The sequence below is a fragment of the Pecten maximus genome, chromosome 8 (assembly GCF_902652985.1).
Source record: "Pecten maximus chromosome 8, xPecMax1.1, whole genome shotgun sequence".
NCBI classification, from domain to species: domain Eukaryota; kingdom Metazoa; phylum Mollusca; class Bivalvia; order Pectinida; family Pectinidae; genus Pecten; species Pecten maximus.
This window is the reverse complement of record NC_047022.1, coordinates 468,346-612,524: the sequence shown is the minus strand read 5'-3', so window position 1 is coordinate 612,524 and position 144,179 is coordinate 468,346. Positions and strand designations below refer to the sequence as shown.

General features: G+C 37.7%; 4 protein-coding genes, 1 long non-coding RNA gene and 1 other non-coding gene across 7 annotated transcripts; 1 reads left to right on the top strand and 5 right to left on the bottom strand.

The window, feature by feature from the left end:
• Positions 1-5,809: 5,809 nt before the first annotated feature.
• Positions 5,810-34,183, bottom strand: LOC117333450. Its single transcript, XM_033892748.1, has 13 exons — positions 34,056-34,183; positions 27,239-27,341; positions 23,117-23,263; positions 21,842-21,949; positions 20,726-20,851; positions 18,461-18,555; positions 17,832-17,892; positions 16,892-16,916; positions 14,411-15,744; positions 13,903-13,977; positions 13,445-13,502; positions 12,811-12,919; positions 5,810-6,109 (listed from the first exon to the last, which is right to left on the bottom strand). Exons 1-13 carry the CDS (start codon positions 34,073-34,075, stop codon positions 5,932-5,934), a joined length of 2,439 nt encoding a protein of 812 aa, XP_033748639.1. The 5' UTR covers positions 34,076-34,183; the 3' UTR covers positions 5,810-5,931.
• An 11,062-nt stretch (positions 34,184-45,245) lies between these two features.
• LOC117332498 lies at positions 45,246-49,979 on the bottom strand. The gene is made up of 2 exons (XR_004533749.1): positions 48,319-49,979; positions 45,246-48,247 (listed from the first exon to the last, which is right to left on the bottom strand). It is a non-coding gene; the product is annotated as an uncharacterized LOC117332498 (long non-coding RNA).
• Positions 49,980-50,011: 32 nt separating this feature from the next.
• LOC117332497 (spermidine synthase-like) lies at positions 50,012-77,709 on the bottom strand. Its single transcript, XM_033891429.1, has 8 exons — positions 77,438-77,709; positions 73,584-73,704; positions 65,867-65,956; positions 63,107-63,260; positions 60,571-60,654; positions 59,615-59,760; positions 52,404-52,526; positions 50,012-51,310 (listed from the first exon to the last, which is right to left on the bottom strand). Exons 1-8 carry the CDS (start codon positions 77,566-77,568, stop codon positions 51,260-51,262), a joined length of 900 nt encoding a protein of 299 aa, XP_033747320.1. The 5' UTR covers positions 77,569-77,709; the 3' UTR covers positions 50,012-51,259.
• Positions 77,710-77,773: 64 nt separating this feature from the next.
• On the top strand, positions 77,774-104,442 carry LOC117332922 (sulfotransferase 1E1-like). 2 transcript variants are annotated; one of them, XM_033891992.1, is made up of 6 exons: positions 77,774-77,871; positions 90,850-91,052; positions 92,464-92,802; positions 95,654-95,757; positions 97,540-97,720; positions 102,682-104,442. In XM_033891992.1, exons 2-6 carry the CDS (start codon positions 90,866-90,868, stop codon positions 102,792-102,794), a joined length of 924 nt encoding a protein of 307 aa, XP_033747883.1. In that variant the 5' UTR covers positions 77,774-77,871; positions 90,850-90,865; the 3' UTR covers positions 102,795-104,442. The 2 variants fall into 2 exon arrangements, with proteins under 2 accessions (XP_033747883.1, XP_033747882.1); XM_033891991.1 differs by having other exon boundaries at positions 77,792-77,871; positions 90,845-91,052.
• On the bottom strand, positions 102,449-102,520 carry Trnat-agu. Its single transcript has one exon. It is a non-coding gene; the product is annotated as a tRNA-Thr (tRNA).
• Positions 104,443-115,997: 11,555 nt separating the features above from the next.
• LOC117332374 lies at positions 115,998-123,410 on the bottom strand. The gene is made up of 3 exons (XM_033891261.1): positions 123,312-123,410; positions 117,129-117,284; positions 115,998-116,196 (listed from the first exon to the last, which is right to left on the bottom strand). The coding sequence occupies exons 1-3, from the start codon at positions 123,343-123,345 to the stop codon at positions 116,039-116,041; spliced, it is 348 nt and encodes a 115-aa protein (XP_033747152.1). The 5' UTR covers positions 123,346-123,410; the 3' UTR covers positions 115,998-116,038.
• Positions 123,411-144,179: the final 20,769 nt, after the last annotated feature.

Genomic DNA, 144,179 nt, shown 5'->3' with positions numbered 1-144,179 from the left:
CACAGTAATGTCAGTGTCAATATAGATATACCACATCACAGTAATGTCAGTGTCAATATAGATATACCACATCACAGTAATTGTCAGTGTCAATATAGATATACCACATCACAGTAATGTCAGTAGTGTCAATATAGATATACCACATCACAGTAATGTCAGTGTCAATATAGATATACCACATCACAGTAATGTCAGTGTCAATATAGATATACCACATCACAGTAATGTCAGTGTCAATATAGATATACCACATCACAGTAATGTCAGTGTCAATATAGATATACCACATCACACTATTGTCAATGTCAATATAGATATACCACATCACAGTAATGTCAGTGTCAATATAGATATACCACATCACAGTAATGTCAGTTGTCAATATAGATATACCACATCACAGTAATGTCAGTAGTGTCAATATAGATATACCACATCACAGTAATGTCAGAGTGTCAATATAGATATACCACATCACATAATGTCAGTAGTGTCAATATAGATATACCACATCACAGTAATGTCAGTAGTTCAATATAGATATCCACATCACAGTAATGTCAGTGTCAATATAGATATACCACATCACAGTAATGGTCAGTGTCAATATAGATATACCACATCAACAAGTAATGTCAGTGGTCAATAATAGATATACCGCACATCAACAGCTAATGTCAAGTGTCAATAATAGATAATACAACATCACAGCTAATTGTCAAGTGTCAATAATAGATATAACCACATCACAGTAAATGTCCAGTGTCAATATAGATAATACCACAGCCACAGTATGTCAGTGTCAATATAGATATACCATCACAGAATGTCAGTTCAAATAGATATACCACATCACAGCAATGTCAGTGTCAATATAGATATACCACATCACAGTAATGTCAGTGTCAATATAGATATACCACATCACAGTAATGTCAGTGTCAATATAGATATACCACATCACAGTAATGTCAGTGTCAATATAGATATACCACATCACAGTAATGTCAGTGTCAATATAGATATACCACATCACAGTAATGTCAGTAGTGTCAATATAGATATACCACATCACAGCAATGTCAGTGTCAATATAGATATACCACATCACAGTAATGTCAGTGTCAATATAGATATACCACATCACAGTAATGTCAGTAGTGTCAATATAGATATACCACATCACAGTAATGTCAGTGTCAATATAGATATACCACATCACAGTAATGTCAGTAGTGTCAATATAGATATACCACATCACAGTAATGTCAGTGTCAATATAGACATACCACATCACAGTAATGTCAGTGTCAATATAGATATACCACATCACAGTAATGTCAGTAGTGTCAATATAGATATACCACATCACAGTAATGTCAGTGTCAATATAGATATACCACATCACAGTAATGTCAGTAGTGTCAATATAGATATACCACATCACAGTAATGTCAGTGTCAATATAGATATACCACCTCACAGTAATGTCAGTAGTGTCAATATAGATATACCACATCACAGTAATGTCAGTGTCAATATAGATATACCACATCACAGTAATGTCAGTAGTGTCAATATAGATATACTACATCACAGTAATGTCAGTGTCAATATAGACATACTACATCACAGTAATGTCAGTGTCAATATAGATATACCACATCACAGTAATGTCAGTAGTGTCAATATAGATATACCACATCACAGTAATGTCAGTGTCAATATAGATATACCACATCATAATGTCAGTGTCAATATCGATATACCACATCACAGTAATGTCAGTAGTGTCAATATAGATATACCACATCACAGTAATGTCAGTGTCAATATAGGTATACCACATCACAGTAATTTCAGTGTCAATATAGATATACCACATCACAATAATGTCAGTAGTGTCAATATAGATATACCACATCACAGTAATGTCAGTGTCAATATAGATATACCACATCACAGTAATGTCAGTGTCAATATAGATATACCACATCACAGTAATGTCAGTGTCAATATAGATATACCACATCACAGTAATGTCAGTAGTGTCAATATAGATATACCACATCACAGCAATGTCAGTGTCAATATAGATATACCACATCACAGTAATGTCGGTGTCAATATAGATATACCACATCACATAAATTTCAGTGTCAATATAGATAAACCACATCACAGTAATGTCAGTGTCAATATAGATATACCAAATCACAGTATTGTCAATGTCAATATAGATATACCACATCACAGTAATGTCAGTGTCAATATAGATATACCACATCACAGTAATGTCAGTGTCAATATAGATATACCACATCACAGTAATGTCAGTAGTGTCAATATAGATATACCACATCACAGCAATGTCAGTAGTGTCAATATAGATATACCACATCACAGTAATGTCAGTGTCAATATAGATATACCACATCACAGTAATGTCAGTAGTGTCAAAATAGATATACTACATCACAGTAATGTCAGTGTCAATATAGATATACCACATCACAGTAATGTCAGTGTCAATATAGATATACCACATCACAGTAATGTCAGTGTCAATATAGATCAACCACATCACAGTAATGTCAGTAGTGTCAATATAGATATACCACATCACCGCAATGTCAGTGTCAATATAGATATACCACATCACAGTAATGTCAGTGTCAATATAGATATACCACATCACAGTAATGTCAGTGTCAATATAGATATACTACATCACAGTAATGTCAGTAGTGTCAATATAGATATACCACATCACAGTAATGTCAGTGTCAATATAGACATACTACATCACAGTAATGTCAGTGTCAATATAGATATACCACATCACACTATTGTCAATGTCAATATAGATATACCACATCACAGTAATGTCAGTGTCAATATAGATATACCACATCACAGTAATGTCAGTGTCAATATAGATATACCACATCACAGTAATGTCAGTAGTGTCAATATAGATATATCACATCACAGTAATGTCAGTGTCAATATAGATCAACCACATCACAGTAATGTCAGTGTCAATATAGATCAACCACATCACAGTAATGTCAGTAGTGTCAATATAGATATACCACATCACAGCAATGTCAGTGTCAATATAGATATACCACATCACAGTAATGTCAGTAGTGTCAATATAGATATATCACATCACAGTAATGTCAGTGTCAATATAGATATACCACATCACATTAATGTCAGTAGTGTCAATAAAGATATACCATATCACAGTAATGTCAGTGTCAATATAGATATACCACATCACAGTAATGTCAGTAGTGTCAATATAGATATACCACATCACAGTAATGTCAGTGTCAATATAGATATACCACATCACACTAATGTCAGTAGTGTCAATATAGATATACCACATCACAGTAATGTCAGTGTCAATATAGATATACCACATCACAGTATTGTCAATGTCAATATAGATATACCACATCACAGTAATGTCAGTGTCAATATAGATATACCACATCACAGTAATGTCAGTGTCAATATAGATATACCACATCACACTATTGTCAATGTCAATATAGATATACCACATCACAGTAATGTCAGTGTCAATATAGATATACCACATCACAGTAATGTCAGTGTCAATATAGATATACCACATCACAGTAATGTCAGTAGTGTCAATATAGATATACCACATCACAGCAATGTCAGTGTCAATATAGATATACCACATCACAGTAATGTCAGTGTCAATATAGATATACCACATCACAGTAATGTCAGTGTCAATATAGATCAACCACATCACAGTAATGTCAGTAGTGTCAATATAGATATACCACATCACAGCAATGTCAGTGTCAATATAGATATACCACATCACAGTAATGTCAGTGTCAATATAGATATACCACCTCACAGTAATGTCAGTAGTGTCAATATAGATATACCACATCACAGTAATGTCAGTGTCAATATAGATATACCACATCACAGTAATGTCAGTAGTGTCAATATAGATATACTACATCACAGTAATGTCAGTGTCAATATAGACATACTACATCACAGTAATGTCAGTGTCAATATAGATATACCACATCACAGTAATGTCAGTAGTGTCAATATAGATATACCACATCACCGCAATGTCAGTGTCAATATAGATATACCACATCACAGTAATGTCAGTGTCAATATAGATATACCACATCACAGTAATGTCAGTGTCAATATAGATATACTACATCACAGTAATGTCAGTAGTGTCAATATAGATATACCACATCACAGTAATATCAGTGTCAATATAGATATACCACATCACAGTAATGTCAGTAGTGTCAATATAGATATACTACATCACAGTAATGTCAGTGTCAATATAGACATACTACATCACAGTAATGTCAGTGTCAATATAGATATACTACATCACAGTAATGTCAGTGTCAATATAGATATACCACATCACAGTAATGTCAGTAGTGTCAATATAGATATACCACATCACAGTAATGTCAGTGTCAATATAGATATACCACATTACAGTATTGTCAGTGTCAATATAGATATACTACATCACAGTAATGTCAGTGTCAATATAGATAGACCACATCACAATAATGTCAGTGTCAATATAGATATACCACATCACAGCAATGTCAGTGTCAATATAGATATACCACATCACAGTAATGTCAGTGTCAATATAGATATACCACATCACAGTAATGTCAGTGTCAATATAGATATACCACATCACAGTAATGTCAGTGTCAATATAGATATACCACATCACAGTAATGTCAGTAGTGTCAATATAGATATACCACATCACAGTAATGTCAGTGTCAATACAGATATACCACATCACAGTAATGTCAGTAGTGTCAATATAGATATACTACATCACAGTAATGTCAGTGTCAATAGAGATATACCATATCACAATAATGTCAGTGTCAATATAGATATACCACATCACAGTAATGTCAGTGTCAATATAGATATACCACATCACAGCAATGTCAGTGTCAATATAGATATACCACATCACAGTAATGTCAGTGTCAATATAGATATACCACATCAAAATAATGTCAGTAGTGTCAGTATAGATATACCACATCACAGTAATGTCAGTGTCAATATAGATATACTACATCACAGTAATGTCAGTGTCAATATAGATATACCACATCACAGTAATGTCAGTGTCAATATAGATATACCACATCACAGTAATGTCAGTGTCAATATAGATATACCACATCACAGTAATGTCAGTAGTGTCAATATAGATATACCACATCACAGTAATGTCAGTGTCAATATAGATATACCACATCACAGTAATGTCAGTAGTGTCAATATAGATATACTACATCACAGTAATGTCAGTGTCAATAGAGATATACCATATCACAGTAATGTCAGTGTCAATATAGATATACCACATCACAGTAATGTCAGTGTCAATATAGATATACCACATTACAGTATTGTCAATGTCAATATAGATATACCACATCACAGTAATGTCAGTAGTGTCAATATAGATATACCACATCACAGTAATGTCAGTGTCAATATAGATATACCACATCACAGTAATGTCAGTGTCAATATAGATATACTACATCACAGTAATGTCAGTGTCAATATAGATATTCCACATCAAAGTAATGTCAGTGTCAATATAGATATACCACATCACAGTAATGTCAGTGTCAATATAGATATACCACATCACAGTAATGTCAGTGCCAATATAGATATACCACATCACAGTAATGTCAGTGTCAATATAGATATACCACATCACAGTAATGTCAGTGTCAATATAGATATACCACATCACAGTAATGTCAGTGTCAATATAGATATACCACATCACAGTAATGTCAGTAGTGTCAATAAAGATATACTATATTACAGCAGAGTTATTTTGTAAGACTTGGAGAGTTTCTGTCGGGCGAGTAGGTCGAGTGAAAACACTGGGTCTTTACTCAGTGGCCCCGACTCACTCCTTGAGTCAGTCTGGTTGGTCATACAGAAATAGGTTTCGTTGTTGATGGTCTTGTTTCCATAGCAACTTCCTCCATGAGACCTACAAATCAGATATTCAAGCATAGAATACATTTAGCATTGTAACCTATAAATGTATATATATAAACATGTACTCCAATCATTTTGATATTATGAAACAGTGTTTGTCGTCTGTTGTTTTAACTTTTTTATTCCAGAAGAAGTCAAGTGTGACCTTTGACCCTTTAACACAGAATGATGATGACTATAGGTTAATAAAAACAACTTTTACCTAAGGAATTTCCTAAACCCCTATACTGCACATCTACAAACAGTGTATTACAGAACATGTATATAATCCATACAGGACGTATAAATCATGTATTTTTGACAGTGTATGCCCAGTTTCAGTCTTGACCTTGACATTTGAAACTTTTTAAACCTCTACTGCAGCACATCCTCATATCAACGTGTACATATGGAGTTTCAGAAAGTTTTACTTTTTGGATAGGATATAGTTTCTAGAAATGAAAGTGCTGACAGAAAAAGATCTGAATGGATGATTATATAGGACATGTCAGGCTATAATTAGATGATTACATAGGACATGTCAGGATCTAATTAGATGATTATATAGGACATGTCAGGATCTAATTAGATGATTATATAGGACATGTCAGGATCTAATTAGATGATTACATAGGACATGTCAGGATCTAATTAGATGATTATATAGGACATGTCGGGCTCTAATTAGATGATTATATAGGACATGTCAGCCACTAATTAGATGATTATATAGGACATGTCAGGATCTAATTAGATGATTATATAGGACATGCCAGGCTCTAATTAGATGATTATATAGGACATGCCAGGATCTAATTAGATGATTACATAGGACATGTCAGGATCTAATTAGATGATTATACAGGACATGCCAGGCTCTAATTAGATGATTACATAGGACAAGTCAGGATCTAATTAGATGATTATATAGGACATGTCAGGATCTAATTAGATGATTATATAGGACATATGTCAGGATCTAAATAGATGATTATATAGGACATGTCGGGCTCTAATTAGATGATTATATAGGACATGTCAGCCACTAATTAGATGATTACATAGGACATGTCAGGATCTAATTAGATGATTATATAGGACATGCCAGCCACTAATTAGATGATTATATAGGACATGTCAGGATCTAATTAGATGATTACATAGGACATGTCAGGATCTAATTAGATGATTATATAGGACATGTCAGCCACTAATTAGATGATTATATAGGACATGTCAGGCTCTAATTAGATGATTATATAGGACATGTCAGGATCTAATTAGATGATTATATAGGACATGTCAGGATCTAATTAGATGATTATATAGGACATGCCAGGCTCTAATTAGATGATTATATAGGACATGTCAAGCTCTAATTAGATGATTATATAGGACATGTCAGGATCTAATTAGATGATTATATAGGACATGTCAGGCTCTAACCTGGGGAGAGTATTAGAAAGGAATTACATGAAGAAACCAATTGTTCATTCCGAATAATAAAAACTCTAATACTTGTGACATCAAACAAGCTAGGTATCATATTATTATGGATGAATATAGTTCTTAACTTTTACACAAATGGAGGGAGCTTATTTGAGGATGAGTATGGTTCTTAACTTTTACACAAAAGGAGGCAGCTTATTTGAGGATGAATATGGTACTTAACGTTTACCCAAATGGAGGCAGTTTATTTGAGGATGAATATGGTTCTTAACTTTTACACAATTGGAGGGAGCTTATTTGAGGATGAATATGGTACTTAACTTTTACCAAAATGGAGGGAGCTTATTTGAGGATGAATATGGTTCTTAACTTTTATACAAAAGGAAGGAGCTTATTTGAGGATGAATAATGGTTCTTAACTTTTAGACAAATGGAGAGAGTTTATTTGAGAATGAATATGGTTCTTAACTTTTGCATAAATGAAGGGAGCTTATTTGAGGATGAATATAGTTCTTAACTTTTACACAAAAGGAGGAAGCTTATTTGAGGATGAATATGGTTCTTAACTTTTAGACAAATGGAGAGAGCTTATTTGAGGATGAATATGGTTCTTAACTTTTGCATAAATGAAGGGAGCTTATTTGAGGATGAATATAGTTCTTAACTTTTACACACATGGAGGAAGCTTATTTGAGGATTAATATGGTTCTTAACTTTTGCACACATGGAGGGAGCTTATTTGAGGATGAATATGGTTCTTAACTTTGACACAAATGGAGGGAGCTTATTTGAGGATGAATATGGTTCTTAACTTTTACACAAATGGAGGGAGCTTATTTGAGGATGAATATGGTTCTTAACTTTTAGACAAAAGGAGGGAGCTGATTTGAGGATGAATATGGTTCTTAACTTTTACACAAATGGAGGGAGCTTATTTGAGGATGAATATGGTTCTTAACTTTTAGACAAAAGGAGGGAGCTTATTTGAGGATGAATATGGTTCTTAACTTTTAGACAAAAGGAGGGAGCTTATTTGAGGATGAATATGGTTCTTAACTTTTAGACAAAAGGAGGGAGCTATTGAGGATGAATATGTTCTTAACTTTTAGACAAAAGGAGGGAGTTATTGAGGATGAATATGGTTCTTAACTTTTAGCACAAATGGAGGGAGCTTATTGAGGATGAATATGGTTCTTAACTTTTAGACAAAAGGAGGGAGCTTATTTGAGGATGAATAATGCGTTCTTAACTTTTTACACAAATGGAGGGAGCTTATTTGAGGATGAATATGGTTCTTAACCTTTTAGACAAAAGGAGGGAGCTTATTTGAGGATGAATATGGTCTCTTAACTTTTACACAATGTAGGGAGCGTAATTTGAGGAGGAATATGGTTTCTGAACTTTTAGACAAAAGGAGGGAGCTTATTTGAGGATGAATATGGGTTCTTTAACTTTTCACACAATGTGGGAGTAATTTGGAATAATGGTTAATTTTGAAAGAGAGAGCTTATTTGAAGGATGGTTCCTTCAACTTTTGCATAAATGAAGGGACTTATTTGAGGAATTGTTCAACTTTACACAACAGGAGGAACTTATTGAGGTGAATAGGTTCTTACTTGTTAGAAAATGGAGAGATTTATTGAGATATAGGAGTTGGTTACTTTGCATAATGAAGGAGGCTTATTGAGGAATAATTCTTAACTTTACACATGGAGGAAGCTTATTTGGGATTAATATGGTTCTAATTTGCACACATGGAGGAAGCTATTGAGATGATAGGTTTAATTTGAACCATGGAGGAAGCTTATTTGAGGATGAATATGGTTTTTAAAACTTTACACAAATGGAGGGAGCTCTATTGGAGGGATGGTTTTGGAAAATTAGGCAAGGAGGGAGCGATTGAGATGAAGTTTTATTAACAAGGAGGGACTATTTGAGAAAATAGGGTTTAACTTTAGACAAGAGGAGGTTATTTTGAGGATGAATATGGTTCTTACTTTTTCACAGATGTAGGGAGCTAATTTGAGGATGAATATGGTTCTGAACTTTTAGACAAAAGGAGGAGCTTATTTGAGGATGATATGGTTCTTAACTTTTACACAAATGAGGGAGCTTATAATATTTGAGGATGAATATGGTTCTTAACTTTTAGACAAAAGGAGGGAGCTAATTTGAGGATGAATATGGTTCTGAACTTTTACACAAACGGAGGGAACTTATTTGAGGATGAATATGGTTCTTAACTTTTACACAAAAGGAGGGAGTTTATTTGAGGATGAATATGGTTCTTAACTTTTAGACAAAAGGAGGGAGCTTATTTGAGGATGAATATGGTACTTAACTTTTACCCAAATGGAGGGAGCTTATTTGAGGATGAATATGGTTCTTAACTTTTAAACAAATGGAGGGAGCTTATTTGAGGATGAATATGGTACTTAACTTTTACCAAAATGGAGGGAGCTTATTTGAGGATGAATATGGTTCTTAACTTTTATACAAAAGGAAGGCGCTTATTTGAGGATGAATAATGGTTCTTAACTTTTAGACAAATGGAGAGAGTTTATTTGAGAATGAATATGGTTCTTAACTTTTGCATAAATGAAGGGAGCTTATTTGAGGATGAATATAGTTCTTAACTTTTACACAAAAGGAGGGAGCTTATTTGAGGATGAATATGGTTCTGAACTTTTAGACAAAAGGAGGAAGCTTATTTGAGGATGAATATGGTACTTAACTTTTACACAAATGGAGGGAGCTTATTTGAGGATTAATATGGTTCTTAACTTTTGCACAAATGGAGGGAGCTTTTTTGAGGATGAGTATGGTTCTTAACTTTTGCACACATGGAGGGAGCTTATTTGAGGATGAATATGGTTCTTAACTTTTAGACAAAAGGAGGGAGCTTATTTGAGGATTAATATGGTTCTTAACTTTTGCACACATGGAGGAAGCTTATTTGAGGATGAATATGGTTCTTAACTTTTACACAAATGGAGGGAGCTTATTTGAGGATGAATATGGTTTTTAACTTTTAGACAAAAGGAGGGAGCTTAATTGAGGATGAATATGGTTCTTAACTTTTAGACAAAAGGAGGGAGCTTATTTGAGGATGAATATGGTTCTTTACTTTTTCACAGATGGAGGGAGCTAATTTGAGGATGAATATGGTTCTGAACTTTTAGACAAAAGGAGGGAGCTTATTTGAGGATGAATATGGTTCTTAACTTTTACACAAATGGAGGGAGCTTATAATATTTGAGGATGAATATGGTTCTTAACTTTTAGACAAAAGGAGGGAGCTAATTTGAGGATGAATATGGTTCTGAACTTTTACACAAACGGAGGGAACTTATTTGAGGATGAATATGGTTCTTAACTTTTACACAAATAGAGGGAGCTTATTTGAGGATGAATATGGTTCTTAACTTTTAGACAAAAGGAGGGAGCTTATTTGAGGATGAATATGGTTCTTAACTTTTAGACAAAAGGAGGGAGCTGATTTGAGGATGAATATCGTTCTTAACTTTTACACAAATGGAGGGAGCTTATTTGAGGATGAATATGGTTTTTAACTTTTAGACAAAAGGAGGGAGCTTAATTGAGGATGAATATGGTTCTTAACTTTTAGACAAAAGGAGGGAGCTTATTTGAGGATGAATATGGTTCTTAACTTTTTCACAGATGGAGGGAGCTAATTTGAGGATGAATATGGTTCTGAACTTTTAGACAAAAGGAGGGAGCTTATTTGAGGATGAATATGGTTCTTAACTTTTACACAAATGGAGGGAGCTTATAATATTTGAGGATGAATATGGTTCTTAACTTTTAGACAAAAGGAGGGAGCTAATTTGAGGATGAATATGGTTCTGAACTTTTACACAAATGGAGGGAGCTTATAATATTTGAGGATGAATATGGTTCTTAACTTTTAGACAAAAGGAGGGAGCTAATTTGAGGATGAATATGGTTCTGAACTTTTAGACAAAAGGAGGGAACTTATTTGAGGATGAATATGGTTCTTAACTTTTAGACAAAAGTAGGGAGCTTAATTGAGGATGAATATGGTTCTTAACTTTTAGACAAAAGGAGGGAGCTGATTTGAGGATGAATATGGTTCTTAACTTTTACCCAAATGGAGGGAGCTTATTTGAGGATGAATATGGTTCTTAACTTTTATACAAAAGGAAGGAGCCTATTTGAGGATGAATAATGGTTCGTAACTATAAGACAAAAGGAGGGAGCTAATTTGAGAATGAATATGGTTCTCAACTTTTACACAAATGGAGGGTGCTTATGTGAGGATGAATATGGTACTTAACTTTTATACAAAAGGAAGGAGCCTATTTGAGGATGAATAATGGTTCTTAACTATTAGACAAAAGGAGGGAGCTAATTTGAGAATGAATATGGTTCTTAACTTTTACACAAATGGAGGGAGCTTATGTGAGGATGAATATGGTTCTTCACTTTTATACAAAAGGAGGGAGCTGATTTGAGGATGAATATGGTTCTTAACTTTTACCCAAATGGAGGGAGCTTATTTGAGGATGAATATGGTTCTTAACTTTTATACAAAAGGAAGGAGCCTATTTGAGGATGAATAATGGTTCTTAACTATTAGACAAAAGGAGGGAGCTAATTTGAGAATGAATATGGTTCTTAACTTTTACACAAATGGAGGGAGCTTATGTGAGGATGAATATGGTACTTAACTTTTACCAAAATGGAGGGAGCTTATTTGAGGATGAATATGGTACTTAACTTTTACCAAAATGGAGGGAGCTAATTTGAGAATGAATATGGTTCTTAACTTTTACCCAAATGGAGGGAGCTTATTTGAGGATGAATATGGTTCTTAACTTTTACACAAATGGAGGGAGCTTATTTGAGGATGAATATGGTTCTTAACTTTTACCCAAATGGAGGGAGCTTATTTGAGGATGAATATGGTTCTTAACTGTTAGACAAAAGGAAGGAGCTTACATGTATTTGAGGATGAATAATGGTTCTTAACTTTTAGACAAAAGGAGGGAGTTTATTTGAGGATGAATATGGTTCTGAACTTTTACACAAATAGAGGGAGCTAATTTGAGAATGAATATGGTTCTTAACTTTTACACAAATGGAGGGAGCTTATTTGAAGATGAATATGGTTCTTAACTTTTAGACAAAAGGAGGGAGCTTATTTGAGTATCAATATGGTTCTTAACTTTTACCAAAATGGAGGGAGCTTATTTGAGGATAAATACAACAATTAAGACACACCTGAATATGATGTTGGCCATCCCAGGGTTTTCCTCAAAATCACTGTGCATTTGTCCAGACAGACGATGAAATTCCTCATCTTCTCCGGTCAAAGGCTCGAGGGCATTACCTAGGAATATTTATATTTCCACTTCATTCAGACTCGATGAACCTACCACAGTTAACTCAAGTCATTTTTCAATGAACTATATCACGTCCGGCGTAGGAATACATTGGACTATATTTTTCAATTCCTTTTCAAAAGTGATCATATTTATATGAAATAAATTCACGAAAGAATTCCTGAAAGTTTCGGCAAGTTCGGTGGTAGACTTTCACAAGTCCCTATTTGTCAAGGACAAAATATTATACAAAAATATCGAAAAAATATAATATATAAGGATTATATAAGGTATAACCCCATACACCTCACCATAACTTTATTCAATCCTTAATAAATGAATACAAAATCAACTGCTGACATATGTTTGCTAGTTTATTCTACTTTTATTCCTGAAATCATGGTACCAGTATAACAGAGTTTCATTTTATCATAAATCCAAACTTAAAACTCAATTTGATTAGACAAGTCATGGGTAGCATGTGGATGGCAATTTAAACAACACAGCATACTTTAAACAAGGTTTTAACAAACCTTTTACTGTCTGGAAGAAGGAATCATATCTCAGGAAATTGTAGCTATCCATGAAACCCTGAAAATAAAATAGAAATCTGTGGCTTCTGTTTTTTAAAAAAGCTCTGAACCCAAACAGCACCTGGTATTCATGTATATGTACATAATGTATTGTAAGAATACAATCATGCTTTAAGCTGATATAGATACTAAATGTTCCTCTCCTGAGACCGCGATGACGTTTCATACTTTTTCTTTTTAAATTCCATCACATATTTTATATAACTTGGTACTTAATGTGCTAATGTTGACAACATTTTCTGAATTTTTCTTTTGAGCATGCAATTTATATGTTTTTTTCCCTAAAATTTGCTAGACCTTAGGCTTCCCCAAAGCTGCTCCTATTTTCTGAAACAAATTCCCCTGTAATAATCATTGGTTGCATTTACTAACAATACGTTAATTAATTCTACCCAAACCTCGTTAGCAGACTGTGCCACACATTCCTTCACATAGTAATCCATCTCAGCCATACTGGTCAGTGAACTCTTATACTGAAACAGAAAGTTACTAAAGTAGGTAAATGATTCAAAGTCCATCAACCAAACTTAAATTGTCTTTTATCTGAAAAAGAAATGGAAATATGTATATGTTTACCTCACTTAACATAAAACATAATGTGAAACATAATAAAGTTCCCTGAATTAGGGCGAGAGAACCAGCGTCCTGGTTGTGGTAAGGCGGTGACGGTACGTTATAGGAATCTTCGATGGATACCAAACAGTATTCGCTAGACCTCCATCAGGTTCAGTAGGTATAATAAATAATGAGGATGGAGCATAATGTGAAACAGTTAAAACAAAGGATTTCTGGTATGAATGTCCTGCATAAAACAATTAAAAAATCATTTCAATATAATAATTTTGTACAAAATCACGAATTGTCATGTGTTGATGGAATATTGTTAGATATTTAAATTTGACTTACCAGAGCACTCAAAACGTTTTTATTGGTAGAGGATTCCTCTTCCATCAGTAACATTAGACAAACATCAGAGTGACTTTGAATATAAAGCGTCATTTCATGCAGGCCATGTTCTTCTGGTAACCAACTTAACTCTGAATCTTCATATGTCTCAACAGTCGTCTGACTTTCAAAAGATCCAGAATTATGCACAGTTTCTATGGAAGTGTCAGGTGTGTCTATAGTCACATGACCAGACACTTTATTCAGGTTCCTCTCAACACTTACCCCACCCTCAACACTAGATTCTTCCCCACCAGTCGTCTCATAATTACTTCCCCTGAAAACCATGGTCTCCTTGTTTTCCTCGTGTTCCGGAGAAGACAGAAAACTTACACACGATTCGTCGCCACTCATAACTGAAGTCCCATACACACTTTCTGTGCCTGTTTCCTCAGACTCAGAAAAAACCCCGATGGACTGTTTTCTCACAGCTCCGGCTGAGTTATGCCCCTTTGATTGCTCCACAGAGGACATAAGTTCATGTCTGTTCTCTCTCAAAGCGTCATTTTCATTCTTTCCTGGTTCATTTCTGATTTCGTTTTCTTGTACTGATGAAATGTTTGTGCTGTGCAAATGTCTGTCAGTTTCCGTGGCAACAAGTGCAGTACTTTCGTGATCTGTGACTATTTTTGGCAGTTTTTCACTGCTGATTTCTAACGGTTTTACATCAAGCTTTTCTTGACAATAGTGGACAATGACATCAGCAGTCAACCTTTTAGAATCATTTTTTACAGAATTATTGTCTTGAGCTTGAGGAACCTTCATCAGAGTTTCCTCTTCATTATCTTCTAAGTCACTAATAGTTTCACTATCCTCCCCTGAAACTGTCACAATAACTTTGCGTCGTGTTGACCCTGAATCACCCTTCACACTTCCATTTTCTGTCCTGTCCACAGATTTAATTGTTTTCTCTAATGTTTTCGTTTCACCAGAATTCTCAGAATATGTTGTTTCCACTTTCTTTTTACATTCCACATACGTAATGTCAGACAGAACAGAAGATTGGATTTCGGGGATGATTTCTGGAATGATTTCCATATTTGAATTCCTTCCGCTATAGTTCCTGTCATTCCTTGAGCTTGGTCGTCGTACCATGGAGTCATCTTTTGTAAAGCGTCTTGGGGACTCTGATTTCTGGCTAGGTCCTGGAGTGTCTTTACCCCAGACAAACTTTGAGTTTTCGCTGTGCCGGTACTGTCCCGGTGAACTCTGTCTGTGCTGTGGTTTGATAGCTGAATATTCCTCGTCCGTCAAATAAACTGTGACGAGTCGGACTCCTAAAGGAAGTGGGAAATCTGTACACAAAACAAATATTACAATAAAAATCAGCACATTCAAATGTTACATTTACCAAATGGATGTGAATAGTTTCCTAAAATCATTGACTATCAATGCTTCTGATGTAAGGACATACACTTAATATACAGTCAAACCTGCTCTTACGGCCACCTTGAATAAGCGGCCACCTCCGTTAAGTGGCCGGTATGTGATCCGCCAGATGGAAAACACTATATAACGAACCTTAAATGTAAATAAGCGGTCACCTGTCTAACGTGGCCAACGCCCACAAAAATCTGCTCCGAGTCGTTGTATCGGCCTGTATTAAGCGGCTATTTTGTCCGGAAGTAGACATCCGCGATGATCACATGATCAGGTGTTTTTATCAAATTCATCAAAACTTTCATCTTTGTTGGTTTTCATTTCAAAATACACTGTACATGGTATATTGTTATCAATATCAATATGTGCATTCTAATATGATAAATTCATTGAACTGTTGAAAAAAAAGAATTGGGCAACAGGCCGTTCCTGGCCAACCTGGTTTAAGCAGCCACCTGTCTTAATAAGCAGCCAATATCAGTCGGTCCTTTGGGTGGCCACTTAATATAGGTTTGACTGTACTTAATATTCAAATTTGGGAGAATTTTCAAAATAACTATCAGTCACCTGAGCTCTGATACATGTATATGTATAATAAATGATTTTTGCTCTTAATTTAACATATCTGACCCAGCTGCCTCTTTGAAAAAGGCAACGGTAATTCAGTTGAATAAACTTGATGATGCTACTGGCCAAATATCATGACCTTAGACCTAACAGTTGATGAGAACTTACCTGTGACAAAGTCTATTTTAGGATGTGATAGACGAGTTGATGAGAACTTACCTGTAACAAAGTCTATTTTAGGATGTGATAGACGAGTTGATGAGAACTAACCTGTAACAAAGTCTATTTTAGGATGTGATAGACAAGTACTTATACCTGTAATAAAGTCTATTTTAGGATGTGATAGACAAGTACTTATACCTGTAACAAAGTCTATTTTAGGATGTGATAGACAAGTACTTACCTGTAACAAAGTCTATTTTAGGATGTGATAGACGAGTTGATGAAAACTTACCTGTAATGTTAACATGTTCAGGGTTATCCTGTTACACTCACCTGTTTTCATTTCTGCACATGGTAACTGTAATAAACATTTACATAACAAGTTAATTATAATTGTAGACTTTTTATCTTTAAAATTGATATAAAGACCACACATCACTATACCTTTGATATATAACTTTATGGTAAGTACTGCCATACATGTTATGAAAACCACAGAAGAAATAGAGGATATTGAATGGTTTCCCGTTTAATATAACATATATTTCACGAGTATGACAGAATATCGATATTTTCACAGGTGCGAAGCACGAGTGAAAAATATCGAAATATTCTGTCATACGAGTGAAATATATGTTATATTTAACGGGAAACCATTCAATTTTCTTTTTATTGCATTTCATATACATATATGTACTTTAAAAAAAAAACAAATTGAAAGCATTGACAAATTATTAGTGTCAAAAAGTGCGGGAATCAGTAATGACGTCATCTCTTTGTGACGTTACTCCATGTCAACTTGACGGCGCCATTTTGAAAGGACTTATCAACACAATTTAAGTGTTTTCTGCTGTTATCGGAGAATATGTGCATGAAAAGCTAACGTCAAGTGAGTATTTTGTCAAAAACAAGTCAGAATATTTCAGAAATACTGCAAACTAACCAATTTGTCTATCTCTGCTTCGACTGGAAAAATAAGCAAATTTCAACGAGGTGAATACAAAGGTTAGCTCTGATTGGTCAAAAACGGAAAACTTATATTTTCACTGCAAAACTTATATTTTCACTGCAAAATCTTATATTTTCACTGCTCATAGCTGCAGTGAAAATATAAGTTTTATTAGTTTGATAAATTTCTATATTTCACTGGCAAAAATGCAATAACTACATTTATTTTAGCCCATGGGAGTTGTGGTATTGTACAATGTGCTAACACTACATGTATGTTGGTCAGTGAGCTAAGAGATACATTTTTATTGATGAACATCAATACCTCGGGACGGATGAGGATGAGTTTTCTTGTCAGCTCCGGTGACATCTGTGTACATAAAACCCTGAAATAAAAACGAATGAACTATATACACACAGGCCAACTACAACATCCACAGTACAGTAAAGACTAATGGTTATAAAATGCTTAATAAAGCATGTAGTTAATTAATCAACCTAGAATCATCCAACTAGTATGACTCTAGTGACATCAAATCTCAGTGACCCATGACCTCATGTGACATTTGACCTCATGTGACATTTGACCTAATATGCATGTGACATTTGACCTCATATGCATGTGACATTTGACCTCATGTGACATTTGACCTCATGTATACCTCATGTGACATTACACTCAACTCTAGTCTCTTGCCCACCATCTATTTGAATAACATTTCTCATCATTAACATTAACTTTGTACTTGTTTGACCTCCAGTCATACTTTGTTTAACCCTTATTTGACCTATATTTGTATAGTACGACCTTTATATTATTGTTCAAACCCAATGAATTTTTTGCAAACACAATATATGTATATGTCCTGAAACCATTGGATAAAAACCTAACTCTTGGAACTTGCAAAACATTGACCTACATTGGCTCTTGAAATATTTTTACATGTGACGTACCTCTGTTTGTACAGAACAGCACCCAGTGTGACTCCTTGCCTTCGCTGGCTGGATTGAAGGATGTTTGAAGCTTGAAGGAATAGGTCGCTGTTTACCTATATACACATCAAATTCAGGTGATCACTAGAATTACAATATCATCTCCAAAACAAGAGTTCATAATTTTCATTAATAAGGACATTTTACTGTCTTGGCTGAATTAATTGATCAGAAACAAAAGCATGCTTTACCGCTGTACAGCAATCATCTGGACTACACTTATAATGCTTGAAAATAATTGAAAAACAAAATACGATATTTTTTCTTATTCATTTAAGCAATGAACAGTGGTTTTAATGTTGTTATAGTCGATATGGCAGCAAGATGTATGGTGGGCAAATGGCATGGGAACCTGTTAGGGTTTCCATGCTACATATACCCACCATACATCTTGCTGCAATATCGACTATAACAACATTACAACCACTGTTCAATACTTATATTTACATTGTCTTACTATTTTCGTCAACTTTGAAAACAAGAGGCCCAAGGGCCTTAACTGTCATTTGACTCTAAATTAAAACCCTTATATTATTGTAGTATGTAATCTCTGAAGTAAGTATATAGTGGCACTGTTGGCCATGGTGGCCATCTTTGATTTCTGACAGACCCAATAAATAACAACACTTGGTCTGGACCATCTAAGGATATTTTCTGGTAAGTTAGAGCTGAATCCCATTGGTGGAATCTGAGAAGAAGTTTGAAATAGGCATTGTTCAGGAAAACCATGATTGCACAATCATGTTACAAAATGGCTGCCATGGCTGCCAAGTCAACGATTATACGAGGCCGAAAAATAACAACACTTTGTTGGCCCTCCTTCCTTAACATTCTCACCAATTTCCAGCTCAATGGCACCAGTGGAACTGGAGAAGAAGTTTAAAATGTGTTTTTCAAGATGGCTGCCATAGCAGCCATCTTCGATTTCTGGCCGACCAGCTAACAACACTTAGTAAGGACTATCTCAGGATCATTTCTGGTAAATTAGAGCTGAATCCCATCGGTCGAATTTGAGAAGAAGTTTGAAATAGGTGTTGTTCAGGAAAACCATGATTGCGCAATCATATTACAAAATGGCCGCCATTGCTACCATGTCAAAGTTTTTACCAGGCCAAAAAAATAACAACAATATGTTCGCTCGCCTTCCTTGATATCCTCACCCATTTCCAGCTTAATGGCACCAGTGGAACTGGAGAAGAAGTTTAAAATGTGCTTTTCAAGATGGCGGATATGGCGGCCATCTTGGATTTCAGACCAATCCAAAAAATAACAACACTTGGTCGGGATCATATCAGGATCATTTCAGGCAAGTTTCAGCTCAAAAGCACTGGTGGAACGTGAGAAGAAGTTTAAAATGTGTTTTTCAAGACGACGGCCACGGCGGCCATCTTTGATTTCGGACCGGCCCGAAAAATAACAACACTTGGTCGGTATCATATCAGGATCATTTCAGGCAAGTTTCAGCTCAATAGCACTGGTGGAACTTGAAATGAAGTTTAAAATGGGTTTTTCAAGATGGCGGCTATGGCGGCCATCTTGAATTTCGGACCGACCCGAAAATTAACAACACATGGTCGGGATCATATCAGGATCATTTCAGGCAAGTTTCAGCTCAAAAGCACTGTTGGAACTTGAGAAGAAGTTTAAAATGTGTTTTTCAAGATGGCGGCTATGGCGGCCATCTTGGATTTCGGACTGACCCGAAAAATAACAACACTTGGTCGGTATCATATCAGGATCATTTCAGGCAAGTTTCAGCTCAATAGCACTGGTGGAACTTGAAATGAAGTTTAAAATGTGTTTTCAAAATGGCGGCTATGGCGGCCATCTTGGATTTCAGACCGACCCGAAAAATAACAACGCTTGGTCAGGACCATCTCAGGATCATTTCTGGCAAGTTTCAGCTCAATAGCACTGGTGGAACTTGAGAAGAAGATTGAAATGTGAAAAGTTTACGGACGGCGCACGACGACGGATGAAGCATTATGGCTATAGGTCATCCTGACCCTTCGGGTCAGATGACCTAAAAACTAAACCAAAACAAAAAAATTCCCGCCTTTTTTAATGTCACATGACCCACTGGGTGTTATAGCCGGAGGCACTGGGTGTTATATGCGTATGGTGGCAACTGCCTCTTAGCATTGTGTCAATGGGGAAATGTGGAGCAAATGTAAATATATGTACATAAATATCATGTAGCATGCAAATATTCTATAGAGAATTTACCTCGACAGAAGGAAGAACCTGGAACACTCTTTCTATGTGGTTGACGCTGAGGCAGCTAGCAGAGGGAAACAGCATTTCCCATAACACCTTCATTTCAGTCAGAAATCCAACATGAGTCTTGTATTGCTGAATGGGAAAGTCCAGACTACATATGTACAGTTCATAAATTTTAGTTAGTGGTGACTTCTATATTAATGTATTGGAATCAGATGTGGACAATTGTCTGAAACAAACTAAATTGATAAGGCAGACCTTCTCAGGTAACCACCTCAAGTGTAACAGACAAACTGATGGAAACTTATGAGAAGGAACTCTTCCTGACAGTTTGTTCATCAGTCCATGAATGACTTTCCTGTCTGGTGTCAGTTTGTTCATCAGTCCATGAATTACCTGTCTGTTGTCAGTTTGTTCATCAGTCCATGAATGACTTACCTGTCTGTTGTCAGTTTGTTCATCAGTCCATGAATGACTTACCTGTCTGTTGTCAGTTTGTTCATCAGTCCATGAATGACTTTCCTGGTCTGGTGTCAGTTTGTTCATCAGTCCATGAATGACGTACCTGTCTGATGTCAGTTTGTTCATCAGTCCATGAATGACTTACCTGTCTGGTGTCAGTTTGTTCATCAGTCCATGAATTACCTGTCTGTTGTCAGTTTGTTCATCAGTCCATGAATGACTTTCCTCTCTGATGTCAGTTTGTTCATCAGTCCATGAATGACTTTCCTGTCTGTTGTCAGTTTGTTCATCAGTCCATGAATTACCTGTCTGTTGTCAGTTTGTTCATCAGTCCATGAATGACTTACCTGTCTGTTGTCAGTTTGTTCATCAGTCCATGAATGACTTTCCTGGTCTGGTGTCAGTTTGTTCATCAGTCCATGAATTACCTGTCTGATGTCAGTAAGTTCATCAGTTCATGAATGACTTACCTGTCTGGTGTCAGTTTGTTCATCAGTCCATGACTTACCTGTCTGATGTCAGTTAGTTCATCAGTCCATGACTTACCTGTCTGGTGTCAGTTTGTTCATCAGTCCATGACTTACCTGTCTGATGTCAGTTTGTTCATCAGTCCATAAATAACCTGGCTGATGTCGGTTTGTTCATCAGTCCATGACTTACCTGTCTGACATTATCAATGTCACCATAGATGAAGATAAACCCCTGGTAGAGGTGAGTCAGCTGTCTCCTGAGCAGCTCGTTACTGTCTGTGGGAAGACCTTCTAATGCCTGAAACAAATTAACAACCTTCAATCAACATAGTTTTAGGACCTTATACTACATTACTCCTTAGGGAAACAAGGGCCCAATGGCCTTGTATTTCTCACCTCCTATCTAGCGATCCTTTTTATACACTAACAAAATTAAAAACAAATGTATCAGAGACCAGATATTAGATTTCACGGCCAACAGGTTATTTGTAATGGTGTCTTATAAATATGTTGGCCAATTCAAATCTAAATCATGGTCAAGGTCATTCATTTGAAGAAACTTGGAACATCCCAGCATATATAGTACAGACCATTGGCCTCTTGGTTAGTGAGAAGTCCTTATAAAGATCTCAGCCGATTTGACCCAATGACATTAAATGCCAGTCAAGGTCATTTCTTTGGACAAACCTGGTAGCCCTTCTACACAGCATGTTACAGACCCTTTGGCCTCTTGTTTATTTAGAATAAGGCGTTTAAAAAATATTAGCGTATCTGAACCTGTGATCTCAAATGTAAGTCAAGGTCGTTCATTTGAACAACTTGGAAACTTTTAACTCAAGCATGCTACGGACCCAATATCAAGTCTGTGGCCTCTTGGTTATTGAGAAGAATTTATTTAAATATCTAAGCCTATTTAAATTTGACCCCTATGACCTTGAATATGAGCCAAGGTCATTCATTTTAATAAGCCTGGCAGTTCCTCACCCCAGCATATCACATATCTTAATATCACTTCCTTGTTCCTCTTGTTATTGAGAATAAGACATTTAAAGATTTTAGCCTATTTGACCCCTGTGACCTTGAATGTAAGTCAAGTTGGCTCATTTGATCAACATGGGAACCAGAGACCTATATAGGTCTCTGTGGGAACCCTTAACCCAAGCTACAGACGCAATTATCAAGTCCCTGGGCTTCTTGGTTATTGAGGAAAAGTAATTTAGATATATATTCCTATTTGACCCCTGTGACTTTGAATGTCAGACAAATAGTGCAATTAATACACAAAAGGTGTCCGTGAGCGTGGACAGGATATAAAGGTGAGTGTGGACAGGATATAAAGGTGTTCTACTCCATTACAACATCATCACTTACATACATACAGTTATGGAGTTAGAGGTCCCTAGTTCGGAGCCCCAGTATGGACAGGATATATAGGGGTTCTGAACTGTATAACATCCTCACTTACAAATGTGTAGTTCCTCACGCGTTTCAGACAGTACTTTTCCTGATGTAGTTTGAAAATCGAGGGAGCAGATTTGCTGATTGCTGACCGTAGGAATTCAGAAACACCCATCAGCTGACCACACACTGAGCACTGGTCATCAATAGAAATCTACAATGTAAATAACAGTCTATCACATCAGCTGACCCCACACCAACCACTGGTCATCTATATCTACAATGTAAATAACAGTCTATCACATCAGCTGACCACTTACTGACCACTGGTCATCTATATCTACAATGATCACATCCAGGATATGCATATTGACCAAATTTAAATGCTCTGAAATTATCATACACATGTACTTTAAACAATTAAGTGCCTTCCTGAATAATATTGTATCTTTGTTATATCTGTTTAGCTATTTATGTGGGAAATTGTTAAACACTTTGATAATATTGATCATCATAAAAACAACATCAATGATATTTGTATACAATATGGCAGTCATCAGTTTACTGATCACTCTAAAATAAATCACCTACCATCAGGTAAACTAAAATATAGGCACTAAGGTAAATCACTACGCACCAAGGCAAGGTAAATTACTAGACACCAGGTAAATTACTAGACACCAGGTAAATTACTAGACACCAGGTAAAGTACTAGGGACCAAGGTAAATCACTAGACATCAAGGTAAATCACCAGACACCAAGGTAAATCACCAGACACCAAGGTAAATCACCTGACACCAAGGTAAATCACCTGACACCAAGGTAAATCACTAGACATCAAGGTAAATCACCAGACACCAACGTAAATCAGTAGACACCAAGGTAAATCACCTGACACCAAGGTAAATCACTAGACACAAAGGTAAATCACAAGACACCAAGGTAAATCACTAGATACCAAGGTAAATCAGTAGACACCAAGATAAATCACAAGACACCAAGATAAATCACTAGACACCAAGGTAAATCACTAGACACCAAGGTAAATCACTAGATACCAAGGTAAATCACCAGACACCAAGGTAAATCAGTAGACACCAAGATAAATCACAAGACATCAAGGTAAATCACTAGATACCAATATAAATCACTAGACACCAAGGTAAATCAGTAGACACCAAGATAAATCACAAGACACCAAGATAAATCACAAGACACCAAGGTAAATCACTAGGCACAAATGTAAAACACTAGGCACAAATGTAAAACACTAGACACCAAGGTAAAACACTAGGCACAAATGTAAAACACTAGGCACCAATGTAAATCACTAGACACCAAGGTAAATCACTAGACACCAAGGTAAAACACTAGACATCAAAGTAAATCACTAGACACCAAGGTAAAACACTAGGCACCAATGTAAATCACTAGACACCAAGGTAAAACACTAGACACCAAAGTAAATCACTAGACACCAAGGTAAAACACTAGGCACCAATGTTAATCACTAGACACCAAGGTAAAACACTAGACACCAAGGTAAATCACTAGACACCAAGGTAAATCACTAGACACCAATGTAAAACACTAGGCACCAAGGTAAATCACTAGATACCAATGTAAAACACTAGACACCAATGTAAAACACTAGACACCAATGTAAAACACTAGACACCAAGGTAAATCACTAGACACCAAGGTAAATCACTAGATACCAATGTAAAACACTAGGCACCAATGTAAAACACTAGACACCAATGTAAAACACTAGACACCAAGGTAAATCACTAGACACCAAGGTAAAACACTAGACACCAATGTAAAACACTAGACACCAAGGTTAATCACTAGACACCAAGGTAAATCACTAGGCACCAATGTAAAACACTAGGCACCAATGTAAAACACTAGACACCAATGTAAATCACTAGACACCAATGTAAAAACACTGAAAAAACCAAGGTTAAAATCCTGACACCAAGAAAATCCTAGCACCAAGTAAAACCTAGGCACCAATTAAAAAACTAGACCCCTTTAAAAACCTAGACCCCCAAGTAAAATCACAAAAAACCCAAAGGAAATCACTTAACACCCAAAGGTTAACCTAGAACCTTTAAAATCACTCCCCCCAACACAAACCCAAGGTAAATCAAAATCCACCTTCCCTACACCAATTAAAACCCTCCCACAAATAAATCCTTGCCCCGGTTTTTCCTTTCCGGTTCCTAACACCATTCCCACCGTCACCAACCCGGGATCACTAACCCAAGGAAAATCACTAACCCAAGGTAAACCACTAGGCACCAAGGTTAATCACTGCCCCAAAAGAAAAAACACTAGGCACCAAGGTTAATCACTAACCCCCAATTTAAAAAACCTAGACCCATTAAATCACAATCCAAGGAAAATCACAAACCCAAGGAAAATCCTAGCAACCAATGTAAAACACTAGACACCAATGTAAAACACTAGGCACCAATGTAAATCACTAGGCACAAATGTAAAACACTAGACACCAAGGTAAATCACTAGACACCCAGGTAAAACACTAGGCACCAATGTAAAACACTAGACACCAAGGTAAATCACTAGACACCAAGGTAAATCACTAGACACCAAGGTAAAACACTAGGCACCAAGGTAAATCACTAGGCACCAATGTAAAACACTAGGCACCAAGGTAAATCACTAGACACTAAGGTAAATCACTAGACACCAAAGTAAAACACTAGGCACCAATGTAAAACACTAGACACAAAGGTAAATCACTAGACACCAAGGTAAAACACTAGGCACCAATGTAAAACACTAGACACCAAGGTTAATCACTAGACACCAAGGTTAATCACTAGATACCAATGTAAAACACTAGACACCAAGGTAAAACACTAGGCACCAAGGTAAATCACTAGACACCAAGGTAAATCACTAGACACCAAGGTAAAACACTAGGCACCAATGTAAATCACTAGACACCAATGTAAAACACTAGGCACAAAGGTAAATCACTAGACACCAAGGTAAATCACTAGATACCAAGGTAAAACACTAGGCACCAATGTAAAACACTAGACACAAAGGTAAATCACTAGACACCAATGTAAAACACTAGACACCAATGTAAAACACTAGACACCAATGTAAAACACTAGACACCAAGGTAAATCACTAGACACCAAGGTAAAACACTAGGCACCAAGGTAAATCACTAGATACCAATGTAAAACACTAGGCACCAATGTAAAACACTAGACACAAAGGTAAATCACTAGACACCAAGGTAAATCACTAGATACCAAGGTAAATCACTAGACACCAAGGTAAAACACTAGGCACCAATGTAAAACACTAGGCACCAAGGTAAATAACTAGGCACCAATGTAAAACACTAGACACTAAGGTAATTCACTAGACACCAAGGTAAAACACTAGACACCAAGGTAAATCACTAGGCACCAATGTAAAACACTAGACACAAAGGTAAATCATTAGACACCAAGGTAAATCACTAGACACCAAGGTAAATCACTAGGCACCAAGGTAAATCACTACACACCAATGTAAAACACTAGACACCAAGGTAAATCACTAGACACCAATGTAAAACACTAGACACCAATGTAAAACACTAGACACCAAGGTTAATCACTAGGCACCAAGGTAAATCACTACACACCAATGTAAAACACTAGACACCAAGGTAAATCACTAGACACCAATGTAAAACACTAGACACCAAGGTAAATCACTAGACACCAAGGTAAATCACTAGATACCAATGTAAAACACTAGACACCAAGGTAAATCACTAGACACCAAGGTAAAACACTAGACACCAAGGTAAATCACTAGGCACCAATGTAAAACACTAGACACTAAGGTAATTCACTAGACACCAATGTAAAACACTAGACACCAAGGTAAATCACTAGGCACCAATGTAAAACACTAGACACCAAGGTAAATCACTAGGCACCAAGGTAAATCACTAGGGACAAAGGTAAATTACTAGGCACCAAGGTTAATTCATTAGTCACCAAGGTAACCAGTCACCAGTCCATCATTGAACATGAACATGTATTAGCCACCAATCAAACATTGATCACCAGTCAAACATTGGTCACCAGTTCATCATCAGTCACCAGCCAAACATCGGCCAGTGACTGTATGTCATTGTATACTTACATAAGGTGGATAGAAATAAAGGATTGCATCCTTCATGTCATCTTCCTCTCGCTTCAACACATCATGGTCGTAGATAAAGAACACACCAACCTCACCAGTTGTCCTGTCATCAAAAAAGGTACAGGCACATAAGATCTATAGAATACAGTCATCTGTATGTATACTGTACAGGTACATCAGATCTACAGTCACGTATACTGTACAGGTACATCATATCTACAGTCACGTGTACAGATACATCAGATCTACAGTCACGTATACTGTACAGGTACATCAGATCTACAGTCTCGTGTACTGTACAGGTACATCAGATCTACAGTCACGTGTACAGATACATCAGATCTACAGTCACGTATACTGTACAGGTACATCATATCTACAGTCACGTATACTGTACAGGTACATCAGATCTACAGTCAGGTATACTGTACAGGTACATCAGATCTACAGTCACGTATACTGTACAGGTACATCATATCTACAGTCACGTATACTGTACAGGTACATCAGATCTACAGTCTCGTGTACTGTACAGGTACATCAGATCTACAGTCACGTATACTGTACAGGTACATCAGATCTACAGTCACGTATACTGTACAGGTACATCAGATCTACAGTCACGTGTACTGTACAGGTACATCATATCTACAGTCACGTGTACTGTACAGGTACATCATATCTACAGTCACGTATACTGTACAGGTACATCATATCTACAGTCACGTATACTGTACAGGTACATCAGATCTACAGTCTCGTGTACTGTACAGGTACATCATATCTACAGTCACCTATACTGTACAGGTACATCAGATCTACACTCACGTATACTGTACAGGTACATCAGATCTACAGTCACATGTACAGGTACATCAGATCTACAGTCTCGTGTACTGTACAGGTACATCATATCTACAGTCACCTTTACTGTACAGGTACATCAGATCTACAGTCTCGTGTACTGTACAGGTACATCAGATCTACAGTCACCTATACTGTACAGGTACATCAGATCTACAGTCACCTATACTGTACAGGTACATCAGATCTACAGTCACGTATACTGTACAGGTACATCAGATCTACAGTCACGTATACTGTACAGGTACATCAGATCTACAGTCACGTATACTGTACAGGTACATCAGATCTACAGTCACGTATACTGTACAGGTACATCAGATCTACAGTCACGTGTACTGTACAGGTACATCAGATCTACAGTCACGTGTACTGTACAGGTACATCAGATCTACAGTCACGTATACTGTACAGGTACATCATATCTACAGTCACGTGTACTGTACAGGTACATCAGATCTACAGTCACGTGTACTGTACAGGTACATCAGATCTACAGTCACGTATACTGTACAGGTACATCAGATCTACAGTCACGTATACTGTACAGGTACATCAGATCTACAGTCACGTGTACTGTACAGGTACATCAGATCTACAGTCACGTGTACTGTACAGGTACATCAGATCTACAGTCACGTGTACTGTACAGGTACATCAGATCTACAGTCACGTATACTGTACAGGTACATCAGATCTACAGTCACGTGTACTGTACAGGTACATCAGATCTACAGTCACGTATACTGTACAGGTACATCAGATCTACAGTCACGTGTACTGTACAGGTACATCAGATCTACAGTCACGTATACTGTACAGGTACATCAGATCTACAGTCACGTATACTGTACAGGTACATCAGATCTACAGTCACGTTACTGTACAGGTACATCAGATCTACAGTCACGTATACTGTACAGGTACATCAGATCTACAGTCACGTATACTGTACAGGTACATCAGATCTACAGTCACGTATACTGTACAGGTACATCATATCTACAGTCACGTGTACTGTACAGGTACATCAGATCTACAGTCACGTATACTGTACAGGTACATCATATCTACAGTCGTGTATATACTGTACAGGTACATCAGATCTACAGTCACGTATACTGTACAGGTACATCAGATCTACAGTCACGTATACTGTACAGGTACATCAGATCTACAGTCACCTATACTGTACAGGTACATCAGATCTACAGTCACCTATACTGTACAGGTACATCAGATCTACAGTCACGTATACTGTACAGGTACATCATATCTACAGTCACGTATACTGTACAGGTACATCAGATCTACAGTCACGTATACTGTACAGGTACATCATATCTACAGTCACGTATACTGTACAGGTACATCAGATCTACAGTCACGTATACTGTACAGGTACATCATATCTACAGTCACGTATACTGTACAGGTACATCAGATCTACAGTCACGTGTACTGTACAGGTACATCAGATCTACAGTCACGTATACTGTACAGGTACATCATATCTACAGTCACGTATACTGTACAGGTACATCAGATCTACAGTCACGTATACTGTACAGGTACATCAGATCTACAGTCACGTATACTGTACAGGTACATCAGATCTACAGTCACGTATACTGTACAGGTACATCAGATCTACAGTCACGTATACTGTACAGGTACATCAGATCTACAGTCACGTGTACTGTACAGGTACATCAGATCTACAGTCACGTATACTGTACAGGTACATCAGATCTACAGTCACGTATACTGTACAGGTACATCAGATCTACAGTCACGTATACTGTACAGGTACATCAGATCTACAGTCACGTATACTGTACAGGTACATCATATCTACAGTCACGTATACTGTACAGGTACATCAGATCTACAGTCACGTATACTGTACAGGTACATCAGATCTACAGTCACGTATACTGTACAGGTACATCAGATCTACAGTCACGTATACTGTACAGGTACATCAGATCTACAGTCACGTATACTGTACAGGTACATCAGATCTACAGTCACGTATACTGTACAGGTACATCAGATCTACAGTCACGTATACTGTACAGGTACATCAGATCTACAGTCACGTGTACTGTACAGGTACATCAGATCTACAGTCACGTATACTGTACAGGTACATCAGATCTACAGTCACGTATACTGTACAGGTACATCAGATCTACAGTCACGTGTACTGTACAGGTACATCAGATCTACAGTCACGTATACTGTACAGGTACATCAGATCTACAGTCACGTATACTGTACAGGTACATCAGATCTACAGTCACGTATACTGTACAGGTACATCAGATCTACAGTCACGTATACTGTACAGGTACATCAGATCTACAGTCACGTATACTGTACAGGTACATCAGATCTACAGTCACGTATACTGTACAGGTACATCAGATCTACAGTCACGTATACTGTACAGGTACATCAGATCTACAGTCACGTATACTGTACAGGTACATCAGATCTACAGTCACGTATACTGTACAGGTACATCAGATCTACAGTCACGTATACTGTACAGGTACATCAGATCTACAGTCACGTATACTGTACAGGTACATCAGATCTACAGTCACGTATACTGTACAGGTACATCAGATCTACAGTCACGTATACTGTACAGGTACATCAGATCTACAGTCACGTATACTGTACAGGTACATCAGATCTACAGTCACGTATACTGTACAGGTACATCAGATCTACAGTCACGTATACTGTACAGGTACATCAGATCTACAGTCACGTATACTGTACAGGTACATCAGATCTACAGTCACGTATACTGTACAGGTACATCAGATCTACAGTCACGTATACTGTACAGGTACATCAGATCTACAGTCACGTATACTGTACAGGTACATCAGATCTACAGTCACGTGTACTGTACAGGTACATCAGATCTACAGTCACGTATACTGTACAGGTACATCAGATCTACAGTCACGTATACTGTACAGGTACATCAGATCTACAGTCACGTATACTGTACAGGTACATCAGATCTACAGTCACGTATACTGTACAGGTACATCAGATCTACAGTCACGTATACTGTACAGGTACATCAGATCTACAGTCACGTGTACTGTACAGGTACATCAGATCTACAGTCACGTATACTGTACAGGTACATCAGATCTACAGTCACGTATACTGTACAGGTACATCAGATCTACAGTCACGTATACTGTACAGGTACATCAGATCTACAGTCACGTATACTGTACAGGTACATCAGATCTACAGTCACGTGTACTGTACAGGTACATCAGATCTACAGTCACGTATACTGTACAGGTACATCAGATCTACAGTCACGTATACTGTACAGGTACATCAGATCTACAGTCACGTATACTGTACAGGTACATCAGATCTACAGTCACGTATACTGTACAGGTACATCAGATCTACAGTCACGTATACTGTACAGGTACATCAGATCTACAGTCACGTATACTGTACAGGTACATCAGATCTACAGTCACGTATACTGTACAGGTACATCAGATCTACAGTCACGTATACTGTACAGGTACATCAGATCTACAGTCACGTATACTGTACAGGTACATCAGATCTACAGTCACGTATACTGTACAGGTACATCAGATCTACAGTCACGTATACTGTACAGGTACATCAGATCTACAGTCACGTATACTGTACAGGTACATCAGATCTACAGTCACGTATACTGTACAGGTACATCAGATCTACAGTCACGTATACTGTACAGGTACATCAGATCTACAGTCACGTATACTGTACAGGTACATCAGATCTACAGTCACGTATACTGTACAGGTACATCAGATCTACAGTCACGTATACTGTACAGGTACATCAGATCTACAGTCACGTATACTGTACAGGTACATCAGATCTACAGTCACGTATACTGTACAGGTACATCAGATCTACAGTCACGTATACTGTACAGGTACATCAGATCTACAGTCACGTATACTGTACAGGTACATCAGATCTACAGTCACGTATACTGTACAGGTACATCAGATCTACAGTCACGTATACTGTACAGGTACATCAGATCTACAGTCACGTATACTGTACAGGTACATCAGATCTACAGTCACGTGTACTGTACAGGTACATCAGATCTACAGTCACGTATACTGTACAGGTACATCAGATCTACAGTCACGTATACTGTACAGGTACATCAGATCTACAGTCACGTATACTGTACAGGTACATCAGATCTACAGTCACGTGTACTGTACAGGTACATCAGATCTACAGTCACGTATACTGTACAGGTACATCAGATCTACAGTCACGTATACTGTACAGGTACATCAGATCTACAGTCACGTATACTGTACAGGTACATCAGATCTACAGTCACGTATACTGTACAGGTACATCAGATCTACAGTCACGTATACTGTACAGGTACATCAGATCTACAGTCACGTAGTACTGTACAGGTACATCAGATCTACAGTCACGTATACTGTACAGGTACATCAGATCTACAGTCACGTATACTGTACAGGTACATCAGATCTACAGTCACGTATACTGTACAGGTACATCAGATCTACAGTCACGTATACTGTACAGGTACATCAGATCTACAGTCACGTATACTGTACAGGTACATCAGATCTACAGTCACGTGTACTGTACAGGTACATCAGATCTACAGTCACCTATACTGTACAGGTACATCATATCTACAGTCACGTATACTGTACAGGTACATCAGATCTACAGTCACTGTACTGTACAGGTACATCAGATCTACAGTCACCTATACTGTACAGGTACATCAGATCTACAGTCACGTATACTGTACAGGTACATCAGATCTACAGTCACGTATACTGTACAGGTACATCAGATCTACAGTCACGTATACTGTACAGGTACATCAGATCTACAGTCACGTATACTGTACAGGTACATCAGATCTACAGTCACGTATACTGTACAGGTACATCAGATCTACAGTCACGTATACTGTACAGGTACATCAGATCTACAGTCACGTATACTGTACAGGTACATCAGATCTACAGTCACGTATACTGTACAGGTACATCAGATCTACAGTCACGTATACTGTACAGTACATCATATCTACAGTCACATGTACTGTACAGGTACATCAGATCTACAGTCACGTATACTGTACAGGTACATCAGATCTACAGTCACGTGTACTGTACAGGTACATCAGATCTACAGTCACGTATACTGTACAGGTACATCAGATCTACAGTCACTATACTGTACAGGTACATCAGATCTACAGTCACGTATACTGTACAGGTACATCAGATCTACAGTCACGTATACTGTACAGGTACATCAGATCTACAGTCACGTATACTGTACAGGTACATCAGATCTACAGTCACGTGTACTGTACAGGTAAAACAGATCTACAGTCACATACTGTGTACTGTACAGGTAACAATATTTAGAAAAGAATTCTTATCTTTAGATTTATTTATTTCCACAAAAGTATCTCTCTTTTGATACTCTGGATCCATTATTACAGTGAACGTGCCTTGATTACCACCATACGTAGCCTAATTGTGTATCATAATGTAACAAATTACGGTATAGATTAGGCAAAAATCAGATCCTGAGGCCGCTCATGTAAACAAACAAAAATACGTGCAGTATAACTATGTATAGATCAGAGAATATTACTGCTATATACGGGTTATCACAGTGTAACATGAACTGTACAGCTACCAATCACTGCATTATGACTAGCCCGAGTTTCCTCTGGCCCTGACACCATCTCTGGTGTCAGGGCCAGTGGAAACTCGGGCTACATTATGACATGCAGATTATCTTCAGGTGAAAACAGCTTATCCCAATAGAGATTCTTAACAGACAAGTTTGAACGGTATACGATAATTGTTTTTACCTGAGTCTGTGGTTAGCCATGACGTATATAACATGTCGTCCCCAACAGACTGTCACCCTCGTGATTTACTTGTAAACCACTTAGGTTGTAATGCTGAACGCTCCCCGGAACAGTCACTGTTAACGGCCATTTTTTATGTCACATGATATTGGATCACGTGATCTTCTATGGTAGGAATTTGATGTTGCACGGGTTCGACGTTCTGCGGAGGCAGCTTTTACCAGATTTTTTTTCTTTTTTTTTTTCGTTATATATTATTTGAGAGACGTTTTAATTCTTTGTAGTAATTATCACTTGATTTGCAGTTCAATTTACCTACAAACCATCTGTCATTTATACACATTTAGCCTAAAAGACACTGTGCACTGACCGACGTACGCCCCTGACTGAATGTCACTTAAATTTATCAAAATACACAACTACAACATGATAGCATCACAGAGTAAAACCTAAAAAAATAGTTCGCATAGATTAGTATAAAATCTCGATATACACATGTGAAATACTCAAACATTATCACTGACTACTCCCCTAAACTAGATAGAGATTTTCACGCTAAATACAGTACATGTATATCTGTCTCTGCCAGGATGTACATGTACGAATATACAGTCTACGTGATTATGAACTTATTATATAGACTAATGAGATTCAATTTCTGTATGAAATATTTGTTTACTTTTCTTTGCTATTATAGTTTGTTTTGTATAGATATAGAGGGGGGGGGGGGGGGGGGGGGTGGTAGGGGGATGAATTGATAACCTATAGATCTCCATTTTTCACCGGCAAGATATACACTGAATTTTAATTCCTATGACTATCTTTATAATAACTTAAACCAGATATAAATAATCTTGAGTGTAGGTTTAAAGATACAGTATATTTTATCTTTTTGTATCGGATGAAAAAACTAGCTATACTGAGCTATATAGTTAGTTACACTTCTTTTGCATTACAACATATTTACTTGTGTAATTAATATTATTAAGTACAAAAAAGTTGTATGCAAAAGAAATCAAATATGAAAATCAAAATATGTTTTTATTTCCTGTTGATTTGACAGTATTCGCAATAATACATACAATCTGTTACAAATCCGTTTCTCCTGAACTAGTTTTACATTATATATCCCATAATTACATTACAATCATTGTAAATATTATATATCTAACATATGATATAAGCAATATTAAGACCAAGCTACATTTTGTATTACAGTCATAGAACGTACTTATTATAAACCTTAACTTGCACAATATCACAAAATTGGTTATTTAACAGAACGCTTAAATCACCAAAATATTTTAGATACAATGTAGATTCCATGGGAACCCTTAAAACAGTCAAGGAAAATAAGACCATTAGTTGTTAGATGGCTTTAAAAATTCAAAATTTACACGGTGCAGATGTGATTGAAAAGTTGTCTTTGTTACATTCCTATTTAAATATATAAAATCAATTTTCGGGTCAAAATTAGAAAGATTTCCGGCGAAGACAGACGACTCTCTTTTTTACAAGAACTTATTAAATATATCTGTGTTTCTTTTATGTTCAGATCATTTTAAACATACAGTTAATACACCGACACAGTATGATATCTACATTAGTCGTCTAAGGGATTTGCTCCATATTCGCCGTCGCCAGTTACGAGGGCCCTCCCTCGTGAAAACAAAGACACGTTTCACAGCAACCAAAACGTTTAAACTTCCAAAAACATGTGATCCTGGATACAAAATACGCACGGAACACTGAACAGCAAGAATTTATTTTTAATTTGATGAAAACACCTTCTATAGGCTTATACAAAAACACACATTTCTAACTGAAGGACATGGCATAACTCGTTAAATCTAGATACGACGTGTTCATGGTGACATAAGCCCGCCACATAAGTACACGTCACGTGCACGTTGTTATTCGTTTGTGTGAGTGCATCTTTTTCATTTTATTTCCTAATGAAAAGAGTAGTTTCGCCCCTACCACATAATTCACTTTTTTTTACTTGGTGGCCAAACAACTTTGAATTCGATGAATCAGTTTACAGCCAGACGGAAAATGAATTAATACGCGTGGTGTCTTCAAACTCCTTGGTATATTCTCAGCTGTATAAATAAACTCCATTTGCCACATTCTAATATCCTACAAGGTATATACAGTGTATATAATTAGTATATTTCTCAAAATCCAAGATGGTCGCCTATCGGTCATTTTGTTTTTCCGATCAATAAATTTAAATTCAAATGGCGCAACTAAGGTCCAAGGGAAACCTACAAGTGAATTATAGGGAATATCCCTCCAGTACATTTCGAGAAATAGCGATAACAACTTCAATTCAATTATCAAAATCCAAGATGGCTACCTGTCAGCCATTTGATTTTTTTCTGATAAAAAATCTAAAATGGCACAACTAGAAACCAAGAGAAACCTACATATGAAGTTTGAGGAATATCCCTACAATAAAAGTACTTTTCGAGAAACGGTGACAGCAAGGATTGTTTACGGATGAACAGACGACAGACAGACCACGGACGCAGTACGATTTGAATAGCCCACCATTTGATGGTGGTGTGCTAACAAAATATTATATTTATTAAGTTTTTTTTATTTTATCTTTATTTTCATGACAGCTAGAGAATTGTTTCCCGCATTTTTCACAGGTAACAGGTATACGCATGTACATGTATCTCCGTTTCTCAACGTTCTACAGGTAAATGACTACAGGTAATACACAGGTAATACACAGGTAAATGACTACAGGTAAAACACAGGTAAAACACAGGCAAATGACTACAGGTAATACACAGGTAATACACCGGTAAATGACTACAGGTAATACACAGGTAATACACAGGAAAATGACTATATGTAAAACACAGGTAAAACACAGGTAAAATCAATATGGTACAGACAATGATTGGTTTCCCGTTGTTCTCCTATATCAGCACTTTTCTCTGAACAACACCTCGTCTCGCTGTGTACTGATAGTGTCAACCTCACGTACGTAAAAAACAATGTATGTGCATACATTTCTTTAAAGTTTTAGGATAAAACTAGACGGTTTACGTCCAAAAGTTTGGTTTGATTTGTTTTACGTCCTATTAACAGCCAGGGCCATTTAAGGACGTGCCAGGTTTTGGAGGTGGAGGAAATCCCGGAGAAAAACCACCGGCCTACGGTCAGTACCTGGCAACTGCCCCACGTAGGTTTTCGAACTCGCAACCCAGAGGTGGAGGGATAGTGTTAAAGTGTCGGGACACCTTAACCATTCTGCCACCGCGGCCCTACACATCCAAGAGATTTACAAACATATTCTGTATGTCCCTTTGTTTAAATCAATCAATCAAATATATTGTTATTAAAGTGTCGCACACCAGATGTACAATACATATACATAGTTGGATAAGAGTTCGTGTAAAAACAACGCTTAAATCGGACGTCCATTCCAAAATGGAAATATCAGACATTACGAGTTAAAATAATTTAATAATCAAACACAATTATAAATGTAATTAATATTTATAGAATTTGTCGCCGTCGACATAAAATATAGCCAGGATTTGGCAGTAAAACGTAATATTACACTTTTATCACTGGGGAGCACTGAAATTTTTTCTGTATCGTTATCTATGTACGTGTATCAGAGACGCACAGATCTATGTACGTGTATCATGGTCGTACAGATCTATGTACGTGTATCAGAGACGCACAGATCTATGTACGTGTATCATGGTCGTACAGATCTATGTACGTGTATCAGGGTCGTACAGATCTATGTACGTGTATCAGAGACGCACAGATCTATGTACGTGTATCAAGGTCGTACATATCTATGTACGTGTATCAGGTTGGTACATATTTATGTACGTGTATCAGGTTGGTACAGATCTATGTACTTGTACCAGGGTTGTACAGACATGTGAACGTGTATCAGGGTGGTATAGACATATGTACGTGTATCAGGGTCGTACAGATCTATGTACGTGTATTAGGGTCGTACAGATCTATGTACGTGTATCAGGGTCGTACAGATCTATGTACGTGTATCAGGGTCGTACAGATCTATGTACGTGTATCAAAGTCGTACAAATATATGTACGTGTATCAGGGTCGTACAGATCTGTACGTGTATCAGGGTCGTACAGATCTATGTACGTGTATCAGGGTCGTACAGATCTATGTACGTGTATCAGGGTCGTACAGATCTATGTACGTGTATCAGGGTCGTACCGATCTATGTACGTGTATCAGGGTCCTATGTACGTGTATCAGGGTCGTACAGATCTATGTACGTGTATCAGGGTCGTACAGATCTATGTACGTGTATCAGGGTCGTACAGATCTATGTACGTGTATCAGGGTCGTACAGATCTGTGTACGTGTATCAGGTTGGTACATATTTATGTACGTGTATCAGGTTGGTACAGATCTATGTACTTGTACCAGGGTTGTACAGACATGTGAACGTGTATCAGGGTGGTATAGACATATGTACGTGTATCAGGGTCGTACAGATCTATGTACGTGTATCAGGGTCGTACAGATCTATGTACGTGTATCAGGGTCGTACATATATATGTACGTGTATCAGGGTCGTACAGATCTATGTACGTGTATCAGGGTCGTACAGATCTATGTACGTGTATCAGGGTCGTACAGATCTATGAACGTGTATCAGGGTCGTACAGATCTATGTACGTGCATCAGGGTCGTACAGATCTATGTACGTGTATCAGGGTCGTACAGATCTATGTACGTGTATCAGGGTCGTACAGATCTATGTACGTGTATCAGGGTCGTACAGATCTATGTACGTGTACCAGGGTCGTACAGACATGTGTACGTTTATCAGGGTCATACAGATCTATGTACGTGTATCAGGGTCGTACAGATCTATGTACGTGTATCAAAGTCGTACAAATATATGTACGTGTATCAGGGCCGTACAGATCTGTACGTGTATCAGGGTCGTACAGATCTATGTAGGTGTATCAGGGTCGTACAGATCTATGTACGTGTATCAGGGTCGTACAGATCTATGTACGTGTATCAGGGTCGTACAGATCTATGTACGTGTATCAGGGTCGTACAGATCTATGTACGTGTATCAGGGTCGTACAGATCTATGTACGTGTATCAGGGTCGTACAGATCTATGTACGTGTATCAGGGTCGTACAGACATGTGTACGTGTATCAGGGTGGTATAGACATATGTACGTGTATCAGGGTGGTACAGATCTATGTACGTGTATTAGGGTCGTGCAGATATATGTACGTTTATCAGGGTCATACAGATCTATGTACGTGTATCAGGGTCGTACAGATCTATGTACGTGTATCAAAGTCGTACAAATATATGTACGTGTATCAGGGCCGTACAGATCTGTACGTGTATCAGGGTCGTACAGATCTATGTACGTGTATCAGGGTCGTACAGATCTATGTACGTGTATCAGGGTCGTACAGATCTATGTACGTGTATCAGGGTCGTACAGATCTATGTACGTGTATCAGGGTCGTACAGATCTGTGTACGTGTATCAGGTTGGTACATATTTATGTACGTGTATCAGGTTGGTACAGATCTATGTACTTGTACCAGGGTTGTACAGACATGTGAACGTGTATCAGGGTGGTATAGACATATGTACGTGTATCAGGGTCGTACAGATCTATGTACGTGTATCAGGGTCGTACAGATCTATGTACGTGTATCAGGGTCGTACATATATATGTACGTGTATCAGGGTCGTACAGATCTATGTACGTGTATCAGGGTCGTACAGATCTATGTACGTGTATCAGGGTCGTACAGATCTATGTACGTGTATCAGGGTCGTACAGATCTATGTACGTGTATCAGGGTCGTACAGATCTATGTACGTGTATCAGGGTCGTACAGATCTATGTACGTGTACCAGGGTCGTACAGACATGTGTACGTTTATCAGGGTCGTACAGATATATGTACGTGTATCAGGGTCGTACAGATCTATGTACGTGTATCAAAGTCGTACAAATATATGTACGTGTATCAGGGCCGTACAGATCTGTACGTGTATCAGGTTCGTACAGATCTATGTACGTGTATCAGGGTCGTACCGATCTATGTACGTGTATCAGGGTCGTACAGATCTATGTACGTGTATCAGGGTCGTACAGATCTATGTACGTGTATCAGGGTCGTACAGATCTATGTACGTGTATCAGGGTCGTACAGATCTATGTACGTGTATCAGGGTCGTACAGATCTATGTACGTGTATCAGGGTCGTACAGATCTGTGTACGTGTATCAGGGTCGTACAGATCTGTGTACGTGTATCAGGGTCGTACAGATCTATGTACGTGTATCAGGGTCGTACAGATCTATGTACGTGTATCAGGGTCGTACAGATCTATGTACGTGTATCAGGGTCGTACAGATCTATGTACGTGTATCAGGGTCGTACAGATCTATGTACGTGTATCAGGGTCGTACAGATCTATGTACGTGTATCAGGGTCGTACAGATCTATGTACGTGTATCAGGGTCGTACAGATCTATGTACGTGTTTCAGGGTCGTACAGATCTATGTACGTGTATCAGGGTCGTACAGATCTATGTACGTGTATCATGGTCGTACAGATCTATGTACGTGTATCAGGGTCGTACAGATCTATGTACGTGTATCAGGGTCGTACAGATCTATGTACGTGTATCAGGGTCGTACATATCTATGTACGTGTATCAGGTTGGTACATATTTATGTACGTGTGTCAGGTTGGTACAGATATATGTACTTGTACCAGGGTTGTACAGACATGTGAACGTGTATCAGGGTGGTATAGACATATGTACGTGTATCAGGGTCGTACAGATCTATGTACGTGTACCAAAGTCGTACAGATCTATGTACGTGTACCAGGGTCGTACAGACATGTGTACGTGTATCAGGGTGGTATAGACATATGTACGTGTATCAGGGTCGTACAGATCTATGTACGTGTATTAGGGTCGTGCATATATATGTACGTTTATCAGGGTCATACAGATATATGTACGTGTATCAGGGTCGTACAGATCTTTGTACGTGTATTAGGGTCGTATAGATCTATGTACGTGTATCAGGGACGTACATATCTATGTACGTGTACCAGGGACGTACAGATCTATGTACGTGTATTAGGGTCGTACAGATCTATGTACGTGTATTAGGGTCGTCAGAAGCTTTGATATGGCAGCCACTGTAGTCATTTTTTTTAAACATGATTGTGCAATCATGGTTTTCCTGAACAATTCTTCACAAGTTCCACCAGTGAGATTGAGCTCTTACTCACCTGTAATGATCCCGAAATGATCCTGACAAAGTGTTGTTATTTTATGTGTCTGTCTGAAAGTTGGTCGCTTTTTTGAAAAACACATTTTAAATTTCTTTTCCTGGTGTCATTGAGTTGAAAATCAGGAGGAATGTTAAGGGGCGCCAACAAAGAGCTATTTTTTTTTCAAAATATCTTTCAGGGTTTTGTTTAGCATCACTATAAACACGTTTGCCATTTTCTTGGTTTCCTTACATACAGTTATTTACGACATTTAGTATGATCTTTATCCCTTTCTTCAATCCCAGTTTACATGTGTAATTTTGCTCTTTTTCATTTGTTCATTATTTTGCACCCGATGTTATATTCACATTACTTTTTTCATCTTTTCAAATTCCAGAACTCAAATTTGAGAAAGACCCATAATGGCCATTTACTGTAGTACTTTAAGCAATTGTTAATGAAGTTTCAATTAACTCCAACTTCCGGTAAGTGTGATTTAACTTCTTGGGTTCCACTTTAGGTCCAAAATGATTTTTATTTTCTATTAATGATCTGCCATCCGTTTTAAAATGTTCTCATTAACATTTGCGGAAAGTTTGTTTAAGTCAGTTAATGAAGTAACAGATAAAGGCTGAATGATTGGTGTCGTGACTGGGGATGAAAGTTAATATGAAAATGTGCTGTCATGTGAATTTTTCTTCGAAGAAAAACAGACCTGGGTGTGTGGCTATCTCAATATTTATGCTTTAATACCCACCACCACCACCCCCTGGATCCTTAATGCATGGACACTTACAATGCAGACATTATGTACCATTCTCTGTCAACTTTTAAAAACTTTACTGTGTTAGGCAGTTGTTACTATCTATTTCATGATGTTATTTCTTTTTTCTTTGTGGCTATATTACAATTAATTTACATGTTGCTATCAATTCTATCATTGGACCTTAATGTCTGTTGAATTGCAACAAGAGGCCCAGAGGGCCTGTATTGCTCACCTGGATTTCGAGAGATATGAAACAAGAATGATGATTAAGTATATTCCTTCCTTTATAAAATTTTGAATCCTTACCAAAAAGGATGCTACCAGTCAAACATGAGCTGTTGAATCCCCAACCCATGACCATGCTACCGTACAAATATGAGTGATATCCATTGCTTAGTTTCAGAGAAGTAGGTGTTTATATCAATTCAACCAAATTGACCTCTTTTGGCCCCGCCCCTCAGCCCCCAGGGGGTTGGCCTTGTCATTTGTTCAATTTAGAATTTGTAACCCAAAGGAATGCTACCAGTTAAATATTAGAGATATCCATTGCTTAGTTTCAAAGAAAAAGTTGTTTATATCAATTCTGCCAAAATGACCCCTTTTGGCCCCGCCTCATAGCCCCGAGGGAGGTCGGTTCAACTATTTGTACAATTTTGAATCCCGACCCCAAAGGGATGCTCACAGTCAAATATGAGCAATATCTTTTGCTTGGTTTCAGAGAAGAAGTCGTTTAATTTGTATAGCCTAATTGACCATATTTGGCTCCGCCCCTCAGGCCCCTGGGGGGTCAGCCCCACCATTTGTACAATTTTAAATCCCAACCCAAAAGTGATGCTATCAGGCAAATATAAGCAATATCCATTGATCGGATTCAGAGAATAAGTTGTTTATATCAATATAGCCCAATTGACCACATTTCGCCCTGCCCCTCAGGCCCCTGGGGGGTCAGCCCCACCATTTGTACAATTTTCAATCCCCACCCAATAGTGATGCTACCAGGCAAATAGGAACAATATCCATTGCTCGGTGTTAGAGAAGAAGTCGTTAATATCAATAAAGCCCAATTGACCACATTTGGCCCCGCCCCTCAGGCCCCTGGAGGGTCAGCCCCATCATTTGTACAATTTTAAGTCCCAACCCAATAGTGATGCTACCAGGCAAATATGAGCGATAGCCATTGATCGGTTTCAGGGAAGAAGTCTTTAATATCAATATAGCCCAATTGACCACATTTGGCCCCGCCCCTCAGGCCCCTGGGGGGTCAGCCCCACCATTTGTACAATTTTAAATCCCAACCCAATAGTGATGCTACCAGGCAAATATGAGCAATATCCATTGATCGGATTCAGAGAGTAAGTTGTTTATATCAATAAAGCCCAATTGACCACATTTGGCCCCGCCCCTCAGGCCCCTGGGGGGTCAGCCCCACCATTTGTACAATTTTAAATCCCAACCCAATAGTGATGCTACCAGGCAAATATGAGCAATATCCATTGATCGGATTCAGAGAGTAAGTTGTTTATATCAATAAAGCCCAATTGACCACATTTGGCCCTGCCCCTCAGGCCCCTGGGGGGTCAGCCCCATCATTTGTACAATTTTGAATCCCCACCCCATAGTGATACTACCAGGCAAATATGAGCGATATCCATTGCTCGGTTTTAGAGAAGAAGTCGTTAATATCAATATAGCCCAATTGACCACATTTGGCCCCGCCCCTCAGGCCCATGGTGGGGTGGGGGGTGGGGTCAGCCCCATCATTTGTACAATTTTGAATCCCCACCCCATAGTGATGCTACCAGGCAAATATGAGCGATATCCATTTATTGGTTTTAGAGAAGAAATTGTTGATATCAATATAGCTATATTGACCCATTTTGGCCCCGCCCCTCAGGCCCCTGGGGGGTCAGCCCCACCATTTGTACAATTTTTAGTTGCCACCCCATAGGGATGCTTCTGACCAAATTTGGTCAAATTCTGATCAGTAGTTATGAAGAAGAAGTCAATTGTTGATGGACGGACGGACAACGGAAGACGGACGCAACGGTATGGCATAAGCTCACCTTGGTCCTTCGGACCAGGTGAGCTAATAAAATGAAATTGTCAAAATCCAAGATGGCTGCCGGTTGGCCATGTTGTTGCCAGGGTGGTCATATACAGGAATATACATAACTTGGGAGCAAGAGGAACCTACATATGAAATTTGAGAACCAGTGGTTACAATTAAAAACTTCTATTGTCAAAATTATGATCGGTACCGAAATGAAAAAATGCACAACTAGGAAACAAAGGGCACCTACAGTATTTGAAAAAGATCCCTTCAGTACCTTTTTAACTAGCTATAATAATCTTCAATTGTCAAAATCCAAGATGGCTGCCTGTTCAAAAATTTTTTTTTTTCCATAACAAGGTACCAAGGGGAACTTACATGTGAAATTTGATAAAGATCCCTTTAGTATTTCTGAGAAATACCGATAATAAGAATTGTTTACGTAGGGACTGTCAGATCCATGGATGCAGGGCGATTTAAATAGCCCATCATCTGATGATGCTGGGCTAAAAAATATAACCATGACACTACCAGTAAGACTCCAGGACCTATTTCTTTAGCAGGGATGACTAGCTAGTTAAGGAGTGGGGATGTCAATGTTTTCAAAATCATAACCCAGAAAATATTAAGTTCCTAGCTAGGGTACTGGTAAAGATCCAGGACCTATTTATACATCATGATTGGGATCTGGACAGTTTAAAAATTACAAACGAGAACAGGACTTAAGCTGTGTTTATCTCATGTTGCACAGCAGTGTTACAGTATATATGGTTAATGGGTTGTCAACACTTTCAAAAATACAAGAAGTTGCATGAATTGTTTATAGCAAAACAGCCAAATTGCTCCCTTTTGGCGCCTCAGACTCCTTGGGTCAGCCCCACAATTTGTAGCTTCTGGAATCCCAATCACCTAAAGATGCTGCAGTCATTTTAGGTCAAAAATGCAATCAGTAATTAAGAAGAAGTCAGTTTGGATAAATTGTTGATAGACAAAGGACGACAGATGATGGAAACAACAGTATGACACAAGCTAACCTTCTCCTTCGTATCAGGTGAGCTAATAAAAAACAGACAAACCAGTTGATTTACAGTTTAATTGCCTTCATCTGAACCTAATTATTTATTTCTGGAGTACTTAGTTCAAGTACAATCATGGTAAGTAAAAACAAACAACAATTTAAAAGTATCACAACATGTATTCACTAACAGCCACCAGCAATAATGTAAAAAAAAAAATCACATAAACGAGTCAGCTTTCAGCCTACATTTTACAATGGCCTTCAAATTAACGTATAGATATATTGATATATATCAGAGATCTATATACATGTACATGTAACAGGTGTCTTGGACTTGTAGAAAGGCGACACAGTAAACCTTTACCATGTTAGGTAATATCCTAAAGACAACATGGACATTTCAGCTATGCTTATCATATAAAAACAAGGGCCCAATGGGCCCGAATCACTCACCTGCAATGCATATATTCATATATGGACCCTGAAGTTATTTCAGGAGTCTTTTAAGTCTGTTGGTATATCAAATTCTTAAATCATGGTGTATTTGACCTATATCACTGGGTCTTTTGGTTATTGAAAAGTCATTTAAAGATTTAAGTCTATTTGACCCCTGCGACCTTGAATGTAGGTCAAGGTCATTCCCATACTACAGATCAATATGCATTCCCTGGACCTCTTGGTTATTGAGAAGTCATTTCAAGATTTTAGCCTATTTCACCCTGTGACCTTGAATGTAGGTCAAGGTCATTCATTTGCAAAAATTTGGCAGCCTTTACCCCAGCATGCTACAGGCCCAACATCAAGTCCCTTGACCTGTTGGTTATTGAGAAGATGTCTTTTAAAGATTTTAGGTTATTTGACCCCTGTGACCTTGAATGATAGTCAAGGTCATTCATTTGAACAAACTTGGTAGTTCATCACCCGAGTATCTTGGTTATTGAGAAGAAGTTGTTTAAAGATTTTAGCCTATTTGACCCCTGTGACATTGAATGAAGGTCAATTTGATTCCTCCCAGCATGCTACAGGCCCAACATAGGTCTCTGGGCCTCTTGGTTATTGAGAAGAAGTTGTTGAAATGGAAAAGTTGATAATGGACGACAGACAGACGCCGCGCCACGGCATAAGCTCACTTGCCCTCAGGGCAGGTGAGCTAAAAATATACCATACAAAAAAGTGTTGAGCTGTATGGTTGTGATTTCACCACCTACGATGTTTTCCCTGCTGGAGACAGCATCATATTTCTAATGAATTATTTCCCCCCTTTCTCATCTTTACATTTTTATCATCATAAAGAATCATTTTTTCAATACACTTGTTAATTGCTGCATGATACATTAATGTAAGTGATTGCTACATTAACACCCATTGTACCTGTTCAATGTAAGTTATTACATTAACACCCATCGTACCTGTTCAATGTAAGTTGTTGCTACATTAACACCCATCACACCTGTTCAATGTAAGTTATTATTACATTAACACCCATCACACCTGTTCAATGTAAGTTGTTACATTAACACCCATTGGACCTGTTCAATGTAAGTTATTGTTACATTAACACCCATCACACCTGTTCAATGTAAGTTGTTGTTACATTAACACCCATTGTACCTGTTAAATGTAAGTTATTGTTACATTAACACCCATTGTACCTGTTAAATGTAAGTTGTTACATTAACACCCATTGTACCTGTTAAATGTAAGTTATTGTTACATTAACACCCATCACACCTGTTCAATGTAAGTTGTTGTTACATTAACACCCATCACACCTGTTCAATGTAAGTTGTTGTTACATTAACACCCATTGTACCTGTTCAATGTAAGTTATTGTTACATTAACACCCATTGTACCTGTTAAATGTAAGTTATTGTTACATTAACACCCATCACACCTGTTCAATGTAAGTTGTTGTTACATTAACACCCATCACACCTGTTCAATGTAAGTTACTACATTAACACCCATCACACCTGTTAAATGTAAGTTATTACATTAACACCCATCACACCTGTTCAATGTAAGTTATTACATTAACACCCATCACACCTGTTCAATGTAAGTTATTACATTAACACCCATCACACCTGTTAAATGTAAGTTATTACATTAACACCCATCGTACCTGTTCAATGTAAGTTATTAGATAAACACCCATCGCACCTGTTCAATGTAAGTTACATAAACACCCATTGTACCTGTTCAATGTAAGTTACTACATTGACACCCATCACAACTGTTCAATGTAAGTTATTACATTAACACCCATCATACCTGTTCAATGTAAGTTACATTTACACCCATTGTACCTGTTAAATGTAAGTTATTGTTACATTAACACCCATCACACCTGTTCAATGTAAGTTGTTACATTAACACCCATTGTACCTGTTAAATGTAAGTTATTGTTACATTAACACCCATCACACCTGTTCAATGTAAGTTGTTACATTAACACCCATTGTACCTGTTAAATGTAAGTTGTTACATTAACACCCATTGTACCTGTTCAATGTAAGTTATTGTTACATTAACACCCAACACACCGGTTCAATGTAAGTTGTTGTTACATGAACACCCATCACACCTGTTCAATGTAAGTTACATTAACACCCATTGTACCTGTTCAATGTAAGTTATTGTGACAGTAACACCCATCACACCTGTTCAATGTAAGTTGTTACATTAACACCCATTGTACCTGTTAAATGTAAGTTATTACATTAACACTAATCACACCTGTTCAATGTATGTTGTTATTACATTAACACCCATCGTACCTGTTCAATGTAAGTTATTGTTACATTAACACCCATCGTACCTGTTCAATGTAAGTTATTACATTAACACCCATCACACCTGTTCAATGTATGTTGTTATTACATTAACACCCATCACACCTGTTCAATGTAAGTTGTTGTTACATTAACACCCATCGTACCTGTTCAATGTAAGTTATTGTTACATTAACACCCATTACACCTGTTCAATGTAAGTTATTACATTAACACCCATCGTACCTGTTCAATGTAAGTTATTGTTACATTAACACCCATCACACCTGTTCAATGTAAGTTACATTAACACCCATCGTACCTGTTCAATGTAAGTTACATTAACTACCCATCACACCTGTTCAATGTAAGTTATTACATTAACACCCATCACACCTGTTCAATGTAAGTTGTTACATTAACACCCATCACACCTGTTCAATGTAAGTTACTACATTAACACCCATCGTACCTGTTCAATGTAAGTTATTACATTAACACCCATCGTACCTGTTAAATGTAAGTTACATTAACACCCATCACACCTGTTCAATGTAAGTTATTACATTAACACCCATCACACCTGTTCAATGTAAGTTATTACATTAACACCCATCGTACCTGTTAATGTAAGTTACATTAACACCCATCGTACCTGTTAAATGTAAGTTACATTAACACCCATCGTACCTGTTCAATGTAAGTTATTACATTAACACCCATCACACCTGTTCAATGTAAGTTATTACATTAACACCCATCACACCTGTTCAATGTAAGTTATTACATTAACACCCATCGTACCTGTTCAATGTAAGTTGTTGTTACATTAACACCCATCACACCTGTTCAATGTAAGTTATTGTTACATTAACACCCATCACACCTGTTCAATGTCAGTTATTACATTAACACCCATCACACCTGTTGAATGTAAGTTATTACATTAACACCCATCACACCTGTTCAATGTAAGTTGTTGTTACATTAACACCCATCACACCTGTTCAATGTAAGTTATTACATTAACACCGATCACACCTGTTTAATGTAAGTTATTACATTAACACCCATCACACCTGTTATTCTTGTATGAACATTGAACACTGCTATGGTTACAAAGATTGTATACTTATATATAATAAACAAAACTGGGAATGAAAAGAATTAAACCAGAGTCTCAGAGGGCCTGCCTCACTCACTAGGATATTTCAGTATGAAATAATGTCAGAATCCATTTAGTTGTTCAGGACAAGTAGGGATTTAGAGAAGATGTTGAGAGATGACAGCCAATGGGAGGAGGGATGATTGATGTTTTGACATATGGCATAAGCTCAGCCCCAATAAGCTAAATATATACAAAACAAATACAGTTCAGTGAAACACGTCAGCTAGGCGACACAAACCGCCAGTTATTTGCAATCTATACTTTCATGCTGACCAAGGAAGGAACACAATGGAACACACTGAAAAAGACTATTGTCAAGGCTGCAGCTGTCTCTGTTGGACACCATAATTTTAATGTAGTTTTTCTCAACTTTTTGTCAAAAATTTATACATGTACATTGAAAATTTCAGACTGTCATACGAGTGAAATATATGTTATATTTAACGGGAAACCATTCAATTTCCTTTTTATTGCATTTCATAAACTTAAAAAAACTAAATAAAAAATATCGAAAAATTAATAGTGTCAAAAAGTGCGGGAATCAGTAATGACGTCATCTGTTTGTTACTCCACGTCAAGTTGACGGCGGCATTTTGAAAGGACTGATCAACGCAATATTTAAGAGTTTTCTGCTGTTATAGGAGAATCTGTGCATGAATAACTAACATCAAGTCAGTATTTTGTCAAAAATTAGTCTGAAAATTTCAGAATTACAGCAAAATAACCCATTTATCTTTCTCCGCTTCGACTGGAAAAATCGGCAAGTTTCAACGAGGTGAATACAAAGGTCTGCTCTGATTGGTCAAAAAAAGGAAAACCTTATATTTTCACTGCAAAACTTATATTTTCATTGCAAAATCTTATATTTTCACTGCAAAATCTCATATTTTCTCTGCTCATCGCTGCAGTGAAAATATAAGTTTTATTAGTTTGATAATTTTCTATATTTCAATGGCAAAAATGCAATAAATATATATACTACTGGCCTTATATCAGGTTTCAGTGTCTCTTTGTTATTGAGAAATTCATTCAAATATTTCAACACATTTGACCACTTTGACCTCAAATGAAGACACAAGTGCATTAATTTTAAAAAAAACTTTAATTTTTGCCCTTCAGCTCAGTTACTGGGTCTCTTAATTTATAAAAGAAGTGGTTCGAAGATTTAAGTCTATTTGACATATGTGCCCTTGATATAGGTCAAGGTCATTCATTCTAACAAACTTGATAGCACTTCACTCCAGCCTGCTTAAACAGACCCAGTATCAGGTCTCTAGGCCTCTTATTTATTGATAAGAATTTGTTTAAGTCTATTTCACCTCTGTGATCTTGAATGTAGGTAAGAGTCATCCATTTGAACAAACTTGGTACATTTGTACATGTAGCCCTTCACCCCAGCATGCTTCATACAACAAGTCTGTGGGCCTCTTGGTTATTGAGAAGTCAATGTTAAAAGTGAAAAGTTAACACTGGACAGATGACAGACGCCACACCATGCCACACCATAAGCTCACACATGTGAGCTGAAAATTTGAACATTAGAATATCAAAGAACAAAGTCTAATAATTATCATTTGAACTTATTGTAATTAAATTAACAATGAAAGTACAATTAAAGTTTGAACACAAGTCAATCAAGTAACAAAGTTAAAAGAATTCAATGAATGATTTAAATGGTAAAAAATTCGGACCTTATAGAGGAGCTAGACACTTATGCAGGATATGTAATTAATAGATACTAGGTTTACTAGTGGTTCATGTGAGTCCTGTATTTGAGGGAATAGCTAACATTGTGGGACTCATAGACATTACAAGTGTAGATTGATCAACAGAGATAGCCCTTGTATACTAGTATTGTTAATAAACACAATTTAGGATCCAGTTGGTAAATAGGCCTTCTCACTCCTTATAGAGAATCTACATCTTCAAGTTATTTAACAATCTCCAAAAAATTTTAATTGAAATCTCATCATTAAAGTAAGTATATAAAACAAATTGACTGTGAGGAAAAGGGTAGCAATAATTAACATGATCTGATTATCATAATATAGTCTTAGATAAAATAATCAGAATATATCAATGTGATTAATGATGAAAAAAAACGACAAGTAATGAGCACTTTATCCAGGTTTCATGTGTCTGTAGTCTGACCGTTGGCTGTACCTGGTGCTGGCTCCAGTGCCTGAAACAGATCAAATACCTCATGTAAACCTTACATACATACTTTCATGGAGAACACAGTACAACATTATAATTACCTCCCCTGAATTGTCTGTTACACTACAGGACACAGTAGGACATTATAATTACCTCCCCTGTATTGCCTGTGATACTACAGGACACAGGTGCGACATTATAATTACCTCCCCTGTATTGTCAGTTACACTACAGGACACAGTAGGACATTATAATTACCTCCCCTGAATTGTCTGTTACACTACAAGACACAGTACGACATTATAATTACCTCCCCTGTATTGTCAGTTACACTACAGGACACAGTAGGACATTATAATTACCTCCCCTGAATTGTCTGTTACACTACAAGACACAGTACGACATTATAATTACCTCCCCTGTATTGTCTGTTACACTACAGGACACAGTAGGACATTATAATTACCTCCCCTGTATTGTCTGTTACACTACAAGACACAGTACGACATTATAATTACCTCCCCTGTATTGTCTGTTACACTACAAGACACATTACGACATTATAATTACCTCCCCTGTATTGCTCAAGACGCTACAGGACACAGTACGACATTATAATTACCTCCCCTGTATTGCCTGTGATACGACAGGACACAGTACGACATTATAATTACCTCCCCTGTATTGTCTGTTACACTACAGGACACAGTACAACATTATAATTACCTCCCCTGTATTGTCTGTTCCACTACAGGACACAGTACGACATTATAATTACCTCCCCTGTATTGTGTGAGACACTACAGGACATAGTACATTATAATTACCTCCCCTGTATTGTCTGTTACACTACAGGACACAGGTACGGCATTATAATTACCTCCCCTGTATTGTGCGAGACACTACAGGACACAGTACATTATAATTACCTCCCCTGTATTGTCTGTTACACTACAGGACACAGCTACGGCATTATAATTACCTCCCCTGTATTGTGTGAGATACTACAGGAAGTTAAACACATGATCTTTTTATTATAGTTTTCTGACATAAGTATTTGTTCATATATATAAATAATTACCTATATTGCAACAAATCAAGCATAAGTTGCATTATACCTTTTTAACAAATTGTGGTAAAACAAATGCTGCACGGTGTATGGCTGTGTTGTAGTAGAGGAGACCCATTTGACTAATCTCTTCATCTGTATAATGCCTGACTGGCTCCTCAAAAACCACATCCTACAAATGATAAATAATACAGATCAACAGTTGTCTCTTCATAATAAATGGGTGGAAAATTCTACTATTTCATTTTCAATTACGTATGTCTATATTTGATCACATGTTATTCCATTTTACATCAAATTGCACTCTGCCACTGTGATTAACTTGTATTGCACTCTTGTGTAATTCTTCAGTGAGGTCGTGTGACTTGTGTGGATGTTCAGTGAGGTCATGTGAATTTGTGTGGGATGTTCAGTGAGGTCATGTGACTTGTGTGGATGTTCAGTGAGGTCATGTGACTTGTGTGGGTGTTCAATGAAATCATGTAATTTGTGTGGGTGTTCTTATGATGTTATGTAATTTGTGTTGATGTTCTGTGAGGTCATGTGACTTGTGTGAGTGTTCTGTGACGTCATGTGACTAGTGTGGGTGTTCTGTGACCTCATGCGACTTGTGTGGGTGTTCTGTGCCATCATGTGACTTGAGTTGGTATTCTGTGACATAATGTGACTTGTGTGGGTGTTCTGTGACGTCATGTGACTTGTGTGGGTGTTCTGTGATGTCATATGACTTGTGTTGGTGTTCTGTGACGTCATGTGACTAGTGTGGGTGTTCTGTGATGTCATGTAACATGAGCTAGTGTTCTGTGATGTCATGTGACTAGAGTGGGTGTTTTGTGACGTCACATGACTTGTGTGGGTGTTCTGTGAAGTCACATGACTTATGTCGGTATTCTGTGATGTCATATGACTTATGTTGGTGTTCTGTGAAGTTATGTGACTTGTGTGGGTGTTCTGTGACGTTATGTGACTTGTGGGTGTTCTGTGACATCATGTGACTTGTGTGGGTGTTCTGTGACATCATGTGACTTATATGGGTGTTCTGTGACATCATGTGACTTGTGTGGGTGTTCTGTGACATCATGTGACTTATATGGGTGTCCTGTGACATCATGTGACTTGTGTGGGTGTTCTGTGACATCATGGGACTTGTGTGGGTGTTCTGTGACATCATGTGACTAGTGTGGGTGTTCTGTGACATCATGTGGCTTGTGTGGGTGTTCTGTGATGTCATGTGACTTGTGTGGGTGTTCTGTGAGGTCATGTGACTTGTGTGGGTGTTCAGTGAGATCATGTGACTTGTGTGGGTGTTCTTATGATGTCATGTGACTTGAGTTTGTGTTCTGTAACATCATGTAACATGAGCTAGTGTTCTGTGACATCATATGACTTGTGTGGGTGTTCTGTGACATCATATGACTTGTGTGGGTGTTCTGTGACATCATGTGACTTGAGTGGGGGTTCTGTGATGTCATGTGACTTATATGGGTGTTCTGTGACATCATGTGACTTGTGTGGGTGTTCTGTGACATCATGTGGCTTATGTGGGTGTTCTGTGATGTCATATGACTTGTGTTGGTGTTCTGTGACGTCATGTGACTAGTGTGGGTGTTCTGTGATGTCATGTAACATGAGCTAGTGTTCTGTGATGTCATGTGACTAGAGTGGGTGTTTTGTGACGTCACATGACTAGTGTGGGTGTTCTGTGAAGTCACATGACTTATGTCGGTATTCTGTGATGTCATGTGACTTGTGTGGGTGTTCTGTGACGTTATGTGACTTGTGGGTGATTTGTGACGTCACATGACTTGTGTGGGTGTTCTGTGACGTCACATGACTTATGTCGGTATTCTGTGATGTCATATGACTTATGTTGGTGTTCTGTGAAGCTATGTGATTTGTGTGGATGTTCTGTGACGTTATGTGACTTGTGGGTGTTCTTTGACGTTATGTGACTTGTGTGGGTGTTCTGTGACGTTATGTGACTTGTGGGTGTTCTGTGACGTTATGTGACTTGTGTGGGTGTTCTGTGACGTTATGTGACTTGTGTGGGTGTTCTGTGACGTTATGTGACTTGTGGATGTTCTGTGACGTTATGTGACTTGTGTGGGTGTTCTGTGACGTTATGTGACTTGTGGGTGTTCTGTGACATCATGTGACTTGTGTGGGTGTTCTGTGACATCATGTGACTTATATGGGTGTTCTGTGACATCATGTGACTTGTGTGGGTGTTCTGTGACATCATGTGACTTATATGGGTGTCCTGTGACATCATGTGACTTGTGTGGGTGTTCTGTGTCATCATGTGACTAGTGTGGGTGTTCTGTGACATCATGTGACTAGTGTGGGTGTTCTGTGACATCATGTGGCTTGTGTGGGTGTTCTGTGACATCATGTGACTTGTGTGGGTGTTCTGTGAGGTAATGTGACTTGTGTGGGTGTTCAGTGAGATCATGTGACTTGTGTGGGTGTTCTTATGATGTCATGTGACTTGAGTTTGTGTTCTGTAACATCATGTAACATGAGCTAGTGTTCTGTGACATCATATGACTTGTGTGGGTGTTCTGTGACATCATGTGACTTGAGTGGGTGTTCTGTGACGTCATGTGACTTGTGTGGGTGTTCTGTGACATCATGTGGCTTGTGTGGGTGTTCTGTGATGTCATGTGACTAGTGTGGGTGTTCTGTGATGTCATGTGACTTGTGTTGGTGTTCTGTGACGTCATGTGACTAGTGTGGGTGTTCTGTGATGTCATATGACTTGAGTGGGTGTTCTGTGATGTCATGTGACTTGAGTTTGTGTTCTGTGATGTCATGTGATTAGTCTGGGTGTTCTGTGACATCATGTGACTTGAGTGGGTGTTCTGTGACATCATGTGACTAGTGTGGGTGTTCTGTGATGTCATGTGACTTGAGTGGGTGTTCTGTGACATCATGCGACTTGTGTTGGTGTTCTGTGAGATCATGTGACTTGTGTGGGTGTTCTGTGAGATCATGTGACTTGTGTTGGTGTTCTGTGACATCATGTGACTTATATGGGTGTTCTGTGACATCATGTGACTTGTGGGTGTTCTGTGACATCATGTGACTTGAGTGGGTGTTCTGTGATGTCATGTGACTTGAGTTTGTGTTCTGTAACATCATGTGACTTATATGGGTGTTCTGTGACATCATGTGACTTGTGGGTGTTCTGTGACATCATGTGACTAGTGTGGGTGTTCTGTGATGTCATGTGATTAGTCTGGGTGTTCTGTGACATCATGTGACTTGTGTGGGTGTTCTGTGAGATCATGTGACTTGTGTTGGTGTTCTGTGAGATCATGTGACTTATATGGGTGTTCTGTGACATCATGTGACTTGTGGGTGTTCTGTGACATCATGTGACTTGAGTGGGTGTTCTGTGACATCATGTGACTTGAGTGGGTGTTCTCTGACGTCACATGATTTGTGTGGGTGTTCTGTGATGTCATATGACTTATGTTGGTGTTCTGTGACGTTATGTGATTTGTGTGGGTGTTCTGTGACGTTATGTGACTTGTGGGTGTTCTGTGACATCATGTGACTTGTGTGGGTGTTCTGTGACATCATGTGACTTGTGTGGGTGTTCTGTGACATCATGTGACTAGTGTGGGTGTTCTGTGACATCATGTGACTTGTGTGGGTGTTCTGTGATGTCATGTGACTTGTGTGGGTGTTCTGTGACGTTATGTGATTAGTCTGGGTGTTCTAAGATGTCATGTGACTTGTGTAGGTGTTCCGTGACGTCATGTGACTAGTGTGGGTGTTCTGTGACATCATGTGGCTTGTGTGGGTGTTCTGTGATGTCATGTGACTTGTGTGGGTGTTCTGTGAGGTAATGTGACTAGTGTGGGTGTTCAGTGAGATCATGTGACTTGTGTGGGTGTTCTTATGATGTCATGTGACTTGAGTTTGTGTTCTGTAACATCATGTAACATGAGCTAGTGTTCTGTGACATCATATGACTTGTGTGGGTGTTCTGTGACATCATGTGACTTGAGTGGGTGTTCTGTGATGTCATGTGACTACCCCTGCGAGATGATATTCATGAGTTCATGAATGTTCATGAATCATTCTGTGACATTCATCAAAATGATTAAAATAGTAATGAATTTTGAAGAATTTTCATGAATGAGAATTTGACTTTAAAATTGAACATTTTCTTGAATAAAAAAATACCTTACATTTTAAATTGAATAACAAACTTAATATCTAAAGTTTTAAATTTAATTCCATGTCTATATTACAATTTTGATGTTGGCTTAAAGAAGAATAAGGAAACAATAAGAAAACTTCAAATTTCCCGCCAAATTTTCCCGCCCAAAAATTTCTAGCAGGAGAGTTCCAATACATGGCAGCCATGAGGATTTTCTCACAGAGATGAATAACATGTTATTTTACAAATGAAGGCAAGTATTTATCTTTCATACCTGCTTCATGATCAATACAACACTACCAGGAAATGAAATATTCAACTCTGGAAATATGTCAACCTGTTTATAGGTAAGAATTAACTTAAAATCAATCACCATGCATGTGACCCAAATTTACATAGTACACATAATATTCAAATAGCTTTGCATTTCTTAAATTGCATTGCCCATTTAACTTAATTGTTCAAACACACATCATATGTGCAATGAGAATTAATGCAATAATGAAAATAAATCACTCTTATCTGAAGAATATTAAAAGGATTTTCCATCCAAATGATTGTGTAAATATACTCATTTCAAGCAGTTATGAATTTTGAAACAAGTGGTGGATCCATTTGAATGCAATTTTTAATGGAAGGACTACAAGGATATTGTCAAACATGCATAGTGATACAGTTCATGACAAACTTTGATGAAATTAAGCGGTAAAATGCATGCAAATTCATTTTCTAAATAAGTTCATAACTCATGAATTAATCACGAATTATCATAAATAGAATAGTTCATGAATATTCAAGAAATATGATGATTTTATGGATGAAAATCTTGATTTCAGTATTAATGAATGTTCATGAAATATTTCATTCATGAACATTCATCATAGTTTTAAGTTCATGAATATTCATGAACTAATCATGAATTGTCATGAATGAAAAAGTTCATGAGTATTCATCATAGTTTTAAGTTCATGAATATTCATGAACTAATCATGAATTGTCATGAATGAAAAAGTTCATGAACATTCATGAACTATGATGATTTCATGAATGAAAAACTTTCTTACATAATTCATGAATATTCATGAACAAAATTTGAAAAAAATGTTCGTGAAGTTTTAAGTTCATGAATATTCATGAACTAATCATGAATTTTCATGAAATTAAAATTCATGAGTATTCATCATAGTTTTAAGTTCATGAATATTCATGAACTAATCATGAATTGTCATGAATGAAAAAGTTCATGAGTATTCATCATAGTTTTAAGTTCATGAATATTCATGAACTAATCATTTATTGTCATGAATGAAAAAGTTCATAAACATTCATGAACTATGATGATTTCATGATAAAAAACTTTCTTACATAATTCATGAATATTCATGAACATAATTTGAAAAAAATGTTCATGAAGTTTTAAGTTCATGAATATTCATGAACTAATCATTAATTGTCATGAATGAAAAAGTTCATGAACATTCATGAACTATGATGATTTCATGATAAAAAACTTTCTTACATAATTCATGAATATTCATGAACATAATTTGAAAAAAATGTTCATGAAGTTTTAAGTTCATGAATATTCATGAACTAATCATGAATTTTCATGAATGAAAAATTCATGAGTATTCATCATAGTTTTAAGTTCATGAATATTCATGAATTAATCATGAATTGTCATGAATGAAAAAGTTCATAAACATTCATGAACTATGATGATTTCATGAATGAAAAACTTTCTTACATAATTCATGAATATTCATGAACATAATTTGAAAAAAATGTTCATGAAGTTTTAAGTTCATGAATTTCATGAAAATATTCATGAATAAATCAAGAATATTCATGAATAATTCATGAACTATTCATGAATGTTCATGAATTATTCATAATCGTTTCACAGGGGCTATATGGGTGTTCTGTGACATCATGTGACTTGTGTGGGTGTTCTGTGACATCATGTGGCTTGTGTGGGTGTTCTGTGATGTCATGTGACTAGTGTGGGTGTTCTGTGATGTCATGTGACTTGTGTTGGTGTTCTGTGACGTCATGTGACTAGTGTGGGTGTTCTGTGACATCATGTGACTTGAGTGGGTGTTCTGTGATGTCATGTGACTTGAGTTTGTGTTCTGTAACATCATGTGACTTATATGGGTGTTCTGTGAATGATGCTGTTTTGCAAAGCTTTGATGACTATTGTTGAATAAAATGCAATTTAAATGGCATGGGATCCCATATTTAGCTTTCTGTGACATCATGTGACTTATATGGGTGTTCTGTGACATCATGTGACTTGTGGGTGTTCTGTGACATCATGTGACTAGTGTGGGTGTTCTGTGATGTCATGTGATTAGTCTGGGTGTTCTGTGACATCATGTGACTTGTGTGGGTGTTCTGTGAGATCATGTGACTTGTGTTGGTGTTCTGTGAGATCATGTGACTTATATGGGTGTTCTGTGACATCATGTGACTTGTGGGTGTTCTGTGACATCATGTGACTTGAGTGGGTGTTCTGTGACATCATGTGACTTGAGTGGGTGTTCTGTGACGTCACATGATTTGTGTGGGTGTTCTGTGATGTCATATGACTTATGTTGGTGTTCTGTGACGTTATGTGACTTGTGTGGGTGTTTTGTGACGTCACATGACTTGTGTGGGTGTTCTGTGACGTCACATGACTTATGTTGGTGTTCTGTGACATCATGTGACTTATATGGGTGTTCTGTGAATGATGCTGTTTTGCAAAGCTTTGATGACTATTGTTGAATAAAATGCAATTTAAATGGCATGGGATCCCATATTTAGCTTTCTGTGGCATGGACAGTGAAATGTTAGAAAACAGTTTTGGCCTTGGTCAATACTGGTCATGTTTACTCCATAAATTATCATATTTATCAAAACAAGTCCATTATAATAATATTATCTACATCAGAAAGGTTTTATGTGTGGTCATGTATTGATTGCCTACATCACAAAGGAGAGATTTATTCTGTTATAGTAAGGTATCAATACTTAAAACAGATATATTCAACATCAACATGCATCATTTAACTACAAATGTACTAGTTTAATATGCTGATATGTACCGGGCTCGTACTACACATGACAAATCCAATATGGCCTCCTGTATAACTTGGCATGACAGTGTAGGCAAACCCTACGCGAGGAAAAGCTATGCGTGCCATCGTCACAAACTGCTGGATAAACTCCAAGTCAAAGTAGAAGCTCTCACCTGAAGAAAACCAAAAATCATTTTTATAATCAATCTTTTTCTATTTTCTTAGGAATTCTAAATTGTTGTTTTTTTCAGAAGACTTACATGATATACATGTACATGTATATTTAATTCTAGAGAAAAGTCTTCAATCTTTATTAATTCTAGAGAAAAGTCTTCAATCTTTATTAATTCTAGAGAAAAGTCTTCAATCTTTATTACTTCTAGAGAAAAGTCTTCAATCTTTATTAATTCTAAAGAAAAATCTTCAATCTTTATTACTTCTAGAGAAAATTAATCTTCAATCTTTATTAATTCTAAAGAAAAATCTTCAATCTTTATTAACTCTAGAGAAAATTAATCTTCAATCTTTATTAATCCTAGAGAAAAGTCTTCAATCTTTATTAATTCTAGAGAAAATTAGTCTTCAATCTTTATTAATCCTAGAGAAAAGTCTTCAATCTTTATTAATTCTAAAGAAAAGTCTTCAATCTTTATTAATTCTAGAGAAAAATCTTCAATCTTTATTTATTCTAGAGAAAAGTCTTCAATCTTTATTCATCCTAGAGAAAAGTCTTCAATCTTTATTAATTCAAGAGAAAAACCTTCAACCTTTGTTAATTCTAATGTCATTAGAGATGTACACAGATCGACTACAGTTCAGTATAGTACTACTACTGGAGGAGGCACCAGTAAGATATTTGGACATTAAAAATAATAACCTTTGAACTGTGAAGTATGAAACAAGAGGCCCATGACTCTTAACAGTAACCTGAATTTTGAAATATTTCCTGGTAATTGTATGGTATGTGCAGTACAGGGCCTCACCTTGTGAGCAGACTATGCCTCCTGGGGCCAGAGCAATTTTCATACTATTGTAGTAATCTGTTTCAAACAGGCCTTTAGCCACACCTGTGAAAGAAAAAAATTATGTTAAAAAGGTAACACTGACGATATTAACCCCCTCCCACCGTGAACTGATCAAAACTCTGAACACTGACAATACTAACTCCCTCCCACCGTGAACTGATCAAAACTCTTAACACTGACAATACTAACTCCCTCCCACCGTGAACTGATCGAAACTCTTAACACTGACAATACTAACTCCCTCCCACCGTGAACTGATCGAAACTCTTAACACTGACGATACTAACTCCCTCCCACCGTGAACTGATCAAAACTCTGAACACTGACAATACTAACTCCCTCCCACCGTGAACTGATCAAAACTCTTAACACTGACGATACTAACTCCCTCCCACCGTGAACTGATCAAAACTCTTAACACTGACAATACTAACTCCCTCCCACCGTGAACTGATCGAAACTCTTAACACTGACAATACTAACTCCCTCCCACCGTGAACTGATCAAAACTCTTAACACTGACGATACTAACTCCCTCCCACCGTGAACTGATCAAAACTCTGAACACTGACAATACTAACACCCTCCTACCGTGAACTGATCAAAACTCTTAACACTGACGATACCAACTCCCTCCCACCGTGAACTGATCGAAACTCTTAACACTGACGATACTAACTCCCTCCCACCGTGAACTGATCAAAACTCTGAACACTGACCAAACTAACTCCCTCCCACCGTGAACTGATCAAAACTCTGAACACTGACAATACTAACACCCTCCCACCGTGAACTGATCAAAACTCTTAACACTGACGATACTAACTCCCTCCCACCATGAACTGATCAAAACTCTGAACACTGACAATACTAACTCCCTCCCATCGTGAACTGATCAAAACAATATGTTATCCAGAACACTGACAGGTCAGCAAGGGATCCGTACTGTGGCAATATATCCCCCATAATCATCAAAAAGACATCTACTTATATATATAGTAAAGTTGAAGCATGACATTTGGACTTTTACTACAATGTAAGTGACTCTTGTTTTCTTGAAAAGCTACAGAGATTGACATTATATACCCTCTGACTAGATCTCCGACTCCATTGTCTTTACCTTTGGTCAGTTGATTCCTTGTGTAATTGCTTCCTCATGCCATGACAAAATCTTCATGAATTTGATCTAAACCTTTGACCCTTCAACTTTGACCTCCAGACATTTAACTCCTTTATTTCTATCCAACTTTTCTTCAAAGCATCAATGATCATAACAAAATATTAATCAGTTGAAAGATACAAATTTAATCTTGACCTTTGACTTGGACCTTTGGTCAGTTGAGTCCTTATTAATATAAAACCATTTTTGCTTCATAGTGACATTACAAAATGTTAACTTAGTGAAAAGCTACAAAATTTGACCTTGAACTTTGATCCTGAGACCTTGACCTTTGGTTAGTTGACTCCTTGTTGAATTCTAACAGGCTATAATTAGTAGAATTCATATCCCTACTTTCCCCCTTTTCATGAGCGGGTAATCTGATAGTATTTGTTGCAGTTATTGCAAAGAAACATAAAAAAAAAACATTTTCCGTTATTCAAGGGGCCATAACTCAGCCAAATAATGTCCCCGAAAAGTGGTTTGGAATTTGGCCGAGCTATTTAGGCATTTAATATTGTTATCAAGTTTTCAAGAAAATATGATATTTGTTGCTGTTAATGTATTGCACGGAAACAAAGTTTGGCCAATGGATGGACAGACAGACGGACGGACAAAAGCAAATCAATATCCCACATTTCGGTGGAAGCGGAGGATAACAAACATTGCTTCATAGTATCATAACAAAATATTCATTAACGAAAAGCTACAAAATTTGACCTTGACCTCTGACCAATGATGTTGATCTTTGGTCAGTAGAATCCTTCCTTAATTCTGAACAACTTTGCTTCATCATGTCATGCTTTGCTTCATAATAGTAAGAATTTAATCTTCATCTTTACAAATACAGGATTTGAAGCATTGGACCTAGACAGTTGTATATACTTAACTTTATATATATACTAGGCTCTGTAGTATCAGAGATGATCACATCAAACGACGGTTTTATATATTTACCTATAGGGTCTGGAGCATCAGTGATCACATCAAACGACGGTTTTATATATTTACCTATAGGGTCTGGAGCATCAGTGATCACATCAAACGACGGTTTTATATATTTACCTATAGGGTCTGGAGCATCAGTGATCACATCAATCGACGGTTTTATATATTTACCTATAGGGTCTGGAGCATCAGTGATCACATCAAACGACGGTTTTATATATTTACCTATAGGGTCTGGAGCATCAGTGATCACATCAAACGACGGTTTTATATATTTACCTATAGGGTCTGGAGCATCAGTGATCACATCAAACGACGGTTTTATATATTTACCTATAGGGTCTGGAGCATCAGTGATCACATCAAACGACGGTTTTATATATTTACCTATAGGGTCTGGAGCATCAGTGATGATCACGTCAAACTCTCCCTTGTTCTGTTTCATGAATTGTACACCGTCTCCAATAAACACTTTCAGTCTTGGGTCTCCAAAGCATTTAGACATCTCCGGCAGGTACTTCTTACTTACTTCTACAACTTGCTGTAACAAAAAGTTAACTTTCATTTCACATTTGTTTCAAGACATTACCGATTACCTCCCTAGTTCTGATTTTGTGTCCTGAGATTGGACTTAGATTTGCCTGATTTTGTGTCACAAGATTGGACTTAGATTTGACTGATTTTGTGTCACAAGATTGGACCTAGATTTGACTGATTTTGTGTCACAAGATTGGACCTAGATTTGACTGATTTTGTGTCACAAGATTGGACCTAGATTTGACTGATTTTGTGTCACAAGATTGGACCTAGATTTGACTGATTTTGTGTCACAAGATTGGACCTAGATTTGACTGATTTTGTGTCACAAGATTGGACCTAGATTTGACTGATTTTGTGTCACAAGATTGGACCTAGATTTGACTGATTTTGTGTCACAAGATTGGACCTAGATTTGACTGATTTTGTGTCACAAGATTGGACCTAGATTGGACTGATTTTGTGTCACAAGATTGGACCTAGATTGGACTGATTTTATGTGCTGAGATAGGACCTAGATTTGTATATGTTTACTATTCCAAATGACCTAGTCTAATTACCCTTGTACATTTTCAAGGGTCTGTATATGAATCAATACTTTTGTTTTAATGTCTGCATTTTCTATTACTTAGTTTTACCACCTATATGACTCTGCCTACTGCTAGCTACGTCCCATCATCAACTACAGCCAAATGTCTGTAATCACACATCTGTATATGTCTGCCTAGTGCTAGGCAGCACATCCCACGAACTACAGCCAAAGGTCAAAAGTTTTTGCAAAGTTTAATTTCATTTATAATCTTTACACCTTTGAGACAGGGCCTCTTCAAGCACAAAGATAATTATATATATAATCTAGTATCAACATTTACCACAGCAATTCTTAAATTTAACAAGAGATCCCAGAGGGATCTTGGCGCCCACCATTGAATGATCTTTATAGGTTCCATGTCAGATTGATCTTTTCTCTACTTTTCCCTTCCTCTAAGTCTTACTAATCTGTGTAAATTCAGAAACAGCCCTCTAGTACTTTTCAAACAAGGGGAACCTATATATAAAATTTAAGATTTAGCGATAATGGCTGTCTGTTGTTTTCGGATTGGTCCCAAAATGCAACACCAGGGACCAAGGGGAACCTACATATGAAATTTGAGAAAGATCCCTTCAGTACCTTCTGTAAAATAGCGATAACAAACTTCAATTGGACCTAAATACGAAAATTTGAGAAAGATCCCTTCAGTACTTTCTGAGAAATAGCGATAACAAACTTCAATTGTCAAAATCCAAGATGGCTGCCTGTCGGCCATGTTGTTTTCCGATAGGTCTCAAAATGCAATATGCATAACTAGGCACCAAGGGAAACCTACATATGAAATTTGAGAAAGATCCCTTCAGTACTTTCTCAGAAATAGCGATAACAAACTTCAATTGTCAAAATCCAAGATGGCTGCCTGTCGGCCATGTTGTTTTCCGATAGGTCTCAAAATCCAATATGCATAACTAGGCACCAAGGGAAACATACATATGAAATTTGAGAAAGATCCCTTCAGTACTTTCTCAGAAATAGCGAAAACAAACTTCAATTGTCAAAATCCAAGATGGCTGCCTGTCGGCCATGTTGTTTTCCGATTGGTCTCAAAATGCAATATGCATAACTAGGCACCAAGGGGAATCTACATATGAAATTTGAGAAAGATCCCTTCAGTACTTTCTCAGAAATAGCGATAAGAAATTTCAATTGTCAAAATCCAAGATGGCTGCCTATCGGCCATGTTGTTTTCCGATTGGTCTCAAAATGCAATATGCATAACTAGGCACCAATGGGAGCCTACATATGAAATTTGAGAAAGATCCCTTCAGTACTTTCTCAGAAATAGCGATAACAAACTTCAATTGTCAAAATCCAAGATGGCTGCCTGTCGGCCATGTTGTTTTCCGATTGGTCTCAAAATGCAATATGCATAACTAGGCACCAAGGGGAGCCTACATATGAAATTTGAGAAAGATCCCTTCAGTACTTTCTCAGAAATAGCGATAACAAACTGCAATTGTCAAAATCCAAGACGGCTGCCTGTCGGCCATGTTGTTTTCCGATTGGTCTCAAAATGCAATATGCATAACTAGGCACCAAGGGGAGCCTACATATGAAATTTGAGAAAGATCCCTTCAGTACTTTCTGAGGATTAGCGATAACAAGAATTGTTTACGGACGGACGGAGGGACGGACGGACGGACGGACCACGGACCACGGACCACGGACCACGGACGCAGGGCGATTTGAATAGCCCACCATCTGATGATGGTGGGCTAACAATTTAGGGGCTGGTAGCCTGTCCAAGAAAATCTCTGGTCTTATGTTATTTGGCGAAGAACCGAGAGAAAACGACATGGTCGTAGCTTGGTGATCTGACCATAAACCTTTAATCTGGTACTCAAACCCTAGTCACCTTGTCCACCACCTGACCACCCATCTTAGCCCTAGTCACCTTGTCCACCACCTGACCACCCATCTTAGCCCTAGTCACCTTGTCCACCACCTGACCACCCATCTTAGCCCTAGTCACCATGTCCATCACCTGACCACCCATCTTAGAAGTGTAGAAGTTGTACCTCATCGATCTCACAGAGAACCACACTTTGGACATCGTGTTTAAGGACCTCACGAACAACACCGCCGTCACCACCTCCGACTACCAACACCTGTAATAGAGAAAACAGGTAAAAAACATACAATGTAATAACAAGAGATCCCAGAGGGATCTTGGCGCCCACCATTGAATGATCTTTATAGGTTCCATGTCAGATTGATCTTTTCTCTACTTTTCCCTTCCTCTAAGTCTTACTAATCTGTGTAAATTCAGAAACAGCCCTCTAGTACTTTTCAAACAAGGGGAACCCATATATAAAATTTAAGATTTAGCGATGATGGCTGTCTGTTGTTTTCGGATTGGTCCCAAAATGCAACACCAGGGACCAAGGGGAACCTACATATGAAATTTGAGAAAGATCCCTTCAGTACCTTCTGTAAAATAGCGATAACAAACTTCAATTGTCAAAATACAAGATGGCTGCCTGTTGGGCAGGTTGTTTTCTGACTGGTCTCAAAATCCAATATGCATAACTAGGCACTGAGGGCAACCTACAAATGAAATTTCAGAAAGATCCCTTCAGCAATTTCCGATAAATATCGATAACAATTTTCAATTGTCAAAATCCAAGATGGCTGCCTATCGACCATGTTGTTTTCCTATTGGTCCCAAGATGCAATATGCAGAACTACAGACCAAGGGGAACTTACAAAAATGTTTGAGAAAGATCCCTTCAGCACTTTCTTAGAAATAGCGATAATAAGTTTCAATTGTCAAAATCCAAGATGGCTGCCTATCGGCCATGCTGTTTTCCGATTAGTCTCAAAATGCAATATGCATAACTAGGCACCGAGGGGAACCTAAATATGAAAATTTGAGAAAGATCCCTTCATTACTTTCTGAGAAATAGCGATAACAAACTTCAATTGTCAAAATCTAAGATGGTTGCCTTTCGGCCATGTTGTTTTCCGATAGGTCTCAAAATGCAATATGCATAACTAGGCACCAAGGGAAACATACATATGAAATTTGAGAAAGATCTCTTCTATACTTTCTCAGAAATAGCGATAACAACCTTCAATTGTCAAAATCCAAGATGGCTGCCTGTCGGCCATGTTGTTTTCCGATTGGTCTCAAAATGCAATATGCATAACTAGGCACCAAGGGGAGCCTACATATGAAATTTGAGAAAGATCCCTTCAGTACTTTCTTAGAAATAGCGATAACAAACTTCAATTGTCAAAATCTAAGATGGCTGCCTGTCGGCTATGTTGTTTTTTGATTGGTCTCAAAATGCAATATGCATAACTAGGCACCAAGGGGAATCTACATATGAAATTTGAGAAAGATCCCTTCAGTACTTTCTCAGAAATAGCGATAACAAACTGGCTGCCTGTCGGCCATGTTGTTTTCCGATTGGTCTCAAAATGCAATATGCATAACTAGGCACCAAGGGGAGCCTAAATATGAAATTTGAGAAAGATCCCTTCAGTACTTTCTCAGAAATAGCGATAACAAACTTCAATTGTCAAAATCCAAGATGGCTGCCTGTCGACCATGTTGTTTCCCGATTGGTCTCAAAATGCAATATGCATAACTAGGCACCAAGGGGAGCCTACATATGAAATTTGAGAAAGATCCCTTCTATACTTTCTCAGAAATAGCGATAACAACCTTCAATTGTCAAAATCCAAGATGGCTGCCTGTCGGCCATGTTGTTTTCCGATTGGTCTCAAAATGCAATATGCATAACTAGGCACCAAGGGGAGCCTACATATGAAATTTGAGAAAGATCCCTTCAGTACTTTCTCAGAAATAGCGATAACAAACTGCAATTATCAAAATCCAAGATGGCTGCCTGTCGGCCATGTTGTTTTCCGATTGGTCTCAAAATGCAATATGCATAACTAGGCACCAAGGGGAACCCACATATGAAATTTGAGAAAGATCCTTTCAGTACTTTCTGAGGATTAGCGATAACAAGAATTGTTTACGGACGGACGGACGGACGGACGGCTAAAAACTCAGAATACCTGCATGAGTACCCATTTATACAGCTAGATGTACTGTACCGGTGTATGTAAGGGTCATTACAGTCCTGAGCGACAGAGGGAAAGGAGCAAAAAAAAATGAGTATTTATATTTTAAAATGCATGAGTTCACCATTCCATCACCTATTAACAGGGATGGAATTAAAGCTCCCACCATTGAATGATCTTTATTGGTCCTATGTAACACTGATCTTTATTGGTTCTATGTCAGACTGATCTTTATTGGTTCTATGTAATATAAGACTGATCTTTATTGGTCCTATGTAAGACTGATCTTTATTGGTTCTATGTAATATAAGACAGATCTTTATTGGTTCTATGTCAGACTGATCTTTATTGGTTCTATGTAATATAAGACTGATCTTTATTGGTTCTATGTCAGACTGATCTTTATTGGTTCTATGTAATATAAGACAGATCTTTATTGGTTCTATGTAAGACAGATCTTTATTGGTTCTATGTCAGACAGATCTTTATTGGTTCTATGTAACACTGATCTTTATTGGTTCTATGTAATATAAGACTGATCTTTATTTGTTCTATGTAATATAAGACTGATCTTTATTGGTTCTATGTCAGACAGATCTTTATTGGTTCTATGTAAGGCAGATCTTTATTGGTTCTATGTAATATAAGACAGATCTTTATTGGTTCTATGTAAGGCAGATCTTTATTGGTTCTATGTAATATAAGACTGATCTTTATTGGTTCTATGTCAGACTGATCTTTATTGGTTCTATGTAATATAAGACAGATCTTTATTGGTTCTATGTAAGACAGATCTTTATTGGTTCTATGTAAGACAGATCTTTATTGGTTCTATGTCAGACTGATCATTATTGGCTCTATGTCAGACTGATCTTTATTGGTTCTATGTAACACTGATCTTTATTGGTTCTATGTAATATATAAGACTGATCTTTATTGGTTCTATGTAATATAAGACTGATCTTTATTGGTTCTATGTAAGACTGATCTTTATTGGTTCTATGTAATATAAGACTGATCTTTATTTGTTCTATGTAATATAAGACTGATCTTTATTGGTTCTATGTAATATAAGACAGATCTTTATTGGTTCTATGTCAGACTGGTCTTTATTGGTTCTATGTAATATAAGACAGATCTTTATTGGTTCTATGTCAGACTGGTCTTTATTGGTTCTATGTAATATAAGACAGATCTTTATTGGTTCTATGTCAGACTGATCATCTCTCCTTTTTTCTTTTCCTCTGAACAATCTGATAACAAGGACAAGTGGAACCTACAGGTGATGTTTGAGAAATATTCCTTCAGTTCTTTTTAAGAATAAAGCAATAACAAATCTCAATTCTCATAAACCAACCTGTTGGATATTTCATTTTTCTGATCAAAAACCTAAATTAAATTGGTATAACAATTTAATGGACCAAGGGATACTTAATATATACTCGTCACTTATGAGAAATATCCTTCCAATTTTTCAAGATATAGAGATAACAAACCTCAATTCTCAAAATCCAATATGGCTGCCTGTTGGACATTTTGTTTTTCTGATCAAAACTCTGAATTTAATTAGCACAACTAGTGACCAAGGGGAACCTACACATGAAGTTTGAGGAATTTCAATTTCCAGGTAATTTTCAAGAAAGAGCGATAACAAGGATTGTTTCCGTACAGACAGACAACAGAGGGATGTCAGACCACAGACCCTAGATACCGAACAATTTGAAAAGGAGAATTACTTTTTGGACTCTTTAATGAATTGTTTAAATGAATGTACATACATTTTCCCCCACATTTTACTTGTCTACAGTTCCTGTTTCTCACAAGTGCCATTTTCAATGCCTTTTTCTCAGCTGTTTGCATAGTCGGTCTCAAACCTGTCAGTCACACTCAGATTTGCCTCACATCTGTCCCGCAATTTTCTCCCTATTCTCACCCATGTTTCACATCTTATTCTTCTCTGTCTGATGTCTATCTGAAACTTGTCTCACACCTGTCTCTCAAAATAGTCTCACACCTGTCTCACACCAATGTCACACCTGTCTCTCACACTAGTCTCACACCTGTCTCTCACACTAGTCTCACCCCTGTCTCTCACACCAATGTCACACCTGTCTCTCACACCAATGTCACACCTGTCTCACACCAATGTCACACCTGTCTGTCACACTAATCTCACCCCTGTCTCTCACACCAATGTCACACCTGTCTCACACCAATGTCACACCTGTCTCACACCAATGTCACACCTGTCTCTCACACTAGTCTCACACCTGTCTCTCACACTAGTCTAACACCTGTCTCACACCAATGTAACACCTGTCTCTCACTAATCTCACACCTGTCTCACACCAATGTCACACCTGTCTCTCACACTAATCTCACACCTGTCTCACACCAATGTCACACCTGTCTCTCACACTAGTCTCAAACCTGTCTCTCACACCTGTCTCACACCTGTCTCACACCAATGTCACACTTCTCTCTCACACTAATCTCCCACCTGTCTCACACACTAGTCTCACACCAATGTCACACCTGTCTCACACACCAGTCTCACACTAATCTCACACCAATCTCACACCTGTCTCACACCAATGTCACACTTCTCTCTCACACTAATCTCCCACCTGTCTCACACTTGTCACACACTAGTCTCACACCTGTCTTTCACACTAATCTCACACCTGTCTCACACCTGTCTCTCACACTTATCTCACACCTGTCTCACACACTAGTCTCACACCTGTCTGTCACACTAATCTCACACCTGTCTCTCACACTAATCTCACACCTGTCTCTCACACTAATCTCACACCTGTCTCTCACACTAATCTCACACCAGTCTCTCACACTTATCTCACACCTGTCTCTCACACTAGTCTCGCACCTGTCTCTCACACCAATATAACACCTGTCTCACACCTGTCTCTCACACTAATCTCACACCTGTCTCTCACACTAGTCTCACACCTGTCTCTCACACTAGTCTCACACCTGTCTCTCACACTAATCTCACACCTGTCTCTCACACTAATCTCACACCTGTCTCACACTAATCTCACACCTGTCTCACACCAATGTCACACCTGTCTCTCACACTAATCTCACACCTGTCTCACACCAATGTCACACCTGTCTCTCACACCTGTCTCACACTAATCTCACACCTGTCTCACACTAATCTCACACCTGTCTCACACTAATCTCACACTTCTCTCACACCTGTCCCCACCACTGTTACACCTGTCTGTCACACTAATCTCACACTTCTCTCTCACACTAGTCTCACACAAATATCACACCTACCCCTAACACTAATATCAAACTTATCTAACATTAGCCTCACACCTGTGTCTTACACCTATCCCTAACACTAGTACATTATTGTATCACACTTATCTAACATTTGTCTCTCACCTGTCACACACCAGTCTCACATCTGTCTCTCACACCAGTCTCACATCTGTCTGTCTTATCTCTCTAACAAATATCTCATATCTATGTGTCTACCACACATCTCATGTCTTTCTCACAATTGTGTAATTCACCCTGGACTAAAAAAATGACATTTCTTTCTGCTAACATGTCTGGAAAAAAGTTAAGGTCAGGAAGAAATCTTTCTTGAAAGTGGCCAGGCCACTTCAGGTTATGAACAAAAATATAGGACAACACAGGTAGATGTACTTTGGCAGTGTTAAAATGACAGGTTACAGTTAATCATATAATGACAACAGTGACCTACTGATCCTTACATTTACCAATATTACTAGTATAATGTTATTAAACTGATATCTACCTAAAGTAAGTTACGCAGACCTACCTTACATTTACCAATATTACTAGTATAATGTTATTAAACTGATATCTACCTAAAATAAGTTACGCAGACCTACCTTACATTTACCAATATTACCAGTTAAATGTTATTAAACTGAATAAGTTACCCAGACCTACCTTACATTTACCAATATTACCAATAAAATCACATTAAACTGATATATCTAAAAGTTACTCATCCTCCTATCGTTTCTTAAACAGAAAATCACACATTCATTTCACTTGGCCTTTAAAACTTATGCAGCAGAAAAAATCCATGCACCACACTGAGTATACCAGATGTCTACTCGTCTGGTTTTTAATTAACACAGGAAGCGCTTTTAACTGTCTGTAAAGTATTCATTAGTACAAACCATAAAAAATATAACATGTTTAATGGCACTTAGAATCCAGGATATGCACAACAGCTGTTCAGAGAGAAGGTGCCTTCATTGGCACAGGTGGTGTCTTCGTTGGACATTCAGTAGAATGTTTATATCGTGGGTGACTTCTGTGGACATTCAGTAGAATGTTTATATCGTGGGTGCCTTCGTCAGACGTAGATATCCCCTGTTTAGTTTCAGAGAAGATGTCGTTTATATCAATTCAGCCAAATTGACCAATTTTGGCCCCGCCCCTCAGGCCCCCAAGGGGTCAGCCTCATCATTCGTACAATTTTGAATCCCCATCGCATTGTGATGCTACCAGGCAAATATGAGCAATATCCATTGTTTGGTTTCAAAGAAGAAGTCAATTACTGTATACCTGGTATTTTTCGCCCCAGGTTATTTTCGCCCTTGAGCAACACAAAAGATATTCTCCCCATTTTAAATTCGCCCTAAACTATTTTTAAGAAATGTCTTTTCCTCGTTTACAACCGAAAAATTCCGTTCGGAATTCCCGATACAGTTGCACTCGGAACACTCGGGACTTATCAAGTTCACCCATTTTCTTTCCGTCACATACCCCGCTGAGGTGTGAAATGTAATCAGGTGTTAAATATACAACGTTTACCTGTGTTCAGATATACTTTTAGCCTATATTGATTCAAATAGTATCAGGTATGCATGGTTGATTTTAAGCAAACACGATGAATTGTAAGTTCACTGTTTATTTTTGGTGCGTGACTAATTACTGACCAGTGTTTTCTCTTGTACATCGATGGAAGCCACAAGCGACGGTGAACTCATAAAATCAGCCTTCACAATGACAAGAATTTGATGCTATTTTGTCTGCATCATTTAAAAAAAAAAGACTGGATATTTAAAGGGACTTAGTGTTTATAGCTTTTTTAAAAAAATCAAATATACTAAACCTAGTACGCTATCTTAGCCCACATATTCTCGATTTAAATCAACGCGATATTGCAAATTTACTAGGCCTAGATTTAGACCTAGATTTTATTTCACATGAATTATTTTATAATGCATACATATATAACACGTGTTGCTTGTGAGTGTATAGAAACAAAACACACTTGAAAAGTACGAGGGTATGTTTTGGATCCGACTACAGTCCCCTGTGAAATATTAATGATTATGAATAATTCATGAACATTCAAGAATAGTTCATGAATTATTCATGAACAAAATTCATGAATATTCTTGATTTATTCATAAATATTTTCATGAAATTCATGAACTTAAAACTTCATGAATAATTTTTTTCAAATTATGTTCATGAATATTCATGAATTATCAACTATCATCAAAGGCGAAAAAGGCGAAAATTAAACGGGGGCGAAAATTACCAGGTATTCAGTATATTAATAGAGCCAAATTGATCAGCTGATAGTGCGGTACTGGGACTGACCTTCACCTTATTATAGAATTAATATGACAGATTACTGGCCAGCTGATTGTGTGTACTGGGGTTGACCTTTACCTTTTTAGGGTTAGGATGACAGTTTAGGGGAAGGTGTGCAATCATTTCTTGGTAGGCAAATTCGTCCCGCTCCGAGCACTGAACTATTCCATCTAGTACCAATACATTTCCAAACGATTTACTGAAAAATAAATAAGATTTTATGACTAGACTTGTAGAAAATTAATACTTTATGATACAGTGTTAAGGATAAAATGAATAACCGTTTTTACAAAAGAGTTTTCATTTTGTCCGCTTTAGCAATTTTATTTAAATTATATATATAGGTCGTAACTTTTTCACAGTTGATCCATGACCTTTTCACGTCTGGTCAGGGAAAATGTCTGTTAATGTTGTTTGACCATTGCAGTGGCCTGGTGATCATTTAATATTTTTGTCAGTGAAAACATTCAGGTGAGAAATCCAGGAGACAAAATATCAGGTTAGAAATCACAATATGTACATTGTATACCAGCTAGGAGACAAAATATTTAAGGTAAAAAATCACAATATGTACATTGTATACCAGGAGACAAAATTAGCTATATAGACTTACAAGAGATAAACCTGACCAGTAGTGACCCATAAACCATTTGTAGCCAAGATAATATTTCATTTTACAAGACGATCTATATAGCTTTCTGTATGAGTCATATACTAAGGGAACTGTCAAAGGCAAAAAGTCTTCATTACCAATACAAATGGTCAATTATCTGGAAACCAAATAAGATTGCATTAGATCTACAAATCAAGATCACAGTCCATATAAATTCCCTTCAGCTTGGTCCAGCATTAACATAATTTAACCATTTAAATCAATTTTGAAAATGTTTTTCTTTTTTATGATTCCAGAATTATGTTGAGATTTTAATCCCAAAAGCAAAAGGGAGTATTTTATTTCTATTGATTTGTCTTGCAATTCATGATTTATTTATGACAAATAATTTCCAGTCAGCCCATGTTTGTCAGCCGTGACATAACTAATAATGATCATTTTCTATCATAATTTTAAATTACTGGCTATGTAATATGGTATGTAAGCATAATAAATGTGTTTCAACAGTTTGTCTTTCCTGTATATTGCAATCATTATTCTACATAGATTTCAGATTGCATGAGGTTAATATTTTGGGTTGGTCTCAGTCAGACCTAGTTCACTGCCCGGTAAGACCTAGTTCACTGTCCGGTCAGACCTAGTTCACTGCCCGGTCAGACCTAGTTCACTGCCCGGTCAGATCTAGTTCACTGCCCAGTCAGACCTAGTTCATGGTTTGAAATTCTCACAGTCACGCCTTATACACACCTTAAAAATTCTACAGTACATCACTTTTAAAAATATGTTTTTTTTTATGTAAAAATATTTACTTGCTTTTTATTTCCGCACTGTATTTAATTTGTAGTGAAATTTAAATCCTCAGAGAAAGCATCAACTATACAGTGGTGCTGAACATTTGAACCTCAAAGAAGAATATCAAAACTTAAATCAGGAATACATACAATTGCAGACCTTCTAAAGAGTTCAGAGGACATAACTTTCTATTCATTTGAAGAACTTTCAAATAGATATCAATGATATACAAATTTTCTTCAGGTCCCAGGATTAATATCTGCAGTTCGGAAATGTCTACCAGATCCGGTCCTCTACCCCAAAATATCCCACCAGTTATTCGCCCTTTACTACCTCCTAATATACAGTGTTTTCTCTCAGGTATCAGTGATTCAAAACTCTTTTATAATATTTTCAATAAAACAGACACTGTTGCTACTGGCAAATCAAAATGGAATGAACAGCTCTTATTTGATGAAGAGGAATGGAGTAAAAATATACAATATTCAACGTAAAGTTAAAAAAAAAATACTAAACTTCAATGGCTTCAATATCGCATATCTCATTATATTCTTACCACCAACTCTAATTTGTTTAAATATGGCATAGTAAATAGCCCTATGTGCACTTTCTGTAACAATTATTCACTTGATGTGGGAATGCCAGGAAGTGCAAAATCTATTACAAAATTTTGAATCACTAGTAGATGCACTCTATATTCCTTTTGCAATAAACAAACATTCTTTTCTTTTTGGATTCACAAACAATAGTATTAATGCAACAGTTGATAATATAGTAATTCTTATCATCAAACAATACATTTACAGAACGAGGTGTCTTAATAAATCCTTTATAGACTTTATAAATTGTCTTGATATTTAATAGCCAAAAGTAATTCCTGACAGATTACAAACACACTATTACATTCCTTTTGTAACTAAAGCTAATATGTCATTATCAATATTACTTCCCACATCTCTACCCTAAAGGAAACACTTTTGATTTCTATCTCTCTACAGAAATAAATAATTTACTTATGTACATGTATTCAAATTAACCGCAAGTATATTCTCCTTGTTTCTATCACCTTTTTTTTCTTTCTTTCCTCCTTCTTCCCTTCTCTTAAATATGTTATGTTTCAGTGTGAGAGTGGATATACTAGTACAAGTATATATATGTATGCATGGGTGTAAATGAAACAATAAATGAATATAAATATTGATACAATGAATAAGTTTTAAAATGTATGTGAGGATATATGTGTGTATATGTAGGAATATACATATATGTAATCTGTGAGTGAATGAGAATGCAATTGTAAAAATATGACCTTTAATGTAATACTCTCTCTCTGTTATGTGTATGTGATTATACATGTATATATGTATTATATTAATTATACACCATGATTTCAAAATAAAAAATGAATTATAAAAAAAAACAACTTAAGGAGCATTAATTCATCCATGCCAGTTTCCACAAGAAAATAGAATAAAATTCAAGTGTAGATCCTATGTATAGTATATGTAGATCCTATGTATAGTATATGTAGATCCTATGTATAGTATATGTGTATAAATGTAAAAAGGGAAGTGCCAGTAATTATGACATAGCTGTTTTATGATACCTCAGTATTACCTGTATCAGCTGATCTAAAGGTACATACTTGAACGATACCACCACTCAGGTATAAAATTTTAAAATTTTATGAGACTTTCTGACCCACCTCCTTTGTATGTTATTGGGAGCTCGAGGACCCATGCATTACTTTGGGTTCAACCAAGCAGAACTTGTGTATAACAGAGATGGTTGATGGCCATTGAACTATATATTTTTAGCTATAATAGCATCCTATGGATGGAGGATCTTACTACGTTCTATATAACAGCAAATGAACCTATAGAAAATTAAATGTAACATGTATACTCATTCCTAAACAATCTCATAATAAAAAACACATTTCCACGTGTTTGTCAGATGATTTATCACTATGCGAGTAGTAACCACAGGCACAGCTACATGTATGTTAGCCCGAGTTTCCTCTGGCACCGACACCTACACCAGACATGGTGTCAGGGCCAGAGGAAACTCGGGCTACATGTATGTATGTACTAGGCCTTCAGTTAAATTCACATCTTACCAATCCACATTTATCTGGTAATGATACAATACGTAAATAGCAAGTTTGCAGGTTGGAGAAAACCACTAACTTGCGTATAATACGCATATTTGTCTGTTATATGTCATTTAAGGTATAACTTTGTAACTAAAAATTGCAAAAAATTAATCTATATATGTCCCTGATCAAACTTACCTTAAAAACAAAACAAACAAAAACAAAAAAAAACAAAAAAGCCAGATTGCATATTATGCACAAGTTTGCGGTTTTCTCCGACCTGGTTTGTAGCCTGTGATAATAGCTATACATGTAAAATTAAATTTATATTAAATCAGATTTATAACGATTTAACTTTCTCAACTGTAGTGTTCAGATTTTGGCAATAAAATTATTGCACAAACAAAACATAATAGAGACAGATATCTTTACCTCTTGAATACGAGGATTTCTTGATATTTGGATTTAGCGTGGTGTAAAACTTCTTCGATCTGATAAGATTGGGAATAGCCAGCCCACAAATCATTCTCCTCTCGAAACCACTTTCCCTCAATGCATGCCATCTTTTACAAAGAATTAGCAACGTCACTCGAGAAGAAGACAATTGTGTTGTGTACAATTGTTTCGCCCAGTAAACGATAATCCCTATAAAACTGGATTGTCAAGTAACCACCTTTCCAACACACGTTTTCGCAACACAATGCTTGATAGTAAATGATATTGATATATAAGTCCTGAAAACTCCGAAAGATAATATTCCGAATGGCAAACCGTGTGTAATAGTGAAAACAAACAAGTTCCGGATACCTTGTTCCGGACAGGACTCTTCGTAACAGTGTGAACTGAACATACAAGAAGAGAAACAGGTATATATATATATATGTTATTGTTATCATTGTTATAATGTAACATAGATATATATACTATTGTCATATACACCTTAAGCTTGCTGTTTGTATTGAAAGATGAATCCTTGCGTTTGTGCATTATATACTTTAATACAGTACAAATCAAAAGTAGAAAGCTCGCCCGTGATACTGTAATTTATAGTATCATTGATATCAACTATAACAAACCCATTTGGTTATTGTCAGCTGATTGTAGTATATCATTTAGAACAAATACTGACAACAGAGCGATAGACCGATGTCACATGGAGAGTATTGAAAGATGAATCCTTGCGTTTGTGCATCATATATGCAAATCGAAAGTAGAAGCTCGGGTGAAGCCTAGATCGATGTCACTTGGAGAATATATACAATGTAACATGTAACTTCATGTACAGAAGAAAGCAATAGGTTATCAGATACCCATAGTATAATAATAATAATAATAGTCTTTATTTATACTTGATAACATGTCAAAATGCTATTTAAAGTTCCCCGCCTTGAGTATGCTGCAAGTGTTTGGAACCCATCAAAAGTAAAAGATATAGAACTCATTGAAAATGTGCAGAGAAGGGCAACAAAACTGATCCCTGGATTTAAAAATATCTCATACCCGGAACGGCTACAATGGTTAAATCTCCCAATGCTACAGCACCGTAGGACCAGAGGAAATATGATAATTAACGTTTTTAAGATAGTAAATAACATATATGATAGTAGAATAACAAAAAACTTTTTCCAAATGGACAATATGAGTAGAATCAGAGGTCACGATAAGAAAATATTCAAAAAGCGATGTCGATCGTCTTGATGGAAGGAAACATTTTTTCAGTTACAGTTATTGATTTATGGAATACATGAATAATGTAGCTTGCCACAAATTGTTGTCAATGCTGATTCTGTCATAAAATTTGAAATAATGTTAGATGATCATTGAAAAAATAACCGTTTTTATTCATGAATGTACAGGAACTAATATAAAGCCATTAATTACATAGGAAATACAGTTGAGTGAAGACTAAAGGTTACACCCAAGTGCACTCCGAGTGCACTCCATTTGGACTTGGAGTGCACTCCGTTTGGACTCCAGGTAAACTTGGAGTGCACTCCAAGTGGACTCCGAGTCTACCTGGAGTCCTATAAGACACCATGCCTACTCCAGTTCTATAATCAGACTATATCATATATATATAGATTTTTCTATATTAATACTTTGATGCTTTTAATATAATTTACATATAAATAAATAGATTTTTACAAATTACTTTTGTTCTGTTAATATTACTATTAACATTTGTTTAGTCTACTAGGAATATTTCTTTTATTGTTAATACATGGTAATAATGCCTACATGTTAAATTTATATTTATTAAGATCCATAAAAGACAGTTATACAATTTATGCTATAATCAGGTTTCTATGAAAGTTATTTGCTTATTATTTCATATTTCATTAAGATGTAAGTAAATTGTATTTCATTTTATTAAGGAATTGAAAATTATTTCAATTAGAATATTTATTACTGTACATATATCATGACTTTAAAGGAAGTTTATATAATGTATCTATATTATGTTATTGATTATTCAAAATATTGAAAGTTTACAGTATTTAATGAATTATGTGTTTTTTTATATAAGACATTCTCTACATATATGTACTCAATTCAGGCAAGTAATTATAAAATGAACAATCATTTTAGTTGATATATAATAGGTTATATATTTAAATGTATCATTAGAAAAATATACATTTACAACTGTACATATTCACGAGCATTACCTAGTTAAATTAATGTTCTGACATAACGTACACACAAGTATGTAGTTCTGGACTACCATAATGAATGACAGTATCTGTTTAATTGCTATTATTATTGGCCATGCATGACTGACTCTGGCCTGACACCCCTGATACTGTGCCAGGTGAGTTTTATGAGCCAGCTACAGGTACTGTCCTGAGTTCACAGAAATACCTGTGTCAATACTGTCACTGTTCAAATGATGAAGCTGTGCAAAGCAGGGTCACAGTGTTATAACCTCAGGCCAATTAACAGAACAGTAAGATTATCTCCTGACTTGAAGGAAAGGATTGTAGCTCTCCATTTGAGAGGCCTTAATCAGACCAAAATTACATGTATAAACTAAATACCAGTGTAATTAAGGTGGAAATGTCAAGATAAGTTGTAAAACCATTAACAAATTGGTTAACAGGTTTAAGAAGACACACTCTATTGAAATGAAGTCATTCTTTACTGAAATTAGAAAGTAAAAATAAGCTGTTTCTTATTACATTGTAACCTGTCTAAACGGTAAGTCCTTGAGACCAAACGTATTGGCTGGTTTATGCAGGTGTCCGGTATGCAGAGGTACAATGTTGAATGATATAAGTTCAAAAAAAATTAATGCAAATCAAATTAAGAAATGATGCAGTTCTTATCTTGTAATATTAAAAAATATAAAGACATTGCTTAAAAAAATTAATTGTAAAGAAAGAGATTAAAGTAAAAAAAAAAAAAAAAAATTCAGTGTAATTCAAAATGGTATAATGAATGTAAATTCACCATTTCCCAAAACCAACCTATAGCTTTATACCCGTAATTAGTACACATTGTTCTCATCCAGGAAAAAAGATTATAGAGCCTGAGGTAAAATTTGCCTCAGGGCAGTTGGACACGGCAACCTATGTACCATTTACCTGTAAAACTGACCTGTTGGAACTACATCTTTTTCTATCCCATTCAGTCAATATTTATCATGATATGTGTCACTCATACATTGTATGTAACAGATACAGGTCATGAATGTACAATGGTTGTTCAAGCCAATTATAAAATCATAAAATTAAATGTTCTAACTTTAAAAAAAAAAATGCATAATGCCCGCTGCAGTTGGTGTATGGAATGTTTGATAAGTATTTACTTAACTCAAACATGAAAATTATATTAATCTATGTTGATTTACATGCATATTGACCTCTAATTACTCTATACATGCTTATAAGTAATAGTACCAGTTTGAAATAAAAAAAAAATTCAAATATTTTTTTTCTTTCTTTAAATGACTTATAACTGTTTTAATAATACTGTAATAGGAATGGACAATCATATAATTTCAAAAGTGTCGGATATCGACCGTCACAAGTCTGTACCTATATTTCTATAAGACCTTGATAAAGGTTAGCCGGAGTTTCCTCTGGCCCTGACACCATATTACACCAGACATGGTGTCAGGGCCAGAGGAAACTGGGGCTAGGTAAAGGTAAGGTGTGATGACCAGTTTCCATCTAACAATTAAGGGGGTCTTTATCTAGTTAGATGACCGTGTGTACACCTGTCCAGATCTTCACACCTTACGAGGTAAACTTGGAGGAAGGGGTCATTATTGGGGTCAGTGTAAGTCTGTCTTTTCTCCACACCCCTGTAATCACGCTTGATATACAGGTAGATATTGACCTGGAAGTTGGGGGGGGAGGAGGATGTATCTGATATAACTGTTAAAAGAACTCCATGTATGACCTGGATTTAATGAGGCAGGCATAACAAAAAAAAAGTTGATTTAGCAAATAGAAATGTAAGTCTGATGTTAAATAGTAAATCAAAATTAGACATTAGATCCGGAATATGCTACCCAGGTGATAAAAAAACAACTTTCTTTTTTATTGTATGTTAAGATAAATATAAACTGTTGGAAGAAAAGTATTTGAAATATATTAAAAACAGTACTTAGTACTTCGAGTACAAGTTATGTCCAGTACACAATCAAACTCTACATTTTGAGAGACCACAAACAACTTGCCAAATTTATATACATTTTTGTTTATTGCCAATTTTCTACTAATTGACGTGGCTTGTTAAAACTCTTCAAATCAAAGGAATGCTATCATACATTTTTCAACCAAGTGCCAGATCTATTCATTTTATGTAGGGTTTACTAATAGAAAAAAATCTATTATATTAGATGCTGTTAGTTAACCAACGAAAAAAATGACCCAACAAAATAATAAGATGATATATACAAAGATAAAACAGTAACACATATCTTATTGTTACATGTTTAAGGAGTCAAAATGTATAAGAGTATACATCTATCTATAAACATCATGTATATATGTACTTGGTTACAGGTACATGTGATACATGTGGACCCAGGTAGGATTGGGGCCTGATAGGACTCCAGGTACATTTGTACATGTAAACTTCGTGCACTCCAAGTTTACCTGGAGTCCAAACGGAGTGCACTCCGAGTCCTAACGGAGTGCACTCGGAGTGCACTTTGTGTAACCTTTAGTCTAAACTCAACTGTATTTATATTATACTATGTATTGATATTGATATGGATATAGAGGCTACAAGCCTGCGTCCATTATTTATGCTAATAAATGTTCAGCTTAAAAGCTTGTCTTGCACATGATCAAGATAAGTATAGAATATATATACAATATTTACAACAGTATTGTGCGTATATATATAAATCATGTACACTGTGATCAATATTATCTTGCAGACAACTTTGTCACTATGATGATGTCAGGGTTTTGGATCGGCCATCTACATGTTAGTATGTATTAGTTACGAGCATTGTCAATCCTCACACAGGACACCTCTATAAGTCCCATCCGATGGTCTACATGTTAGTAACAGTGTTGTAGAGCTGTGACAGTTCTCACACAGGACACCTCTATAAGTCCCGTACGACAGTCTACATGTTAGTTACAGTGTTGTAGAGCTGTGCTCACACAGGACACCTCTATAAGTCCCGTACGACAGTCTACATGTTAGTAACAGTGTTGTAGAGCTGTGCTCACACAGGACACCTCTATAAGTCCCGTACGATGGTCTACATGTTAGTAACTGTTGTAGAGCTGTGCTCACACAGGACACCTCTATAAGTCCCGTACGATGGTCTACATGTTAGTAACTGTTGTAGAGCTGTGCTCACACAGGACACCTCTATAAGTCCCGTACGACAGTCTACATGTTAGTTACAGTGTTGTAGAGCTGTGCTCACACAGGACACCTCTATAAGTCCCGTACGATGGTCTACATGTTAGTAACAGTGTTGTAGAGCTGTGCTCACACAGGACACCTCTATAAGTCCCGTACGACAGTCTACATGTTAGTTACAGTGTTGTAGAGCTGTGACAGTTCTCACACAGGACACCTCTATAAGTCCCGTACGACGGTCTACATGTTAGTAACAGTGTTGTAGAGCTGTGTCAAATCTCTCACAGAAACAAGTGTCAAAACTAGTCAACTACTGGGTTAGCTTAAAGCTGATCAACCCAGCAGGTTGCTGTTATTGTCATCTTTACCCTTTGACTGTTCAACCTTACGGCCAGTCTCTTGTATTCCTTGTGGAATCCGTGAGCTGGGTACCACATAAACAACCTGACTGTTTTACATTGATGTTGGATCTCCCACCTCCACTGTACAATACAGATCGATGTACGTCGACAGGCGAGCGACATTCCAATGAGCCAAGAAGACTTACTGTTTTCCTTCACAGAATGTATATTGGTTAAGTTGGGTACAATTTGACTTATTTGTATATTTTAGTTTTAATGTCCGAAGCTAAATTTGCTACATTCAACTAACCAATCTATTAACATCATATAACTATATATGGTGGGTACCTGTACATCTGAACTGACCACCCACCTGTAGATAGGACACAGATGGTGGGTACCAGTACATCTGAACTGACCACCCACCTGTAGATAGGACACAGATGGTGGGTACCTGTACATCTGAACTGACCACCCACCTGTAGATAGGACACAGGTGGATCTGAACTGACCACCCACCTGTAGATAGGACACAGATGGTGGGTACCAGTACATCTGAACTGACCACCCACCTGTAGATAGGACACAGGTGGATCTGAACTGACCACCCACCTGTAGATAGGACACAGATGGTGGGTACCTGTACATCTGAACTGACCACCCACCTGTAGATAGGACACAGGTGGATCTGAACTGACCACCCACCTGTAGATAGGACACAGATGGTGGGTACCTGTACATCTGAACTGACCACCCACCTGTTGGTAGGACACAGATGGTGGGTACCAGTACATCTGAACTGACCACCCACCTGTAGATAGGACACAGATGGTGGGTACCAGTACATCTGAACTGACCACCCACCTGTAGATAGGACACAGATGGTGGGTACCTGTAAATCTGAACGGGCATCTGAACTGACCACCCACCTGTGGGTAGGACACAGATGGTGGGTACCTGTAAATCTGAACGGGCATCTGAACTGACCACACACCTGTGGGTAGGACACAGATGGTGGGTACCTGTAAATCTGAACGGGCATCTGAACTGACCACCCACCTGTAGATAGGACACAGGTGGTGGGTACCTGTACATCTGAACTGACCACACACCTGTGGGTAGGACACATGTGGTGGGTACCAGTACATCTGAACTGACCACCCACCTGTTGGTAGGACACAGATGGTGGGTACCTGTACATTTGAACTGACCACCCACCTGTTGGTAGGACACAGATGGTGGGTACCTGTACATCTGAACTGACCACCCACCTGTAGATAGGACATAGATGGTGAGTACCAGTACATCTGAACTGACCACCCACCTGTGGGTAGGACACAGATGGTGGGTACCTGTAAATCTGAACTGACCACCCACCTGTAAATAGGACATAGATGGTGAGTACCAGTACATCTGAACTGACCACCCACCTGTGGGTAGGACACAGATGGTGAGTACCTGTACATCTGAACTGACCACCCACCTGTTGGTAGGACACAGATGGTGGGTACCTGTAAATCTGAACTGACCACCCACCTGTAAATAGGACATAGATGGTGAGTACCAGTACATCTGAACTGACCACCCACCTGTGGGTAGGACACAGATGGTGGGTACCTGTACATCTGAACTGACCACCCACCTGTGGGTAGGACACAGATGGTGGGTACCTGTACATCTGAACTGACCACCCACCTGTAGATAGGACACTATATGTATTTATAAACTACTGGTTATCATAAGAATGGTCCTAGCTGAATTGCTATGGGATTAAATGTTAATCCTCTTATACTACAAAATGTAAAAAAAAATGTCCATTGAATGATGAACTCAGATCTGAAATAATCTATATCCAGGAATCAGATACATAAAAGTGTATATATATATAGACACTTGTATATAATTAAACTCAACTTTTACATACTCGTTACATGTATTCACATAGTCATATACATGTATCTGTAACTAGTACTTGAGTTCTGTAGCTCCAAAGAAGCAACTGCCCCACGTAGGTTTCGAACTCACAACCCAGAGGTGGAGGGCTAGTGATAAGTGTTGTGGCACCTTAACCACTCGGTCATCGCGGCCCCTTAACTGGACGAAGGCGAAATTTTATTTCATACATGCATCATATGAATGTCATTTTAACTGATTGTTGATAAAACAGAAATATTGTTGATGTACAAACAACATCAATTAATTTTCAATAAAAACACTTTTATTGTTGAAATTTATAAAAATCCAAGTTGTCCATGAGAAAGGCAGCTGACTACATGTATATATGTGGTTGAAAGATATTAATATATGTTTGTCAATAGGCTAGACTTCAGATTACTGTACTGATCTTACCAGGCGGTTTATATCTAACACATTGAAGTTCCAAATGTTGGTATATCTTAAATTATTAAATAGGTAAAGATGACCATGACAACGTCTTGCTGGGTTAATCAGCTTTAATTGCTGGTTCTGATGACGACACAACACATGTTTCGAAACTAGTCAACATTCTTTATTAAAGCCTATGCAAGATGTTGTCATGGTAATCTTTACCTATTGATAACTCTACCACTATGACCTGGACTCTTGTATTCCTTGTGGAATCCGTCTGCTGGGCCACACCGAACTCTACTGCACCATCTACACGAATGTTGGATCTCCCTCTCCGTGTATTTTTAGCCCACCATCATCAGATGGTGGGCTATTCAAATCGCCCTGCGTCCGTGGTCCGTCGTCCGTCCGTCCGTCCGTCCGTCCCTCCGTCCCTCCGTCCGTCCGTCCCTCCGTCCGTAAACAATTCTTGTTATCGCTATTTCTCAGAAAGTACTGAAAGGATCTTTCTCAAATTTCATATGTAGGTTCCCCTTGGTGCCTAGTTATGCATATTGCATTTTGAGACCAATCGGAAAACAAAATGGCCGACAGGCAGCCATCTTGGATTTTGACAATTGAAGTTTGTTATCGCTATTTCTCAGAAAGAACTGAAAGGATCTTTCTCAAATTTCATATGTAGGTTCCCCTTGGTGCCTAGTTATGCATATTGCATTTTTAGACCAATCGGAAAACAAAATGGCCGACAGGCAGCCATCTTGGATTTTGACAATTGAAATTTGTTATCTCTATTTCTGAGAAAGTACTGAAGGGATCTTTCTCAAATTTCATATGAAGGTTCCCCTTGGTGCCTAGTTATGCATATTGCGTTTTTAGACCAATCGGATAACAACATGGCTGACAGGCAGCCATCTTGGATTTTGACAATTGAAGTTTGTTATCGCTATTTTTGAAAAGTACTGAAGGGATCTTTCTCAAATTTCATATGTAGGTTCCCCTTGGTGCTTAGTTATGCATATTGCATTTTGAGACCAATCGGCAAACAAAATGGCCGACAGGCAGCCATCTTGGATTTTGACAATTGAAGTTTGTTATCGCTATTTCTGAGAAAGTACTGAATGGATCTTTCTCAAATTTCATATGTAGGTTCCCCTTGGTGCCTAGTTATGCATATTGCGTTTTGAGACCAATCGGAAAACAACATGGCCGACAGGCAGCCATCTTGGATTTTGACAATTGAAGTTTGTTATCTCTGTTTTTGAGAAAGTACTGAAGGGATCTTTCTGAAATTTCATATGTAGGTTCCCCTTGGTGCCTAGTTATGCATATTGCGATTTGAGACCAATCTGAAAACAACATGGCCGACAGGCAGCCATCTTGGATTTTGACAATTGAAGTTTGTTATCGCTATTTCTGAGAATGTACTGAAGGGATCTTTCTGAAATTTCATATGTAGGTTTCCCTTGGTGCCTAGTTATGCATATTGCGTTTTGAGACCAATCTGAAAACAACATGGCCGACAGGCAGCCATCTTGGATTTTGACAATTGAAGTTTGTTATCACTATTTCTGAGAAAGTACTGAATGGATCTTTCTGAAATTTCATATGTAAGTTTCCCTTGGTGCCTAGTTATGCATATTGCGTTTTGAAACCAATCTGAAAACAACATGGCCGACAGGCAGCCATCTTGGATTTTGACAATTGAAGTTTATTATCGCTATTTCTGAGAAAGTACTGAAGGGATCTTTCTGAAATTTCATATGTAAGTTTCCCTTGGTGCCTAGTTATGCATATTGCGTTTTGAAACCAATCTGAAAACAACATGGCCGACAGGCAGCCATCTTGGATTTTGACAATTGAAGTTTATTATCGCTATTTCTGAGAAAGTACTGAATGGATCTTTCTCAAATTTCATAAGTAGGTTCCCCTTGGTCACTTGCATTGCATTTTTGGACCAGTCTGTCCGGAAAACAACCTGGCAAACAAACAGCCATTATCGTTAAATCTCAAATTTCTTATATAGCTAGGATTCCCTTGTTTGAAAAGTACTGGAGGGATGTCTAAATTTGCACAGATTAGTAAAATGAAGGGAAAAGTAGAGAAAAGATCAATCTGACATGGAACCTATGAAGATCATTCAATGGTGGGCGCCAAGATCCCTCTGGGATCTCTTGTTAAATTATTAAAGTACATCAGTTATATTATTGGGGCTTTAAGTACTGTAAACAAGGTGAAGCAGGGCTTCACTAAGATAGCTTATCTATTAGACCTGGTGAAATCATGACAATCACATACAGGTACATCTGTGGGTTATACTTGATAAATCCTCTCAGTACAGAGATCTGATCAAGTCTGAGGGCACCCAACAAAACTTGTGTAATCCTTAAGCTTATAAGTCTGTAACAGGAGAAAATGTAGCGGCCAGACCGGGGTTCGAACCCGGGACCTCCGAACACTAGCCGGATGCTCTACCAATTGAGCTACCTGGTCACCGATGATCGACCCAGTCCAGTCCCGCTACAAGTCTATAATTAATTTTCCATTGTTTGTACGCAGACTGCGGCTTTCTGATTGGTTGAGATTTTTTTTTTCATACCACTATGAAAAAAAATCTGAGAATGGCACGAAAAATGTGACGTCACAATACGACAGTTAACGTTGTGTATTGATTTGAGAAAAAGAATCCCATATAAAACCAGTAAAATTGTACATAAAACATGTTTTAAATTAGAAAATTATTTTCAAATTTAATTATAAGCGTTGATGTCAATTGGTTTTTAGTTTCATAGGGGTATGAACAAAATTTTTTTCATACCCCAATGAAACTTAAAACAAAGTCACATCAATGCTTAAGTGTTGAAACTTTCAACAGGTCAGAAAGGAGTAGGTGCATTTAGAGTCATTTTTGGCCCCATCTTTGATTTAATTGAATTACATACCAGATTAACAAAGACATATGAAATTTATAAAATATGGAGTTTCAAAGAATTCTGACATAAGGTTGCCTAGCAACAGGCCTGGTAACGCACCTATTACATTTGCTCAATCTAATGGTGAAATTCTACAGTTTTTCTTAAATTTTATATTTTAATGTTTCCCCCCAATCAGTGTTTAAACTTGAAAATATGGTTATATTTAATTCTATTGTAAACTTCAATGTCATAATGTCTAGGTTACCTAGATCTAGTTTTTACCCTTCTAATAGTCATAGCAACCAATTTTTCTCCATAGCAACAGCAAGAAAATTTCAATGAAATGGGGGATAAATGTTTGAATGTTATAAGAATCTTAATTTGACTATGATCCCTTTGTTAATACCATTTTTATCCTTATCCATAAGTACAACTTAATTAAAAGTATGACCCCTACCAGAGAACCCTGGGAGACTAGTTTTTTCTGTCTGCCCATCTTGTACAGACATGCATATATGTATTCAATTGTATAGTATATGTCATAATGCCAAAGTCAGTCAGCACTCTAGTTACTTCACTCCTTAAGGGATTTCGATCAAACTTCACACGGTGATATGGGACTGTAATATATCATTTGAACTTATGTTTAAATTGGTTTGATACCTGGTAACTAAAACTTAAATGGATTTTATTTAGATTCTGTAAACTATCATATTAACACTCAATAATTTAATTTTGTATGAAACACGCATTTTCATTGGCTGAAATAATTTTGTTATACCTCCATAACAAAATTTTTGACGTTGCGAAATGCAACGTCATTTTTGATTGGCTGATGACGTTGCGTAATAATTTATCACAGAAAAGAGTTCGCCAAAGAAAGTGAAATATCTTGGTGTGTATAAGACGAAATTAAATTATAAGAATTAACATTAATTATTTTTCTGTTATACAGTCATAACATAAAAAACTGGAGTGTACTCTCTTCATAAACCGCTTCGCGGTTTATTTAGAATACACTCCAGTTTTTTCTGTTATGACTGTATAACAGAAAAAATAATTGATGTTAATCCTTAATAATTTAAATCTTCCATTTAGACTTAAATATTAATTAGTACAGTATATAAGTCTTCCCAGCAATGAATATTTTCTTAAGCGAAAAACATGTACACCATGCATATTTTGGGTTAGTAGCTGTTTAACATCCTGTCAACAACAAAAGTCATTAAATGATGGCATATTTAATTGATGTTATTATATCCAATATTTAAGATATCACCATGACAATTGCAGTGAGATCATTAAACTAAATCAAAAGAATTAAACACTACAAGGTCACTTGGTCTGAAGATCCAAGTTAGCTTTATTACCAATACTGCATGTGGCGTCCATCCATCCACAAATGAAGTTCCTATCTGATAACATACTTATTCATTGACCAATTTTCATTAAATTTGGTCAAGATCTTCTGTTCAAAAAATATGTAATAAGGTTTACAATCAAGGTCAAATGTCGAGGTCATAAGCCAAAAGGTCAAGGTCAACTTTCCTATATTTTTCACTGATGTTTATTTTATTTCATATTATGAAGTAAAATTCATATTTAAACAAAGAGTCACCTGTTAAACATCAAGGTCATGTATAATGTATATTTTGCTTTCATGTGATTATCATTTGAAATGTCAAGCGTTGTTTAAGATGTTTTTTGTCATAATCACTGAATTATCTAGATGGGTGATACAGCTCCTCTGGATATCTTGTTATTTTTAATTCCTTTTGAGTCAAACTATAAGTGTCTTACTGGTAGTATTCATATCATCAGCTCTATATCTCCTTAATTAAGTTAAGGAGAATTCTCTCTCTTCTCCAAAGTCATTATACCCACAGGGGCTTGGCACGATTTTCCAAATGATAGTCTATATATATATGTATATGCCAAGCCCCTGTGATTATACCCACACAACAAAGTTAGGGGGTACACTGGAATCAGGTTGTCTGTCCGTCCATCTGTCTGTAGACACATTTTGTCCGGACAATTCCTCCTAAACCGATGGCCTGATTCCAATGAAACTTCACACAAATATTAATGATCATATGTAGATGTGCATGCCACTTTCTTTTTCTCAAAATTATGGTTGCTATGGCAACTGGTCACTGAATTCTCTTTATTGTGAACAACACATATTTCAGACATTCTGAATTTCAAAAATATTGGCATGCACGGGTTATCTTAGTTAGCCTCTAATTAAAAGTTCCAATTCACCATTGAGTGCAGATTGCGGGGGTATTGTTCAGCCATCCTGGCGACAGTTCTAGTTCAATATATAATCCATCAAATGGTGGACTGAAGGAATTCTGGGTCAATCCATAGTGGATCAGAGGTAAAACCATCAATGTCAGACTGATCTCTACTACATTCTTTTTCAGAACAGACTGTGGTGACAAAAGATGTCTTACAAACCTGTGACCTTCCATGGTAAAAATGGTGGTCAAATTTCACTGGCTGAAATTAATGGTTTGTACTTGCCTGTCACTGGGTCTGAGGAATCCCTGACCAAGCATCTTGACCGACTGTCTAATGGACATTTGCAGGCTCGGGATAGTGATGTAGTCATTTGTGCTTACCCTAAATCTGGTACATAATCTGTCTTAATGTACATTGTAGAAAGTCTGTATTCTGTTGCATAAATAAAGTGTGCATAAATCTGGCACAATTATATCCTTAGAAATCTGCTTTAAGGTGGGCAGGCTGTATTCTTTATTATATCTCCAAACAAAAAAGAGTTCTAATTTGTTTAATATGTTTAAACATAAATGAATATTACAAGGTATCAACTGCTGCCTAATTACATGTACTAAATATCTAAAAAAGAGTTAATAAAATGAAATAATTTTATGTTCCATAAAAACCATCTTAGTCATAAAGAATCGATTCCCAGAAAGCTTCCTTAATTCTCTCCAATTGGACATACAATGTATCATAATATGTTTATTATTGAGAAGTGATCAGTCAGGGATTAATCTAGAATTTAGGGGAAACTACCCTTTTTGGACCATAGGGGAAAATTAGTTCTGAAATAGGGAAATTTAAACATCACAAAGTTTCAGTTTTTAGCTCACCGGTTACGAGGAACCGAGAGCTAATGCTGTCATCCTGGCGTCGGCGTCAGCGTCCCACCCCAAAACTTTAAAGTTTTTGGGGTAAGTTTTTGGAAAGCTTATAAGTCCAAAAGTATACACCTCATGTCCTTCTAATTTGGTTTATACATTCATTAGAGGTCTAGGAGTGATGTTATCGCAAAATCATGCAGAAAAAAATTGTGATTTTTTCGCATTTTACCATTTTGTGGACTTAAGTTTTTTGGCACCGAATTAACCCACTTTAAAGTTTTTGGAGTAAGTTTTTGGAAAGCTTGTAAGTCTAAAAGTATACACCTCATTCCCTTCTAAATTGGTTTATACATTCATTAGAGATCCAGGAGTGATGCTGTGGCAAAATCATGCAGAAAAAAATTGTGATTTTTTTTTTTGGCATTTTACCATTTAGTGGACTTGCTTTTTTTGACACAAAAACCCACTTTAAAGATTTTGGGGGTTAGTTTTGGAAAGTTTGTAAGTCCACATCCTTCTTATTTGGTTTATACATCCATTAGAGGTCTAGGCGCGATATTATGTGTCATACAATTTCAAAATGACATGCTTATACATACATAGAAAATGAATGCAGTGTGATTGCTGCCACCGGTGAGCTTTCGCAATCATTGATTGTACTTGTTTGCTTTAAAAACACATTTTCCAAGTAAAAACAGCAAATGGTTTATTCGGAAAGCAAATCTGGAGTATTTGGGAATATCATTGCCATAGAAATGAGGGAAAATACAATATTTCAGTGAATTTAACAGAAGTCTGAGGGGAAAATGGAACAAAATCCTGAGGGGAAACTACCCATAAACGATAGTAAAAATCTCTTCGATTGATCCCAGCCAATGAAGATGGAAATAAAAGCTGTGAAAAGAATAATTGAGTTTGCTGTGATTGATCTTTAGGTCTGCATTGGATCTGGGAAGTGGTGACCATGCTAGAGAGATCTACACCATCACCTTCAAACGACTTCATGGAACAACATTCCTTTGAGTTTTCATCAATCAAGCACCTAAGCTCTTTGCAGTCTCCACGTGTATTTGTAACCCACCTTACATTTGACAATTTACCTCAATCGTTTCGTGACAGACGCTGTAAAATTGTCTATATCTGTCGTGACCCACGCCCTGTTGCTGTGTCCTTTTTCCACTATGTCCGTCAGATGAAGGTCAGGGGAACAACTGATCGTTCTGTGCTCTCTGCAGCCTGGCCAGACTTCCTACAATTCTTTAAAGAGGGCAAAGGTCAGTATTGAGTAGTTCACTGTCAAAGAGAAAAAAACACTGTTTATGGTATAATGGTATAAAAACATGTGTTGCCAAAGTGTTCCACAACTGTTTATCATTGTTGACCAATCTCACAGACTCCTATATAGTAGTCTCCCTGGTTTAAATCCCCTATAGTTGTCTCCCTTGTTAAGATCCTATAGAGTAGTCTCCCTGGTTTCAATCCTACAGAGTTGTCTTCCTTGTTTCAACCTACATATTTATCTCCCTTGCTTCAATCCTACAGAGTTGACCCCCTGTTTTCTTTGTACAGAGTTTTCTCCCTGGTTTCTATCCTAGAGAGTTGTCTCCATTGTTTAGACCTTACATATTTGTCTCCCTGTTTCAATCCTACACGGTTGTCTCCCTGGGTTCTTTTGTACAGAGTTCTTCAGATACAATCTTGCTATTGAATTGTTTTTTTTTTTTATACATTACAAAAACTTTTTATGCAAGATCAAATTGAGACTTCAATGTGACTGAAACCTCAGAAGAGCAGATAATTAATATCAAGACCCAATGCCTCTTTGTTATTGAGAAGAAGTCTTATTTGACCCCTATGACCTTGAATGTAGGCCAAGGTCATTCATTTGAACAAACCAGGTAGCACTTCACCCCAGCATGCTACAGACCCAATATCAGGTCAATGGGTTATTGAGCGAAAGTTGCGTAAATAATTTAGTCCATTTAATCCCTATGATATTTAATGTAGGTTAAGGTCATTCACTTAAAAAAAAAACAATTTAATAGCAAGATTTTTCTGCAAAATGTGTAAAATTTTTAGACTTCTAATGTGTGTATAGATTTGTTTTTAGAAGAATTTCAGAAAATGGTCCATTTGGCGGTCATTTTGAAAATTGCTGTTTCTTGCATTTTGTGCAAAAAAATGGTGAAAATTGGGTATTCTATACTTCAAAATTTGGGGGTAGGGGTTACATAAATTGCGATTCTGATTAAAAATAATTGGCTAGATCTTCATTTAAAAGAATATGGTAGGCTAATCAAATTACCCTTCGTCCGTGGTCTGTCTGTCCATGTGTCAATCCGCCTGTCCCTGCAGCTTAAACAATTCTTGTTATCACTATTTCTCAGAAAGTACTGAAGGGATCTTTCTCAAATTTCATATGTACATGTATATTCCTCTTGGTCCCTTATTGCGCATCTTGCATTTTGGAATTGATAACAAAATTTTTTTAAGCACCAAACGGGAAACAACATAGCCAACAGGCGGCCATCTTGGATTTGGACAATTGAAATTTGTTACTGCTATTTTTCAAATTTCATACATATAATGTTCCCCTTGATCCCCATTTATACATATTCCCTCATAGAACCTTTGTGATGACAACATGGCCAACAGGCAACCATCTTGAATTTTAACTATTGAAACTATATATGTTATAAAAATTTCTTAAGTTGTAAATGGCCATTATTGATCTTTCTCAAATTTGAGGTTCCCCTTAATTAGTGTCCAGTTGTGAATGCAAGTCTGATTGAAAGAACTAAATGGATGACAAAGAGTATGGCCATATTGGATTTTGACAATTGCAGGTTGCTCCTGCTATAGGGTTGTATAAAATTATTAATGTTTTGAAGGAAGAGTGAAAGAAAGGAAAAGAAGAGAAAAGATCAGTCTTTCATTTGACTGATATAGATCATTCTGTGGTGGGCACCAAGATCCTGATTGGCGGGGTCCTAACAGAGGAACCTTGTTGTAATTTGATAACAGTTTGTCAGATACCGTTAAGGGCCATAACCCTTAATTTCGTTATCTTTCAGAGCTGTCTTCAGTGTTCAAACCTACAGATTTGTCTCCCTTGTTTCAACCTACAGATTTGTCTCCCTTGTTTCAACCTACAGATTTGTCTCCCTTGTTTCAACCTACAGATATGTCTCCCTTGTTTCAACCTACAGAGTTGTCTCCCTTGTTTCAACCTACAGAGTTGTCTCCCTGGTCTCAATCCTTCAGAGTTACAATGTATCTCCCTGATTTCAATCCTACATAATTTCAGTTGAAAGTCCTTTTGGTAATTAGGAGCATAATGTAAGTATTATTAGAAATAAAAGTTTACATATACTGTAGTCAGAGTTTGATATTAGTGCATTTTTTATTTACCAGATGGAGCAACTTCTGTCGTCTGTCAACTTTACACTACTAGTCATTAACTACTAAGCAGATTTCAACCAAATTTGGTAGGAAGCATCCTTGGGTGAATTGGAACCAGTTTTGTATAAATGATGGGTCAGGCCCCCATTAATGAAAAAATACACAACAAATGGGTTAAAATCTTCTTCTATTTGAATGAAAGGATTTTGTCCATTTGGTCAGAAAGGTCCTTTGGTGAAGGGAAACCAATTGTATATAAACAGTGGGTCTGGCCCCCAAAGGGCATGATGGGTGGGCCCAATAGGGGAAATTTAGCTTATGTTTTAAAATTCTACTTCCTCTGTAATGAAAAGATTTGGCTGATATTTGATATGAAGCAGGGCAGGGCAAACATTGGAACTATACACCCATATGGTTTAAACCCTTCTTCTGTAGGAGTGAAAGGATTTACTCAGACTGAAGCATCCTTGGGTGAAGGAGAACCAATTTTGTTTAAAAGGTGGGCCTAGCCCAGAAGGGCCTCTTAGGGGCGGTGTCATTTAGGTGAAACAATGTTTAGCAAATTATTCCAAAATCTGTTTTTCTCAATATTAAACTGCCATATATCGAGGTGAGCGATACAGGCCCTCTTGGCCTTTTGTTTGATTTTGATGTGTATTTTAGATTAAATGGTGACTTCATTGATTTGTCTGGTTAATTAATTTGAAACTATCTTTGTTTCAGTGCCGTTTGGCAGCTGGCTGTCCCATACAAAAGCTTGGGATAAGGTGATCACTGACCGCCCTGGCTACCCAATACATGTTGTCAACTTTGAGGACACCAAACAGGTGATGTACAGTACATATTAGGCCGTCGGACTGGAAGGATCAGAATGACCTATAGCCATCGTGCTCCGTCTGTTGTTGTGCACAGTTAAACTTTTACTTTCAAAATGCTACTCATCCTTAACCCCAAAATTCAACTTTGGTGTGAAACATCATTGGGGAATTCGAAGGGCAATCATGTTTTATGTAAATGAGGCTGGTCAAACCTGAGTGAGAGAAAACTGGGGTATGGCTCAAAAAGGGGAACTTTGGCTAAATTTTTCATTAAAACTCTGCTCTCCTTATTAAACCCTGAGGTGGATTACAACCAAATTTAATGTGAAACATCCTTGAGGGAGACCAGTCATATTTTATATAAATAGGCTGGTGTGACCTCTGCATGGGGCCAGTGGGATGGGGCTCCAAAAGGGAATTTTTTTATTTAAAACCCAACTCCTTATTAGCCATTGGGTGGATTACATCCCAATGTGTTATGAAACATCATTTGGAAAGGGCAATTAATATTTCATATAAATTCGATTGGTCTGACCCCTGGGGACAGAGGGGGAGGGACCCAAAAAGGGAACTTTTTTTTTTAAATTTTGCTTTAAAACCCTACTCCTCCTTAACCCTTGGGTGAATTACAACCAAATTTAATGTGAAATGTCATTGGAGGAAGTCAATCATATTTTATATAAATGAGGCTAGCGAGACCCATGGGGCCTGATTGGTTGGGCCCCTTATAAGGAACTCTGCTGTAATTTTGCTTTAAAACCAATATCCTCCTAAACATTTTTATTGGATTACAACCAAACTTGGTGTGAAATGTCAGAGAGGAAACCTAGCAATAGGCAGAGTTATAGGTAGGCTATAAACCAGTAATTTACAATTACAGGACACTGACTATAGTCTACAAGATGAAGCTTGGCATTATAGCTAAAGTCATGTAGGCGTTAAACCATCGACTAACCATATATAGCTGTCAGAACACTAGCTATAGTTGGTAAGGCGAAACCTAGCTAGCAGTAGACATAGTCATATAGGTAGTAACAGTAACTAACTTAAAGGCTGACAGAACACTGACTACAGTCGGTTAGACAAAGCCTAGCTAGCAGTACACATAGTCATATAGGTAGTAACAGTAACTAACTTAAAGGCTGACAGAACACTGACTACAGTCGGTTAGACAAAGCCTAGCATTAGGCTGTGGTTTGGTTTGGTTTGTTTTTGTTTAACGTCCTATTAACAGCCAGGGTCATTTAAGGACATACCAGGTTTTGAAGGTGGAGGAAAGTTGGAGTACCCGGAGAAAAACCACCGGCCTTCAGTCAGTACCAGGCAACTGCCCTACGTATATGTTTCGAACGCGCAACCCAGAGGTGGAGGGCTAGTGTTAAAGTGTCGGGACACCTTAACCACTCGGCCACCGCGGCCCCTTCATTGGGCTGTGTCATGTTCCAGTTTAGATCATCAGTTAGAATCTATGTAATATAAAGGTGTTAACAGTAGGAAATGTATTAGCATGGAACTTGCTCTTTATTGACTACTACTAAACTACATGTGATGCCATACAGATAAAAACGATTAAATATCTTATTGCATTATGTGTGTATACCACTAGTCTGTAGGCATTTATTGTAGTTTAATTGAAAACAATGGCAGAACTTTTTCTGAGTGTCAAAATACAATTCATCACAAAAGTGAAAACAATAAAAAAAGATATTAGAATTCAGATGTGTATTTCATTATTACAAAAATAATGCTAAATTGTTGAAACTAACTTGCCAACCAACTTCCTCATTTCAGGATTCAATGAAAGAAATAATGAAGCTGAACTCATTCCTCCGGACAAGTGTTTCTATGACGATATGCGCAGAAATAGCTAACAACACAAAGATAGAAAAACTTAGGAAACTGAAGGCCACCGTCAGTGATAACACAATGAAACAATACTTTAAGGAAAGCAAGTACCCTATGTATCGTAAAGGTCAGTATACCATAGTCAGACAATATTATAGTACCCTATGTATGGTAAAGGTCAGTATACTACATAGGCAATATTATAGTACCCTATATATGGTAAAGGTCAGTATACCACATAGACAATATTATAGTACCCTATGTATGGTAAAGGTCAGTATACCACATAGACAATATTATAGTACCCTATGTATGGTAAAGGTCAGTATACCACATAGACAATATTATAGTACCCTATGTATGGTAAAGGTCAGTATACCATAGTCAGACAATATTATAGTACCTATGTATGGTAAAGGTCAGTATACCACATAGACAATATTATAGTACCCTATGTATGGTAAAGGTCAGTATACCACATAGACAATATTATAGTACCCTATGTATGGTAAAGGTCAGTATACCATAGTCAGACAATATTATAGTACCCTATGTATGGTAAAGGTCAGTATACCACAGTCAATATTATAGTACCCTGTGTATGGTTAAGGTCAGTATACCACATAGACAATATTATAGTACCCTATGTATGGTAAAGGTCAGTATACCACAGTCAGACAATATTATAGTACCCTATGTATGGTAAAGGTCAGTATACCACATAGACAATATTATAGTACCCTATGTATGGTAAAGGTCAGTATACCACATAGACAATATTATAGTACCCTATGTATGGTAAAGGTCAGTATACCACATAGACAATATTATAGTACCCTATGTATGGTAAAGGTCAGTATACCACAGTCAATATTATAGTACCCTATGTATGGTAAAGGTCAGTATACCACATAGACAATATTATAGTACCCTGATGTATGGTAAAGGTCAGTATACCACATAGACAATATTATAGTACCCTATGTATGGTAAAGGTCAGTATACCACATAGACAATATTATAGTACCCTATGTATGGTAAAGGTCAGTATACCACATAGACAATATTATAGTACCCTATGTATGGTAAAGGTCAGTATACCACATAGACAATATTATAGTACCCTATGTATGGTAAAGGTCAGTATACCATAGTCAGACAATATTATAGTACCCTATGTATGGTAAAGGTCAGTATACCACATAGACAATATTATAGTACCCTATGTATGGTAAAGGTCAGTATACCACAGTCAATATTATAGTACCCTATGTATGGTAAAGGTCAGTATACCATAGTCAGACAATATTATAGTACCCTATGTATGGTAAAGGTCAGTATACCATAGTCAGACAATATTATAGTACCCTATGTATGGTAAAGGTCAGTATACCACACAGACAATATTATAGTACCCTATGTATGGTAAGGTCAGTATACCACATAGACAATATTATAGTACCCTGTGTATGGTAAAGGTCAGTATACCATAGTCAGACAATATTATAGTACCCTATGTATGGTAAAGGTCAGTATACCATAGTCAGACAATATTATAGTACCCTATGTATGGTAAAGGTCAGTATACCACACAGACAATATTATAGTACCCTATGTATGGTAAAGGTCAGTATACTACATAGACAATATTATAGTACCCTATGTATGGTAAAGGTCAGTATACCATAGTCAGACAATATTATAGTACCCTATGTATGGTAAAGGTCAGTATACCATAGTCAGACAATATTATAGTACCCTATGTATGGTAAAGGTCAGTATACCATAGTCAGACAATATTATAGTACCCTATGTATGGTAAAGGTCAGTATACCATAGTCAGACAATATTATAGTACCCTATATATGGTAAAGGTCAGTATACCACATAGACAATATTATAGTACCCTATGTATGGTAAAGGTCAGTATACCATAGTCAGACAATATTATAGTACCCTATGTATGGTAAAGGTCAGTATACCACATAGACAATATTATAGTACCCTATGTATGGTAAAGGTCAGTATACCACATAGACAATATTATAGTACCCTATGTATGGTAAAGGTCAGTATACCACAGTCAATATTATAGTACCCTATGTATTGTAAAGGTCAGTATACCACATAGACAATATTATAGTACCCTATGTGTGGTAAAGGTCAGTATACCACATAGACAATATTATAGTACCCTATGTGTGGTAAAGGTCAGTATACCATAGTCAATATTATAGTACCCTATGTATGGTAAAGGTCAGTATACCACATAGACAATATTATAGTACCCTATGTATGGTAAAGGTCAGTATACCACATAGACAATATTATAGTACCCTATGTATGGTAAGGTCAGTATACCACACAGACAATATTATAGTACCCTATGTATGGTAAAGGTCAGTATACCACACAGACAATATTATAGTACCCTATGTATGGTAAAGGTCAGTATACCATAGTCAGACAATATTATAGTACCCTATGTATGGTAAAGGTCAGTATACCATAGTCAGACAATATTATAGTACCCTATGTATGGTAAAGGTCAGTATACCACATAGACAATATTATAGTACCGTATGTATGGTAAAGGTCAGTATACCATAGTCAGACAATATTATAGTACCCTTTGTATGGTAAAGGTCAGTATACCATAGTCAGACAATATTATAGTACCCTATGTATGGTAAAGGTCAGTATACCATAGTCAGACAATATTATAGTACCCTATGTATGGTAAAGGTCAGTATACCACATAGACAATATTATAGTACCCTATGTATGGTAAAGGTCAGTATACTACATAGACAATATTATAGTACCCTATGTATGGTAAAGGTCAGTATACCATAGTCAGACAATATTATAGTACCCTATGTATGGTAAAGGTCAGTATACCACATAGACAATATTATAGTACCCTATATATGGTAAAGGTCAGTATACCACATAGACAATATTATAGTACCCTATGTATGGTAAAGGTCAGTATACCACATAGACAATATTATAGTACCCTATGTATGGTAAAGGTCAGTATACCATAGTCAATATTATAGTACCCTATGTATGGTAAAGGTCAGTATACCATAGTCAGACAATATTATAGTACCCTGTGTATGGTAAAGGTCAGTATACCATAGTCAGACAATATTATAGTACCCTATGTATGGTAAAGGTCAGTATACCACATAGACAATATTATAGTACCCTATGTATGGTAAAGGTCAGTATACCACTTAGACAATATTATAGTACCCTATGTATGGTAAAGGTCAGTATATCACATAGACAATATTATAGTACCCTATGTGTGGTAAAGGTCAGTATATCACATAGACAATATTATAGTACCCTATGTGTGGTAAAGGTCAGTATACCACTTAGACAATATTATAGTACCCTATGTATGGTAAAGGTCAGTATATCACATAGACAATATTATAGTACCCTATGTGTGGTAAAGGTCAGTATACCATAGTCAGACAATATTATAGTACCCTATGTATGGTAAAGGTCAGTATACCATAGTCAGACAATATTATAGTACCCTATGTATGGTAAAGGTCAGTATACCACATAGACAATATTATAGTACCCTATGTATGGTAAAGGTCAGTATACCACTTAGACAATATTATAGTACCCTATGTATGGTAAAGGTCAGTATATCACATAGACAATATTATAGTACCCTATGTATGGTAAAGGTCAGTATACCACATAGACAATATTATAGTACCCTATGTATCGTAAATGTCAGTATACCATAGTCAGACAATATTATAGTACCCTATGTATCGTAAATGTCAGTATACCATAGTCAGGGTATATTATAGTACATGTTACACATACCAGTACATGTATGCCTAACAGCCATTGTACAATGTAGTATAAATTTATCTCTACCACCTTATTTTTAAGGCTAAAGGTGGAATGCTAAGTAATATTATGGGCATCATTTTGATCTTGACAAAACTAAAGTCTAGTTTATAAAGATGATGCAGACAGAGAGTCAGAAAGGAAGTGTTTAATAGTCGATAATGAACAGAGGATGTATAGTTGGTTAGAAATATGTAGTTACATGTAGATACATTATTATTGAATGAAAGTGATTTCTCGCCAGAGTTGACGCCTGTATGAATAATACATGTACAGGGGCCGAGGTACAGGGGCCGCGGTACAGGGGCCGAGGTACAGGGGCCGAAGTACAGGGCCCGAGGTACAGGGGCCGCGGTACAGGGGCCGAGGTACAGGGGCCGAGATACAGGGGCCGAGGTACAGGGGCCGCGGTACAGGGCCCGAGGTACAGGGCCTGAGGTACAGGGGCCGTGGTACAGGGGCCGAGGTACAGGGACCGAGGTACAGGGACCGAGGTACAGGGGCTGCGGTACAGGGCCCGAGGTACAGGGGCCGAGGTACAGGGGCTGCGGTACAGGGCCCGAGGTACATGGCCCGAGGTACAGGGACCGAGGTACAAGGGGCCGCGGTACAGGGCCCGAGGTACAGGGACCGAGGTACAGGGGCCGCGGTACAGGGGCTGCGGTACAGGGCCCGAGGTACAGGGCCCGAGGTACAGGGCCCGAGATACAGGGGCCGAGGTACAGGGCCCGAGGTACAGGGGGCGCGGTACAGGGGCCGCGGTACAGGGACCATCTGTACTCCCAATACATATAGATGTTATTACAATTGTAGTGTAGGTAGGTAACATCTACAGACAAAAGAGGTATACATTATAGTTCTGTGTCCTATCTCAGTGTCATTTTATATCCAAATTGTCTCTAATTCACCCTAACAGATTACAATGGTAATACACTACACTAATTAACTGTAGTAGGGATAGAAAAATGCAAGACCAGACCGGGGTTCGAACCCGGGACCTCCGAACACTAGCCGGATGCTCTACCGATTGAGCTACCTGGTCGCCGATGATCGACCCGGTCCAGTTCCGCTACATAAGACATAGCCGGGTGAGGTTATGATCAACCTCACCATTTAGACAATTTCATATCAATTTTTTAGACTTTTGAAATTTTCATATAGATTTGTCACCTTTGTTTCAAAAAAATATCATTATCTTTTCAGGAGTAACAGATGACTGGAAGAACTTATTCACAGTGAAACAAAATGAGGACATTATCCACGGAAACATGGGACAACTAAGGACCTCTAACATCAAACTCACCAGTATGTTGTGAGATCTCTAGGACTGTGAGATGTCTAGGACTGTGACATCAAACTCACCAGTATGTTGTGAGATGTCTAGGACTGTGACATCAAACTCACCAGTATGTTGTGAGATGTCTAGGACTGTAACATCAAACTGACCAGTATGTTGTGAGATGTCTAGGAATGTGACATCAGACTCACCAGTATGTTGTGAGATCTCTAGGACTGTGAGATGTCTAGGACTGTGACATCAAACTCACCAGTATGTTGTGAGATGTCTAGGACTGTGACATCAAACTCACCAGTATGTTGTGAGATGTCTAGGACTGTGACATCAGACTCACCAGTATGTTGTGAGATGTCTAGGACTGTGACATCAAACTCACCAGTATGTTGTGAGATGTCTAAGACTGTGACATCAAACTCACCAGTATGTTGTGAGATCTCTAGGACTGTGACATCAAACTCACCAGTATGTTGTGAGATATCTAGGACTGTGACATCAAACTCACCAGTATGTTGTGAGATGTCTAGGACTGTGACATCAAACTCACCAGTATGTTGTGAGATATCTAGGACTGTGACATCAAACTCACCAGTATGTTGTGAGATGTCTAGGACTGTGACATCAAACTCACCAGTATGTTGTGAGATCTCTAGGAATGTGACATCAGACTCACCAGTATGTTGTGAGATATCTAGGACTGTGACATCAAACTCACCAGTATGTTGTGAGATGTCTAGGACTGTGACATCAAACTCACCAGTATGTTGTGAGATGTCTAGGACTGTGACATCAGACTCACCAGTATGTTGTGAGATGTCTAGGACTGTGACATCAAACTCACCAGTATGTTGTGAGATCTCTAGGACTGTGACATCAAACTCACCAGTATGTTGTGAGATGTCTAGGACTGTGACATCAAACTCACTAGTACGTTGTGAGATGTCTAGGACTGTGACATCAGACTCACCAGTATGTTGTGAGATGTCTAGGACTGTGACATCAAACTCACCAGTATGTTGTGAGATCTCTAGGACTGTGACATCAAACTCACCAGTATGTTGTGAGATGTCTAGGACTGTGACATCAAACTCACCAGTATGTTGTGAGATGTCTAGGACTGTGACATCAAACTCACTAGTACGTTGTGAGATGTCTAGGACTGTGACATCAAACTCACCAGTATGTTGTGAGATGTCTAGGACTGTGACATCAAACTCACCAGTATGTTGTGAGATGTCTAGGACTGTGACATCAAACTCACCAGTATGTTGTGAGATCTCTAGGACTGTGACATCAAACTCACCAGTATGTTGTGAGATGTCTAAGACTGTGACATCAAACTCACCAGTATGTTGTGAGATGTCTAGGAATGTGACATCAGACTCACCAGTATGTTGTGAGATGTCTAGGACTGTAACATCAGACTCACCAGTATGTTGTGAGATGTCTAGGACTGTAACATCAAACTCACCAGTATGTTGTGAGATATCTAGGAATGTGACATCAGACTCACCAGTATGTAAGGAGACTATGGTCAAATATAGACCTTGCACTTCAACTAGAACAGTAAATAAATAACAACAACTTTACATGATTTTACAACTTAGAATTTAATGTATAGTTAAGGTCATTTGATATGCAGTGTTTTCATTATATATGTATATATTGAAGTGTTGTTGTATTGGCATATAGTACTATTGAAATGTACAGGAATACTGTGGGAATACGAATGTTAATATTGTACAATAATAGTTAATTGATAAATAGATATTATTACTAACAAAATAAGGCAAAATGCCATATAGTAAAAAAGAGGTCCAATAATAAAGATTGCTCTAAAATACAAATTTACTTGTATATATTAATTTGTATTAACCACAGGATTCCTGTATAAACAATAACAATGACCATTAGTAACCTCTGTGGAAGTTACACTTTCGCTTTGACCCCCAGATTAATTACTTGAATGTAATATTGTTTGGTCAACTTGGAAAAATAAAAAAAGAATGAGGAAAAAAAAGATTGTGCAGTGAACATATAAAGTTTGCATTGAAAACATAATTTTTTCATTTTTTACCAATCAGAATGAACCTTTGCATTAACGCCGATTTTTTCAATCGAAGTGAAGACAGAGAATTTGGTTATTTTGCTGTATTTCTGAATTATTCAGACTAGATTTTGACAAAATACTCACTTGATGTTAGCTATTCATGCACAGATTCTCTGATAACAGCAGAAAATGTTTAAATTGTGTTGATCAGTCCTATCAAAATGGTGCTGTCCAGTTTATGTGGAGTAACGTCACAAGGTGATGACATCATGAAATCCTGCTCTTTTTGACACTATTCATTTTTCAATGTTTTAAGTTTTGTTTGCAAGTATATCAAATGCAATAAAAAGAAAATTGAATGGTTTCCCGATTGATATAACATATATTTCACCCATATGACAGAATATTTTCCACTCATGAAAATATCAATATTCTGTCATACTCGTAAAATATATGTTATATTAAAACAGAAACTATTCAATATCCTGTATATACAACAACCACTCGTTGTGTAACCTCTATATACAACAACCACTCGTTGTGTAACCTCTATACAACAATCATTCGTTACATGTAACCTCTATATACAACAATCACTCGTTGTGTAACCTATATATACAACAACCACTCGTTTTGTAAACTCTATATACAACAACCACTCATTGTGTAACCTCTATATACAACAACCACTCGTTGTGTCAACTCTATATACATAAACCACTTGTTGTGTAACCTCTATACAACAATCATTCGTTACATGTAACCTCTATATACAACAATCACTCGTTGTGTAACCTATATATACAACAACCACTCGTTTTGTAAACTCTATATACAACAACCACTCATTGTGTAACCTCTATATACAACAACCACTCGTTGTGTAACCTCTATATACAACAACCACTCGTTGTGTAACCTCTATATACAACAACCACTCGTTGTGTAAACTCTATATACAACAACCACTCGTTGTGTAACCTCTATATACAACAACCACTCGTTGTGTAACCTCTATATACAACAACCACTCGTTGTGTAAACTCTATATACAACAACCACTCGTTGTGTAACCTCTATATACAACAACCACTCATTGTGTAACCTCTATATACAACAACCACTCGTTGTGTAAACTCTATATACAACAACCACTCGTTGTGTAAACTCTATATACAACAACCACTCGTTGTGTAACCTCTATATACAACAACCACTCGTTGTGTAACCTCTATATACAACAACCACTCGTTGTGTAACCTCTATATACAACAACCACTCGATGTATTACCTCTATATACAACAACCACTCATTGTATAACCTTCATGCAACAACCACTTGTTGTGTAACCTCTATATACAACAATCACTCGTTGTGTAAACTCTATATCAAAACAACCACTCGTTGTGTAAACTCTATATACAACAACCACTCGTTGTGTAACCTCTATATACAAAAATCACTCGTTGTGTAACCTCTATATACAACAGTGGTTGTTGTGTAAACTCTATATACAACAACCACTCGTTGTGTAACCTCTATATACAACAACCACTCGTTGTGTAACCTCTATATACAACAACCACTCGTTGTGTAACCTCTATATACAACAACCACTCGTTGTGTAACTCTATATACAACAACCACTCGTTGTGTAAACTCTATATACATAAACCACTTGTTGTGTAAACCTCTATATACAACAACCACTCGTTGTGTAACCTCTATATACAACAACCACTCGTTGTGTAACCTCTATATACAACAACCACTTCTTGTGTAACCTCTATATACAACAACCACTCGTTGTGTAACCTCTATATACAACAACCACTCGTTGTGTAACCTGTATATACAACAACCACTCATTGTGTAATCTCTATATACAACAACCACTCATTGTGTAACCTCTATATACAACAACCACTTCTTGTGTAACCTCTATATACAACAACCACTCGTTGTGTAACCTCTATATACAACAACCACTCGTTGTTGTAACCTCTATATACAACAACCACTCATTGTGTAACCTCTATATACAACAACCACTCGTTGTGTAACCTCTATATACAACAACCACTCGTTGTGTAACCTCTATATACAACAACCACTCATTGTGTAACCTCTATATACAACAACCACTCGTTTTGTAACCTCTATATACAACAACCACTCATTGTGTAACCTCTATATACAACAACCACTCATTGTGTAACCTCTATATACAACAACCACTCATTGTGTAACCTCTATATACAACAACCACTCATTGTGTAAACTCTATATACAACAACCACTCGTTGTGTAACCTCTATATACAACAACCACTCGTTGTGTAACCTCTATATACAACAACCACTCATTGTGTAACCTCTATATACAACAACCACTCATTGTGTAAACTCTATATACAACAACCACTCATTGTGTAAACTCTATATACAACAACCACTCGTTGTGTAACCTCTATATACAACAACCACTTCTTGTGTAACCTCTATATACAACAACCACTCGTTGTGTAACCTCTATATACAACAACCACTCGTTGTGTAACCTCTATATACAACAACCACTCATTGTGTAACCTCTATATACAACAACCACTCATTGTGTAACCTCTATATACAACAACCACTCTTGTGTAAACTCTATATACAACAACCACTCGTTGTGTAACCTCTATATACAACAACCACTCGTTGTGTAACCTCTATATACAACAACCACTCGTTGTGTAAACTCTATATACAACAACCACTCGTTGTGTAAACTCTATATACAACAACCACTCGTTGTGTAAACTCTATATACAACAACCACTCGTTGTGTAACCTCTATATACAACAACCACTCGTTGTGTAACCTCTATATACAACAACCACTCATTGTGTAACTCTATATACAACAACCACTCATTGTGTAACCTCTATATACAACAACCACTCGTTGTGTAACCTCTATATACAACAACCACTCGTTGTGTAAACTCTATATACAACAGTGGTTGTTGTGTAACCTCTATATACAACAACCACTCATTGTGTAACCTCTATATACAACAACCACTCGTTGTGTAACCTCTATATACAACAACCACTCGTTGTGTAACCTCTATATACAACAACCACTCGTTGTGTAACCTCTATATACAACAACCACTCATTGTGTAACCTCTATATACAACAACCACTCATTGTGTAACCTCTATATACAACAACCACTCGTTGTGTAAACTCTATATACAACAACCACTGATTGTGTAACCTCTATATACAACAACCACTCGTTGTGTAACCTCTATATACAACAACCACTCGTTGTGTAACCTCTATATACAACAACCACTCGTTGTGTAACCTCTATATACAACAACCACTCGTTGTGTAACCTCTATATACAACAACCACTCATTGTGTAACCTCTATATACAACAACCACTCATTGTGTAACCTCTATATACAACAACCACTCATTGTGTAACCTCTATATACAACAACCACTCATTGTGTAACCTCTATATACAACAACCACTCATTGTGTAACCTCTATATACAACAACCACTCGTTGTGTAACTCTATATACAACAACCACTCGTTGTGTAACCTCTATATACAACAACCACTCGTTGTGTAACCTCTATATACAACAACCACTCATTGTGTAACCTCTATATACAACAACCACTCGTTGTGTAACCTCTATATACAACAACCACTCGTTGTGTAACCTCTATATACAACAACCACTCATTGTGTAACCTCTATATACAACAACCACTCATTGTGTAACCTCTATATACAACAACCACTCGTTGTGTAAACTCTATATACAACAACCACTCGTTGTGTAACCTCTATATACAACAACCACTCATTGTGTAACCTCTATATACAACAACCACTCGTTGTGTAACCTCTATATACAACAACCACTCGATTGTGTAACCTCTATATACAACAACCACTCATTGTGTAAACTCTATATACAACAACCACTCGTTGTGTAACCTCTATATACAACAACCACTCATTGTGTAAACTCTATATACAACAACCACTCATTGTGTAACCTCTATATACAACAACCACTCGTTGTGTAAACTCTATATACAACAACCACTCGTTGTGTAACCTCTATATACAACAACCACTCGTTGTGTAAACTCTATATACAACAACCACTCGTTGTGTAAACCTCTATATACAACAACCACTCATTGTGTAACCTCTATATACAACAACCACTCGTTGTGTAACCTCTATATACAACAACCACTCGTTGTGTAAACTCTATATACAACAACCACTCGTTGTGTAAACTCTATATACAACAACCACTCATTGTTGTAACCTCTATACAACAACCACTCATTGTGTAACCTCTATATACAACAACCACTCATTGTGTAAACTCTATATACAACAACCACTCGTTGTGTAACCTCTATATACAACAACCACTCGTTGTGTAACCTCTATATACAACAACCACTCGTTGTGTAACCTCTATATACAACAACCACTCATTGTGTAACCTCTATATACAACAACCACTCGTTGTGTAAACTCTATATACAACAACCACTCATTGTGTAACCTCTATATACAACAACCACTCGTTGTGTAACCTCTATATACAACAACCACTCGTTGTGTAACCTCTATATACAACAACCACTCGTTGTGTAACCTCTATATACAACAACCACTCGTTGTGTAACCTCTATATACAACAACCACTCGTTGTGTAACCTCTATATACAACAACCACTCGTTGTGTAACCTCTATATACAACAACCACTCGATTGTGTAACCTCTATATACAACAACCAATTATTGTGTAACCTCTATATACAACAACCACTCGTTGTGTAACCTCTATATACAGCAACCACTCATTGTGTGAACTCTATATACAACAATCACTCGTTGTGTAAACTATGTATACAACAACCAATCGTTGTGTAAACTCTATATACAGCAACCACTCGTTGTGTAACCTCTATATTCAACAACCACTCATTGTGTAAACTCTATATACAAAAATCACTCATTGTGTGAACTCTTTATACAACAACCACTCGTTGTGTAACCTCTATATACAACAACCACTCGTTGTGTAAACTCTATATACAGCAACCACTCATTGTGTAACCTCTATATACAAAAACCACTTCTTTTGTAAACTCTATATACAACAACCACTCGTTGTGTAAACTCTATATACAACAACCACTCGTTGTGTAACCTCTATATACAACAACCACTCGTTGTGTAACCTCTATATACAACAACCACTCATTGTGTAACCTCTATATACAACAACCACTCGTTTTGTAACCTCTATATACAACAACCACTCGTTGTGTAACCTCTATATACAACAACCACTCGTTGTGTAACTCTATATACAACAACCACTCGTTGTGTAACCTCTATATACAACAACCACTCATTGTGTAACCTCTATATACAACAACCACTCGTTGTGTAACCTCTATATACAACAACCACTCGTTGTGTAACCTCTATATACAACAACCACTCATTGTGTAACCTCTATATACAACAACCACTCATTGTGTAACCTCTATATACAACAACCACTCGTTGTGTAAACTCTATATACAACAACCACTCATTGTGTAACCTCTATATACAACAACCACTCGTTGTGTAACCTCTATATACAACAACCACTCGTTGTGTAAACTCTATATACAACAACCACTCATTGTGTAAACTCTATATACAACAACCACTTCTTTTGTGAACTCTATATACAACAACCACTCATTGTGTAAACTCTATATACATAAACCACTCGTTGTGTAAACTCTATATACAACAACCACTCGTTGTGTAACCTCTATATACAACAACCACTCGTTGTGTAACCTCTATATACAACAACCACTCGTTGTGTAAACTCTATATACAACAACCACTCGTTGTGTAACCTCTATACAACAACCACTCGTTGTGTAAACTCTATATACAACAACCACTCGTTGTGTAACCTCTATATACAACAACCACTCGTTGTGTAACCTCTATATACAACAACCACTCGTTGTGTAACCTCTATATACAACAACCACTCGTTGTGTAAACTCTATATACAACAACCACTCATTGTGTAACCTCTATATACAACAACCACTCATTGTGTAACCTCTATATACAACAACCACTCGTTGTGTAACCTCTATATACAACAACCACTCATTGTGTAACCTCTATATACAACAACCACTCATTGTGTAACCTCTATATACAACAACCACTCATTGTGTAACTTCTATATACAACAACCACTCGTTGTGTAAACTCTATATACAACAACCACTCGTTGTGTAACCTCTATATACAACAACCACTCGTTGTGTAACCTCTATATACAACAACCACTCGTTGTGTAACCTCTATATACAACAACCACTCGTTGTGTAACCTCTATATACAACAACCACTCGTTGTGTAAACTCTATATACAACAACCACTCGTTGTGTAACCTCTATATACAACAACCACTCGTTGTGTAACCTCTATATACAACAAACCACTCATTGTGTAACCTCTATATACAACAACCACTCGTTGTGTAACCTCTATATACAACAACCACTCGTTGTGTAACCTCTATATACAACAACCACTCGTTGTGTAACCTCTATATACAACAACCACTCGTTGTGTAACCTCTATATACAACAACCACTCGTTGTGTAACCTCTATATACAACAACCACTCATTGTGTAACCTCTATATACAAAAACCACTCGTTGTGTAACCTCTATATACAACAACCACTCATTGTGTAAACTCTATATACAACAACCACTCGTTGTGTAACCTCTATATACAACAACCACTCGTTGTGTAACCTCTATATACAACAACCACTCGTTGTGTAAACTCTATATACATCAACCACTCATTGTGTAACCTCTATATACAGCAACCACTCATTGTGTAACCTCTATATACAAAAACCACTCATTGTGTAACCTCTATATACAACAACCACTCGTTGTGTAACCTCTATATACAACAACCACTCGTTGTGTAAACTCTATATACAGCAACCACTCGTTGTGTAACCTCTATATACAAAAACCACTCATTGTGTAACCTCTGTATACAACAACCACTCATTGTGTAACCTCTATATACAACAACCACTCTCTGTGTAACTCTATATACAACAACCACTCATTGTGTAAACTCTATATACAAAAACCACTCGTTGTGTAACCTCTGTATACAAAAACCACTCATTGTGTAACCTCTATATACAACAACCACTCGCTGTGTAACTCTATATACAACAACCACTCATTGTGTAAACTCTATATACAGCAACCACTCATTGTGTAACCTCTATATACAACAACCACTCATTGTGTAACCTCTATATACAACAACCACTCATTGTGTAAACTCTATATACAGCAACCACTCGTTGTGTAAACTCTATATACAGCAACCACTCGTTGTGTAACCTCTATATTCAAAAACCACTCATTGTGTAACCTCTATATACAACAACCACTCGTTGTGTAACCTCTATATACAACAACCACTCATTGTGTAACCTCTATATACAACAACCACTCGTTATGTAACCTCTATATACAACAACCACTCGTTGTGTAAACTCTATATACAACAACCACTCGTTGTGTAACCTCTATATACAACATCCACTCGTTGTGTAACCTCTATATGCAACAACCACTCGTTGTGTAACCTCTATATACAACAACCACTCATTGTGTAACCTCTATATACAACAACCACTCATTGTGTAACCTCTCTATACAACAACCACTCATTGTGTAAACTCTATATACAACAACCACTCGTTGTGTAACCTCTATATACAACAACCACTCGTTGTGTAACCTCTATATACAACAACCTCTCGTTGTGTAACCTCTATATACAACAACCACTCGTTGTGTAACCTCTATATACAACAACCACTCGTTGTGTAACCTCTATATACAACAACCACTCGTTGTGTAACCTCTATATACAACAACCACTCGTTGTGTAACCTCTATATACAACAACCACTCGTTGTGTAACCTCTATATACAACAACCACTCATTGTGTAACCTCTATATACAACAACCACTTCTTTTGTAAACTCTATATACAACAACCACTCATTGTGTAACCTCTATATACAACAACCACTCGCCGTGTAACCTCTATATACAACAACCACTTCTTTTTTAAACTCTATATACAACAACCACTCATTGTGTAACCTCTATATACAACAACCAATCGTTGTAAAACCTCTATATACAACAACCACTCATTGTGTAACCTCTATATACAACAACCACTCGTTGTATAATATCTATATACAACAACCACGCACCGTGTAACCTCTATATACAACAACCACTCATTGTATGATCTCTGTATACAACAACCACGCATTGTATAATATCTATATACAATAACCACTCATTGTGTAACTTCTATATACAACAACCACTCATTGTGTAAACTCTATATACAACAACCACTTCTTTTGTAAACTCTATATACAACAACCACTCATTGTGTAACCTCTATATACAACAACCATTCGTTGTGTAAACTCTATATACAACAACCACTCATTGTGTAACCTCCATATACAACAACCACTCCTTGTGTAACCTCTATATACAACAACCACTCATTGTGTAAACTCTATATACAACAACCATTCGTTGTGTAACCTCTATATACAACAACCACTCGTTGTGTAAACTCTATATACAACAACCACTCATTGTGTAACCTGTATAAACAACAACCACTCGATGTATTACCTCTATATACAACAACCACTCGTTGTGTAACCTCTATATACAACAACCACTTGTTGTGTAACCTCTATATACAACAACCACTTGTTGTGTAACCTCTATATACAACAACCACTCGTTGTGTTACCTCTATATACAACAACCACTCGTTGTGTAACCTCTATATACAATAACCTCTCGTTGTGTAACCTCCATATACAATAACCACTCGTTGTTTAACCTCTATATACATCAACCACTCATTGTATGATCTCTATATACAACAACCACTCGTTGTGTAACCTCTATATACAATAACCACTCGTTGTGTAACCTCTATATACAATAATCACTCGTTGTGTAACCTCTATATACAAAAACCACTTCTTTTGTAAACTCTATATACAACAACCACTCGTTGTGTAAACTCTATATACAACAACCACTCGTTGTGTAACCTCTATACAACAACCACTCGTTGTGTAACCTCTATATACAACAACCACTCGTTGTGTAACCTCTATATACAACAACCAATCGTTGTAAAACCTCTGTATACAACAACCACGCACCGTGTAACCTCTATATACAACAACCACGCATTGTATAATATCTATATACAACAACCACGCATTGTATAATATCTATATACAACAACCACTCGTTGTGTAACCTCTATATACAACAACCACTCGTTGTGTAACCTCTATATACAACATCCACTCGTTGTGTAACCTCTATATGCAACAACCACTCGTTGTGTAACCTCTATATACATCAACCAATCGTTGTAAAACCTCTGTATACAACAACCACGCACCGTGTAACCTCTATATACAACAACCACGCATTGTCTAATATCTATATACAACAACCACGCATTGTATAATATCTATATACAACAACCACTCGTTGTGTAACCTCTATATACAACAACCACTCGTTGTGTAACCTCTATATACAACAACCATTCGTTGTGTAACCTCTATATACAACAACCACTCGTTGTGTAACCTCTATATACAACAACCACTCATTGTGTAACCTCTATATACAACAACCACTCATTGTGTAACATCTTTATACGAAAATCATTCGTTTGGAACCTCTATATATCAAATATAGTATAAACAAAATGAAACAAGGAAATATCACTGTTACAAGGGCTGACATTTTTTTCCAAAAGCAAATAATTTCATTCTCAGACTTGTATACGTTGGAGTGTTGTACGGGGTGGGACCCTGTGGTCAGCATTTATATACGAATCATGGCCCCAGACAGGAGAGCTCTTGGCTCTCCACACATAAATCATGGCCCCAGACAGGAGAGCTCTCGGCCCCAGACAGGAGAGCTCTTGGCTCTCCACATATAAATCATGGCCCCAAACAGGAGAGTTCTCGGCCCCAGACAGGAGAGCTCTTGGCTCTCCACATATAAATCATGGCCCCAGACAGGAGAGCTCTTGGCTCTCCACATATAATTCATGGCCCCAAACAGGAGAGTTCTCGGCCCCAGACAGGAGAGCTCTTGGCTCTCCACATATAAATCATGGCCCCAGACAGGAGAGCTCTCGGCCCCAGACAGGAGAGCTCTTGGCTCTCCACATATAAATCATGGCCCCTAACAGGAGAGTTCTCGGCTCTCCACACATAAATCATGGCCCTAGACAGGAGAGTTCTCGGCTCTCCACACATAAATCATGGCCCCAAACAGGAGAGTTCTCGGCTCTCCACACATAAATCATGGCCCCAAACAGGAGAGTTCTTGGCCCCAGACAGGAGAGCTCTTGGCTCTCCACATATAAATCATGGCCCCAGACAGGAGAGCTCTCGGCTCTCCACACATAAATCATGGCCCCAGACAGGAGAGCTCTTGGCTCTCCACATATAAATCATGGCCCCAGACAGGAGAGCTCTCGGCTCTCCACACATAAATCATGGCCCCAGACAGGAGAGCTCTTGGCTCTCCACATATAAATCATGGCCCCAGACAGGAGAGCTCTCGGCTCTCCACACATAAATCATGGCCCCAGACAGGAGAGCCCTTGGCTCTCCACACATAAATCAAGCATCCAAAGTCCAATAGACGAATCAATATACAGTGTTTATTTCTACTGTATAAACACATGGTGGACGTGTATTTCGGGTGAGAGCAGGCGCGCTGACCTTGAGGTTAAACATAGACCACACAGAAGAATGTCTTAAACTTCCAAAACTATTTAAACCAAATTCAATACCCTTAATACTGACTATGGACGGTGAAAAGAAACCAATATGTAGCAGTAGGTTGAGTCATACAGGCGGTAAACCAGTAACTTACAGATAGAGTTTATAGAAAAAGACAACATGGTAACACTTTAATAAATTGTTTTATTTTGCATATGTAACAATGTTCATTTATTTCCCAGGCCGTTTCCATGACCATGGCCGTGGTTACCGTGGCCGTTAACCTGACATCTGCAATTACTGTCAACACAGTGGCGAGCGGACTCGACTGTACAGCTGCTGGTGAAGGTGGCAATCTTGTCACAATCCGCCTTCAAAGTACATGCTGTGAACAACAACCATGTACACAGGTAAATAAATAAAAACAGTATCATTCGAAAGTTAATTTAGTTTTTAGAGGTTTAACGTTCTCGCAGCGGCCAGGGTCATACAAGTATGAGAACCAGGCACAATGTGTCGCCACCCGGATTTACACATGTTTTACATGATATTGTTTTACATCGTCTTACGAGCGAAAACATTGACAATGTTTGTATTTACTACATTCGACGGGTGAGAGTTCCCTACATCGACAGTACTCTGTGTAAACGAACATTTTCTAACATTTAATCTTGACATTTTTATAGATCCCGTCTCGCGGAACCATCCCTAATTTTAAACCTATCGGATACTTCACAATCATATTTCCTGGACAATATTTTTGAAGTTGCTATCACTATTTCTTGAAAAGTACTGGAGGGATATTTCTCAAACTTCATATACAGGTTCCTCTTTGTCCCTAGTGGTGCCAATTTAAGTTTTATCAGGAAAACAAAATGCCTGACAGGCGGCCATCTTTGATTTTGACTATTATTTTGCTGTCCCTATTTCTTTAAAAGTACTGGAGGGATATATCTCCAACTTCACATGTTGAAACTTTTTGGGCCGTAGTTGTGCCAATTAATTTTTGACTTTTGATCAGAAAAACAAAATGGCTGAGAGGTGACCATCTTGATCTAGTTATCAGATTATTAAGAGGAAAAGAAGGTAACAGTATAGAGAAGATTAGTCTGACATAGAACAAATAAAGATCATTCAAATGTGGGCGCCAAGATCACTCATTGATCTCTTGTTTTGTACAAGAAAAACGTGTGTTTATTTTGTACAAGAAATACGTGTGTATATTTTGTACAACATGGAAATACGTGTGTATATTTTGTATTAGAAATGCATATGTTTATTTTGTACATATATATAAATATAAAATCTAATACTTACTGGCTAAGGTATTGTGTTCGTTTACGTGCATGCACGTGCACACGTGAATACCCATGATGTCCACACATTCTGGCTCCCCTACCGTGCATTGCGTTACTGCGCAGGAGTAGCTGGTAGTGTTAAGCTTATGACAGGTCTCGCTGGCGACAATCGCCACTACAACAGATAATAGATTACGTCATCATGACAGCGTAGTTATATAATTACACTCGAAAGTTAAGGTATTCCACACGTCTTTACAAACTATATAAAGTTTTGAATGACTTTGATGTATATTTCATGTAAACACATTTTTAGATATAATCTTTTAGCCGAATTAAGAGACAGCCTTTTTATTAACGATTGCTTGTGAAATATAAGGAACAAACACAAACTTCGTCTTGTACACCAGAAGGTGTTTCGGAATGGATCGGCCTACACGACGGCACACGACATGGAAATGTAGATAAAATCCGGTAAATGTCATGTCCCCAAAATGTGAATCATGGAAATATCAAACAAGAAGATTTTTACCGGTTATAAATAACGGTCGATTGATGCCTTTAGTTTATGTGTTTATTTTATTTAACGTCCTATTAACAGCCAGGGTAATCTAAGGACGATCCAGGTTTTGCGTATGGAGGAAAGCCGGAGTACCCGGAGAAAAACCACCGGCCTACGGTCCGAACCAGGCAACTGCCTCATATGGGTTTCGAACTCGCAACCCAGAGGTGGAGGGTTAGTGATAAAGTGTCAATACACCTTAACCACTCGGCCCCCGGGTGCTTGGTTCTCACGGTTATATAATTTTGTCAGTAAACTCAACGAGGATGTTGCTGGTAAGAACTTTAATCTGTCTCTGTGTAATTCTCGACCTTACCATAGGCTACATTTACTACTAATACCTCCCTCCCCACTAAAAAAAACGCCTTCCTCTCCACTAAGTTATAATCAGGAAAAAACGCCTTCCTCCCCACTAAGTTATAACCAGGAAAAACCGCCTTCCTCCCCACTAAGTTATAATCAGGAAAAAAACCGTCTTCCTCCCCACTAAGTTATAATCAGGAAAAACCGCCTTCCTCTCCACTAAGTTATAATCAGGAAAAAACGCCTTCCTCCCCACTAAGTTATAATCAGGAAAAAAAACGCCTTCCTCCCCACTAAGCTCTTATACAAGAAAAGAAAGCCTTCCTCCCCACTAAGTTATAATCAGGAAAAAAAAACGCCTTCCTCCCCACTAAGTTATAATCAGGAAAAAAAACGCCTTCCTCCCCACTAAGTTATAATCAGGAAAAACCGCCTTCCTCCCCACTAAGTTATAATCAGGAAAAAACGCCTTCCTCCACACTAAGTTATAATCAGGAAAAAACGCCTTCCTCCTCCCCACTAAGTTCTTATACAAGAAAAGAAAGCCTTCCTCCCCACTAAGTTATAATCAGTAAAAAAAGCCTTCCTCCCCACTAAGTTATAATCAGGAAAAACCGCCTTCCTCTCCACTAAGTTATAATCAGGAAAAACCGCCTTCCTCCCCACTAAGTTATAATCAGGAAAAACCGCCTTCCTCTCCACTAAGTTATAATCAGGAAAAACCGCCTTCCTCCCCACTAAGTTATAATCAGGAAAAACCGCCTTCCTCCCCACTAAGTTATAATCAGGAAAAAACGCCTTCCTCCCCACTAAGTTATAATCAGGAAAAAAAACCGCCTTCCTCCCCACTAAGTTATAATCAGGAAAAACCGCCTTCCTCCCCACTAAGTTATAATCAGGAAAAAACCGCCTTCCTCCCCACTAAGTTATAATCAGGAAAAAACGCCTTCCTCCCCACTAAGTTATAATCAGGAAAAAAAACGCCTTCCTCCCCACTAAGTTATAATCAGGAAAAAACGCCTCCTCCCCACTAAGTTATAATCAGGAAAAAAACGCCTTCCTCCCCACTAAGTTATAATCAGGAAAAAACCGCCTTCCTCCCCACTAAGTTATAATCAGGAAAAACCGCCTTCCTCCCCACTAAGTTATAATCAGGAAAAACCGCCTTCCTCCCCACTAAGTTATAATCAGGAAAAAAACGCCTCCCTTCCTCCCCACTAAGTTATAATCAGGAAAAAACGCCTTCCTCCCCACTAAGTTATAATCAGGAAAAAAAACCGCCTTCCTCCCCACTAAGTTATAATCAGGAAAAACCGCCTTCCTCCCCACTAAGTTATAATCAGGAAAAAAAACGCCTTCCTCCTCCCCACTAAGTTCTTATACAAGAAAAGAAAGCCTTCCTCCTCCCCACTAAGTTCTTATACAAGAAAAGAAAGCCAAGTTCTTATACAAGAAAAGAAAGCCAAGTTCTTATACAAGAAAAGAAAGCCTTCCTCCTCCCCACTAAGTTCTTATACAAGAAAAGAAAGCCTTCCTCCTCCCCACTAAGTTCTTATACAAGAAAAGAAAGCCTTCCTCCTCCCCACTAAGTTCTTATACAAGAAAAGAAAGCCTTCCTCCTCCCCACTAAGTTCTTATACAAGAAAAGAAAGCCTTCCTCCTCCCCACTAAGCTAAGACATATCCCATTTGCCTGACAAGGACCACTGATCCCGACACCGACATGAACTTCGACGTTTGGAGATATCTCGAGATATTAATTAAACACATTCGATTATTATTATTATTAATTATATTCCTACACAGGCTTGATGTTTGAAAATGCGATGTACATGTATGACAGCACAGGGACTTGACACAATCCATATATGCGGGTGTGTGTGACTGTGGGTTCAGTATCTCTCCCCCAAGTGCACGTGAGGGAGACGTCTGTTCTCAAGGACATAGTGTTGTCCAGTTCCTACAGACATCCTGACACTAGTGACAGAGCCTAATAAATACGAAATATATGTCAAATGATAAAACATTGTGCATTCCATTTAATAATAACTTAAAGTTAACAATGATTTGTTTTAAACTATTTAGGTAAGCGTTGTAGATTGCGTGTGATGGAGGCATATGGCTACGTATTATATTTAATGAACAATATCCCACTAGTGTCCACAAGTGTTTGTGGACCGTACACGTAATGCATATACTACTCCGTGTATACACGTGTTTCAGGACGACAATGTCAGAAGACGCACTCTACTCGGGTATCTAATCATGATGTATATTCGTTTACAAATGTCACATGGAAGCGAGTACATTTCTACCTTTTAAGTTTATCACAATAGTACATACATTTCGATAAACTCATTTTCTATACACGCATATTTCCCTCTCCGCTAAGCTTTAATACAAGAGAAAGAACGTGTGCCTAAGGCTTCCATTGTTGTCAAGCCTATCTCCGTTAACAAACAGGAATTAAGTTCAGACAAAGATCCAACTATTAGCAGTAACAATCACAAACTTGTCATGAAGAGTTTTAAGCACGGTTTCGACAAAAAGATTAAGAAAAGCACACGTGTGTTCTGTTTTTATTATAGATTTTTATACTGTAGAGTAGTTTAAGGTTACGACTCAATAGATCTTAACCCCTCAGTAAGCGAATTCTCTGACGTAGTCATCGACGACGGAATCATTTCGGACTTCTCATTAAGAGGTATCATATAAGAAGCTTATCATTTTGGATAATGCGAAGATCACCAGTCACGATATGTAACTGGGTTGTAGATATGTAACTGGGTTGTAGATATGTAACTCGGTTGTAGATATGTAAGTGGGTTGTAGATATGTAACTCGGTTGTAGATATGTAAGTGGGTTATAGATATGTAACTGGGTTGTAGATATGTAACTGGGTTGTAGATATGTAAGTGGGTTGTAGATATGTAAGTGGGTTGTAGATATGTAACTGGGTTGTAGATATGTAAGTGGGTTGTAGATATGTAACTGGGTTGTAGATATGTAACTGGGTTATAGATATGTAAGTGGGTTGTAGATATGTAACTGGGTTATAGATATGTAAGTGGGTTGTAGATATGTAACTCGGTTGAAGATATGTAACTGGGTTATAGATATGTAAGTGGGTTGTAGATATGTAACTGGGTTATAGATATGTAAGTGGGTTGTAGATATGTATCTGGGTTATAGATATGTAACTGGGTTGTAGATATGTAACTGGGTTATAGATATGTAACTGGGTTATAGATATGTAACTGGGTTATAGATATGTAAGTGGGTTGTAGATATGTAACTGGGTTATAGATATGTAACTGGGTTATAGATATGTAACTGGGTTGTAGATATGTAACTGGGTTATAGATATGTAACTGGGTTATAGATATGTAACTGGGTTATAGATATGTAACTGGGTTATAGATATGTAACTGGGTTATAGATATGTAACTGGGTTATAGATATGTAACTGGGTTATAGATATGTAACTGGGTTATAGATATGTAACTGGGTTATAGATATGTAACTGGGTTATAGATATGTAACTGGGTTATAGATATGTAACTGGGTTATAGATATGTAACTGGGTTATAGATATGTAAGTGGGTTGTAGATATGTAACTGGGTTGTAGATATGTAACTGGGTTGTAGATGTCGCAGAAGAATTTTTTTGTAGGCCATCTCCATTTCAACTGTTGTAGGGTTTTAGAGACACGTCATATGCCTTTACCGAGCCGAATCCGAGACATCTTCACGTCAAAAATGGCGCAATAATTTTCTACTTCATATTTTTAAAAGTTGCATCAAGGTGATGAACAATTTCATACCCTGGTGTCAGAGGCATGCATTTGACATTCGTGTTAACTATATAATTAACATGGAAGTTGCCAAACTAATCGTTTTGTTCCTTTGGTTTAGAATAACTACATTGGTATGAAGGAGGTTTAGACTAACTACATTGGTATGAAGGAGGTTTAGACTAACTACATTGGAATGAAGGAGGTTTAGACTAACTACATTGGTATGAAGGAGGTTTAGACTAACTACATTGGTATGAAGGAGGTTTAGACTAACTACATTGGTATGAAGGAGGTTTAGACTAACTACATTGGTATGAAGGAGGTTTAGACTAACTACATTGGTATGAAGGAGGTTTAGACTAACTACATTGGTATGAAGGAAATGAACTAAAAATGACGCTACTTAGTTTCGCCTTAAATGAATTATTTTGGATATTTGAAACGAAAAAATGTTAGTTATCAGAGGCATACCTTTTTAAATTTTCATTTAGAAAACGCTTTATCAGTCTTTTCATGAATAACCACTCTATCTGTATAAAAAAATTCTTCACTTTAAGCGAGAAACCCGCGCGGGCGCGGCTCGGTATTTTCTAGGCTATGCCCTTTGGAACGGAAACAGTTCTCTTCAACGTTATTCTACACTTGCAAGAAAAGTTCCGAACGAAATCTTTTTTATTAACCAAGCCGCGCGGTTTAAACGGTTCAATGCAGAATTGTTTCAGTAAAAAATATTCTCAAAGTGTGATATTTGAACGGAAGCAGAACAATTCTAGTCAAAATTAGTCTCTATACTGCGCAGTTTTAACAAAATACCAGGAAGAGGCGCTACCACACATAACGTAGAATATAATGAACATTGCTACGTTGCTTTCCATCATCAATATCATAAAGATCCATTATTTGATAATTGTCCTAAAACACACGTTAAATTGCTTAAGCATGCTTTGATCTGCTGTATTCTCCCGTTGTTTCAAATATGACCTCTAATTGCATTGAGTTAGCGTCAGAAAGAGGATGGGCAGGGTTCAGAATGGGTAGAGGTCAGAAAGAGGATGGGCAGGGTTCAGAATGGGTAGAGGTCAGAAAGAGGATGGGCAGGGTTCAGAATGGGTAGAGGTCAGAAAGAGGATGGGAAGGGTTCAGAATGGGTAGAGGTCAGAAAGAGGATGGGAAGGGTTCAGAATGGGTACAGGTCATAATGCCGTATTTCAGCTGAATATAGTCACAGAAAATCTCATTCGTTTCAATTTTACAAACTTTTTTTACCCTTTCAATTAAATCTTTTTCTTCTCGTTTCCCTCCTCATACAAGCTACAAAATAATCGTAAATATATGTTTCGGAGATTTAATGATTAAGTAAGAATTGAAGAAAGTTACCCGAGTTTCCTCTGACCCACCGTCAGACGTTAGACATTTAACAGATTCACGTATATTTGTCAGTAAAAAAAAATCTAACGCTTAGTGTTCGGGAATCATGATACACGGAATGGAAGGAAACCTGGTTGATAAAGCATTTCAACAACGAACTAAAACCACAAACCTAGGGCTGCAAGGAAGGCAAGTGTGATCTGCATTGTCCAGGTGTCGTCTTCTCGTAACTTCGCTCCTTGTTTTATCTCCAGTATTTGTAATATTTGTTGAGGTCACGTGACACTAAATGGGACTATGTCACGACAGATAAGGGAGGTGCGCTGTTTTAAGTCAAAATTAGAGTTATATCTAGCATGACCTTTTGGAAACGTGATTCCAATAAAAGATTTCGTAACATCAACTGTGTATATTAGTCTATTTAAGGCAAAACGTGACGAATCGTCTTGATGACGTCATTGGATTAAAGTGAAAAATCTTGCGACAAATATGTATCATACAACATTAAATAAAGTATTAAAAATGTAAAGGTAATAACCATACTGATAGCAAGACTCTGCTCTAATGTCTTATCAGTCTAGACTTACACAGTCACAGTGTTCACGTACTAATTAAATGGACCGTTAGCCTGCTGTGTGACCGTGTATGTCATTAACAAAAGTCTGTGTTAACGGACCGTTAGACTGCTGTGTGGCCCTGTATGTCATTAACAAACGTCTGTGTTAACGGACTGTTAGCCTGCTGTGTGACTCTATATGTCATTAACAAACGTATGTGTTAACGGACCGTTAGACTGCTGTGTGACCCTGTATGCCATTAACAAACGTCTGTGTTAACGGACCGTTACACTGCTGTGTGACTCTGTATGTCATTAACAAACGTCTGTGTTAACGGACTGTTAGCCTGCTGTGTGACTCTATATGTCATTAACAAACGAATGTGTTAACGGACCGTTAGACTGCTGTGTGACCCTGTATGCCATTAACAAACGTCTGTGTTAACGGACCGTTACACTGCTGTGTGACCCTGTATGTCATTAACAAACGTCTGTGTTAACGGACCGTTACACTGCTGTGTGACCCTGTATGTCATTAACAAACGTCTGTGTTAACGGACTGTTAGCCTGCTGTGTGACCCTGTATGTCATTAACAAACGTCTGTGTTAACGGACCGTTAGACTGCTGTGTGGCCCTGTATGTCATTAACAAACGTCTGTGTTAACGGACTGTTAGCCTGCTGTGTGACTCTATATGTCATTAACAAACGTATGTGTTAACGGACCGTTAGACTGCTGTGTGACCCTGTATGCCATTAACAAACGTCTGTGTTAACGGACCGTTACACTGCTGTGTGACTCTATATGTCATTAACAAACGTATGTGTTAACGGACCGTTAGACTGCTGTGTGACCCTGTATGCCATTAACAAACGTCTGTGTTAACGGACCGTTACACTGCTGTGTGACTCTGTATGTCATTAACAAACGTCTGTGTTAACGGACTGTTAGCCTGCTGTGTGACTCTATATGTCATTAACAAACGAATGTGTTAACGGACCGTTAGACTGCTGTGTGACCCTGTATGCCATTAACAAACGTCTGTGTTAACGGACCGTTACACTGCTGTGTGACCCTGTATGTCATTAACAAACGTCTGTGTTAACGGACCGTTACACTGCTGTGTGACCCTGTATGTCATTAACAAACGTCTGTGTTAACGGACTGTTAGCCTGCTGTGTGACCCTGTATGTCATTAACAAACGTCTGTGTTAACGGACCGTTAGACTGCTGTGTGATCCTGTATGTCATTAACAAACCTCTGTGTTAACGGACCGTTACACTGCTGTGTGACAGTGTATGTCATTAACAAACCTCTGTGTTAACGGACTGTTAGACTGCTGTGTGACACTGTATGTCATTAACAAACGTCTGTGTTAACGGACCGTTACACTGCTGTGTGACTCTGTATGTCATTAACAAACGTCTGTGTTAACGGATCGTTAGACTGCTGTGTGACCCTATATGTCATTAACAAACGTCTGTGTTAACGGACCGTTACACTACTGTGTGACTCTGTATGTCATTAACAAACGTATGTGTTAACGGACCGTTAGCCTGCTGTGTGACTCTGTATGTCATTAACAAACGTCTGTGTTAACGGACCGTTACACTGCTGTGTGACCCTGTATGTCATTAACAAACGTCTGTGTTAATGGACCGTTACACTGCTGTGTGACTCTATATGTCATTAACAAACGTCTGTGTTAACGGACTGTTAGCCTGCTGTGTGACTCTGTATGTCATTAACAAACGTATGTGTTAACGGACCGTTAGACTGCTGTGTGACCCTGTCTGTCATTAACAAACGTCTGTGTTAACGGACTGTTAGCCTGCTGTGTGACTCTGTATGTCATTAACAAACGTATGTGTTAACGGACCGTTACACTGCTGTGTGACTCTGTATGTCATTAACAAACGTCTGTGTTAACGGACCGTTACACTACTGTGTGACTCTATATGTCATTAACAAACATCTGTGTTAACGGACCGTTAGACTGCTGTGTGACTCTGTATGTCATTAACAAACGTATGTGTTAACGGACCGTTAGACTGCTGTGTGACCCTGTATGTCATTAACAAACGTCTGTGTTAACGGACCGTTACACTGCTGTGTGACTCTGTATGTCATTAACAAACGTCTGTGTTAACGGACCGTTAGACTGCTGTGTGACCCTGTATGTCATTAGCAAACGTCTGTGTTAACGGACCGTTAGACTGCTGTGTGACCCTGTATGTCATTAACAAACGTATGTGTTAACGGACCGTTAGACTGCTGTGTGACCCTGTATGTCATTAACAAACGTCTGTGTTAACGGACCGTTACACTACTGTGTGACTCTATATGTCATTAACAAACGTCTGTGTTATCGGACCGTTACACTGCTGTGTGACCCTGTATATCATTAACAAACGTATGTGTTAACGGACCGTTACACTGCTGTGTGACCGTGTATGTCATTAACAAACGTCTGTGTTAACGGACCGTTACACTGCTGTGTGACTCTATATGTCATTAACAAACGTCTGTGTTAACGGACCGTTACACTGCTGTGTGACTCTATATGTCATTAACAAACGTCTGTGTTAACGGACCGTTAGCCTGCTGTGTGACCCGGTATGTCATTAACAAACCTCTGTGTTAACGGACCGTTAGACTGCTGTGTGACTCTGTATGTCATTAACAAACCTCTGTGTTAATGGTGTTACACATCTGATAATGCTATCCAGGAATGTTACCCATCTGATAATGTTACTCAGGAATGTTACCCATCTAATACTGTTACCAAGGAATGTTTCCCATCTTATAATGCTACCCAGGAATGTTACCCATCTGAAAATGCTACCCAGGAATGTTACCCATCTGATAATGCTACCCAGGAATGTTACCCATCTAATACTGTTACCCAGGAATGTTACCCATATAATAATGTTACCCAGGAATGTTACCCATCTAATACTGTTACCAAGGAATGTTTCCCATCTTATAATGCTACCCAGGAATGTTACCCATCTAATACTGTTACCAAGGAATGTTTCCCATCTTATAATGTTACCCAGGAATGTTACCCATCTGATAATGTTACCCAGGAATGTTACCCATCTAATACTGTTACCCAGGAATGTTACCCATCTGATAATGTTACCCAGGAATGTTACCCATCTAATACTGTTACCCAGGAATGTTACCCATCTGATAATGCTACCCAGGAATGTTACCCATGTAATACTGTTACCCAGGAATGTTACCCATCTGATAATGCTACCAAGGAATGTTACCCATGTAATACTGTTACCCAGGAATGTTACCTATCTGATAATGCTACCAAGGAATGTTACCCATCTAATACTGTTACCCAGGAATGTTACCCATCTAATACTGTTACCCAGGAATGTTACCCATCTAATAATGTTACCCAGGAATGTTACCCATCTGATAATGTTACCCAGGAATGTTACCCATCTGATAATGCTACCCAGGAATGTTACCCATGTAATACTGTTACCAAGGAATGTTACCCATCTGATAATGCTACCCAGGAATGGTACCCATCTGATGATGTTACCCAGGAATGTTACCCATCTAATACTGTTAACCAGGAATGTTACTCATCTAATAATGCTACCCAGGAATGTTACCCATCTGATGATGTTACCCAGGAATGTTACCCATCTAATAATGCTACCCAGGAATGTTACCCATTTAATACTGTTACCCAGGAATGTTACCCATCTGATGATGTTACCAAGGAATGTTACCCATCTGATAATGCTACCCAGGAATGTTACCCAGGAATGTTACCCATCTGATAATGTTACCCAGGAATGTTACCCATCTGATAATGTTACCCAGGAATGTTACCCATCTGATAATGTTACCCAGGAATGTTACCCATCTGATAATGCTACCCAGGAATGTTACCCATCTGAAGATGTTACCCTGGAATGTTACCCATCTAATACTGTTACCCAGGAATGTTACCCATCTGATAATGTTACCCAGGAATGTTACCCATCTAATACTGTTACCCAGGAATGTTACCCATATAATACTGTTACCCAGAAATGTTACCCAGGAATGCTACCCATCTAATACTGTTACCCAGGAATGTTACCCATTTAATAATGTTACCCAGGAATGTTACCCATATAATAATGTTACCCAGGAATGTTACCTATCTGATAATGCTACCCAGGAATGTTACCCATCTGATAATGTTACCCAGGTATGTTACCCATCTAATAATGTTACCCAGGAATGTTACCCATCTGATACTGTTACCTAGGAATGTTACCCATCTGATAATGTTACCCAGGAATGTTACCCATCTGATACTGTTACCCAGGAATGTTACCCATCTGATAATGTTACCCAGGAAAGTTACCCATCTGATGTTACCCAGGAATGTTTCCCATCTAATACTGTTACCCAGGAATGTTACCCATCTAATACTGTTACCCAGAAATGTTACCCAGGAAAGTTACCCATCTAATACTGTTACCCAGGAATGTTACCCATTTAATAATGTTACCCAGGAATGTTACCCATATAATAATGTTACCCAGGAATGTTACCTATCTGATAATGCTACCCAGGAATGTTACCCATCTGATAATGTTACCCAGGTATGTTACCCATCTAATAATGTTACCCAGGAATGTTACCCATCTGATACTGTTACCCAGGAATGTTACCCATCTGATAATGTTACCCAGGAATGTTACCCATCTAATACTGTTACCCAGGAATGTTACCCATCTAATACTGTTACCCAGGAATGTTACCCATATAATACTGTTACCCAGAAATGTTACCCAGGAAAGTTACCCATCTAATAATGTTACCCAGGAATGTTACCCATATAATAATGTTACCCAGGAATGTTACCTATCTGATAATGCTACCCAGGAATGTTACCCATCTGATAATGTTACCCAGGTATGTTACCCATCTAATAATGTTACCCAGGAATGTTACCCATCTGATACTGTTACCCAGGAATGTTACCCATCTGATAATGTTACCCAGGAATGTTACCCATCTAATACTGTTACCCAGGAATGTTACCCATCTGATAATGTTACCCAGGAATGTTACCCATCTAATACTGTTACCCAGAAATGTTACCTATATAATACTGTTACCCAGGAATGTTGGATTTATGACCCAAATATCTTAATATATTAGCAATTATGTCTCCACTGACTTTAGATATAGCTCAAGGTCATTCCTTTCAACAAAATTGAAAGCTGCACCACTGTGACAGACTCTTTTTTTCTATATTTAGTTATTATCAAAGGATCTGTTGTTTTAACAATGCCTCAACTATCATTGAACTTCAACCTTCTTCCTTACATTCCAACTAATCTCAGACTCCCCCTCTCTGTTTAGTAGACATCCTTCCCTGATGGTATCCCTTCTCTGTTTTAGTAGACATCCTTCCCTGATGGTATCCCTTCTCTGTTTTAGTACAGACATCCTTCCCTAATGGCATCCCTTCTCTGTTTTAGTAGACATCCTTCCCTGATGGTATCCCTTCTCTGTTTTAGTACAGACATCCTTCCCTGATGGTATCCCTCTCTGTTTTAGTACAGACAGCCTTCCCTGAAGGTATCCCTTCTCTGTTTTAGTACAGACATCCTTCCCTGATGGCATCCCTCTCTCTGTTTTAGTACAGCCATCCTTCCCTGATGGTACCCCTTCTCTGTTTTAGTACAGACATCCTTCCCTGATGGTATCCCCTCTATGTTTTAGTACAGACATCCTTACCTAAAGGTATCCCTTCTCTGTTTTAGTACAGACATCCTTCCCTGATGGTACCCCTTCTCTGTTTTAGTACAAACATCCTTCCCTGATGGTATCCCCTCTCTGTTTTAGTACAGACATCCTTACCTAAAGGTATCCCTTCTCTGTTTTAGTACAGACATCCTTCCCTGATGGTATCCTCTCTCTGTTTTAGTAAAGACATCCTTCCCTGATGGTATCCCTCTCTGTTTTAGTACAGACATCCTTTCCTGATGGTATCCCTCCTGTTTTAGTACAGACATCCTTCCCTGATGGTATCCCTCCCTGTTTTAGTACAGACATCCTTCCCTGATGGTATCCCTCTCTGTTTTAGTACAGACATCCTTTCCTGATGGTATCCCTCCCTGTTTTAGTACAGACATCCTTCCCTGATGGTATCCCTTCTCTGTTTTAGTACAGACATCCTTCCCTGATGGTATCCCTTCTCTGTTTTAGCACAGACATCCTTCCCTGATGGTATCCCTCTCTCTGTTTTAGTACAGACATCCTTCCCTGATGGTATTCCTCTCTGTTTTAGTACAGACATCCTTCCCTGATGGTATTCCTCTCTGTTTTAGTACAGACATCCTTCCCTGAAGGTATCCCTTCTCTGTTTTAGTACAGACATCCTTCCCTGATGGTATCCCCTCTCTGTTTTAGTACAGACATCCTTTCCTGATGGTATCCCTTCTCTGTTTTAGTACAGACATCCTTTTCTGATGATATCCCTCTCTCTCTGTTTTAGTACAGACATCCTTTCCTGATGATATCCCTCTCTCTCTGTTTTAGTACAGACATCCTTTCCTGATGGTATCCCCTCTCTGTTTTAGTACAGACATCCTTCCCTGATGGTACCCCTTCTGTTTTAGTACAGACATCCTTCCCTGATGGTATCCCTTCTCTGTGTTAGTACAGACATCATTCCCTGATGGTATCCCTTCTCTGTTTTAGCACAGACATCCTTCCCTGATGGTAACCCTCTCTCTGTTTTAGTACAGACATCCTTCCCTGATGGTATTCCTCTCTGTTGTAGTACAGACATCCATCCCTGATGGTATCCCTATCTGTTTTAGTACAGACATCCTTCCCTGATGGTATCCCTCTCTCTGTTTTAGTACAGACATCATTCCCTGATGGTATCCCTCTCTGTTTTAGTACAGACATCATTCCCTGATGGTATCCCTTTCTGTTTTAGTACAGACATCCTTCCCTGATGGTATCCCTTCTCTGTTTTAGTACAGACATCCTTCCCTGATGGTATCCCTTCTCTGTTTTAGTACAGGCATCCTTCCCTGATGGTATCCCTTCTCTGTTTTAGTACAGACATCCTTCCCTGATGGTATCCCTTCTCTGTTTTAGTACAGACATCCTTCCCTGATGGTATCCCTTCTCTGTTTTAGTACAGACATCCTTCCCTGATGGTATCCCCTCTCTATCTTAGTACAGACATCCTTTCCTGATGATATCCCTTCTCTGTTTTAGTACAGACATCCTTTCCTGATGATATCCCTCTCTCTCTGTTTTAGTACAGACATCCTTTCCTGATGATATCCCTCTCTCTCTGTTTTAGTACAGACATCTTTCCCTGATGGTATCCCTCTCTCTGTTTTAGTACAGACATCCTTTCCTGATGGTATCCCCTCTCTGTTTTAGTACAGACATCCTTCCCTGATGGTACCCCTTCTCTGTTTTAGTACAGACATCCTTCCCTAATGGTATCCCTTCTCTGTTTTAGTACAGACATCCTTCCCTGACGGTATCCCTCTCTCTGTTTTAGTACAGACATCCTTCCCTGATGGTATCCCTTCTCTGTTTTAGTACAGACATCCTTCCTAATGGTATCCCTCTCTGTTTTAGTACAGACATCCTTCCCTGATGGTATCCCTCTCTGTTTTAGTACAGACATCCTTCCCTGAAGGTGTCCCTTCTCTGTTTTAGTACAGACATTCTTCCCTGATGGTATCCCCTCTCTGTTTTAGTACAGACATCCTTTCCTGATGGTATCCCTTCTCTGTTTTAGTACAGACATCCTTTCCTGATGATATCCCTCTCTCTCTGTTTTAGTACAGATATCCTTTCCTGATGGTATCCCCTCTCTGTTTTAGTACAGACATCCTTCCCTGATGGTATCCCTTCTCTGTTTTAATACAGACATCCTTCCTTGATGGTATCCCTTCTCTGTTTTAGTACAGACATCATTCCCTGATGGTATCCCTCTCTGTTTTAGTACAGACATCCTTCCCTGAAGGTATCCCTTTTCTGTTTTAGTACAGACATCCTTTCCTGATGGTATCCCTCTCTCTGTTTTAGTACAGACATCCTTCCATGATGGTATTCCTCTCTGTTTTAGTACAGACATCCTTCCCTGAAGGTATCCCTTCTCTGTTTTAGTACAGACATCCTTCCCTGATGGTATCCCCTCTCTGTTTTAGTACAGACATCCTTTCCTGATGGTATCCCTTCGATGTTTTAGTACAGACATCCTTTCCTGATGATATCCCTCTCTGTTTTAGTACAGACATCCTTCCTAATGGTATCCCTCTCTGTTTTAGTACAGACATCCTTCCCTGATGGTATCCTCTCTCTGTTTTAGTACATACATCCTTCCCTGATGGTATCCCTCTCTGTTTTAGTACAGACATCCTTCCCTGATGGTATCCCTTCTCTGTTTTAGTACAGACATCCTTCCCTGATGCTATCCCTCTCTGTTTTAGTACAGACATCCTTCCCTGATGGTATCCTCTCTCTGTTTTAGTACAGACATCCTTCCCTGATAGTATCCCTTCTCTGTTTTAGTACAGACATCCTTTCCTGATGATATCCCTCTCTCTCTGTTTTAGTACAGACATCCTTTCCTGATGATATCCCTCTCTCTCTGTTTTAGTACAGACATCCTTCCCTGATGGTATCCCCTCTCTGTTTTAGTACAGACATCCTTTCCTGATGGTATCCCTTCTCTGTTTTAGTACAGACATCCTTTCCTGATGATATCCCTCTCTCTCTGTTTTAGTACAGACATCCTTCCCTGATGGTATCCCCTCTCTGTTTTAGTACAGACATCCTTTCCTGATGGTATCCCTTCTCTGTTTTAGTACAGACATCCTTTCCTGATGGTATCCCCTCTCTGTTTTAGTACAGACATCCTTTCCTGATGGTATCCCCTCTCTGTTTTAGTACAGACATCCTTTCCTGATGGTATCCCCTCTCTGTTTTAGTACAGACATCCTTTCCTGATGGTATCCCCTCTCTGTTTTAGTACAGACATCCTTTCCTGATGGTATCCCCTCTCTGTTTTAGTACAGACATCCTTTCCTGATGGTATCCCTTCTCTGTTTTAGTACAGACATCCTTTCCTGATGGTATCCCCTCTCTGTTTTAGTACAGACATCCTTTCCTGATGATATCCCTCTCTCTCTGTTTTAGTACAGACATCCTTCCCTGATGGTATCCCCTCTCTGTTTTAGTACAGACATCCTTTCCTGATGGTATCCCTTCTCTGTTTTAGTACAGACATCCTTTCCTGATGGTATCCCCTCTCTGTTTTAGTACAGACATCCTTTCCTGATGGTATCCCTCTCTGTTTTAGTACAGACATCATTCCCTGATGGTATCCCTTTCTGTTTTAGTACAGACATCCTTCCCTGATGATATCCCTCTCTCTGTTTTAGTACAGATATCCTTTCCTGATGGTATCCCCTCTCTGTTTTAGTACAGACATCCTTCCCTGATGGTATCCCTTCTCTGTTTTAATACAGACATCCTTCCTTGATGGTATCCCTTCTCTGTTTTAGTACAGACATCATTCCCTGATGGTATCCCTCTCTGTTTTAGTACAGACATCCTTCCCTGAAGGTATCCCTTTTCTGTTTTAGTACAGACATCCTTTCCTGATGGTATCCCTCTCTCTGTTTTAGTACAGACATCCTTCCATGATGGTATTCCTCTCTGTTTTAGTACAGACATCCTTCCCTGAAGGTATCCCTTCTCTGTTTTAGTACAGACATCCTTCCCTGATGGTATCCCCTCTCTGTTTTAGTACAGACATCCTTTCCTGATGGTATCATTTCTCTGTTTTAGTACAGACATCCTTTCCTGATGATATCCCTCTCTGTTTTAGTACAGACATCCTTCCTAATGGTATCCCTCTCTGTTTTAGTACAGACATCCTTCCCTGATGGTATCCTCTCTCTGTTTTAGTACATACATCCTTCCCTGATGGTATCCCTCTCTGTTTTAGTACAGACATCCTTCCCTGATGGTATCCCTTCTCTGTTTTAGTACAGACATCCTTCCCTGATGGTATCCCTCTCTGTTTTAGTACAGACATCCTTCCCTGATGGTATCCTCTCTCTGTTTTAGTACAGACATCCTTCCCTGATGGTATCCCTCTCTCTGTTTTAGTACAGACATCATTCCCTGATGGTATCCCTCTCTGTTTTAGTACAGACATCCTTCCCTGATGGTATCCCTTCTCTGTTTTAGTACAGACATCCTTCCCTGATGGTATCCCTTCTCTGTTTTAGTACAGGCATCCTTCCCTGATGGTATCCCTTCTCTGTTTTAGTACAGACATCCTTCCATGATGGTATCCCTTCTCTGTTTTAGTACAGACATCCTTCCCTGATGGTATTCTCTCTCTGTTTTAGTACAGACATCCTTCCTAATGGTATCCCTCACTGTTTTAGTACAGACATCCTTCTCTGATGGTATCCCTCTCTGTTTTAGTACAGACATCCTTCCCTGAAGGTATCCCTTCTCTGTTTTAGTACAGACATCCTTTCCTGATGGTATCCCTCTCTGTTTTAGTACAGACATCCTTTCCTGATGGTATCCCTTCTCTGTTTTAGTACAGACATCCTTTCCTGATGATATCCCTCTCTCTCTGTTTTAGTACAGACATCCTTTCCTGATGATATCCCTCTCTCTCTGTTTTAGTACAGACATCCTTCCCTGATGGTATCCCTGTCTCTTTTTTAGTACAGACATCCTTTCCTGATGGTATCCCCTCTCTGTTTTAGTACAGACATCCTTCCCTGATGGTACCCCTTCTGTTTTAGTACAGACATCCTTTCCTGATGGCATCCCTGTCTGTTTTAGTACAGACATCATTCCCTGATGGTATCCCTCTCTGTTTTAGTACAGACATCCTTCCCTGATGGTATCCCTTCTCTGTGTTAGTACAGACATTATTCCCTAATGGTATCCCTTCTCTGTTTTAGTACAGACATCCTTCCCTGACGGTATCCCTCTCTCTGTTTTAGTACAGACATCCTTCCCTGATGGTATCCCTTCTCTGTTTTAGTACAGACATCCTTCCTAATGGTATCCCTCTCTGTTTTAGTACAGACATCCTTCCCTGATGGTATCCCTCTCTGTTTTAGTACAGACATCCTTCCCTGAAGGTGTCCCTTCTCTGTTTTAGTACAGACATTCTTCCCTGATGGTATCCCCTCTCTGTTTTAGTACAGACATCCTTTCCTAATGGTATCCCTTCTCTGTTTTAGTACAGACATCCTTTCCTGATGATATCCCTCTCTCTCTGTTTTAGTACAGATATCCTTTCCTGATGGTATCCCCTCTCTGTTTTAGTACAGACATCCTTCCCTGATGGTATCCCTTCTCTGTTTTAGTACAGACATCCTTCCCTGATGGTATCCCTTCTCTGTTTTAGTACAGACATCATTCCCTGATGGTATCCCTCTCTGTTTTAGTACAGACATCCTTCCCTGATGGTATCCCTTTTCTGTTTTAGTACAGACATCCTTTCCTGATGGTATCCCTCTCTCTGTTTTAGTACAGACATCCTTCCATGATGGTATTCCTCTCTGTTTTAGTACAGACATCCTTCCCTGAAGGTATCCCTTCTCTGTTTTAGTACAGACATCCTTCCCTGATGGTATCCCCTCTCTGTTTTAGTACAGACATCCTTCCCTGATGGTATCCTTTCTCTGTTTTAGTACAGACATCCTTTCCTGATGATATCCCTCTCTGTTTTAGTACAGACATCCTTCCTAATGGTATCCCTCTCTGTTTTAGTACAGACATCCTTCCCTGATGGTATCCCTTCTCTGTTTTAGTACAGACATCCTTCCCTGATGGTATCCCTCTCTGTTTTAGTACAGACATCCTTCCCTGATGGTATCCCTTCTCTGTTTTAGTACAGACATCCTTCCCTGATGGTATCCCTCTCTGTTTTAGTACAGACATCCTTCCCTGATGGTATCCTCTCTCTGTTTTAGTACAGACATCCTTCCCTGATGGTATCCCTCTCTCTGTTTTAGTACAGACATCATTCCCTGATGGTATCCCTCTCTGTTTTAGTACAGACATCCTTCCCTGATGGTATCCCTTCTCTGTTTTAGTACAGACATCCTTCCCTGATGGTATCCCTTCTCTGTTTTAGTACAGGCATCCTTCCCTGTTGGTATCCCTTCTCTGTTTTAGTACAGACATCCTTCCATGATGGTATCCCTTCTCTGTTTTAGTACAGACATCCTTCCCTGATGGTAGTCTCTCTCTGTTTTAGTACAGACATCCTTCCTAATGGTATACCTCACTGTTTTAGTACAGACATCCTTCTCTGATGGTATCCCTCTCTGTTTTAGTACAGACATCCTTCCCTGAAGGTATCCCTTCTCTGTTTTAGTACAGACATCCTTTCCTGATGGTATCCCTCTCTGTTTTAGTACAGACATCCTTTCCTGATGGTATCCCTTCTCTGTTTTAGTACAGACATCCTTTCCTGATGATATCCCTCTCTCTCTGTTTTAGTACAGACATCCTTTCCTGATGATATCCCTCTCTCTCTGTTTTAGTACAGACATCCTTCCCTGATGGTATCCCTGTCTCTTTTTTAGTACAGACATCCTTTCCTGATGGTATCCCCTCTCTGTTTTAGTACAGACATCCTTCCCTGATGGTACCCCTTCTGTTTTAGTACAGACATCCTTTCCTGATGGCATCCCTGTCTGTTTTAGTACAGACATCCTTCCCTGATGGTATCCCTTCTCTGTGTTAGTACAGACATTATTCCCTGATGGTATCCCTTCTCTGTTTTAGTACAGACATCCTTCCCTGATGGTATCCCTTCTCTGTTTTAGTACAGACATCCTTCCCTGATGGTATCCCTCTCTCTGTTTTAGTACAGACATCCTTCCCTGATGGTATTCCTCTCTGTTTTAGTACATACATCCTTCCCTGATGATATCCCTATCTGTTTTAGTACAGACATCCTTCCCTGATGGTATCCCTCTCTGTTTTAGTACAGACATCCTTCCCTGATGGTATCCCTGTCTCTGTTTTAGTACAGACATCCTTCCCTGATGGTATCCCTTCTCTGTTTTAGTACAGGCATCCTTCCCTGATGGTATCCCTTCTCTGTTTTAGTACAGACATCCTTCCATGATGGTATCCCTTCTCTGTTTTAGTACAGACATCCTTCCCTGATGGTATTCTCTCTCTGTTTTAGTACAGACATCCTTCCCAATGGTATCCCTCACTGTTTTAGTACAGACATCATTCCCTGATGGTATCCCTCTCTGTTTTAGTACAGACATCCTTCCCTGAAGGTATCCCTTCTCTGTTTTAGTACAGACATCCTTCCTGATGGTATCCCTTCTCTGTTTTAGTACAGACATCCTTTCCTGGTGATATCCCTCTCTCTCTGTTTTAGTACAGACATCCTTTCCTGATGATATCCCTCTCTATCTGTTTTAGTACAGACATCCTTCCCTGATGGTATCCCTGTCTCTGTTTTAGTACAGACATCCTTCCCTGATGGTATCCCTGTCTCTGTTTTAGTACAGACATCCTTCCCTGATGGTATCCCCTCTCTGTTTTAGTACAGACATCCTTTCCTGATGGTATCCCTTCTCTGTTTTAGTACAGACATCCTTTCCTGATGGTATCCCTTCTCTGTTTTAGTACAGACATCCTTTCCTGATGGTATCCCTTCTCTGTTTTAGTACAGACATCCTTTCCTGATGGTATCCCCTCTCTGTTTTAGTACAGACATCCTTTCCTGATGGTATCCCTTCTCTGTTTTAGTACAGACATCCTTCCCTGATGGTATCCCTCTCTCTGTTTTAGTACAGACATCCTTCCCTGATGGTATCCCCTCTCTGTTTTAGTACAGACATCCTTTCCTGATGGTATCCCTTCTCTGTTTTAGTACAGACATCCTTTCCTGATGGTATCCCTCTCTGTTTTAGTACAGACATCCTTCCTGATGGTATCCCTTCTCTGTTTTAGTACAGACATCCTTTCCTGATGGTATCCCTCTCTCTCTGTTTTAGTACAGACATCCTTCCCTGATGGTATCCCCTCTCTGTTTTAGTACAGACATCCTTCCCTGATGGTATCCCCTCTCTGTTTTAGTACAGACATCCTTCCCTGATGGTATCCCTTCTCTGTGTTAGTACAGACATCCTTTCCTGATGGTATCCCCTCTCTGTTTTAGTACAGACATCCTTCCCTGATGGTATCCCTTCTCTGTGTTAGTACAGACATTATTCCCTGATGGTATCCCTCTCTGTTTTAGTACAGACATCCTTCCCTGATGGTATCCCTGTCTCTGTTTTAGTACAGACATCCTTCCCTGATGGTATCCCTGTCTGTTTTAGTACAGACATCCTTCCCTGATGGTATCCCTTCTCTGTGTTAGTACAGACATCCTTTCCTGATGGTATCCCTGTCTCTGTTTTAGTACAGACATCCTTTCCTGATGGTATCCCCTCTCTGTTTTAGTACAGACATCCTTTCCTGATGGTATCCCTGTCTCTGTTTTAGTACAGACATCCTTCCCTGATGGTATCCCTGTCTCTGTTTTAGTACAGACATCCTTCCCTGATGGTATCCCTTCTCTGTGTTAGTACAGACATCCTTTCCTGATGATATCCCTCTCTCTCTGTTTTAGTACAGACATCCTTCCCTGATGGTATCCCTCTCTCTGTTTTAGTACAGACACCCTTTCCTGATGGTATCCCTCTCTTTGTTTTAGTGCAGACATCCTTCCCTGATGGTATCCCTGTCTCTGTTTTAGTACAGACATCCTTCCCTGATGGTATCCCTGTCTCTGTTTTAGTACAGACATCCTTCCCTGATGGTATCCCTTCTCTGTGTTAGTACAGACATCCTTTCCTGATGGTATCCCTGTCTCTGTTTTAGTACAGACATCCTTTCCTGATGGTATCCCCTCTCTGTTTTAGTACAGACATCCTTTCCTGATGGTATCCCTGTCTCTGTTTTAGTACAGACATCCTTCCCTGATGGTATCCCTGTCTCTGTTTTAGTACAGACATCCTTCCCTGATGGTATCCCTTCTCTGTGTTAGTACAGACATCCTTTCCTGATGATATCCCTCTCTCTCTGTTTTAGTACAGACATCCTTCCCTGATGGTATCCCTCTCTCTGTTTTAGTACAGACACCCTTTCCTGATGGTATCCCTCTCTTTGTTTTAGTACAGACATCCTTTCCTGATGGTATCCCTCTCTGTTTTAGTACATACATCCTTCCCTGATGGTATCCCTCTCTGTTTTAGTACAGACATCCTTCCATGATGGTATTCCTCTCTGTTTTAGTACAGACATCCTTTCCTGATGATATCCCTCTCTCTCTCTGTTTTAGTACAGACATCCTTCCCTGATGGTATCCCTCTCTCTGTTTTAGTACAGACATCCTTTCCTGATGGTATCCCTCTCTCTGTTTTAGTACAGACATCCTTTCCTGATGGTATCCCTTCTCTGTTTTAGTACAGACATCCTTTTCTGATGGTATCCCTCTCTCTGTTTTAGTACAGACATCCTTTCCTGATGGTATCCCTCTCTCTGTTTTAGTACAGACATCCTTTCCTGATGGTATCCCTTCTCTGTTTCTGAGTCTCACTCCCCTGACAGTTTTACTAAATCATTAGATTTATTTAACATGCCAATCTAATGATGTTCCTATTGGTCAACTACATATTGTAAATGTAATTTATTTGGCCCACTCAAGTCTTTTTTTAAGTTTAACAGATTTGGACATTGATGAATTGGTGGGCCAAAACTATTCTACATAGAAACTGTATATAGAAAGTGCTATTAGTACAATCATTATTTAGTGGAATGCTTCCAGCGCAAAAAGCACTAAATTAACTCGTTAAATAATATGTACATTTACGGTAATATGGGATTAGTATCTTCCTGAGTTGGACAGCAATGTCTACCTTTCTTTTACAACCTACATTATCTCATAATAGAACCTTAATCAGTCTCTAATTCTTTCACATTCATTTAACATCATTTCTTTCTTTCTTTCATTATGTCTCTGCTAAGAGATACGTACTGTCATAACAGTATACAAGAGGCCCAACGGGCCTTAACGGTCACCTGAGATTTGAAATATTTCAGTTAATTTAATTGACCTTTTTTGGCCCCACCCATCAGTCCTTGGGGTCAGTCAGGGCCAATATGTGCATATTAAGCTGTCATCCCTTGCTGACAATTTTAAGAAAGTTAAAATGAATTCCAATAGACATAAAACAAATGATTGTCAAAGATATGAATTCCCTATCTAAACTATGTGTACTATCAAACTGTTATCCAACACTGATGATGTTAACCAGGTTTGAATAAATTCCAATACAAATCCAACAAATAATAGCCAAAAATGTGATTTCCCTATATAAACTATAGTAAAGTTTACCCCCTCCCCAGGGGCAAAACGCGAGACCCCTGTGTCATTAAATTCACAATTTTGGTAAAGCACCATAGGACCCTTCCATCTATGGAGATTTTTTGATTCTACCAAATATGAGAGTAGAGAAGAAGATTTTTGAAATTTCAGTCGATTTGACCCTTTTTAGCCCCGCCCATCAGCCCCTGGGGGTCAGTCAGGGCCAACATTTCCATACCATCGAAATGTTATCCTATGGTGATAATGTTGACCAGGTTAGAATGAATTCCAATAGAAATCCAACAAATAATAGTCAAAAATGTGATTTCCCTATATAAACTATAGTAAAGTTAACCCCCTCCCCAGGGGGCAAACATGAAACCCCAGGGTAATAAAATTCACAATTTTAGTAAAGCACCATAAGGACCTTCCATCTATGTAGAGTTTTTTATTCTACCAAATAAGAGAGTAGAGAAGAAGATTTTTGAAATTTTAGTCAATTTGATACTTTTTAGCCCCGCCCATCAGCCCCTGGGGGTCAGTCAGGGCCAACATATGCATACTATCAAACAGTTATCCAACACTGATAATATTAACCAGATAAGAAAAATTTCCAATACAAATCCAATAAATAGTAGTCAAAAATGTGATTTCTCTATATAAACTATAATAGTAAAGTTTACCCCCTCACCAGGGGCAAACGTGAGACCCCAGGGTCATGCAATTTACAATTTTAGTAAAGCACCACAAGACCCTTTCATCTATAAAAAGTGTTTGACTCCAACATATCTGGGAGTAGAGAAGAAGATTTTTGAAGTTTTAGTCAATTTGACCCTTTTTGGCCCCACCCCTTAGGCCCCTGGGGGATGGGGACCATATAATCCACAGTTTTGGTTGACCTTCAGCCATAGAAACTTTCTGCCAAATTTCATTGAATTTTGGTCAGTGGTTTTGGAGAAGAAGTCGAAAATGTAAAAAGTTTACGGACGCACGACGGACGACGGACGACGACGGACAAAAGGCGATTAGAATAGGTCACTTGAGACTTTGTCTCAGGTGACCTAAAAAGCTAGCTTGCCATTTTATGGGCTTATTCCCCGAACACCAACTCTGCTAAAGACAAAGAAAGGTGTTTCTCAATTTTTTCAATTATTTTATTCCGTATGCAAATAGCATATAGGATCACAATATTCATACATATGACAACATTTTACATTTGTGCAAGACGGCGGAGAACACAGCCAATGTAAAAAAGTGTATATCATACAATTACAATATTACAATTGCAATTTTAAACTACACGAATTTTTAAGACATAAAAAGACAATCACATACTTGAAATTATATTTCTAGACATATTTTCTCTAGAAGGTTATGATAAAGAAAAAACTGTTGTGCAATTACTAATTAATTAACTATTAATTAAATATATAAATACTTATTAACTAATTAACAGTGACTTCCTTTTGGCCAGTTGCCTGAATTAAATATTTTCCAAAATTTCTTAAAAGTTTTTACATTGGTACTACAGAACAATTCAGTCATTTTCAAAACAGATGGACGGCGATAAAAAAACCACGAGGATTGTGGGGCGTGTGTGTTTCTTGTGTGGGGTGTGTCCGTCAGGATGTGGCTACAGTTATTGGTTTGGGGGAATTAGCAATGGTAGAATAAGCCACACCCTGATGAAACCCCTTTCGTATAAACCCCGTGGTGAACTGTAATTTCCTTTGAAACAATATGGAGACAGTCTCTTCTTCTTAGATATTTATTTTATTCACTGGAATCAATATTTCACTAAGGTTCAACCAATACAGAAGTTCTTTATAAATTGTCCAATCTGGTGCTGGCCCCTACTTCAAAGTTGGTCAAAGTCCACGGGTCCTTGTAAAAGGCCAGCACCCTCACACTCGCTTGGGTCCTAATCTAGCTCTCTCCTTCTGCACTCCTCTCTCTCTCTAAAAACTATTTATGTATACTTTTTACACAAAAGTCAAAACTATAACATTCAATTTCATTGGTTAATAAAATAGTAAGAGGTGGAGTTTAATTATTAGATGGTGCCTATAGTAATTAAGATATGTTGACACCAATTACCTAACAGCTATGGTCAGTAGTAAATTATACAAAGTCCTATTCTGTCTCAAAGTGTTTATCCTACAATTACTTTAATTGAGTCTGTTGAGTGACCACCTGTCAGCTGGAGGGTTTACAGGTAGATATGTGTCAACTCAATTAAGGCTAATCCAGTTTACCTGGCTGACTCCTAAAAACATCAAAGCTTCTAAAATACAATACGATTCTAATAAAGCTGACTGCCAAGCTCATTCAAATGTCTAGTAATAAAATATAAACAATATAAATTCCATAGTCTCATGTTGAAATATTCCTACAATTTACCTATACTTGAAATATCACTAATTATTAAAATGACCATTTTTGTACTATGATACATTCCTCCCTACCAACTTAGTTTGCTCCGCAAACTTAGAAAATTTCAAAATACATAATAACATATCTCTATCTATCAACAATAAACATTTATAGAAAATATCATTTTAACATGTTTAAAACAACTATTAAAATTTTTAGCTATATTCCTAATTATGCACAATATAAAATCAAAATGTTACTTCATAGAAAAGCGTGTGGAATATAAATGTTAATGTACATGCCTGTATGATTGATCAAGTCATGACAGACAGACATTATAACACTCATGTATATAGGTGATCAGACTATAGACATGAATGCACAGCTTAAGCTTCTTTTTTTTTTTTTACCAAAAAAAAATCTTATATTAACTTTTCCTAAACTTGAAATAGACAGTAATAACCAGATATGTTTATAATTTTTATTTTTTTTTTAGCTATGGTAAGAAGACATATTTAACATAATGAAGACTTAATTAACCACCAACATCTATTCTAACAGGTTCACTCTCCCACTCTCAAGTAATATATATAGAAATACAAATGTTTCTTATCACAACTCATGTGATAAAAAGTAATATATAGAAATACAAATGTTTCTTATCACAACACATATTAATAATTTATATACAAACTGCAGTAATCCATTTGAGAAGGGGAAACAAAATCAACATTGATTATAATTGGTCCTTAGATGTGAATGTCTATCACTGAATTAATTAGTACCATGACTGGTATACTCTGTAGTGTATACTGAGTTCATATTGGATATAAATGCCACTGTCCATCAGGTTATCATTTTGTAATATCCATTTATAATGTATCAATACAGTTACTGCACATCATCCAGTGCTAATTTCATTGTTACACACAATACCATATTCCATGTGTTACGAAATACTTCATTTTCTGAGTATTTACAGATATGTCTCGAGCTGCATGAGCAATTGTCACTGTTCTTTGGTTTAAAACGGCACTATTACTTACACCATCATTTATTGAATGCACCATTTCCTTCAAAACATATTTAAATATATATCATTCTTAATCACTTTGAGTTCATTTACTTTATTTTTTTTTCTCAAATAACATCCTGTATATAAGGGAATACTTTCTCTGAGTTTGTCTTTTACTTAAACCATATTATGTTTGTCTCTTAATTGTCTCTTATTGTCGATTAGTTCCTGGTTTCACTGTGCACACATCTTATGTCCTTGAATACCAACATCACTGAGGCTGGAATAGGGTTCACAATCAACTTGGTTCTGTCCTGTAGATTTCCTTGTACTGGTATGCTGAATGGTAAACTTTAAGAGATACAACCACATGTCATGTGCTATAATTGTTTCCATAAAAGACTCATGTGACAATTCGAGAATATTTCTACTTTTTTTTTTCTTGTTGTTGTTGTTTGTTTGTTTTTTTTTTCTATAAATTTCTCAACATTTTTAGATAATCTGACACTTAGAATACTATTTTTCTTTCTGTTAAAGCATTACCCCACCATACTGTGTTGTATACTAGCAGTTTAAGAGCATGGGTTTGGTTCAAACTCAGCTAGCTTTCTCGCAAATACTCTAGTACAGTATTGGGAATCCTTAATCTATATCTTAAAA

Coding starts and splice junctions, on each gene's coding strand:
- LOC117333450 (XM_033892748.1), bottom strand. CDS start 34,075: ATGGCTAACCACAGACTCAG. Junction 16,917..17,831: donor TCATCCTCATCCGTCCCGAG/GTATTGATGTTC, acceptor TGTTTATTACAG/TTACCATGTGCAGAAATGAA. Junction 6,110..12,810: donor ATGGCCAACATCATATTCAG/GTGTGTCTTAAT, acceptor TCTGATTTGTAG/GTCTCATGGAGGAAGTTGCT.
- LOC117332497 (XM_033891429.1), bottom strand. CDS start 77,568: ATGGCATGCATTGAGGGAAAGTGGTTTCGAGAGGAGAATGATTTGTGG. Junction 63,261..65,866: donor TTCTCTGTGAGATCGATGAG/GTACAACTTCTA, acceptor TTTTTGTTACAG/CAAGTTGTAGAAGTAAGTAA. Junction 60,655..63,106: donor TGATGCTCCAGACCCTATAG/GTAAATATATAA, acceptor TTTCTTTCACAG/GTGTGGCTAAAGGCCTGTTT.
- LOC117332922 (XM_033891992.1), top strand. CDS start 90,866: ATGTCTTACAAACCTGTGACCTTCCATGGTAAAAATGGTGGTCAAATT. Junction 92,803..95,653: donor ATTCTTTAAAGAGGGCAAAG/GTCAGTATTGAG, acceptor TCTTTGTTTCAG/TGCCGTTTGGCAGCTGGCTG. Junction 97,721..102,681: donor GTACCCTATGTATCGTAAAG/GTCAGTATACCA, acceptor TTATCTTTTCAG/GAGTAACAGATGACTGGAAG.
- LOC117332374 (XM_033891261.1), bottom strand. CDS start 123,345: ATGCAGATCACACTTGCCTTCCTTGCAGCCCTAG. Junction 117,285..123,311: donor TGCCTTCCTTGCAGCCCTAG/GTTTGTGGTTTT, acceptor TATCTGTTGTAG/TGGCGATTGTCGCCAGCGAG. Junction 116,197..117,128: donor CGAACACAATACCTTAGCCA/GTAAGTATTAGA, acceptor TGTTGTTCACAG/CATGTACTTTGAAGGCGGAT.